Source organism: Oryctolagus cuniculus, chromosome 7 (genome assembly GCF_051225735.1).
Source record: "Oryctolagus cuniculus isolate XC-2025 breed Fujian yellow rabbit chromosome 7, ASM5122573v1, whole genome shotgun sequence".
NCBI classification, from domain to species: Eukaryota; Metazoa; Chordata; class Mammalia; order Lagomorpha; family Leporidae; genus Oryctolagus; species Oryctolagus cuniculus.
The window spans coordinates 33,547,105-33,666,083 of NC_142873.1; the positions used below are offsets into that span (position 1 = coordinate 33,547,105).

A 118,979-nucleotide genomic window follows, 5' to 3' on the forward strand; every position below is an offset into this window, starting at 1 on the left:
TGGCTCACTAGGCTAATCCTCTGCCTTGCGGCGCCGGCACACCGGGTTCTAGTCCTGGTTGGGGCGCCGGATTCTCTCCCGGTTGCCCCTCTCCCAGGCCAGCTCTCTGCTGTGGCCAGGGAGTGCAGTGGAGGATGGCCCAAGTGCTTGGGCCCTGCACCCGCATGGGAGACCAGCATAAGTACATGGCTCCTGCCATCGGATCAGCGCGGTGCGTTGGCCGCAGTGCGCCAGCCACGGCGGCCATTGGAGGGTGAACCAACGGCAAAGGAAGACCTTTCTCTCTGTCTCTCTCTCTCTCTCACTGTCCACTCTGCCTGTCAAAAAAAAAAAGATTTTATTTATTTATTTGAGAGGTAGAGTTACACAGAGAGAGGTAGAGACAAAGAGAGAGAGGTCTTCCTTTTGTTGGTTCACTCCCAGATGGCTGCAATGGCCAGAGCTGCGTCGATCCGAAGCCAGCAGCCAGGTGCTTCTTCCAGGTCTCCCATGTGGGTGCAGGGGCCCAAGGACTTGGGCCATCTTCTACTGCTTTCCCAGGCCATTAGCAGAGAGCTGGATTGGAAGAGGGGCAGCCAGGACTAGCACTGGAGCCCATATGGGATGCCAGTGCTGCAGGCAGAGGATTAACCTACTGTGCCCCTAATTGGTTGGTTCTAATCATCCCATACCAAGACATAAATTTCATCTAGTCACTGACATAGAGTACTGCGATGGCCATGCTCATGGGTGTTCCATTGTGAGCTTGTGTGAGCACTGCTGTGGAGATGCATCCAGGACCAAGTGGAAGTGCTGGGTTGTAGGCGTCCCCTGCGTCTGACTTAAGTAGTGCCCATTGTTCTCCAGGCTGGCCACACCTGTTAGATACCCATCAGCAGTGCATGGCAGTTCCTGTAGCCCAGTGGCCCTGCTAATATGTGATGTTATCCGGTTTTTGCCTACCTGCCAATCTAACAGATGTAAAGTGCCATCTACTGTTTCAGTGTGCTTTTCTCTGATAACTGATGGAATCAGTACTTTATACGCTTGTTAGCTTTCTTGGGTTTCTTTTTCTATAAACTGGCTGTTGATATTCTTAGCTAATTTTTCTGCTGGAGTTCTGTATTTTCCTTTTTGAATCATAAGATTTCCTTGCATATCCTGGATATTATCCATAGTTGCTTTTATTTGCTTTTCTAAAAAAAGAGTTATTCATTTATTTCAGAGAGTGAGTGAGCACATGAGTGAGCATGCACTTCCACCCACTGATTCATTTTCCAAATACCTGAAATGCCTGGGGGGTCTGAGGCTCAAGGTGGGAACTCAATGATCTGTTGCTTCTTAGGATTTGCTTTAGTAGGAAGCTGGAACTGGGAGCCATAGCTAGGACTTGAACCCAGGTGCTCTGAGATGGGATGCAGTGTCTGGAGCAGTTGCTTAATTACTGCACCAAATGTCTCCTTTGGAAGGTTGGTTAGAGGTAGCCCTGGGGGCTGGCACTGTGGCGTAATGGGTAAAGCCACCGCCTTCAGTGCCGGCATCCCATACAGGCGCCGGTTTGAGTCCTGGCTGGTTCACTTCTGATCCAGCTCTCTGCTATAGCTTGGGAAAGCAGTAGAAGATGGCCCAAGTGCTTGAGCCCCTGCACCTGCGTGGGAGACCTGGAAGAAGCTCCTGGCTCCTGGCTTCAGATGGGCACAGCTCCAGCAGTTGCGGCCAACTGGGGAGTGAACCAGCGAATGCAAGACTCTCTCTCTCTCTCTCTCTCTCTCTCTCTCTGCCTCTCCTTCTCTCTCTGTAACTCTGACTTTCAAGTAAATCAATAAATCTTAAAAAACAGAGATAGCCCTGGAGGTTATCTAGTACAGCATCTCATTTTACAGTTGGGAAAATTGTGACCCAAGATCTCAAGTAGTGTCTTCAGATCACACATTGAGAAAAAGCTGAGTAGATTCAGTGCTTTTCCACCATATCATATGACGTGGGAGACCTTTTACTGAGTCAGGAATGATAGTAAGTGCTGTGCAGGAGCTGTTGGACTTGCCTATTCCTCACCATCTGCATTTCTCTGTAGGCAGAAGGGCCTCTTGACCTGATCTGTTGGCCAAGAGAAGCGCTGGACCCAGGAGACTGTAGCAATCCATGAAGCCCTCGTTCTAATGACCATTTCCTACTCCCCATTCACTCCATCACTACCTGGCCAGTTTCGCTCAAATTTTAGTATGGGTAAGATTCACTGAGAGAATTTATTAAAATGCAGATTATTGTCTTGCCTGCTCCCCAGGGTCTGAGGACTGAGAGTCCCTTAGGTCACTGATGCAGGTGGCCCAGGGGCCGATTTGGAGAAACAGTGCATCAGACAGTTTCATTAGCTGTCTGATTGATCTGCTGTCTCCACCCTCCAGCCACTTCAATTTTCATCCTGCCAAACAGAATTTCAGCTGTGCCGCCAACACATCTCTCTTTGTCATACTCCGTACTTTCACCCCCACCATCCATCTAAATGTCTCTCCCTGTGTGAAATTCCATGGTTTTTTTCAAGACTTAGGTCAAGCATGGTCTCCCCAGCAAGTCCTTCCTGGTTTTTCAGTGTAGGTGAAGAACTACAGCAGGTATGTGAGCATCCCACTCATTACCATTTTGTCCTGAGTAATTATGTTGGGTGATCTCAGGAGAAGATGGTTGAAGCAACTTCTTGGAGAAGGGTAGCAACATCCTAGACCGGGTGGCTTTTTCTTTTTTTTAAAAAGTACTCATTTTAGGGGCTGGTGCTGTGTTGTAGCAGACTAAGCCTCCACCTGCAGTGCGAGCATCCCATATGGGTGCTGGTTCTAGTCCCAGCTGCTCCTCTTCCAATCCAGCTCTCTGCTATGGCCTGGGAAAGCAGTAGAAGATGGCCCAAGTCCTTGGGCCCCTGCACCCATGTGAGAGACCTGAAAGAAGCTCCTGGCTTCTGGCTTCAGATTGGCCCAGCTCTGACCATTGTGGCACTTGGGGAGTGAACCAGTGGATGAAAGACCTCTCTCTCTGTCTCGCCCTCTGTAACTTTACCCCTCAAATAAATAAGCAAAATCTTTTAAAAAGTACTCATTTTAATCAAATGTACACGTATGTTTTGTTTAGAGTAATTGTTGTACAACACTTGTTACTGAGAGCAGTCTTCCAACTGTTTGCCCCCATCATTTCAACATCATTTTCAGAGGCAAACACTTGAGACTCATTTGACTGATTCTCTTGGTATCTACAAAATATGCTATTTGATTTTCAGTTTTTGGTGCTATGTTTTTCTGTTGAGTTTAACCTGCTGTTCTGCCTATGCCTTCCATGCCTGATGTTTTATTGCATCTGATATGCTTTGGTGATTTTCCCTGCCCTGGTAATGATGCAACCAGCCACCTGACTGTCCAGATCAGAAATACGAGCACCTCCAACCTCCCCTGTAACTCTTTTTCCTTTCTCCTAATCTTCCCTCCATTCATTCTTCTTTTTTAAATTTTTATTTAGTTGACAGGTAGAGTTATAGACAGTGAGAGAGAGACAGAGAGAAAGGTCTTCCTTCCTTTGGTTCACTCCCCAAATGGCCATCCTGCTTGTAATATTACAGCGTTGCTAATCTGCTTTCTCATCATGTTTCCCTCTGATCTCTTCTGCACCTTACAACCAGAGCCAGTTTGTATACACAAATTAATTAAATCATGTCATTTTCATGCTAAAACCCTTGAGTGTGTTTTGGGACCCACAAGAGAAAGTTAGAGACAATGCCAAGGCATTTTGTCCTCCTGGAGTTCGCACACACATTTCCTTGCAGTAAGATGGGGGGCATGAGATGTGTGAGTGGAACTGACATGTGTCTTTTCCAAGCCCAAGCAGTTAATAGCTATGTGCCTATTACATTGCCTTTCTCTTCTGGAGTGGCCTCCGAGGCCCATGTTCCAGGTGCTCTAGCTATGGGATGGAGGAGGGCTGCCTTTCCCACTTTTTTTTTTTTTTTCTGACAGGCAGAGTGGACAGTGAGAGAGAGACAGAGAGAAAGGTCTTCCTTTTGCCGTTGGTTCACCCTCCAATGGCCGCCGCGGCTGGCGCGCTGCGGCCGGTGCACCGCGCTGATCCGATGGCAGGAGCCAGGAGCCAGGTGCTTTTCCTGGTCTCCCATGGGGTGCAGGACCCAAGGACTTGGGCCATCCTCCACTGCACTCCCTGGCCACAGCAGAGGGCTGGCCTGGAAGAGGGGCAACCGGGACAGAATCCGGCGCCCCGACCGGGACTAGAACCCGGTGTGCCGGCGCCGCTAGGCGGAGGATTAGCCTAGTGAGCCGCAGCGCCGGCCCCCACTTTTAACTTTACGTGAGTTGCCAATGAAACTTGCGGGTCCATGTGTTATTGCAGTGTAGCCTACCACAACCCCGACTAACACAAGGAATGGAAATAAAGCCCTTCAGAGTTTGGCCTTGCTTCTTGAATATTATTTCCCTTCTCTGTCTTCCCTTGGAGTCTACATTGCATCCAAGGTGGCACGCCAGGCTCCTTACTCCCAAGCCTTTGTACATGCAATTCCTGTTGATTACAATGTCTTTTTGTCACCCACCTCTTCGTGGGCCACTTTGCCTGGCTAATTCCAACTCAACCTTCAAGCTTCTACTTCGATGTGGCCTCTCTGGGAAGCCCTCTAGTACTGCATAATACCTCCTGGGTGAGGTGCCCCTCCTCCGAGTCTCCTCCTGTGCCTACCTTCCACACACCATTCTGTGCTGAAATTGCCTGTTTACCTGTGTCTCCATTAAACTGAACAGGAAGATCCCTGAGCTTTGTGCTATGCCTGCTTCCCTGTCATCTTCCCAGTGCTGATCACAGTAAGTGTTTGGTCCATTTCTGTGGAATGAGTTATTGTGGGAAGATTCACTGTCTTGGTGGAGAGGCTATTGTGAAAAGCTGTCATCCATGTTTATTTTGTCCAGATTTCCTTGATAGTTAAACTTCCCGAGAGGTAGGATTCCTTGATACTTTCTAGGAATTAGTCTGTAGTCTCAATAATTTCTGACCTTGCTAGTGGTATAATTCTTAGCAAGTTACATCACCTCTTTAGCTTTGATTTCATGGTCTACTGGGAATAATAATAATCCTACATCATAGAGTTATTATGACAATTCAGTGAGCCAATGCATGTAGATAGCAATCAGTGTGTGCACACACACACAGAGGGAAGCTTTGAGAAGTTCACGGAAAATTCACATTGTCTTTTAATTTCATTTTTCGTGAACTTTTGTGATAACCTTGTATATGTGCTTGAAGCAATGCCTGGCATATGGAAGTGCGTGGCAGGTGTTAGATAAATTATTATGTGTTATTATTTTTAAAAGAAATACTAAATACAAATATAGTACCCTGGGTTGGGTCCTGGAAAGGGGAAAGTTCATTGAAAAAGACCTGGTGAAATCCAAATGGAGTCAAGACTTATTGCAATGTAAGGGTCTTAGCGTTGATAAATATACCATTGTAGTGTGAGAATTCCTTAGGGGAAATTGGATGAAGTGTATAGGGGAACACTCTGCGCCATTTTTGTAGCTTTTCTGGAAGTCTAAAATTATTCCCTGATAAAGTTTATTATTCTTTTTATAATTGCTATTCATTTCATTCTCACAATGTATCTATATGATATAAGCACTCTAATGATTGTCATTTACATGTGAAGAAACTGTGGTACACAGATGTGAAATAGGTTGGCCAGAGTCCCCCCTCATTGCAGGATAACAGGTAGAAATTGGAGGGTTGGGACTTAAACAATGCAATGATAAACATTTATTGATCCCAATCTTGTATCAGAAATCCCAAGTGCTGTGTGACTAGAAATGGGAGTAGGTTGTCTCTGACCTCAAGACCATTACAAGCAGGAAGCCCAAGCCTACACAGGGGCTGAGTGCATTGAACCTGGTTCCTGATTCAAGAATTCACTTTTAACCATTGCACCAAACAAATGGGGAAGGGGGAGGGAGTGGTGACTGGAGTCATATGCAAGTCACAGTGTAATTCAAGGTAAAGATGACTCTGGCTGGGAGACCAGGGACAGCTAGCTTCCTGCTGGGGGTTTGAGCTGAGCCCTGAACATGAACATCATTTGATCTGGCTAGAGAGAAAAGGACAACCTGTGATGGGTCTTTAAGCCTAGATTGAGCCTTCTCTTTCTTCTACTCTCTTTCCCTTCCTCTGACCAGCTCTGAGAGATGGACCATGCCCGTGCAACCATTGTCACTCTAACACTTCAGGAAAGATAGCAGCTCCTGGTGCATGGAGCATGGTGTTTGGTGTCAGGCAGAACCTGGGTTCAGCCATTTGCTTTGCTTTACATCCACTGTGGGATTTGAACGGGTTATGTTGCCTCTCTGAGCCTCATAAGCAGGAGGGTAGTGGGACTACCTGCCTTGGTTGTTATGAGCACTAAGTACATGAGAAAACATTTGGAAAGCTGATACAATGATGAGCACTTGGTAATGACTCAGTAAGTGCTGGCCGCCTCCATGTGCTTCATTGCTTTGTCTTGTCCAAGGCTTATTTGTTGAACTTTGGTTATGTTGCTATAAGTTTCCTGGAGATGCAGCCTCATGGACAGGAGAGAAAGTAGGCTTTGGGAGTCTGTGCTACTAACCATGGGGGGCCAAAATCAATCATTAAATGTGTCCAGGCCTCAACTTCTCACTATTAAACAGTATCAACATTGTAGGGTAATTGTCATCATTATGAGATGGATAGTAGAGATGGCCCATTGACATATGTCAGTCTTGACTTTCCCCAAATGGATAATTTTTTTTTTTGAGGAAGATTTGAAATACTGTGGTTCTCATATCTTACCCTGCACCACTTAGCTTGGGTCTGTAGTAGGCGATGGTTAAACGCTGAGTTGAGTTGCTTTGGGTGTGGGCTTCCTCAGCACTTAGATCTTTCCAACAACGTTTCTAGGCTTTGTGCTGCCCCAACCTGCTGAGCTTGAAGAAGCTGGTGGAGGGACCAAGCTGTGAAATGGCCAACATTTATTTATTTTACTAGTAGGCTTCAGTCTCTAAGACAGTTACATAGTGTTGAGCTGGGGGCAAGAGAGAAAGCTGGGCAGAGGGGAGGCTGTGGGAACATCAGACGGTGGTCTCTGGTAGCTAAATCAGCTGAGGGAACCCACTATGCACTGAATTAGCCCTGGCTTGAAAAATCCTCCTGGTGACTTCCACCCTGTGGCTGGCCTCGTCCTCGATCTCCTCCTCGCTTGACTTGCGGCGGGCATTCTGGTATAGCACAGCACACACACCTGTGAGCCACGCGGCCACGGTGCCCGCTGAGAAGATGCAAAAGCCGATGAGCAGCATGAAGATGTAGTCTTTGCGATCCAGGTGTGTGATGCACATGTAGCGGAGTGGGTTCCCTACCTGGGTGATGGGCCATCCTAACAGCTCCGTGGGCTCCATGCACGTGGCATTTTGACCATCTGTAAATAAAAACACAGCAGGCATGGGGCTGAAACAGTGGCTCTTTCAGGGTCCTGAGGCCAAAGGGAGCCTGCAGGCGCTGCCTGGGACCCTCCCTGCTCTACGTGTGGTGGGTGGGCCAGCAGCAGTGGTTGCATCAGCTGGACCTTGTTAGAGATGCTGAATCTCAGGCCCTACCCTGGACCCCCTGAACTGGAATCTGCATGTTAGCAAGCTTCCTGGGAGATGTGGTGGCACACTGCCCTGTGAGGACTTTGCCTGTACTGCATCCCTTGCCCTCCAGATTGACTGTGCTGCATTTGGTAGGTGAGAATGGGCTTGTTTCTTAAGGGTCCCCAAGGATGGAGAGACCACAACAAGGGCCAGGAGGTAGGAAACTTGAGCCAGATTTCCCTGGAGTGTAGACACTTCCCAGATCTCCACGAGTGTTCACCATCTACCTCCCCTCTTTCTCCCTTTTGCCCCCACCTCTCCCCTTCACTTTGTCCTTTTCTCTTCAACTGTGCCTGAGTCCAGCTAGGGCCCACTAGTGCTACTTAAGAGCATCATAAAACATCTGACTTGACTCTAGGGAGGGATGAGAGTCCCTGGAGATGCCGACTGAGTGTTCTCCCACCGGGAGAAGTCAGGTGGAACTCAGGGGACAAGATCATAGCAGGGGAAGCAGCTCCACTTCTCAGCAGTGGGGTTGACATTCATGGGTTGCTCACACAGTGTATGTGAGTCTTCAGCCATTTTTAGTAGCTGGCTCAGTTCCCTGGCTAATTCTCTGAGCACCTCCCTACCACCAGTCCCAGGGACTTCGGTCCACAGCAGAAGAAAAAGTGTGCTCTGAAGCTAGATAGACCTGGGTTCCAGTCTAGACTCTGTCACTTGCTAATTTTGCAAACTTTGGCAGGATACCTAGTCATCTCTCTGAGTCCCATTTCCATATCTTACAAAATGCAAGGAATGATATCTATGCTCAGGATGGAGTAGGGGATCAATGGACACAGGTTGAGAAGGTATGCTACTAGGTCTGGTGCACAGAATCTCTGGAGCTTTATCCTTAGCCCTGTGTTTTACTAACTCCTCTGATATGTCATCCTGGTGCCTCTGGGGGGTACCCAGGTAAATATACTTGGCATGCTTTAGATAAGTGAGCTCAGACTCAGGGCTGAGATGTGGGCTTGCTATAACCACGATTAAGATTCTGGCTGGCGCCACGGCTCAATAGGCTAATCCTCCGCCTAGCGGCGCCGGCACACTGGGTTCTAGTCCCGGTCAGGGCACCGGATTCTCTCCCGGTTGCTCCTCTTCCAGGCCAGCTCTCTGCTGTGGCCAGGGAGTGCAGTGGAGGATGGCCCAAGTGCTTGGGCCCTGCACCCCATGGGAGACCAGCATAAGTACCTGGCTCCTGCCTTCGGATCAGCGCGGTGCGCCGGCCGCAGCGCGCCTGCCGTGGTGGCCATTGGAGGGTGAACCAACGGCAAAAGGAAGACCCTTCTCTCTGTCTCTCTCTCTCACTGTCCACTCTGTCTGTTAAAAAAAAGATTCTAATAGCAGCTATATTTACTAAACTCTTACTATACGCTGAGTGACAAATGTTATCCCATTTAAATTTTTTTTTAATTTATTTATTTTAAGAGGCACACACACACACACACGGGGGTGGGAGAGAGAGAGAGAGAGAGAGAGCGCGATATCTCATAGCCACTGCTTAACTCCCCAAATGTCTGCAATAGCCATGACTGGAATAGGGCTGAAGCCAGGAACTGGGAACAGAAACTCAGTCTACCATGTAGGTGTTAGGGACCCAAATACTTGAGCCATCACTTGTTGCCTCTCAGTGTTTGCATTAGCAGGAAGCTGGGATTGGGAACCAGAGCCAGGACTTGAACCTATGCACTTGGATGTGGGATGCAGGTATAACAACATTTAAATGCTAGGACAAACACCTGGCCTTCATTTAATTCTTTTATTTTTTGAAGCATCATTTAATTGCATTTTATGAACTTTTTTGGAGTTACTTATATATTTTTTAAAAATTTATTTATTTGAAAGTCAGAGTCACAGAGGGACAGAAGGAGAAGTCTTCTGTTTACTGGCTTACTCTCCAAATGACTGCAACAGCCAGGGCTGAGCCAGGTTGAAGCCAGGAGCCATAAGCTTCATCTGGGTCTCCCATGTAGGTGACAGGGGACCAAATACTTGGGCTGGCTTTCTGCTGCTTTTCCCAGGCCATTAGCAGGGAGCTGAATCAGAAGTGGAGCAGCTGGGGACTTGAACCACTACCCATATGGGATGCTGGCAGTGGCTTTACCCACATTCTACAACATTGACACCCTTAAATGTTTTTTTTTTTTTTTAAATATTGACTTATTTGAAAGGGAGAGTGACAGAGAAAGTGGGGGAGAGATTGAGAGATAGAAAGAGAGAGGGAGAGAGAGAGAGGAAGAGAGAGAAAGAAAGTGAAAGAATCCTCCATGCTTTGGTTCATTTTACAAATGCCAGGGAGGGCTGAGCCAGACCGAAGCCAGGAGCCAGGAGCTTCATCTGGATCTCCCATATGGGTGGCAGTAACCCAACTTGGGGCATCACCTGCTACTTCACAGGTGCATTAGCAGGGAGCTGGATGGGAGGTGGAGATGGGACTCCATCCAGACACTCTGATGTGGAGTGTATGCCCCGTCATCCTCCCCACCCCCACCAAGCTGAAAATTAACCTGCTGAACAACACTCACTCCATCATTTACTTTTTAAAACAATTGTGGTGGCCATAATATTATCCTTGTTTTTACAAATAAGTAAACTGATTCTCAGGAGGTTTTGTGGTTGAAGGTTCTGCAGGATTTAGGCAGGAAATAAGAGACAGAGAAAACCAGGACTGAGTTGTCTAAATTTGTTTTGCAGAAGTGGGAGATGCAACAGAAGCTACTGTGGACAGAAGCTCCCTGTAAACTTCAGGGCTGTACCTGTCTATGTGAAAGCATCAATATCCATGGTGACTAAGGAAGTCACGGAAATCAGGTTCAGTTATGGAAGTCCTAATGGGAACCAGAGCAGAAGAATTAGAGAGAAGAGCACAGGAGTGAGCTGAAAAGGAGGCAGTTGAGTGTAGGTGGCTGGAAAGAGCAGAGTCCATTTCACCTGGACACCATGAGCTGCACCTGCATCTCATCCATGCACCTGCAGGGAAGCTACTCAGCTACACTGAACAAAATGACCTGAAGTTTGCAGTGCTGTTGAGGACTTGTTCTTGCAGGAGGTAGACATGGAAGGAACAGCCAGTGCAGAGACCATGTCACACTCACTTTGTGCAGCAACTACAGAGGAGAGGACAGGAAGAGGCCCTTCTCTGGACTCAGTCCCCCTGCCCTGTGCGAGAGCTCTCAAGTAGAGGAAGCGGTTGAGCATGGGATAGGACAGGAGCACAGTTATGCCCGCAGACCTCCTGCCAATCTGCCTGGCTTGAGGACCTCTGGGTCAGGGAAGGCTCCTGGGAACTGTCCAGGAATACTATTAGGAGAGAGCTTGGGTCACCTGGCTAAACTGCTAGATATGCAGGAACACACAAAGAAAGACATACCTGTGAGAGGCAAGAGGCAAACGTGGGATTCAAGGGCCAGGGCTGGGTCTAGGGTGTTTTTTTTTTTTTTTTAATCTCATTCTACCTTTAAAAAGATTGGGCTTTTAAATTGGGGCTGGGGAGGCAGAGATGAGACTAAACACTGAAAACACGTTTTCCCATTTTGGAGCATTAGCTTTGAAAGGAGCAATTAGGCAGTGATTTTAATGCATTGTGAGGCTGCTGTTAAGTGAGGGATGTGGGTGGCTCTGTTGGGAGGGAGACCTGGGTTTATTCTGCTGCTGCCACCATCTGTCTCCTTTTCCCTACTGTCACTGCCAAAATTGGGGGTCTCCTCTCTCTGTCTCCCTGTCTCCATCATTTCCATGTTTCTCACTGCAGGCTCATGTCTCACACTCCTGCCACATTACCTCCTTCAGGTGTAGATCTTCCCGATACACTTTAGCTTAAACTTCCGTGTGGGCTTCAGAATAATATCCAGACCACCTGGCCTGGCCTGCAGAGACCCTGAGGCTCTGCCCCCTTCTCCCTTTCCCATTTTACTTCTCAGCACCCCCAGCAGCCCACCTTTGCTTCAGACAAACCAAACAACATATTTTCTGGGCTTGAGCCCTACCCTTGCCCTCATCTCTAGCTAACTTTGTTATGTGGCTTTTTTCTTTTTCTTTTTTCTTTGCACCAAATACCCATTTCTCCAGTTTTTGCAGGATCAAGTTCTTCCCATCCTTCAAGATCTAGCCCACTCCAAAGAGACCTTCCCAACCACCTCATCTGCTAGCTTAGAGGATGTGTTGATTGTTACCACACCTGAACTCATCCACAGCATTTCTTGTATCATTCTTAATGTGTCTGGAAAGGCAGCAAATAATGGCCCAAGTACTTTAGCTCCTGTCACCCATGTGGGAGATGGGAAGGGAGTTCTTGGCTCCTGGCTTCAGTGTGGCCCAGACCTGGCTGTTGCAGCCTTCAGGAGAGTAAACCAGCAGACAGAAGACCCTTCTCTCTCTGTTGCTTTGCCTTTCAAATAAATGAATAAATCATAAGAAAATGGAAAATAGAATCAAAAGATGTTCATTTTGGGGACAATAATTTTGAAATCCATGCATAGTTTTTTTTTTTACATAGTATGCATTTTTCATGAACTTTTTGAGGACACATCATCTGCAGATTTCAGAATGGTTTTTTGTATCAAAATAAACTTATCTTTTACTTCTGTGTTCCCTGAACCTTTTTTTCAAGTGCCCTCCCAGAAGGAACTGCTTTTTTTCTTGGTCTGCACAATGGGTCACAGTTCTTCCCAGGTGTCTGCTGCGGTTCCTAGGGCCTTGATGCCCTGGAGGAGCCCGGTCTTGTGTGCAGGCTGCCCTGAGTCTCCAGAGAGCCCTTGCTCAGGAACCATCTGGGCTGACTGGGGGTGGGGAGGTTCCAGGCAATGCAGAGTGAGAGGATGGACTCAGAAGACCCCTCCCAAACTCAGGCCGATGTTTGAATTAATATTAATGGTTGCAGGATTAGGGATGGAGACTTAATTCAATTATGGTGTCTGACAGGTGGGTCTGGAGGAAGGTGCTTAGGTCACTGGGGGTGTGAACTTGGAGGGTATGGTTCTCACAAGGAGTTGATTATCTGTGCTCAAGTTTGGCCTAGCTGTTCTGTCTCTCCTTCCTGACTGGCCATGTGATAGTCCTCCACATCTGCCATGACCAGCTTCCACCTGATACCAGACTATGGAGCTGCCTAATCCTGAACTGTACCCTCCAAATGTAAGCTGAAATAAACCTCCTTTGTTTCCTCCAGGAAAGAGTAAATGAAGTAATGAAAGAATACTAATACAGATGACTAACACATGCTAGAACTCAGGGAATGTTTGTGGAATGAATTAAATCTTAATTTTTTTACCACCCTATGGGGTTGCTGTCATACTGACATGATGCTCTGTTGGAAAAAAGGAACCTGGCAGGTTCCGTGTGAGAGCACTCCACAGCAGGTGATACTGATTGCTGCCTGCCCTGTTGGAGTCTGAGAAGGGTTCAGTGACCTGGGGTGGAGGGGTGGTTCCTGAGGAGGCAGGAATAGGTGGTCTCTGAATCAAATGGAGAGGAAAGCCTTGAACTAGAAGGAGCACCTCCTTTGTCCTCCATGACTTTATAGAAGGAAACAACGGGAAGAGTGTGGGAATGGAGGTGCTGCAGGTATGACATCAATGGTGATTATGATTACCCCCCAGTTAGGGCTCGAGAGCCCCTTGAGAGGAGAGGCCCTTTCTGTTCACTTGGCATCCTTGTGTCTGGCACACAGGATTTGCTAAGTAATTGTCTGTTGAACGCATACCTGGGAGAATGGGTAGATTATTGGTCTCCAAAAGCACATCTTGATCTCTTGTGTCTTTGATCTGTTGTTTAGGACAAGTTCCCTGGTGGGATTTGAAGAGATCACTATTATAATCTGCTGTCCTGTGGGTGGCCCAGGGGAGATGATTCCCTAGAAGAGAACCCGGACTGGGAGGTGTAGCAGCCTGGCAGCTGTGATGCCAGCTGGCCGGCCGGGTGCCCTTCTCAGAGCCTCATTCATGGTCCTGCAAGCATTTCTAGTCCTAGTACTGACTTCTGCCTTAGCCTACCTCATCATTCAGCTCTCTTCTCGTGATCCCAGAAGCCAGAGTTCTGTCTGACCAAACCCAGCCTTCTACCTGTTTTTGTAAATAAAGTTTTATTGGAATGCTGTCATTCTTGCCCTTTTACTATTTTCTAAACTGTTTTTGTATCAATGACAAAGTTGAGTGGTTGCAGTGGAGGCCCACAAAGCCTATAATATTTATTATTGGCCTTTTATAGAAGTTATGTGCTGACTAATGGTCCAAACCGTCCACATCATCTTGAAACTCTAAGTATTTTTGGTGATTTGAGCTGTGCAAAGTACAGTCTTGTCTAATACTCACCATTTTCTCCCTTTGGATTGAGTCCATAGTTCAGTAAGGGTTAAATGTGATTCATAGACTCAGGGAACACTGTGAAGGGGCTCCGGAGTTTAGCAATTTCCATCTGATTATTTCTGTGCATTGCAGCCATTTAGGTTATAGGATTGGGCTTCGCTGTAACTGGGTGCATGTGGGTATGATTTACAAGCAGAGAGTCACCTTGTCCCCATAACACCTTCTCAGGTACTTGCCAGGAGATGAATTCTTCTGTCTCACCAATAAACTAAGACTAAGTGTAACGTTTTCTGGGAAAGTTGTGGATGACTTAGTCCTTTCCCAGGGGTAAGCCTCTGCTGCCATCTTTCTTAGTTAGGCTGTGATGGGGTCAGGAGATGTTACCAGAGTATTCTTGGAAGTAAAGGTAAACTCTAGCTTCTTCTCTATTTGTCTCACAACTAGACCTGCTTAATAACCATCCACCTGCTCAGAGAAATCCAGATAGTACACAGTTGTTCTCAAGGTTAACTAGAAACTTAGAAAATCTCAGTAGCTGAAGGGTGCCACCATTTATCTGATGACCAGGTAGAAACACTCGAGTCTTGTCTGCTTCTTCTCTTATATGCCATGTTCAAATCATAAGAAAATTCTGTTAGTCCTACCTTCAAAATATGTCCTGACTTTTTGTCTTGAATCATCATATGAACCACTAGCCATATCCCAACCACTATCTGCCCTTTCCTGAGCTGTGCTGGGCTCCTAACTCATGTCCTTCCTTTCCTCTACACGCTCTTCTCCATTTAGTTGTGGGGAGAAGCTGTACATCATAGATGATGCTATTTCCCTGCTCCAAACACTTCCTTCCCATCACTTTTAGAATAACACTAAAAGCCTCTTCACGACCTGTTTTTCTGTTATGATCTGGTCTCTGATATTTTCTTTCTCAATTCTTTCCCTTTTTCCTGTCCTCCATGCAAGCCATATTCATAGTCTAATCAGTCAACATCCTTCCACCCCATGGCTTTTATACGTGCTCTTCCCTCTGTCTATAAAGACCCTCTCTCTACCATGCCACGCTTCTATGACTTGCCCCTTACTTTATTCAGTTTGATGCTCAAATTTTGGGCACATGCCTCCCATTTATTTTCCTCTATAGCACTTATCATTATGTTATTTATTATCTTCCTCTGCCATTAGAATGTACATTCCATGATAGCATGTCTGTTTCTAGTCACAGTGATATGCCCGGCGTCTGCTCCAGTCCATGGCACCTAGTAGGTGCTCAGTTATACCAGTCAATGAATGCCTGAAGGTGCCAGGTTGGGCTTCTCAACTCTCTGTGAATGTGAAACAGGGATAATAATGCCAAATGTTGTGACCAAACATCTTTTTTAAAATAAAATAATTTATTTTAAAGTTTTAAATTATTTTTAAACAGATTCAGTGTGATTTGTAGATACAGTTCTAAGAACATAATGTTATTTCTTTTCTCCTTCCCTTCTACCTTCCCCCATGGCCAAAGCATCTTGACTATTGGAAGAAAACACATTGACAATGACAGGGGTTATCTAACATGACTTTAATCCTAGTCCTAAGTATTTTTTCACTGGATGTGTCAGATCTATTAGCTATTCCTTCATTGGTGCTATGGGTTGAGAAGGGTTTGTCCTTTCTGAAATTCATGTTGAAATTTAATTCCCATTATGAGATAGTAAAAGGAAGGGCCAAGTGGAACTCTCAAGAGGTGATCAGGGCTCTGCCCTCATGAATGGATTAACCCATTTATTCTATCAATACATTTATGGATCAGTGGGTCAATGGATTATCCTGAAAGTGGATCTACTATAAAAATCACATGTGATGCCCTGTGCTATCTTGGGACTCTGCCAGCAAGGAGGCCATTAATAGTTGTGGTCCCTGGACTTTGGACCAAAACTGAAAACCAAAACAGAACTTTTTTTTTTATGACTCATCAAGTCTGCAATATTGTGTTACTAGCAACAGAAAGCGGACTGAGACATCTGAGTGAGAGGAAGGCTAAGGTATCACCATGTGATCAAGTTATCCTTGCATACGGACCACACATCAGGTTAGATGGTTTTTACATTATGTTGTCATGTTGAGTTTTAATGCCCCTGCTCCAAGAGCTTGGCTGCTATTGAGCTGGATCAGAAAGGCATCATGTGCTTAGCCTGTTTCTGTAAACCACACTGCTCTACACCTTCTCTGCATCCCATGTAGCATTCAGAATTGTTACCAGGCAACCAGGCTCCAACCGGGCTCTTCACTTTCTTGAAGAATTGTAACAACAATGTAGCTAGCCTTAGTCAAACATGCACCAGTGTAATTCTAAAGTTTTCATGTGGGTTATTTCATTTAGCTATCACTACTCCAGAAAACGAGTTCTGTTTTATCTTCATCTTACAGATGAGGAACCTGGGTTTCATGGAGACTGGGAAACTCCATAGTCAAGCAGTTGGAAGTGATAGAGGCAGGATTAAAAACCAGTTTGGATCTTAGTTCTACCTGATCAACTAGAATGTGAGCATCTGAAGAACAAAAGAATCTTTTATAGTAACCCAACTGGGTTGGTCTTACAGAAAGCATGTGAAACTCATGTGCCTTATAAGCATATTCTTTGTCTTTTCTCTTATTAAAAGTAAAATAGAGGCTCTCAGGGTGGGCCCCTCAATTGCATTTGCCATACATTGTCACACTTGTTCCCAATTGTGCTTAACCCCATTTCCATCTCTGCAGTCCTGGAGGACAGAAAAGGTGCCTGCCCCCATTCCCTGCCTACCCTTTCCATTTGGAAGCCTTTGGGGCTATCCTTCCCCCTTTACGTCTTTTTTTTTTTTTTCACTGCACCAACCCTTTCTCATCATCAGATGAACATTAACACAGATCCCCTTTCTCTGGCAAAATACGCTCATGCTTTTTGTTCCTTGTCCAATTGTCATTCTATTTCCTCGGTCCACAGTCATGTTTCTTAGAACAGCTGACATTGTTTCTCTTTTTTTGTTCAGCCCATAACCTGTTGCTGTCTGGTGTCTATTCCCGCCACACCACCAGAACTGCCCACAATATTAGGGGCTTCTGGGTAGCCAAATCTGATGGACAGTTTTCAATTCCCCGTCTGACTTGCTCCCACGTGTTGGGATTTTTTGGCTTCCATGTACCTTTTCTGATTTCCTACCTTTGGCTGTTCCTTCCCAGTGCTGTGCATAGGTTACCCCTCCTTACCTGGTCCCATAATAATATATTGGCTTTCTCTAAAGCTTCTGTCCTTGGCCCCTGTTGTCCCCTCATTCTAAACTCTCTTCCCTGGCCTCATCTTCTGATGGGTTTTAATGATCACCAGTGAACCAAAAGAGATACGATCCCCAAACACATATTTTATGTCTTGTTCTCTATTCTGAATTTCAGACCAGAACATTCAAATTCCTGTTAACTAACAAGGAACTCCCCTCTGATCAAACTGAAGATGGGGCTCCATTTTTGTCCCCTCTTTAAGAATGTCTGTCTCACTGAAGTCCCCATGGTTGTCTAAGCCAAGGTCTTGGGAACTATCTTTGATTTTCCCCTTTCCTTTATTTTTCATCTCTCTCACTCATTTAGTGAAAATTTATTGAGTGTATTCTGTGTCAGGCCTTGTGCTAGTTTCTAAAGATTCAGACTTACTCTCATAGAGCATCCAGCCTATGTGGGAAGACAGAATTTAAGTGAATATAGTTTATTAGTTACTTAGAATTGTGTGAGAAGTTATGATGGGAGTACAAGGAACCATGAGAAGATATAGTTCAGGCCCAAGTCCTGAGGTTTCCACCTTCTAAGTGATTCCTTCTGACTTGTTTACACCTCTCCATTCTCACTGCTGCTGTGGGCTTGCCTGGTTGCCTAGAGGAGGATCTTTCCTGTCACAACCTCCAGGTTTGTCTGTCTACCAGAGCATCTAAGGAAACATGGCTTATTCCTCAGAAAATTTTCAAAAACCCTTAAGGAGGCCAATGCTGTGGCACAGCAGGTTAAAGCCCTGACCTGAAACGCTGGCATCCCACATGGGCAACAGTTCAAGTCCCGGCTGCTCCACTTCCCATCCAGCTCTTTGCTATGGCCTGGGAAGCAGTAGAAGATGGCCCAAGTGCTTGGGCCCCTGCTCCCATATGGCAGACCCAGAGGAAGCTCCTGGCTTTGGATTGGCCCAGCCCCAGCTGTTGTGGCCAACTGGGGAGTGAACCAAGCAGATGGAAGACCTCTCTCTCTCTGTAACTGACTTTCAGATACATAAATAAATATTTAAAAAAAATCAAACCCTTAAGGCTGGACCACTGTCCCTCTTCACTGGGTTATTTCAAGGTTGGGGCGTACTTCACCTCTAGAAAGGAGGAAGTCAAGGTTGCTCCTTTGGTCAGCTTTGCTCTTCTGCTTCTCAGAGGCCTGTGTGACACTGGGACAGCTGATGGGTCATGAGTAAGGACCTGGTGCTACAGAGCTTGAAGGAACCTGAGATCACCGACTCTCAGGGATCTCAGCTATGCTGAATTAGGGAGTGTGCTAGGGTCACCTAGGGCTTCTTCCTAAACTGTTCCTGCTACTCCCATTGTGCTCTGGATTTCTAGATGGCTGAGGGATCACTGACTTAGATGTACCCCTTTCTGCCTCCTGTTGCCCCTAGAAGGCTGCTCTTACAACTTTCTGCAGGAGGGAGCTACAGGCCAGGGAGTTTGTTACAAGGTAGGAGAGCCAGCCTGGCAGAGCAGCCTTGGAATTATCTGATGCCCAGCTATTTTTTTTTTTTTTGGCCTTTGGTCTGTATTTCAATTTCCCTGATGGAGGAGATGGGTAAGTGTTAATAGTGGAATAGTGCAAGGGCCTGAATTCATTCTGGCAATCTAAGCTTTGGCACAGTTGTGGATGACTTTGTACTTGGTGGGTTGAAATGGGGCCATTATCCTATTATAGCAGTCTTGAATACAGGATGAAATAGCCTCAGAATGAAACTAAGATGTTCTCTCTCAAAATGCCCTCAAAATGACTTGGACCTGCGGCAGCACATGACCCAGCCCATCTGCTCCCTGCACATGTCCCTGGGTGGCTTTGTCTACCCACCTCTGGAGCACCTGGTCCAGGCTCAGTGAGGACTGCCTAAGGACTATAATTTAACAGCTGATGCAGAGGGACCCTTTGTCCTCAAACTGCGACTCCTACTCTTCGCAGCCTGTTACTTGCTGAGCTCTCACTGTTTCTTGTTGTTCTTTGTCAAATTGCCATTGCTCTTAGAGGGAGACATTTCAAAACATTATTAGCCATTACCATCTAATTGCAAATCAATTTAGTCACCAATTGGAGCAGTTGCTAAGTCTAGACATTGACATAGTGTTTCTGAAAAGTGACCCAAGAATCACCTGCAGGTCATGGCATCTCAGATCTCAGAACATGGGGTCTCAGATTCTTGTGCTTATCAGAGTTTGAAAACCACTGTCTGAGCAGGTCATGTATGGAAAGAAGGTCTGAGGCACTGAGTCCGTTGGGGGATAGAGGCCTTGTTCTAGTGGAGTTGAATGTGCTTAAGACAGGAGGATGTTTTAGAGTTGAATGAACTATGGTGTGCTTGACAGCATGGAAATACCATGGCATTGGAGAACAACATTGAACTTGGGCATAAGGCCATCTCTGTGCTAGGCTTGGCTCAGTACTCCCTTAACTGTGAGGCAAATGGATTCTCAAGTTCCAGCTTAAGTATCTTAAGTTAAAAGGCTTCCCAAACCAGTGAAGTATCCACTAAAATTAAAATTTTGGGACCCTCAGTTGGTTTAGCCAAGTTTCAAGAGCTCAATAGTGGAGCCGGTGCTGTGGCATATCAGGTAAAGATGCTTCCTGAGGCATTAACATTCTGTATGGGTGCTGGTTCATGTCCCAGCTGCTCTACTTCCCATCCAGGTTCCTACTAAGGCTCCTGGGAAAGCAGCAGAGGATGGCCCAAGTGCTTGGGCCCCTGCACCCATGTGGGAGACCCAGAGGAAGCTCCTGGCTCCTGGCCTCATTTCACCATTTGGGGAGTGAATCAGCAGATGGAAGACTTTCTCTCTTTCTCTCTGAAACTCTTGCCTTTCAAATGAATAAATACATCTAAAAAAAAAAAAAAAAGAGCTCAATAGCATGCTCAATAGCAGCAACCTGTAGCCAGCTGCTGCTGTCCTGGGCAGCACATATAACCACCATTTCCAGGCTGCAGAAACTTCTGTTGAACAGCACTGGACCAGACTTTGAGAGTGAGGGAAAGAGGGTTTCAGAAGGCCAGGTTTCTGTGTCCAGGAGTTTAGTGTTGAGTACATTTTTGAGAGCATTCTGAGAAACATTCAACCCTGACCCACAAGGGCACATAGAATATCTTGGGAAGAACTTGACTGCCACTCTTCCCTTCACATAGCATTAATGACTGGAAAATTACAGTTCCCACCAGGAATCAGTCCTCCTACCTGCTAGAGGAAATGGAATGTGTGGGCCTGTTTTATCCTATATAGTGCACCCGGGCACCTGTACTTCACTACACACCTCCATTTCTGCTGTAATTTTTGTTTGGGAAGTGAATATGTGAACTCTGAGGACTGAATACGTTTCAAAACATCTGAAAAGTGTGCCTTTGGGGGGTTTCCTTTGCTCCAGATCTTTGATAGTAGCACTAATTCCCTCACCAATTTGAGGATGCTTCCATCTTCTTGTTCAATAGAGCCTTATGATGAAATAAGGGGAATGAAGCACTCAACTTCTTCTACCATATAAGGGACATCCTCAGCCAAACACGACATAATGGAAGGCCATGCTATCACCTTGCTGTCTTTTAAGATTTCTCCATTTCCTTCCTGTAGCTTTACTTCCTTTTTTTTTTAAAAAAAGATTTATTTATTTATTTGAAAGTCAGAGTTACACAGAGAGAGAAGGAGAGGCAGAGAGAGAGAGAGAGAGAGAGAGAGGTCTTCTGTCCACTGGTTCACTCCCCAATTGACCAGAGCTGTACCAATCCAAAGCCAGGAGCCAGGAAGTTCTTCCAGGTCTCCCACATGGATGCAGGAGCCCAAGGACTTGGGCCATCTTCTACTGCTTTCCCAGGCCACAGCAAGAGCTGGATTGGAAGAGGAGCAGCTGGGAATAGAACTGGTGCCCATATGGGATGCCAGCGTTTCAGGCTTTAACCTGCTGTGCCACAGTGCCAGCCCAGATTTAACTTCCTTTCATGGTTCTTCACTGTTGCAGAATTAATCCTGGATAAATGAATTTACCCAAAATTCATTCCTCCCTCTGGTATGACAGCTTATAAAGGCTAAGGAGCACTTATGTTATTCTTCCCAGGAGCTTATGTATTTTTTTTTTTTTGCAGGGCCCTTTTCAAGATCATAACACCTTCTGGGGCCCAAAGGGGTGAATCTCTAAAGGTTAATTTCAGCTCAGTGGTAAGCAGTGGATGGGAAGATATTGGGGCAAAGTTATTGCTTGGCACTCTTAGCTCAAAAAAGTCACACCATGGTGGTGACTCTTTTCCCTCAAGGCCATATCTGCCCCAAGCTATACTGACTCTCTCCCTCATCCCTAGAAAGCTGTTTGCACATCCACACCTGCCTCTGGAAGTGGGACAGGTCTCCAGGTAGAGCATCAGTTTCAGATTCAGGCAGCTCAGGAACAACCACCTTGCTAATGCTGGTCCAACCCTGAATCTCATGGCTTAGGCTGAGGCCAAGAATTGACTTGGGCTTCTAGTTTGCTTGGTTCTCCAGCATCTTTTTATGAACCCTGTGTTCATAAACTAATACTCAACTTCCTCCAGGAGTCCCCTTGTCTCACTTTCTCAGGGATTACCATCCTAGGACTTGCTGTCCATCTTCCCACACCCAATCTATATCTCTTCAGTTATGTCTCTTAGGATACACTTTCCCCTAATACCACAAGTGTGGAGAATTTCTGAAGTCCCTCGTTTTTCTGGGTTGTGTACATGTTTGCTACTATTTTCTTGATCTCTTATTTTTTTTATATATACCAACCATTTGCTTATTGAATGGTATGGTATGTCAAACTTAATGCTAACAGCAGTTCATAAGTATTTTTATTTCATCCTTATGACAGCTCTAAGGAAGTTGGTTCTATCATTATCTCTCTTTTACAGATGAGGAAATTCAAGTTCAGAGAGGCTAAGTAAACTCAACAGATATTCTATAAATTGTAAGTGGCATGGCCAGGATTATAACTCAAGTCTACTTCACTCCAGAAATTGAGCTCTTCACACTGGGTCCTGCTGCCGGCACAGTGTCTGTCTTTTGTCACCTGTAGCTGAGGCTGTCTCACAACAGGCACACAAAGGCCTCTTTTATCCTGTCTTGTTGAGTCTGCTATGCCTGAATGGACAAGGGATACATGTGGTATAGATAACCCAGAGTCACGTGAGTCTCCATACTCAGGCCCAGAATTCTTACTTAGCTTCATGAGCACGTGCTTGGCACATAATAGGCACTCAATTACTATTTAAATGGACGAACAGGTGAATTGAGTGGTATCGTGGACTTCCCTTACTTAACCAAGCCTTGCTTGTCAAAAGAGATATATATGGATTCCATTGTCACACTGCTCTTCAGGTTCCACGAATACTTGAAGGCCCCTCATAAAGCACCACACATAAAATCTCCCAATGCAAAGCTTTGCTATCTCTGTAAATCTAAAATGAACCTATTTGTAAGTTGGGTCATGCTTTATGAAAAGCTAGATCACTCTCAGCTTATTTCATAGAAATTCTCCCTATTTCCTGAAATGTGGGCACTTGGGGAGAAATGTGTGGGCTCGTACTAGAACAAGTCAAAGATTCTCATGTTGATAGCACATGCAGTATAAAACAGTGAACTTAAGGTTGAGATTTCATCAAGAGTGCTTGTCAATAGCAAAGATATTTCCACTTAGCAGGGACCATGAATCATCATGCGAGATTCAAATAAAATAAATATCTTTGCTTATATTGAGATTTGGTTAAAGGACAAGAGAAGCATTAGGTGAATATTACAGTGTGTGTTCAACTTTATGTGTAAGTAGGTGTGTTTGTGTACATTTATGTGTGTACATATGGTGTGTGAATGCAATATGTGGGCAGGTATGTATGTGCAGATGGTATGTCTATGCAAGTATTTCTTCGTATTTGTTCATATGTATGTGTATGTATGTGTGTTTGTGTGCATGTTTGTGATTGTATGTGTGTATGAGAAGGGTGAACCAGGCTGAGTAGGGCCAAATGAGAGCAAACACTGAGATCAGATTCATCCTTTTGTTTGTGTGGATTTGGGTGAAACCTGGATTTTCAAGGGAAGCGCAGGTATACCAAAATGAATTTGTGATGGTTAGTGCTTATTAACCAATGAAAATGAACTTGGGTGAAGTCCGAGTGGTAGCCAGATAGGGGATAAAGCTGAGGCTCAGATATTGTGGCCATATGCTTATAACATGACTTATATTTATAACTAAACTGATTTCTAGGATAATAGTTACCATGTGATGTGATGATTTAAGAGAAAGTATAGTTTCACAGAAAGACCTGGATTTGAAATCAAATAATTTTCTTGCCTTTTACCACCTATGTGATTTTTAGGAAAGTCAAACTCTTTTTTTCATCCAAAGATAGGGTTAAAAATACTAATCCTGGCCTCTTCCACCAGTTGAGGGCACACCATTTAAGAACTGGTATAATACTGAAAAGAAAATGAGATACCCTCAGTGAAAAAATACTCCCCAGACCTGGCATTGTGGCACAACAGGTTAAGCTGCCACCTGCAATGCTGGATCTCATATAGGCACTGGTTTGAGCTGTTCCACTTCCAATCCAGCTCCCTGCTAATGGCCTGGGAGAGCAGCGGAGGATGGCCCAAGTGCTTGGGACCCTGTACCCACATGGGAGCCCCAAAAGAAGCTTCTGGCTCATGGCTTCAGCCTGGCCCAGCCCTGGCTGTTGTTGCCATTTGGGGAGTGAACCAGCAGATGAAGATCTCTCCCTGTCTCTCTCTCTCTGTCTTTTGTATGAATAAATACATAAATATTAAAAAAAAAGAAAGAATACTCCCCAGGTGCAAAGCTCTGTACAAATTAGATTGTTCTTATGTCTGACTTAGGGCTAGAAAACAATAGTAACGTGGAACAATGAGACCATATTTCTGCATGAAGTATTCCCCGGGCTACCAAACAGCAGAGGGATGAGCAGAGTAACAGTTGTGGGTGCCTGTGTGGGATGCCCCTGGCCAGTACATGAGAACTCTGTCTACCTCAAAAGACAGACTTAATTTCTGAGGAGCTTGTGGTCTTGTCCAAATAGATGCTTCCTTTAGATGTCCTTGGAAACATGTGGTGAAATAGACTTGGTTTATGATCCTATCCACTTATGCATTGTACTAAAGAGTGAAGAAATGCAAAGTAGGCAACCCGAAAATTCAAAAAGACACACCTGTACAAGCAGAAATGTGATTATGAGAGAATAGGTCGGGGGCAAAGTGGTTGGCTTAAGGGCTGGGGTACAGGCCAGGCAAGTTCACTCTGCTCAGTGAAGGAGGAGGTCGCCCTGGTACCTGACGAACTTTGGGAAGATGTGTATGTGAAATTAGGGGGGCGAGAGAACATGAGGTCCTTCCACAGGCCAGTTACATGAACACTGATGGCGGGAGTCCCGTTCAGGAACCACATTTATTACGTGGGAGTGAATAATTTGAACCCTCTGTAGGGAACTTTCTAGAAACTCTCACAGCACCAGTTATGGAGAAAAGTAGAAGACATCTCTGGCTCCCAGAAATGGGAGCCAGACAGGCAGGGAAACCCATCCAAGATGACTGCTCTTGTCTCCTTTTGTGATTAGGACTGTTAAGAGGATGTCTGAGGGCCAGTGTTGTGGCACAGTGGGTTAAGCCACTGTCTGTGTCACTAGCATCCCATGTGGGCACCAGTTCTAGTCCCAGCTGCCCCACTTCCGATCTAGCTCCCTGCTAATGAACCTGGGAAGGCAAGGCTGCAGAAGATGGCCCAAGTACTTGGGCCCCTGCCACCCAATTGGGAGGCACGAGTGCTCCAGGTCTGGCACATCCCCAGTCATTGCGGCCATTCGGGGAGTGAACCAGCAGATGGATGCTCTCTCTCTCTCTCTCTCTCTCTCTCTCTCTCTCACTTTACCTTCCAAATAAAATAAACGAATCTTAAATAAAAGAAGATGTCTGACAAAGCTAGTTCCTTTTGATTTATTATAATCACTCAAAAGGGATGGTTTGCGGGCGGGAGGGTGGTTATGGGGGGAAAACCGCTATAATCCAAAAGTTGTACTTTTGAAACATATTTATTAAATAAAAGTTTGAAAAAGAATTGTGTGGCAGCAGGGCAAGGTACTAAGAGTACAAAATTTAAGGAGGCTCTTATCCTCAGTGTGCTCATTCTCAGGGCATAAATTCTGTGCACCTCCTTAAATTTTGCATCCCTGAGTCTTGCTTGCATCACCTAGCCCAGCTCTGCTGAAAGATCTAAGAGGGGCACCCTGGGAGACCCAGCGGGCACATTTTCACTCCCAGTCACCACCCTGTTCCCTCTCTCTCAGTTTCCCTTGAGGTCTGTCACTTTGGCAGGAATATTCTTAGGATATTGTCACGTGGGTGGGACTTCAGGGGGGAAGCTTCGCAGGATGACCCTGCAGCTGGTTCTGTGAAAGCATGCACCCAGGGAAGGGTGGGAAGACAGGCTTTAGAAGGGTGTGCTTTTCTCTGCAAAGTCCATGTGTGCTGGATTCTAGCAGTGGCACTCATAGTTACCATTTCTCTGCAGCTCTGATTTTCCCGGGTGAAAGAGCTTTGGTGGACAGGGAGAACTGGAGGGGAAAGGATAGGACAGAGACGTCCCCAAGAAGAGGAGGGAATGAGGCACAGAGACGATGGCACTGGGGCCACGGCCAGGGGTTGGGGGATCTGCATGGAGTGACAGCAGCTAGACTGGGAATCTCCCAGTAAGACCTGAGAATCTGCTGCCACCCAGGGAGCAAGCTGTGTGCCCGTTCACTGATTTGTGCCCTTCTTTCCTTCCTGGTGAGGTCAGCACGGACAGAACAAAAGGCTTTTTCTTCTCCCACGCCTCTCCCCTCTCTCATTGTCCAGATGGCTCCCAGGCCCCTCCTCCCATCTCATTTGAACTTCCCCTTCTATACTTACAATCCCATTGGATCCTGCACTGTTTGTATGCGACTGAAGTTACTTTTAGATCCTGGAAGAATGTAGTCACTGAATTAAGCAGACTACAACAGTTTACCAAAGGAACATCGAGTCCTTGTCTTGTTCCTTGTCCTTGTCCTTGTTCCTTTGCAGCTATAGGATCCTATCATATCTGTACACATCACTTTATTTGAAAGACAGCTCTGTGTGTTAGGTAATGTTACTGTCCCCATTTGTGGATCAGGAAACTGAGGCTCAGAGAAGTGGTGACCTCCTCAAGAGCAGCCGAGTTGAGGACCCGAACTCAGCTCTTTGGATTCCTATCTCGGAACATTTCTTACAGAGCCTATGGCATCTCCAGTCAGCCACAACGTGGACCCCCAGGGCAGTAGGGAAGCGTGTGCATTCTGTCTAACCCGGGCTTTTCTCCCATTCTGCCTGTCTTTTGACTTATACCTCTTTGGGAGCCAGTTCCTCTATCCATCACTTCCTCTTCCCCATGCCCAGGCAAGCCCTCACCTGGGTAGTCCAGATGGGACACAATCAAGAAGATGGCGAAGTCCAAGAAGGAGCAGTTGCACTTCCAGGGGTTCCCACTCAGATACAGGGTCTGTAGGACCGTGAGGTGGTGGAAGGCAGCTCTGTCCAAGGTCTTCAAGCCAGTGTTCCTGAGGTCCAGATACCGCAGAGAGCTGGTGTTGGCAAAGGTGTACTTGTCCAGCGATAACAGGTGAGGGTTATTGGCAATGTTCAGCTGTACCAGGTTGCTGAGCACCGAGAAGCTGAACGGGGAGATGGAGGTTAGGTTGTTGGAGCTGAGGTCAAGGTAGATGAGTCTGAAGACCCCGATGAAGGTGTAGTCCATCAGCTCTCGGATCCGGTTGTTCCGACAGTCCAAGTACACAAGGTCACTGAGAAGTCCCAGATGCATGGCTGGCAGACTAGTGATGCTGTTCTCATTGAGGAATAGGCGCCGGGTGTTCAGGGGTATGTCGGGAGGGTATTCCGTTAATTGCTTCCCTGTGCAGATCACCTCTTGAGCTTGACACTGGCAATTATTTGGACACTTTGACCCTGACACCAGCCCCATTCCAAAGGAGAAGAGTAACCACCAGGGGCTGGGACCTGAAGCAAGGGACATAGTAAGAAGCCAGGACTAGCCTCCTTGCACCTTCCTGCGGGCGCTGTCCCTCTGAGCTGAAGTCTGCCGAGGGTGGGGCAGGGCAGGGGAGGGGCGCTGGAAAGAACAGTAACACTCTAGCTTTGTGCAAAGCAATTTTCCATTACAGGAGAACTGAACAGAAGTTGAAACGCGAGGCCCAATGCCCCGGCGGCCGGCTCGGTGGCTCTGCTGTGCCGCTCGGGAGCTCCCAGGCTGCTGCTGGACGCCTGCCCACTTGGCCGCTCTGAAAGGTCTCACCCTTGCCCTGCGCTTGCCGTGAAGGGGAGCCAGGGGAGAGCCACATGACAATGAGGTTGCCAGTCGGCTCCATTGTGATGTCAGCGGCCTCAGGAGCAGCTTGGCTGAGGCAGAGACTGCTCACCTCTGCTTCTGGGTGCTGTGGGGGTGTTAGGTGTGTTTCGGTAAGTGGGCTGTCCCCTGGCAGGGGGCCTCGTGCGTAGGGGCCTGCATGTGTGCACAGGGGGTGACACGTGTGGGGTTTACTATGCATGGTAATGCTTGCCTCATGGAAGTGTAGGAGAGGATCAGGCTGGTCTGGCCACAGGGGGATCGTGGGAAGTCCCCAGCCCTATGCCCTGCCCTTGGCTGATAGGCAGTGACTTGCTTAAGGCCAGTCCTCAGAGTGGGTTTTTTCTTGAGTAATTGAATTTAGATGAGGGCCTTTTATTGTTGTTTTTTTTTTTTTTCTCTTTTGGTGTTATCAGGAGAGATGGGAAAGGGAGTGCATCCTTTCAAACTGAATAAACTCAAGTGGATTTGTGTCTAGTTAGCTCACTCTTGATTCTGTTTATTTGCTCAGTATTACTTGGATAGCAAAGGGTGGGATCCTTGAGATTTAATTCCTAGGTTGGATATATCCCTGTCTTCATTTGGAAGACACACAAAGGGTCTTTAAATTTTGTGGAAAATGGGATTAAGTAAGTTTATTCTGTTATTTCAAAGACAATTTTGAAATCTTTTTTCATCGTGCACATTTTCCACAAACTTTTTGAGCAGCTTTGGTGTGTACTGATTGCAAGATCCATTGGCACAAAAATAAACTTAACTTTTTAGTTAAATTCCATGAACTTTTTTGAAGTACCCTCCTATGTGTACTTTTTGAAAGAGTATGAACACTCCCCATAAAACAAAACCCAAATATGTATGTTAAAAAAAATCTGAGTGTGATAACAGAAACTATTTCTTACCATTTGTATTCTCCTAGGACTTTTAAAATAGTGAGTGCCTCTCCAGTGCTTCTACTGTGAGTGTGGGTTCATTAACCAGTTGACAGGTGATGTGACTCTTGTGGAGGGAGAGGTGGAGAATCTAGAAGTTTAAGAGGTGGAAGAGAAAGGCACATTGGGCAGAAGTGAAAAAAGAGCATTTCAGGTATTAAATTTTTATCTTTCTGGGAAAATAGGATTTCATTCTTGAAAACTTTCATAACATAACAGTCATAACATAATGGAACCCGTATTTAGCTTAGCATGGTGCTGGGCACTGGGTATATAAAAACTATTTACTGAATGAATGAGGCATGAATGTCTCTGACAGTTTGCTTCCTTTTCTTCTCTGCCAAGAGAGAAATTAATAAAGTCAAGTGCATTCGTGGCTAGTTAGCTAATGCTTATGCTGACTTACTCAGCACTCCTTGGGTGACTGATGGTGAATTACCTGATGACTTAGGGGTGTTTACTAAATTGAAAGTGACCTTATTCAAGCAGAAATTTCAAACACTTAAGGTAATGACCCAAGTGATAGTTGTGCTAATTAAAGCAGGATCGAATTGATAAGGAAACCACCCGTCCCTCATCATTAAAAAAGAAATTCTATTAAAAAATAAGCTCCTCCTTAGGGCTTACAGAACTGCCCAGGAGAGAAATTTGGAACAGAAAGGCCACAGAACAGAATTAATCTCAAAGGTGAACCACGTCCTCTGGGAGCTGTGGCAAGGGTGTGTTGCCTGAGCAGGGGGCGTCACTGGGCTGCTTTGTTGGGAGTGGGCTGTGTGTTGTGGGTTTCCTTTGCAGGAGGATCACTGGCCGAAACGTCAAAGCTCACGGACTGATTTTGCTGACTTCCTGCCTTTTCTTTCACACCACGCTCCTTCTTCCAGACTCATCTTTGTTCCTCAGAGATTTGGAATCTCCAGGTTGCCTCATTTAATTTCCAGCCTCCCCATGTAGACTTATTTTCTCAGGACAGTAGCCTCAGGCTTGGTCTCACTTGCTTGGTCATAAGATTATAAGTGCTCTCCCTTAGACAAGTCTTAGATAAATAAATCATACTCAAGGTTATTGACTGACATCACTCAGCCGAGTCTCACTCTCTGGAGCCTTGCCACTGAAGAAAACCTCACGCATGGTTAATCTCAAGGAATATTCCTTATGCTTTATGTTGCTGTGTATTTTTTGGCCCCAAAGTCTGAACATTGATGGACTAGTTTCTGCTTTACCAGGTTAGACCAGGTCCCTAAGATAGGTTTTCCATTGTGAGACTGAATAAGTAGATGCTGGAGAATAAGAAAACCAGACAAAGAAGAACAGAGAATGCAGCATTTCCTAAACTCTCTGATCTTAGAACCTTGGCAGGAATTGTGTTTCAATCAAAGGACATCTTATGATACCACTATTTCACAAGCCCTGCCTTGAGAAATTACAGAGTAGACTCTTAGCCTTTGGGTGAGTAGCTTAACTTCTCTGCACTTAATTTTTCCCATCTACCTGTTGAGGGAGGTGGACTACCTCATTTCCATGTCACCTTAGGACTTCCAAAATCCTTCATAATGGGAAGGTGCTGGGCAGCACCCAGTAAAGCAGTGGGGCGGGGGGAGTGTTTGGGGGCCAAAAGGACAAGTTTCCTGCACTTTCTCGTCACACCGTATGGCCTCACTTGTCGGACAGCTACAGAAATGGAATTCACTGTCCCCAGAGAGCTGCTCATGTGGCTTCAGCTGCAGCAGGGTTGCATGTAGCATGTGCAGCTGTTTTATCAGCTACCTCTGCCCCTCTGGTGGCCGGGGTGCCCAGCCTCCAGGAGGACAGGTGCGTATCAGGCAAGCACAATAGAGGCCCCTCCTATCAGTGCAATCTCACTGGCTGAGTCTGGTCTTGGGCAGGCTTCTATTTTTAGCAGTATCTGATCAAGGCCCAGCCTTCCTAGCCTAAAGATTCCTCTCAGGTGCCTGTATGCCTCCAAACATCTCTCTGCTGACAGGTGGGCACTGACCCTAGTATCATAAAAGGAAAGTGAAGGACAACATAGGACCAAGTGGACATGGCCGAGATGCTAGAGTTTCCTCCTTTCTGTAAAACAAGACAGATGCTCTCTAAGGGCATCACGATTCATCTGTGAAGGGAGAGTACAAAAGCTTGCAGCTTCGAGACCCAAAGAGCAGGGCCAGAGAGTGAAACAATTAGGCAGGACTTGCACAGTGTAAGTGGTCCTTAAAGGTTAATTGGTAAACATTCCACTCCAATGCCTGGGTACAAGTGCTAAGGGAAATTTAATTTTGGTACACTTTTATGTGCCCAGGAGAGAAATAGCAAAACGGAATGCATGTGCCTTGTCATTAAGTTAGAAACCACAAAGTGGGAAGGGTGTGGAGGAGGGAGGGATGGAGAGAAGATGGCTAATGGGTACAGGAGTGCAGCTGAATAGGAGGCACACTAGGATCACTGTGGATGACCACAGTGGACTATTTCAGAGTAGCTAATGGGATTTGGAATGCTCTCAATGCAATGACAAGTGTCTGAGGTGATAGGCCTTGATCTGATCACTATTCATTGTATACCTGTATTCAAATACTGCACTACATACTATGTAAATATGTTCAATTACCACATATCAAAACTTTAAACCTGAAGTTGTAACATGCTCAAGGCAGACTTGGTGTGTGGTTAGCAACCTAGGTTACACATACACTGCTTACTTTATTTTATCCCCAGGCAGGGGATATAGTGGATTCAGATCTAAAGAATGTTAACATTTCAGAATCTTCGGTGCAGGAGCTGCTGTTGGTAGCCAGTTCATTTCAGACTTTTGACATTGCTTTGATTCTCTTCAACAAATTCATTGTAGCACATGTGGGACTTGGGGTGAGTCTCATAGAAAGCAGATGAAAATGAAAGAGAATGTCAGCCTAGGTTCCAAAATAGGCCAGGAAGGTTGAGGCCTAACGGCCAAATATGTGTGTATGTAGCTGTCTATGTATGCACAGGGATCTGTTTTAGGTACCAGCTGGTGTCAACTATTTTTATCTTTTCCCTTCAGGCAGCTGGAGTTCCCCCTTGGGAGACTGGACCTTACACAGGAAAGGCCAGAGGAGAGCACTCCAATTTGTTCCATTCCCCAGGGAACGGAAGCCTTTGTTTTCAGGCTTCATTCACATTGTGCATTTCTGCAGCATTCATTATGCAGAGGAATCCAAGGGGAAGCTTGGAAATCACATTCTATTTTTTACGGGAGGTATTGGATCATGTTTCTAGCTTATACCCAATTTGTATACGACTGTCCATGGCTGGTGTGTATGTGTGGTAGTCATTATGCCTGAAACTGAGACTGTGACTCTGCCAACAATGACACCTGTCAGAACCCATTGATTTAGGAGCACATGGGCCCCCTTTCTAGGTATCTTGTAGATCTCAGTGTGGAAGAGACAACTCTGTTGTGTGAACTTTGGAATGAGAAGAATTTACACTGGGTGACTGAAGGGGGTGCATCTCAGCATCTATGAATATTATGTTCTTTGGTAAGACAGAGATGATGATTGCTGTTCTGGGTCTATAACAAAGATTGCGTGTAATTTAAGGTCTGTGACATCTACCACCTATTTGCCCTTGGTCAGGCAACCCAGTCACATAGTGTGACTCTCGTCCCATGAATGAGAAACAGGATCTCTAAGAGGTGCCCTTTGCCCAAGTCTCAGAACTAGTGAGTGATGAGTTGGTCTAGGAAGTTTTGCTCTTGAGGATAAACCTTTACCTACTGAATGGTATCATTGCATCATATGCATGTGCTTTACAAACCTTATCACTTTTATTGGCTCCATGGACTAAATTGTCCCCTTCTTAGCACAAAATGGCGTCTTGACTTCAGACTGCATCAAACCCCTGTGTGTGTACTTTTTGAACATGATCGGTTATACTTTGGAGGTTCTTGTCTTTCAGAAGGCTATGACATTTCTCAGGCTTTAAATTCTTATGTTAACCTTTGAGATTTCTTCAGTCTAATTTTGAGGTGAGAAAATTAAAGGAAAAACAACTTGCCCAAGCTCATTCAGAAAATGAGTGGCAGAGTGAGCAAGAGTTGATCCATCCATGCCTGGCGTGATTCGAATTCCCTATACAGCCACACTTGTAGGGTGACTTCTTTCCCAGGTGATAAGGAACATGCTGTGACCACTGAGCAAACTGCTGCCCTGACAGTACATGGTCACCATGGTGGAAATCTCTCTGAAACTGGGGTGCCCTCTCATCCCCACTCTACTCTTCAAAGCAATATTCAAAACTGGAATTCTAGGGCAGTGAAGACTTTGGGTGGTCCTTTTGGCAGCATCTGTACCTCATATCGGCTTGTGAGGTCATAGCTTGGGGGAGGACTGAAGGAAATTGAGTCCTATCTCTCTTCTAGTATTCTCATAGATTATCAAGAAAATATTTGATATTTAAGGTGAGAACCTTGAATACAAGTGTTAAAGACTGATGTTAGAATTATCTCTATTTGATGTTACATAGAGAGGGGGCAGCTTGGCGTTTGGTTTGGAAGTTGAAAAGGGTAGCATTAATCCTGAGGCTGGGCCTGCGCTGTGGCTTACTTGATTAATACTTCACCTGTGGCACTGGCATCCCATATGGGCACCGGTTCTAGTCCCAGTTGCTCCTCTTCCAGTCCAGCTCTCTGCTGTGGCCCGGGAGGGCAGTGGAGGATGGCCCAAGTGCTTGGGCCCCTGCACCTGCATGGGAGACCAGGAAGAAGCACCTGGCTCCTGGCTTTGGATGGGTGCAGCGCCGGCCATAGCGGCCATTTGGGGAGTGAACCAAGGGAAGGAAGACCTTTCTCTGTCTCTCTCACTGTCTAACTCTATCTGTCAAATAAAAAAAAATCCTGAGATTGGTGAGAAAGTCTCTAAGCCTCAATGTATTCCTACTATTTTTGAAAGGCTGCTCCTTTTCTTGATGGGATGGCTGTTAGATAAATTCAGTGACAAAGTTATCTTATTGCAATATTCCTGAAAAGACTAAAGGATGAATGGAGTGAGACTCAGAGTGTTTACAGGGAGAATGCTCACTGTACTGTAGATCTTGTAAAAAGCAGGTAGTACTCCTCATCTGTGGTTCCTGAATCTACTCCCATGGCTAAGCCCCTCCTGGACAGGCTGAGAAAGTTACCTTCAAGGCCTGGCCATGGTTCCCATAGTGCCAAGTTGGAGGGAAGCAGACAGCTGAGCAACTGGTCCACTGGGCATAAATACCCGGTCAACTTTGGGACAAATGCATTTGCTTCCATTACCAGGCCTGTTGTCCATCTGAATTCTTCTCCATAAGAACCGTCAAGATGATAGATGTAGGGAAGGCATTCCCCGCCCCTGTTTGAGTGTCCTTAGATAAGCCCAAGTATCAGAGGCAGGGTTGCTCATCTGTCATGGGGCTCAAATAGCTTCTTCTTCCTGGGTCTTTTTATCTTCCTTTCCAGGAAGCCTGTTTCAAATGTCTCTACTCCCCAAATAGTGAAAGGTGAAAGGTTAGAAAATGCCCATGTGAAGTCCTCATTACTTGTCTTCGACTCTGTTTTCCAGCTTCAAGACCCCATGCTTCTTGGGGCCGTTCTGGGTTCTTCTCTGAGACAGGTTCTTTCTTTGCTGTTGCCCTAGTAACAGAATTATTAAACCAAGTTCCAGCCTCGGGAGTATTTGTGCCTGGTGAGGTAACGTCTGTCACATCCAGCTTTTCTTTTCATTCCCACTCCTGCTCCCTCATTTCATGCCCTTGGCACCCTGCACTTAGACTGGGGTGCTCAATCTCCTTCCTGGTCTCTGAGCCTCCTGCCCACCCTCCCTGATGGAGCTGCTCCCCACTCAGTGACATCCCTTCTCAGGTTCAGCTCTCTTTGGCCAAATTTCCCATGAGCCTGGCATTCAGAGCTCCCCATAATTGCCCTGAAGCATCATCCTACAACCCATTGTGTCACCTGTGCATTGATCCTAGAGGATGGTGGCCATGGGGGACTGAGCCAAAGGAGAATCCAGAGGGTTCAGGAGCTTGATTGGGGAGTGATGGAGTGCAATGTTAAGCACATAGGTTTTGGACTCAGACAATCTGTAAGATCTTGGTGCTCTCACTTAATAGCTAGAGGACCTTACAGAAGTTTCTCAATCTATCTCTCATTTTGCTCAGTGGAAAATGGAGATGATGATAGTGACAACCTGGTAAGGGTTTTCCTGCCTGGTTAAAGAAGGCCATTGTCTGAAGTGTTTGGTGTACCATCTTAAGAACACAGAAATGGAGCCAGCACTGTGGTGTTAAGCACTGTGGTGTTAAGCATCCACCTGTGGTGCTGGCATCCCATATGGGTGCTAGTTCAAGTCCCAGGTGCTCCACTTCTTCTTCTTTTTCAAAGATTTATTTTATTTATTTGAAAGACGGAATTACACAGAGAGGTAGAGACACACACACAGGCACACACACACACACACACACAGAGGTCTTCCATCTGCTAGTTTACTCCCCAGATGGCTGCAACAGCCAGAGCTAAGTCTTTCCGAAGCCAGGAACCAGGAGCTTTTTCCTGGTCTCCCACATGGGTGCCATCCTCCAGTGCTTTCCCAGGTGCATTAGCAGAGAGCTGGATTGGAAGTGGAGCAGCCGGGACTCAAACAGGCATTCATATGGAATGCCAGTGCTGTAGGCTGGGGCACCACAGCACTGGCTCCTGGGCTGCTCCACTTCTGATCCAGCTCCCTGCTGATGGCCTGGGAATGCAGAAAATGATGGCCCAAGAACTTGGGCTTCTGTACCCCCATGAGAGACCTGGAAGAAACTCCTGGCTCCTGGCTTTGGATTGGCCTAGCTCCAGCTGTTGCAGCCATTTGGGAAGTGAACCAGCAATTGGAAGATCTCTCTCTCTGTCTCTCCCTCTCTCGGTATGTAACTCTGCTTCTCAAGTAAATAAATAAATCTTAAAAGAACGCACACACACACACACACACACAAGAACACAGAAACGTTAGCTGTGATGATGATGATGGCACAGGAAAGTAGAAGGCAGATGGTGTGTGAATGGAACTGAGAATGGCTCCTGATTGTGGTCAGTGGGTGAAATCAGGTAGATGGAAAATACAGATGCAGAAGAAATAGGTTTGCAAGAACAGATAATGATTTTGTTTTGGGGGCTTATTGAGTTTGGCATGTCATAGCTCACTCTTCTTGAGTCTCACCAAGTGCCAACCATGACACTAAGCACTTAACATTCACTATCTCTTACGTGGTTCTCACAACACTACCTTGCACTAAGAGTTGTTAATGGAATGCAAGGTTTAGTAACTTGCTCACACTTATTGAACCACAGAGCTGGCATCTGGACCCATCTTTTTGTCTCCAGAGGAGGCATACTTTGCTGCTAAACACACTGCCTCCTAAATGTCTTTCCCATGGTTATTGTCCCTTTGTCAGGCTTTTAGTGCTAAGAAAGTTTTTGGGACAGCACCATGGTCTGCTGGTGGGGTTCTGTTCCCTCATCTGGTCCCCATGTGTAAGTTTGGCCCCAACTGAGCAGCTTCTTTTAATGTTTATTTACTTGAAAGGCAGAGAGAGAATGAAAGAGAAGCACCCATCTTTTGGTTCACTCTCCAAATGCTTGCAACAGCCAGGGCTGGGCCAGGTGGAAGCCAGGTGCCTGGAACTCAGGGTCCCTGATATGGGTGGCAGGGCACAAGTGCTTGAGCCACCACCAACAGCCTCCCAGGGTGCCCATTAGCAGGAAGCTGGAATGGAGACCAGAGCCAGGATGCCAGCCAGGTACTCTGCTATGGGATGTGGGCTTCTCAACTGGCAGTTTAATCTGCCCGAGTCAGATGTCTGCCACGGGAATTCTTTTTTTTTTTTTTGACAGGCAGAGTTAGACAATGAGAAAGAGAGAGAGACAAAGAGAAAGGTCTTCCTTTTTCCTTTGGTTGACCCCCCAAATGGCCGCTACGGCCGGCACACTGCGCTGATCTGATGGCAGGAGCCAGGTGCTTCTCCTAGTCTCCCATGAGGGCGCAGGGCACAAGGACTTGGGCCATCCTCCACTGCCCTCCTGGGCCACAGCAGAGAGCTGGACTGGAAAAGGAGCAACCGGGACAGAATCTGGCATCCCAACCGGGACTAGAACCCAGGGTGCTGGCACCACAGGTGGAGGATTAGCCTAGTGAGCCACGATGTTGGCACGGGAATTCTTTTACATAAACGCTGTCCCAAGCTTGTGCTGAGCCTCAGCGGTCTCCTGCCTCACTCCAAATCCCACCAGCTGTGACCTTGGAGCAGATTTGCTCCTTTTGTTTCACTTCAGCAGGTCTGTTTCCTTCTTCAGTTGCCCTGCTATCCTGGATATTTACCCAAAATTACTGTGCGTTGGGGTTGACATGTTTGTAAACTTTTGGGGTACCATACACCAGTGTGGCAGTACTGGTTATGATGTCATACACCAGTGTGGCAGTACTGGTTATGATGTCATACACCAGTGTGGTGGCACTGGCTATGATGTCATACACCAGCGTGGTGGTACTGGCTATGTTGCCATATAGCACTCTGGTAGCACTGGCTATGATGCTGATGTTGGGTGGCAGGCACATGCCTATGTGTATGGTGTGGTGGATGAAGAGGTGGCAGGAGGGATGAGGGTGTGGACTGGATCATATTGCTCCACAGATTTTCTTTGTAATGAAGAAAAATGCTACAAGACCCTGAGGGACATGAATTTATCCATAGTTAACAGAAACTTGGTACAGTGAGTTGTTGTAACAGGACTTTTCTGTTCTTTTAATGGTAATGCAACTTCCTAAACATTTTTTTCCACCATCATTTCAGGTGCTTACATTTTCAGTAACCTGCATATGGATTTCAATGCTATTTAATTAAGCCCTGAACCTATAAAAATGCACATTTAATACTCAGAGTAAACTCTTGACTTGTTCCCTCTGAAGATAAACAGGGGAGATATCTTCTTAAGCTCAGAGTTCTGAGATAATTAAGATTAGTTGCCATAGAGAAACTGAAAGAGAGAGAGAGAAACACATTAAAATGTAGCATACTTTCTGTGTTTAGGAAATTCATTTAATTAAATATTCAGGGCCATCAAATCTGCCCAGACCCAGATACCTATTCATCTGTTGGCCACTCAAGATCCCAAGAAATCTCTCTTTGTCAGAAAAGCTTTCTGGTTGCCCTAGTCTGCCCAGCAGCTTTTGATGGCTCATCATTGTCTTGTGTAAAGATGATGCCCAATCTCCTCTTCTTCCTCCTTCTTCCTTTTCAAAGATTTATTTATCCATTTGAAAGTCAGAGTTACAGAAAGAGGGATAGGAAAGAGAGGTTGATCATCCTTCTGTTGGTTTGCTCTTCAGGTGGCCACAGCTGCCAGGGTTGTGCCAGGCTGAAGCCAGGAGCTAGGAGCTTCTTCCAGGTCTCCCACGTGGGTGGCAGGGGCCCAAACACTCAGGCCATTCTCTGCTGCCTTTCACAGGCCCTTATCAAGGAGCTAGATTGGAAGTGGAGCAGCTGGGACATGAACTAGCACCCACATTGGATGCCGGCATTGCAGGCAGTGGCTTTACCCGCGATGCCACCATGACAGATGTCAAATCTTCTTAACAGGAAATATTCTAGGCCTTTTAGGATCTAGGCTGAGCCTTCCTTCCCAAACTCACTGGTTACCAACCAGCCACCATGGCACTTGTTGCTCTTTCTTATACTCTGTTGGCTTTCTAAGTTGTTGTTCACCCTTTAAGACCCAGTTCAAACTGCATATCTAATTCAAATTCTAGACCTTTTTGGATCCCTCAAAACAGAACTACCCTAAAATTTCCTAGACTTTGTGCTTTTAAGATAATATTCATCATAGTGTTCCATAATTATACATTTCTCCTACTAGACTATGAGCTCTTGGGGTCCAGGACATTGATTTTTATTTATTTGTATATTCATGTCTAGCTCATGTGTTTTCCAAATCACACTTGTTGCAGGAAATTAAACCAATAGCATCATATGGCCAGTTAATAGTATATGTTATGAATCATAAAGGTTTGTAAGAGAGTGAATTCTCTGACCCAGATCTCATCGGTAACAGTGCCTATAAAAGTTCCACAAATTCCCACTGAAGGCTGATCTTCTGCCAGAACCCAGCAGCAGCAGTAAGAAGCCAAACCTAGGGTTTATCAGGACTCCTTGGTTAACTGCTAGAAAGCCCAAAGTTAGAGTCTCTAGAATCACTTTCCTAATGGTGCCTATAGTACCCTATAAATGCTCTAATTACTTTATAATGGGAAGTCATGTAACTTGGTTGTTAAAACAGAGTGGACCTGACTTCCCAGCTGACTATATGACTTGGAAACTTGCCGAACTTCTCTATAGTTTTGTTATCTGTAAAATAGGAATAATCACAGTGGATTACCAAGGTTGTTTTAAACATTAAACAAGATATTTGGGCCATGTGATTAGTAGGGCATATAAGAAAGCACTCAACAAAATAAGATGAAAAAGCTATTTTTTTGTAATTTTGTTTGGTTATGAATCTTTAATAAAATATATAATAGTAATAAAAATAATGATAGTGTATGGCTCTCCAAAGAAATAGCCAATGCAGCAATAATTACTAGTTTATTGGTGAGTTAAAATATGGTTTGCTATTAGTTACTGGGCCCTGCCAGAGGTGGAAGATAATTACAGAAGAGTTCCCAAAGAGCTGCCTAGCTAAGGCCCTCCCCCAGAGAGAAGCTGGCCAGCTGTCTGTGATTCTAAGTGTGGCTGATTAGTTGGTAAGGTTCCTGGACCCTCCATGTGGATGAGGCAGGGACACAGCTGTGTACAGACATTCTACAGACATTCAGCTATGCCACACAAAGCACATAAGACTCAGGCAATCTCTCTGCACACAACACCAGAACATAGGAGACCATCGCCTCCTGCAATGAACATAGAACTACCAATGAAATTTTTTTGGGATGCTGTAGGGAGGATACACCTAAAGCTGCCTCTTAATTCTCTCCCCATCAGATCTGTCCTTCCCAAATCTTGTCACTCATTTCAACTAGGAAGGAAGTGTATGAGTATGTAATCTTTAATGACTAATGACTAAATTTATTTAAAATGTAATCTCATGTCTTTGGTGTCTTTTTTTTTTTTGGTATTTTATTTGAAAGACAAAGGCAGAGGGAGAGAGGAAGTCAGAGAGAGGTGGAGTAAGAGAGAAAAAATATCTCCTATTTGCTGGGACCCAGGTACTTGACACATCTTCCACTGCTTCCCATGGTGTGCATCAGCAGGGAGCTGGAATCAGGAGCAGGGCCAGGAACTCAGACACTCCAATAAGGGATGCGGGTGACCCAGTGGGATTTTTTTTTTTTATTTTTGGACAGGCAGAGTGGACAGTGGGAGAGAGAGAGACAAAGAGAAAGGTCTTCCTTTGCCGTTGGTTCACCTTCCAATGGCCGCCGCGGCCGGCGCACCGCGCTGATCCGATGGCAGGAGCCAGGTGCTTCTCCTGGTCTCCCATGGGGTGCAGGGCCCAAGGACCTGGGCCATCCTCCACTGCACTCCCTGGCCACAGCAGAGAGCTGGCCTGGAAGAGGGGCAACCGGGACAGAATCCGGCGCCCTGACCAGGACTAGAACCCGGTGTGCCGGTGCTGCAAGGCGGAGGATTAGCCTAGTGAGCCGCGGCGCCGGCACGACCCAGTGGGATTTTAACTGTCCTTTTGATGTCTTCATTTTTTAAAAAAATATGTATTTATTTGAAAGAACGAGAGAGAGTGAGAGCAAGAGAGAGAAAGGGAGAGAGAGAGAGAGAGAGAGAGCGCGCTTCCATCCCCTGCTCCACTCCCCAAATGGTGCAAGAGCCAGGCCTGGGCCTGGCTGAAACCAGGAGCCAGGGACTGCATCCATGTGTCTGTCATGGGTAGCGAGGCCTCAGAGCTTAGGCTACTTTCTGATGCCTTCGCAGGTGCATTAACAGGAAGCAGAATGGATCCAGCACTCCAATATGGGATGCTGGAATCACAACTTGCAGTCTAAACTGCTACACCACAATGCTGGACCCTGTTGGTGTTTTCTTAAACATTCTTATCTATGATCATTCCTTATCAAAGAGAAGAGTTGGTTTGTTGGATTATATTATTTCTGCTTTTACAATTACTACCCTTTCCCTCCATGGTATTTTTTTTTTAAAGGAAAGAGGTTCCCAGAGTCAGGTTCAAGTACACCGAATTCTGAAGACCAAGAAGGAAACATGTGTGTGTGTGGTGAGATCTGCAAAGGAGGTCCAGGGGTGTCCTTAGAATGCAAGAGTGTTCATGGGCTGACCCCAAGCACTTGTCAAATCCGTGAGACGGCAGTGTGCCTCAGAGACCAGAAGCTGACCTATTGTAAACTCCTTTCTCTTCTTCCTTCAGCCCCCCTAACCCTCTTCCCGCCCTCCCAAACATCTATGTTTGGAGCTAATTGGGCTGGGTTTAGGACGGGTGGGAGATTGCTGGGAGATCTTACTGGAAAAAGCTTGGAACTGGGAATCTGGGGTTCTGAGTTTCAGTCCTGGTGCCTTCATGAATTCACTGTCTAACCTTGGACAAGTCCTTCGCTCTTTAGGCTTCTGTGTCCTCATCTGTGAGACAAAACAACTGTGTCTTTGGTTCTTAAATGCTATGGAGCTAAGCCAGGAACAAGCAGTGGGGCAGGAAATAGCCCTTTTTACCTCCTGCAGGAAGCCACATTCTAGCTGTCCTTTATAGTGTTGTCCAAGCAAATGACCCACGATGATGAGACTGGTGCAACCTGGAATTGGCTGCCTGTAGGTCTGGAACAGCTGCAAGTCACTGGGACAGAGGGAGATGCTGACCTGGGGACAGCAAAGCTCCTGGCTTCCTTGGGAGGGGAGTGGAGAAGTGCTCTTCTACAGAAGAACCTATCAGAATTGTCAAGTGTGTGACCTTAGGAGGAGGACTGGAGAAATCAAACCCTCGTCTTTGGTCTTGCGGGTGGGGAAACTCCCCCCTGGAAGGGGAACCCTTCAAGATGTGGAGTTCCCATTCAGAGAAGTCCAAGTCAACTGGAAAAGTTCAAGGACCCTGGTAGGTACTAGGGGAGGTTGAAGAAAAATGTAGGAGTCAACTATAATTAGAACAACACAAGTGACCAGATAAATGGAGGTTTTTTTTAAAAAAAAAAATTGTAAATGTACTCCATACCCATAGCAGTAATTAAAATAGTACAAAAAATTATCATTGAAAAATAGTTTCCCTCTTGCTTGCCCATTGGTCTCCATTCCCAAGGCAACAGCCTTCTATGATTTCTGTTCTGTAATAGCACATTTATTTATTAATCATTTTGACAAATATTTGAGTGCCTATTAACAGCCAGGCAATGACTGCTTTCAGCATTGAGAATGCAGCAGTGGAAAAGCAAGGCAAGATCTTGGCCCTCTCTACATTCTAGTGACAACACCAGCAAACAAACAAGTAAATGATGATTATGAAATGTAATGCCTGGTAGTGAAAAATGCTGTGAGGCAAACTAGAAACAGTATGGGGATTGAAGTGACGGGGATTCTTTCAGATAAGATCGGGGAAGACAGCTTGGGGGATGGCATAAAAGACAGGAGTAACACAGGCCAAAAGCAAGTAGTGGAGTTTGGCAGGTGGGAGTGATGACATGGACTAAGGACCCCAGGTAGGAAAGTGCTGGGCACGTTAGAGGCACAGGAGAGAGGCCAGTGTGCTGAGATGGGGTTGTGGTGGGACAGGAGGTCATAGACTCAAGCAGGAACAGAGCCCCAGGAGGCCTTGCCAGTGTGAAGAGCAGTTTGACTTTTATTCTCAGTGACACATGAAGCCATTGTGAAGGAGCAGAGTGGAATGGAGGGAAACAGGTGACGGTGGTTTGGTTCAGAGGGGGAGTAGAGCCTTCAGAATAGGGGTGGAGTGAGAGAGAAAGGAATCAGAATGACTTCAGGACTTTCGGCCAGAGCGAGTGGTAGATGTGTTGTAGCCACAAAAATGAGGGGTCAGGGGTAGGACGAGCTAGAGTGATGGCATTGCCATTTTCTGGTCTGGGTCTGTTGCACTCAGAATGTCTATCTTGTTTGCCAGTATTCAGAAATCAACAGGATGTTTAGAGGGCATGGCTTAGGTTGGGGCTTGAGATAGGAATCTGGTGTCATCAGGTGATATGCTAAACTTTGGACCTAGATGATCCCCGGGATTGAGTGCAGAGAGAGAATGCAGAGAGAAGGCAGCCGAAAGACTGACTTTTTTTTTTTTTGACATTTAGAGGCTGGGAAGAGAAGGAAAGACCAACAAATGAGACTGAGATGAGGTAGCCAATGGTGTAGGAGGAAAACATAAGAATGAGGTGTTTTGGAAGCCCAGTGCAGCAAGTGTTGGATCAGTTCCCTATTCCTTTTTTCTGTGTGCCTGATATTTCATGGGATTGTACATTGGGCCCTGTACCCATTGGCTTTGGCTGGTAAACAATGTCATGGTGAATGCAATGCTCCTTATCAGTAGTTCTGAGTGAGGCACTCACAGGGGACTGTTCGAAGAATGTTGTTTTCTATTGCAGTGGGATAAATTGATGAGCCAATCAGATGCAGCATGGCCCCAGTACTGGCTTGCTGAAAGCATTACTTATGCATATATCAGGGTGCTTAGGAATGATCATGGGAAAAGGAAATTAGAAGATTTTATTTTGGTGCAAAAAATTCTTAAATTCATGAATAATTTTTTTCATAATACATATTTTTATAAACTTTTAAAAGAAGATTTCAATTTTTTGCACCAAGTAACTTATCTCTTAGTTCTACTTTCCATAAACTTTTTAAAGTGCCCTTGTACAAATGAATGTTGAGGGAGTCAGAGGTTAAGGACAGGAAAGACCTTTTGCAAGCACTAGTCCCAGATGCTGCTGCTCTGGGCAGGAATGCAAATCATTCAAGTCAGCTGATGTCTTGGACAGAGTCAGTGTAGGAACAGAAGTCTCTCAACACTCAGCCCACTCTTGGCAGAATTCCCACTGGATGCAAAGGCACTTCTGATTATCATCTTCCCCAAATTTGCTGAGCTGCAGGATATGAGCAGCTATTCTGATGGAAGGCAGTGAGCTGCACATGAATGAGGGAAGATTTGAGGCCAAACAGACGTGGAGCGGATTCTGTCTCTGGTCCTTGCTAGTTGTATGGCAATGGATGTGACCTAAGCCTTGCTTTTTGTGGATTGGGGGTAGATAATATCGTGGATCACAGATGATGTGTAAAACCCCTGCCCTAGCCCTGTGTGTAGCAAACAGTAAATGTGGGCCCTCTTCTGGGCCCACTCTGCCTCCTTCTCTTCCTTTCCGATGCAGTTCAACTGTGAGAGAGAAACGGAAACTTCCCCATAAAACTTGAAGGAGGGGCAGACCTCCAAAAGTGAACCAAAGATAGTCGCATGTGTGTGTCATTTAAAGCTTTGTCTAGTTTGGGAAATAACTTCCTAACACAAATGTCTCTAAGCAAATCGTGAGTGTGTTAGTCCTATCACTCTGAAGGGAACATGGTGTTGGGAGAAGAGTGACTGAGGAGAGCAGATATCCTGGATAGTCTTCATTTTCAAACGAAAGCCCTACTTTTCTAAGTATATCATTTTTTCCTGATTATTATGCTTTTTGCAGAAACATGGAAAATGTAGAAAAGTATAAAGAAGAAAATAAAAGCATGCATAATTCCATAACCACTATTGACATTTTGGTGGATTTTCAGTTCCTTTTCTGGGTAAATACAGATGGCGGCCACTCAGATCGCCCTTGGAGAGCCACCTTGACTCCAGCTGTTCGCTCCTCTGGGATTGGCTTTAGCATATGAGCTGAAGTTCCACTGCTGTTAACAGCAGCCCCAGCTGGCAACGGAGCGTGGCTAGGTCATGGGAGCCTGGCCACTTCCCCCAAGAAATGCTTTCTTCTTAAGGGCACTCTGTTGGTCTTGCAAAGATTTTCCACATCTGCTTTGTAGTTAGAGGGCTCCTCCTGTACTCCTGCTGGCTCTCCTTTTCTTTCGCACGGATTACTTTGCAGTAAATCTTTTTTCTCTCCTACCTCCTTCTTCCTGTTCATGGTTTGGACAGACCAGCCTGTTCACACGTATGGTTTCATAATCAAGATCATACTATAAATGCAATATTTGTATGTGCTTGCTTTTCATTAAGTTCCTATATACACTATATTTTATTTTTTTAAGAAAATTTTAATAAATATAAATTTCAAAAGTACCACTTAGATTATAGAGAATTTCCCCCCTATAACCTCTCTCCTACCCACAAACCAACCCATCTCCTAGTCCCTCTCCCATCCCATACTTCATTAAGATTCATTTTTAATTATCTTTGTACAGAAGATCAACTTAGTATATACTAAGTAAAAATTTCAACAGTTTGCACCCACACAGAAACACAAAGTATAAAGTACTGTTTGAGTACTAGTTATACCATTAATTCACATAGTACAACACATTAAGGACAGAGATCCTACAAGGAGAGTAAGTGCACAGTGACTCCTGTTGTTGATTTAACAATTGACACTCTTATTTACTTATGACGTCAGTAATCACCTGAGGCTCTGGTCATGAACTACCAAGGCTATGGAAGCCTCTGGAGTTCACAAATTCCTACCTTATTTAGACAAGGCCATAATCAAAGTGAAAGTTCTCTCCTCCCTTCAGAGAAAGGTACCTCCTTTAGTGGCCTGTTCTTTCCACTGGAATCTCACTCACAGATATCTTTAATTTAGGTCATATTTTAAAAGCATTGTTTATTATTTTCACTGGATGTACTAGGATGTGGAATTATGTAATTATTACTGTTTAAATGCAGTGATGAATATTCATGTACATAAATGTTTGAGAATAGATCTGATTGTTCCTTTGTGATAGATTACCAGAACTAGCCGACATGGGATCAAAGCATCTGAGCATTTCTAAAGCTCTCGATTGCTGTGAAAGGGACACATCACTTCCCACTTTCTTCAGTGATGGCAGTGAATGTCCACTTCACTGCATCACCACCTGCTGTGGATTACGATCACAATTAAGCTGTCAAGTAAACAGTACCTCATTGATTTAGTTTCTGTGTCTTTATGTGTTTTTTTTTTTTTTTTATAAAAGTTAAACCTTAAAAATATGCTGGTTAGATAGTTGCATTTACTTTTACACAAGTTGTCTATATCTTTTTTCAATGTCTGTCCTCTTATTTTAGGGAGATTTATGTAATACACTTGTATTAAATCTATAGGTGAGAAGGAACTAATTTTTCAGAAAGAATTTCTTCAGACTATTGTTGGAAAAATTAATTAATTAATTTGAGACGGAGGAAGGGAAAGAGAGAGAGAGAGAGTGAGAGAAGGAGAACACTACCTTCCACTAGTTAACTCCCCGAAGGCCTGCAACAGCCAGGGGACCAAAGCTGCAAGCTGGGACTGCAATGCCAGTCTCCCGCATGGCTGACGGGAACCCAGTCACCTGAGCCATCACTGCTGCCTCCCAGGTCTGCAGTAGCAGGAGGCTGGAGTCTGGGGTGAGAGCTGGACATCTAACCCAGCACTGCACTGTTGTGGGGTGTGGGAGTTCTTTTTTTTAATTTTTAATTAATTTATTTTTTTTGACAGAGAGTGGACAGTGAGAGAGAGAGAGAGACAGAGAGAAAGGTCTTCCTTTTCCGTTGGTTTTCCTCAGTGGCTGAGGCGCGCACCGCGCTGATCCGCTTCTCCTGGTCTCCTGGTCTCCCAAGGACCTGGGCCATCCTCCACTGCCTTCCCGGGCCACAGCAGAGAGCTGGACTGGAAGAGGAGCAACCAGGACAGAATCCGGTGCCTTGACCGGGACTAGAACCCGGGGTGCCGGTGCCGCAGGTGGAGGATTAGCCAAGTGAGCCGCGGCGCCGGCCAGGGTGTGGGAGTTCTAACCAGCATTGTAACACCTAGGCCTAAAGCTCACTATTACTGTGGGCTTTTTGTGTGGTTTGCGACATTCAAAAATGCTTAATTTTTATGTGGACTGATCTATTACACTTTCTTCTTTTGGGATTTATTCCAGTGCCTAAAAAGAAAAAAAAAATCTTTCTCAATACACAGATGAGGCCAATCTTTAGCTATGTTATTTTCTTTATTATTAGTTTTATTTATTGTGTTTAACCCCTTGATCCATCTGAGATTTATTTTGTTTTGTGGTGTCAGGTGACACACATACATGGAATTATTTCCAAATAGTTTTCTTGGCACCATTTGTTTCTTGACCAAAGGCAAGTTATTTAACTCTTTCTAACTTCCATCTCCTTACTAAGAGAGGATAATGTAAATGCTGCTTCATAGGGTTATCTTGAAAGAAAAAAAAAAAAACAGATGAGATCATGGATATGAAAGTATTTTGGCCGGCGCCGCGGCTCACTAGGCTAATCCTCCGCCTTAAGGCGCTGGCACACCGGGTTCTAGTCCCGGTTGGGGCGCCGGATTCTGTCCCGGTTGCCCCTCTTCCAGGCCAGCTCTCTGCTGTGGCCAGGGAGTGCAGTGGAGGATGGCCCAAGTACTTGGGTCCTGCACCCCATGGGAGACCAGGAGAAGTACCTGGCTCCTGCCATCAGATCAGTTTGGTGCGCCGGCCGCAGCGGCCATTGGAGGGTGAACCAACGGCAAAGGAAGACCTTTCTCTCTGTCTCTCTCTCTCACTGTCCACTCTGCCTGTCAAAAAATAAAAAAATAAAAAAATAAAAAAACAAAGTATTTTACAAATGTTACAGAAAAATCAGTTCTTTTTGTTTGTTTTAAAATTTATTTATTTTTTTGAAAGGCAAAGTTACAGAGAGAGAGAAATCTCCCATCTGCTGGTTCACTCTCCAAATATCCAAGACAGTTGGAGTTGAGCCATTCTGAAGCCAGGAGCCAGGAACTCCATCCAGGTCTCCCACATGGGTGGCAGAGATCCAAGCACTTGAGCCATCCTCTGCTGCTTTTTCAGGCGTGTTAGCAGGGAGCTGGATTGAAAGTGGGACAGCCAGAACATGAACTGGCACCCATATTGAATGCCAGCATTGCAGGCAGTGGCTTAACATGCTATGCCACACTGCCAGCACCGGGAAGTCAGTTCTTAAAATTGTTAGCATGTCTTCAGTGAGGAAATACAGTCAGCCCTCCCTGCTGATTCAACATCAAGAAAAAAAAAATTTGTATTGAACAGGTACAATCTTTTTTCTCTCATATAATTCCCTAAATAATACAGTATGGTACTCACATTGTGTTAAGTATTATAAGTGACCTAGAAATGATATAAAGTATACTGGAGGGTGTGTTTAGGTTTTATGCAAATCTTATGCCATTTTATGTAAGGTGCTTGAGCGACTTGAGATTCTGGTATCCTTAGGGGTCCTGGGGCCCATCCCCCATGGATTCCAAGGGGCCACTGTGCGGTGAATGAGTGCTTGTCTGGTGTTGTGAAATTGGAGAAATCTGAAGAAAACAACCCTAGCCAAGGCTAATTCTCTGGATCCTAACATGCCCAAGGCTGCTTGGTTGACAAAGGGTTAACCAGATGAGTTAAAATGTAGGCTATTTATAGTAAGTGCAGTTCAAGGGCACGTGTGCTTAGGGGTGAGAAGCAAAGGAGAATGCAGAGCTGAGCTCAGGGTCCCGGGGAGGTACCTGGGGAAGGGGCCCCAGAGTCTTTCATGCTGAGACATGATCTGATGAGGGGAAGGATTTAGTTATCCTTCTCTGAAGTCAGACGGGACCACAGGGAGGGCGGGATTTCAGGAATCATTTAAAGGACAGGAGACACATGGCTTAGCGTCGTGAGAGGGGAGTTTTTCCAGGCATCCTGTGCTGATCTGGAGCTGGTGCAGAGGCTAGACCAAGTCATGCTCAGAAGGGTGAGCTGGACTGCAAGGTCTTGGCACCGCCATGATCTTCATGCTCCATGTGGACAAGGAGATGTCTTGTTTCTCATCAGAGGGAGATGCAAAAGCAGTTTCCTGGCAGAAAGAGCCATCTCTTAACCACAGAGGAGAGAATATGGAAGAGCTCAAAATTTAACCATTTCACACCCCAAATCAAAATCTGTAATGATTTCTTCTTTTCTCTGTTCTTAATTCCACCAGTATAATTAAAACCTGTTAACCGAGGAAGGACCACAGAAGGTCTAAAATCTGATGGGGCTTCTAAAATATTCCTGCTTCTAAGAAAGGGTAGAGGAGCAGAACTCTGTGAAAGAAGAGAAAGAAGAGGAAAATACATTCTTCTAAGTAGGAATTCTATCACCTTTACTTTTGAGTGCCTAGAGATTAGCATGCAGTAGGTGCACTCTTTGTACTGTTCAGTGGAAGTGGACAAATGACACAGACAGAGAAACAGCGTTTGGCAAGGCAAGAGTTAACACAGTGTTCTTGAAGAGTAATTGGTGGTGACTGAGTTATGATAATTCTGTACATTCCCTGCTTAAGTGCGCATTTCCTGTTAAGGACATGGGCTTTTATGGAGCCTCTTCTTAGTAGGTGACTTGGGTGTCTTTTTTTTTTTTAATTGGGGAAAAAAAATGAAGATAATTCAGCCTGGCTTTGGAACTTAATTTCCCATTATTACTTGTTGCGGGGCCTTTATCCTAGCTAGTCAGGCAAGTCCACTCATTATTCTCCAAATCTAAAGAGATGGTGCAGATTCCACTCTGCCCTGCTTCAGCTGTCCTTACAAGCAACAAGCCGGCTCCTCTCCCCTCTGCTGAGATCTTGCTCCTAATGCTAGCTGCTTTGGTTAAGCTGCCCTGAAAACCCATCCAGCTTTCCTTCTTTTCTAGTAATCTCTCCAAGTCTGAATTCTTCCTCCAGCTATTACATCGTCTGTGTGACTTATATGACACTCTTCTGTGATGATGTAAAGTTAGGGTTTTGTATACATATATACAATATGCATTCTATAATACATATTGAGTATCTAACAGCCAGTATATTTCTCATTACTGCATTCCTCACTATGGTGCTTAGTATAAATCTGGCCCCCTACTAGATACCCAAAGACTATCTGAGAGATCTGAAGATTCCAGAAGGTTCTATGAAGCTCATCTTTTGGTAAATTATAGCATCTTGTTCTCTTTGTGATGTTAACAAGGTAAGAACAAAGGCAATGCTAGATTTAGGCTTAGTACAATAACAGCACTCTCAAAGGAGCAAAACTATTGCTGTGGAGGTGGATAAATAAGTGGTCAGTGTCTTCCCTCTGATATTCTGCTGGCAACACTGGCCTCATGGATGTAGAGTCAACTCACTTTGCCAGGTATAATCCTGATCTCTTTGGACAGGCTAAGCACGGGAGAGAGTAGGAACACTGATGACCATAAGACGGTGTGCTCCATATTATGCTAGAGGAATGTGTAAGAGGCTATGAGAGCCCAGAGAAAGGACATACAAATGAGGCCAGGTTAGGTAGGTAGGTAGGGAGGTGCTAGTGCTTAGACTTGGAAGAGAGGCAGGAAAAGATTTTGTTGACCATCAGAGCTAGAATCAAGAAAGAGTGGAGGAAATTTCGAAGGGGAACTTTCTAAAATAAAGTTATTTTACAAGAAGAAGCCTTGGGAAATCAAGGAGATTTAATTACAACTGCCTCACGAGCAGGATTTGAAAAGGAGTGGGAGGCTCATAGAAACTTTAATTGCTGAGAAAAGTTAAGAGGAGAAATATGACAGAGGTAATGGGTCTGTCTGTATGTCATGTCTGATTTGTCATTTTTCTAGACAGGCACCCTGCCTCCTGCTTTCTTCTAGGTTGTTGGGGGGGTGGGGGTCCTTCAGCTGCTAAGGTGAAGACACCATTCAGGATGCAGAACTGGGACCTGGAAGTACTCCTTATTCCTTTTATGGAAGAAAAGGTCGGTCTAAGATTCCCTCTCTGTTGAGAATAATAAGCATTTGTTCAGCCATAACAATGTGTGAGATGCCTGAAAGAGCCCTGAATCAAGCTAAATAATTCCTTCCTTCCTTTAGAGAATAAAAAAAAAAAAACAAAACAGCTTGTCTGGTTTCTCTTCCAAATTATTCTTGTGGCTTTCCATTCCTTTGGAAAATCCAGGCGAATGCTTTTATAGACTGGGCCCACATTCACAGAGGGTGTCCTTGTGTGCATTAAACTGGGTCTTTAAGATGAATGCCGCGAGCAGGAAAACTTGATAGATGATGCAGCATTACGAGCTTTTAGCACGTCAGAGGGGCTGCGTGTTGAAGGCATCTGGAGAAATTGCAGCTCGCAGCATGATCAGCACATGACTGACAGATGCCGCCACAGAGAAGTGTGGGACTGCTCCTAACTTCCCGGGTTGTCTGCAGAGGGGTTAAGAATGACAGCTTTCCTAGCCGTTTGGGGTTTGGGTACAGAGGTGCTAGAGGGACTGTGTCTGTTTGTACAGATAAAGGAGAAGCAATGTGACTGAGGGAAGAAGAGGTTTTATACGCAGGTAGAATGAGAGACTAGACCATCCCCAGGGCCCTATCCAACTCACATTTTGATCTCTGGAACAGGATTTAATGAGATTTTTTACAAACTCTAATTCTCATTGGTGAACCCCAACTCCACCTGACCTCTGAACTTTAATGGTTTACATTTGTATGGTACTTTACTGCCTAATCTTACAGACTATGGATTGTTATGTGTTGTCAAAATAATGCTTTGATTGTGGGTGTTGTAGTGCAGTGGGTTAAGCTGCTGTTTGCAACACCTTAAATATCCTCTCAGAGCTCCTGGTTCAAGTTGCAGCTGCCCTGACTTACTTACTTTATTTATTTATTTATTTGACAGGCAGAGTTGGACAGTGAGAGAGAGAGACAGAGAGAAAGGTCTTCTTTCCATTGGTTCACCCCCCAAATGGCTGCTACACTGATCCAAAGCCAGGAGCCAGGTACTTCCTCCTGGTCTCCCATGCGGGTGTAGGGCCCAAACACTTGGGCCATCCTCCACTGCCTTCCCAGGCCACAGCAGAGAGCTGGACTAGAAGAGGAGCAACCGGGACAGAATCCGGTGCCCTGACCGGGACTAGAACCTGGGGTACCGGCACCACAGGCAGAGGATTAGCCTAGTGAGCCGTGGTGCCAGCCTGCCCTGCTTTCTGATCCATCTTCCCACTAATGTGCCTGGGAGGCAGCAGGTGACGGCTCGAGTAGTTGCGTCCCTTCTAACCAGGTAGAGGCCTGGATGGAATTCTGGCCTCTTGGCTTTTGCCTGGTCCAGTCCTGGCTATTGTGGGCATTTGAGGAGTGAACAAGTAGATGGAAGATATCACACATTCTCTCTTTCTGTTTCTCCCTTTCTCCCTCTGTCATCCTTTCAAATTAATTAATTAAGTAATTAAAAACAATGCATGGTCAGTGCAGACAATGATGTGTTCATTGATCACACATCTAGAAGTTTGCTGGGTGCTCTGCTGATCTTGGTTAGGCTTGTGCTCCTATCTGTGGGTTGGTTTGCCTGAGATGACTTGAATGACTCAGCTCTGATCTGTGTGTGTCTTACCTTCCATCAGGCTAACCCAGGCATGTTCTCAAGGTGATGAAAGAGATGACAGAAGAGTCCCAAGAGAAGCAGCAGAAACATGCAAAGCCTCAGATATTAACCTAAACAAGTAACATGAGTGAATTCAGTATTGGGCACGGGAAATGTACTCCACTACTTTTGCTAAAGGAGTTTGGTCACTTAGCAAAGAGTGTAGATGCAGAGAAGGGAAAATAATTGGTACAACTATAGCAATCTACCACACACTTCTATTGCTTTAAAAGCTACATAACAAAAAGACAGATACTGCCTCATTTAATCTTTATAGTATCATCTTTACTCTTTAAGACTGGTTGGGCACTGTGGCAGAGTGGGCTAAACCTCCGCCTGCGGTGCTGGCATCCCATATGGGTGCTGGTTCATATCCAGGCTTCTCCTCTTCTGATTCAGCTCTGTGCTATGTCCTTTGAAAGCAGTAGAAAACGGCCCAAGTCCTTGGGGCCCTGCACCTGCATGGGAGACCCAGAAGAAACTCCAGGCTCCTGGCTTCAGGCTGGTCCATCTGTAGCCATTGTGGCCATTTGAAGAGTGAACCAGCGGATGGAAGACTTTTCCCTCTGTCTCTCCTCTCTCCGTTTGTAACTCTACCTCTCAAATAAATAGATAAATCTTTTAAAAAAAAGAGACTGATACTATTATCTTCCCTTTAATTGCTTTAAAAGCTAGATAATAAAAAGACAAGAAGCATCTCTAAGTTTGCATGATTTGTCAGTAGCATTTTCTGTTACAAATGAATGGAATGTTCTTAACTTTTAAAAAGTATTTATTTATTTATTTGAAATTCAGAGTTAGAGACAGAGAGGGAGAGAAAGAGGGAGAGAAAGAGGGAGAGAAAGAGGGAGAGGGAGAGGGAGAGGGAGAGGGAGAGGGAGAGGGAGAGGGAGATGTTTCAATCATTGATTCACTCCCGAGATGGGCCAGGCTGAAGCCAGGAGCTAGGAACCAGGAGCTTCTTCCAGGTCTCCCATATGGATAGCAGGGGCCCAAACACTTGGGCAATTTTGTGTTACTTTTCCCATACCGTTAGCAGGGAGCTGAATCAGAAGTGGAACAGCTGAGACATGAGCCAATGCCCATAAGGGATGATTGCTTTGCAGGGAGTGGCTTTGCAGGAAGTGACTTTACCTGCTACACCACAATACCATTCCCTAGAATGTTCTTAATTAAGGGCATGAATCTCAGGAATTTTGTCGTGGACTCTCTAGAGGTGTATTAATGAAGTCTATAGCCTTAAATGTTGTGTGAGTTGGAAAATACACAAACTTTTACTTATCTGTTCCTTTTTAAAATATTTTATTTATTTATTTATTTATTTGAAAGGCAGAATTACAGAAAGACAGAGGCAGAGAGAGAGAGAGAGAAAGAGAGAGAGGTTTTCCATCCACTGGTTCACTCCCCAAATAGCCCCAACAGTCGAAGCTGGGCCAATCCGAAGCCAGGAGCTTCTTCCAGGTCTCCCATGGGGATGCAGGGGTCCAAGGCCATCTTCTACTGCTTTCCCAGGCCATAGCAGAGATCTGGATCAGAAGTGGACTAGCTGGGGTTAGAACTGGTACCCATATGGGATTCTGGCACTGCAGGCGGCAGCTTAAATTGCTATGCCACAATGCTGGCCCCTACTTATCTGTTCTTAATCTGTTTAAATTCCCAGATACCTATAAATTATAATATTTTCCCATAATAATATATCTAAAGAATTCACTCATAATCAGAAAGTTATTTTACTTTTTAGTTTTAATTAATTAATTAAATTTATCTGAAAAACAGAGAGAGGAGGAGAGAGAAAAATTTGATATCCAACTGGTCCACTTCCCAAATGCCCATAGTAGCCAGGACTGAGCCAAGGCACAGACAGGAGCTTGGAGCTCAGTCTAGGTCTCCCATCTGAGTGGCAGTGACCCAAGTACTTGAGCCATCACGTGATGCCTTCCCAGGGTGCACATTAGCAGGAAATTTTATAAGTAGAGCCAGGGCCGGCGGCGCTGTGGTGTAGTGGGTAAAGCTGCTGCCTGCAGTGCAGGCATCCCATATGGGCACCAGTTCAAGTCCTAGCTGCTCCATTTCCCATCTAGCTCTCTGTTACGGCCTGGGAAAGCAGTAGAAGATGGCCCAAGTACTTAGGCCCCTGCACCCACATGGGAGACCTGGAAAAAGCTCCTGGCTCCTGGTTTTGGATCAGCCCAGCTCTGGCCATGCCTTCCATTTGGGGAGTGAACCAGCAGATGGAAGACCTCTCTCTCTGCCTCTCCTTTTCTCTCTGTGTAACTCTGGTTTTCAAATATATATATAAAATATATATATATAAAAGTCGAGCCAGGACATGAACCCCATCATAAGCAGTATCTTAACTGCTGTCTTAAATATCTGCCCCAATTATTTTGCTTTTTGATTAGATAGTTACTTAGTGCAATTGTCAGAGTAGGCTAGCTGTGTCCCTAAGTACCCTAAATTTTTAGTGATATAGAATAATAAAAGTTTATTTCTTGTTCATATTGGCCAGAACTCATACACGTGACTACACTTATACGCAAAGGAGGCTGGAAAATATAGTTTAGCTGTGTGAAGAATATTGGCAAAAATTTAGCAATATCCAAAAGAATGGATCATAGCATAGGTATATTTTTTTTTGACAGGCAGAGTGGACAGTGAGAGAGAGAGACAGAGAGAAAGGTCTTCCTTGCCGTTGGTTCACCCTCCAATGGCCGCTGCGGCCGGCGTGCTGATCCGATGGCAGGAGCCAGGTGCTTCTCCTGGTCTCCCATGGGGTGCAGGGCCCAAGCACTTGGGCCATCCTCCACTGCACTCCCTGGCCACAGCAGAGAGCTAGCCTGGAAGAGGGGCAACCGGGACAGAATCCGGCGCCCCGACTGGGACTAGAACCCGGTGTGCCGGTGCCGCTAGGAGGAGGATTAGCCTGTTGAGCCATGGCGCCGGCTATAGGTATGTTTTGTAAGGAGATTATTTCATATGGATTATACAGGGTAAAGGAAAATGGAAGAGAAGAGTTCATCTAATCTGCATCCAAGTAAATGTATAGAACCCAAGTTCCAAGACATGCACAATGTACTCTACTGAGTAGGCAGAATGACCGTTATGAACTAAGAATTAAAGAATATAAATCTGATTATATTACTCCTATGATTACAAGCATCAATGTTTACCCTAAGAACAAATGATTAGTGTGGGTTACACAATTTTCCAAGATATGCTCCCCGTCTGTCTGTCTGTCCCTATCTACTGCACCTTTCCATTTAATTTTTATTATCTATATGGGTATTTTTAATTTGCTGGAGATGTGAAAATATGTTTTCATCTTTAGAATATAATGCTGTTTCTTCCATCTCCTGGTTCCTCTCCTTTGAAACACTCATTAATCTTTCTTTCTGTAACTAAGACTCATTCTTTTTTCTCAGCCTAAAAGTTATACTCTGACAGTCAAAGTCCAAAATTAAGACAATAAACAAAAAAAATCACTAATCCTCCACCTACGGTGCTGGCACCCTGGATTCTGTCCCGGTTGCTCCTCTTCCAGGCCAGCTCTCTGCTGTGACCCGGGAGTGCAGTGGAGGATGGCCCAAGTGCTTGGGCCCTGCACCCATGTGGGAGACCAGGAGAAGCACTTGGCTCCTTGCTTCGGATTGGCACAGTGCGCCGGCTGCAGAGCGCCAGCCACAGCGGCCATTGTGGGGTGAACCAATGGAAAAAAGAAGACCTTTCTCTCTGTCTCTCTCTCTCACTGTCCACTCTGCCTGTCAAAAAAGAAAAAAAGAAAAAAACTCTAAGAAACTCAGAGCATATCAAGCAGGATAAATACTAAAACTCAGTCAAACATATGCTTAGGCATATTATTCAAATCACAGGAAATCAAAGACAAGAAATTTTCTAGAAGTTAGCTGGGGTGGGGAGTGGGAAAAAGAAGCACCACATTTAGATGGACAAAGATAACAGGAACAGCTGATTTTTTTTGCCAGAAACTATGCAAGCCAAAGGTGATGGAGTGATATTCTTAAAGAGCGAAATGAAAAATTGTCAGTCCAGAATCCTATACTCAGAAAAAAAAAAATCTTTCAAAAATTAGAGAGAAACACAGACTTGTCGGAGTAGAGACAAAAACTGAAAGAATTTATTTCCAGCAGGCTGCACTGCAAGAAATGGTAAAGGAGTTCTTCAGGCAGACAAAAATGATAACAGAAAGCATCTTAAATCTGTACAAAGAATGAATAACACTGATATTGAAGAGATTAATATAAATTTAAGTGCATCATTTCTTCAAGAGATGTTTTGTTATGTTTTTTCCTCTCCTTTTGAAATTCTATTACACACATTATAGACTGATATTGCCCCACAGCTCTTAAATGCTCTGCTCTGGGTTCTTTTGTTTGTTTACTCTTTTTTTTTCTTTGGGTTTCAGTTTGGGTAATTTCTATTGGTATAGTTCCAAATTCAGTTATTTTATCAAGTTGACCAATGAGCCCACTGAGATCACTCAAACTCTACTGTTGTTTTTTTTTTTTTTAATTTAAAAAAATTTTTTTGACAGGCAGAGTGGACAGTGAGAGAGACAGAGAGAAAGGTCTTCCTTTTGCTGGTGGTTCACCCTCCAATGGCCACCGCGGCTGGTGCACTGCAGCTGGCACACCGCGCTGATCCGAAGGCAGGAGCCAGGTGCTTCTCCTGGTCTCCCATGGGGTGCAGGGCCCAAGCACTTGGGCCATCCTCCACCTCACTCCTGGGCCACATCAGAGAGCTGGACTGGAAGAGGGGCAACCGGGACAGAATCTGGCACCCCGACTGGGACTAGAACCTGGTGTGCTGGCGCCACAGGCGGAGGATTAGCCTATTGAGCTTTGGCACCAGCCTACTGCTGTGTTTTTTATTTCCATTTGATTCTTTCTATGGTTTCCATTTTATGTGGCAATTACCCTTCTACTTATCCATATTACCTACCTTTTCAACTAGAGCATTCAAACATAACAAAAATTATGTTAAATTCTCTTTTTGATAGTTCTGACATCTGTGTCATAGCAGAGTCTGGTTGGTAGTATTTTTGTTGTTTTTTCTTGTTTCCTTGTTTATCTTTTAAGTTTTTGAGGAAAGCCATCCATCTATGTAGGGTGACAGAGCCTAAATTAAATAGTTGTTATGCCTCAAAATGGGCATGCTTTTTCTCATTCTGGACATTTAATGTGGGGGGATGAGTCCACCTACTTAGGGGTTGGACCAGTTGGAGATTTTGTTGTTCCTATGGTTATCCTCGGCACATCACAGTTCTCAAATTCCTCTTGTAGATCTGTGTACAAGGGCTGGTTTGCTAGAGTTTTCTTGAGCGTCTGCTCTACCCTCTGCTTTGGGCCTTTCATTTGTCTTGTTGTGCCTCAGTCAGAGCTTCTCTCCATGCCTTGGTGCCTCTCTCAGCAGAAGATGCTGTCACTTGTTACCCAATGTTTGTTAGCCTGGTGGGAGAGGATGGGGGAAGCATTCTTTAAGTCTAAGTCATAGGCAGGTGTTTTGTCTCAGTGTTAGGAGTGGGGCTTTCTCAGCAGTCGTCTTTTACCTCAGCCTGGGGCCCAGCACCTGTTCCTGCTCCTTGCATGGTTACAGAATTTGCCTCCCCTCCAACTTCACTTCTCCCAGCTGCAATGGCTTTTTCACCCGTGCCTTAAGATCGACAGGTTTGTCGATCATTTTAAGGCTTTTTCTCTGTAGGAGAGATTTGAAAGGATGAAGATCTGGATATGGCTTAATGTGTTTGCTACAGTGGCCGCTGTTTCTTTCTCCGGGGTCTACAGTGCATGGAATGCTTTTGGCAGACTCCTGTCCTTCTTCCAATCTTTTGTGTGTACCCAGTGAGGCTGGTGGAAAAGTGTCTGTGAGAGGGTGTAACTTCTTAGCCCGTGTTCCCTGGGCTTTGATGCTGTCTTGCTGGTCTAAACTTAACCTTTATAGCAATTTGTTAAAAACATTTGAGTTGGGCCGGTGCTGTGGCTCACTTGGGTAATCCTCTGCCTGTGGCACCGGCATCCCATATGGGCACCAAGTTCTAGTCTCAGCTGCTCTTCTTCCAGTCCGGCTCTCTGCTGTGGCCTGGGAAGGCAGTGGAGGATGGCACAAGTGCTTGAGCCCCTGCACCCACGTGGGAGACCTGGAAGAAGCACCTGGCTCCTGGCTTTGGATGGGTGCAGCGCCGGCCATAGCGGTCATTTGGGCAGTGAACCAATGGAAGGAAGACCTTTCTCTCTCTCTCTCTCTCACTGTCCATAACTCTACCTGTCAAATAAGAAAAAATTCAAGTTGAGTTATTCTTACCCAGGCACAGAGCTATCTGCCCCTGTAATTAAGAGCTCACGTGTGTCTTTTTTGGGGGGTGCCTGTGTTTCCTTTGATTTTAGGTTCCCTGGTTGCTCTTCAGCATTAGCTCTCTGATAGTTTCAAATAAATTTCATTTGCAGATTGTCCAAATTTTGGGGATTATTTTTCTTTTCTTTTTGGTATAAGGATAGGAGCAATGTTCTTTCTATTTTTATACATTGTAAGTGGGAAACCAACACATTATTCTTAAAACATTGTAGTCATGGCCAGTTTATGAGTTTAGAACAGTATTTCTTGTGTTATCTCTACCATCTGCAATCAGAATGGTAGGTTTATTAAAAAATCATAATTCTGAAGCCACTCCAGATTCATCAACCTGAAAGTCTAGGAGGTGTTCGTATGTTCAAGTTCAAGAGGTGATTCTTATGGATTTTAAGGTTTGAGAATTGCTGGTGGGGTCAGGGCTCAGAAAGCTATCCCGAGGTAGGGCCCTTTGCACAGGGAGGACTTGGAGCTGAAGGTGATTGGAAGTCTTCAGAGGGAGGACTTCCTGATCTTCTCCCATCCTCCTATCTTTCACCCTTCCTTCTGCCTGAAAGTGAATCCTAGAAGCTGGAATTCTACTTCCCTGTGGTGGATCATAGAAACCAAAACCCCTCTCCCCAAGCAAGTCGTAAAACCTTAACAGATCATTCTCTGTTTCCCTTGAAGATTCTCCTGGGACAGGCGTTCTGCCCTGTACCTGGGGAAGAGAATGTGACACAGAGATGCCAAGAAAACTATGAACAAATAGGTCTCCCTGTGTTCCCTCTCCAGTCTATTATCATTATACCGAACTATTTTGCCCAGTCACTTGCTCCTTGGTTGTCCATTCCTCATCAGACTTAAGCATAAAAATAGAGGTTTCCCTGATCTTTGGGTCTTCATTTCTGAAGGCTCCTATGACACACAAAACTTTGATATTAAAATACACTTATTACACTTTTCTCTTGTTAACCTATCTTTTGCTAAAGAAGTGTTGACCCTTGTGGTTGGTGATCAGAAATACATTAACATTCTTTTTGCCTCTGCAACAGAAAATATTTATTAGCACTTAAGATGCAACAATGTAGGGGAAACAAAAAATTATTACTATTTTTTTACTCCTTTAGGGTCTTTGGCTGTCCCATGAATTAAATTGACATCAGAGGCTGGTGATGTGGTGCAGTGGGTTAAAGCCCTGGCCTACAGTGCCGGCATCCCATACAGGTGCTCTACTTCCAAACCAGCTCTCTGCTATGGCCTGGGAAAGCAGTAGAAGATAGACCCTGCACCCGTGTGGGAGACCTGGAAGAAGCTCCTGGCTCCTGGCTTCAGATCAGCTCAACTCTGGCTGTTGCAGTTATTTGGGGAGTGAACCAGCAGATGGAAGACCTCTTCTTTTTCTCTCTCTGGCTCTACTTCTTTCTGTAACTCAATCTTTCAAATAAATAATGTAAATCTTATTTTATTTTATTTTATTTTATTTTATTTTTGACAGGCAGAGTGGACAGTGAGAGAGAGAGAGAGAGACAGAGAGACAGAGAGAAAGGTCTTCCTTTACCGTTGGTTCATCCTCCAATGGCTGCTGCGGCTGGTGCGCTGCGGCCGGCGCACCGCGCCAATCCGAAGCCAGGAGGCAGGTGCTTCCTCCTGGTCTCCCATGTGGGTGCAGGGCCCAAGCACTTGGGCCATCCTCCACTGCACTCCCGGGCCACAGCAGAGAGCTGGACTGGAAGAGGGGCAACCAGGACAGAATCCGGCGCCCTCACCGGGACTAGAACCCTGGTGTGTCGGCACCGCAGGTGGAGGATTAGCCTATTGAGCCATGGTGCTGGCCTAATGTAAATCTTAAAAAAATAAGTTGATGTCAAAAGGATTAAAAGAAAAAACATTTTCATAATGTATGAATGCATGGGAGTATCACAAAAATATGAGACTCAAAGAAATGGCTGGATGATTATGGTTTATATAGCAGCCTGAGCTACACAAAGTAATAAGGACTGGGGAGCAGGGTGGAGATAAGTTATGGGAAGATGAGGGGAGGAAATGTGTGATGAACAAAGCTAACCTTATTATGCAGAGAAGTTTCTTAGGTGATAAAATTTGTCTCTGGAGCAGCTCTGTTCCTGATACAAACGCTTTTACAAAAAGAAGTTCCCTTTATAGATGTAAATTTCCTTTACGAAAGGGCAATTTTTTCAGAGCTACTCCATGTCTGCAGTTTCTCAAAATAACCAGCTTAAAATACTATGCCATAGCAGCGTATTTTGGGGTGGTATATTTTGGTCTCCTGCGGTCAATATTTTGGGGTGACCCCTGACAACCAGACACTGCTGACAAAGACTATATTATTTAAATCTCATCACAAACCTATCACATAGGTGCCATTATCTCCCATTTTACCATTGATGCGACCGGATTTCAGAGATTCATTAAGTTGTTCAAGGTTACACGATGGCTCTGTGGCAGGGCCAGAATTTGAACTCAAGTGGTCTAATACCTTTTTAAAATGAGGAGATAATTTGCATACCACAAACTCCATCTTTTAAAGTGTATAATTCTCAGGGTTTTAGTATCACAAGGCTGTACACCCATCATCACTACCTAATTCCACATTTTATTTACATCACTTCAAAAAGAAACCATGGTACTTGTAAGTAGTCACTCTCTATTCCTCCCTCTCTCCAGTCTCTGGACTCCACTAATTTACTTTCTGTCTCTATGAAGTTCATTTCTATGAAGTTCTATTTAGGGCATTTCATGTAAATGCAAATATATAGTATGTGGCCTTTTGTGTCTGGCCAGAGACCTTAACCATGTTAAAAAATCAGAAATGAGAATTGCCTCTGTCTAGACAAAAGGACTTATGCCTTTAGGTTGCTTGTACAACCCAAGAAATCCATTCAGTTTCATGAAGACTTAGCACTTCCTATAAGCAAAGCTAGAGCTGGCACTCTGCTAGGACTGGTGCATATCAGAATTACCCACTGAATGCAATACAGGTAGATATCTGGGTTTCCCTCCTTGGAGAATCTGATACTAGGTCTTTTTTGACAGGCAGAGTGTACAGTGAGAGAGAGAGACAGAGAGAAAGCTCTTCCTACGCCGTTGGTTCACTCTCCAATGGCCACCGCGGCCGGTGCGCTACGGCCAGTGCACTGCGCTGATCTGAAGCCAGGAGCCGGGTGCTTATCCTGGTCTCCCATGGGGTGCAGGGCCCAAGCACTTGGGCCATCCTCCACTGCACTCCCTGGCCACAGCAGAGAGCTGGCCTAGAAGAGGGGCAACCAGGACAGAATCCGGCGCCCCGACCGGAACTAGAATCCGGTTTGCCGGCGCCACAAGGCAGAGGATTAGCCTATTGAGCCGCGGTGCCGGCTGATACTAGGTCTTAACCAGGGCTGAAATCCTATGTTTCTAGCAAGCATCTTTAGTTGGTGGTGACGTAACTGGTTAGGGACATCCAGAGAGACCTGTGCCCAGTTGACTAAGTCTAAGCGAAGTGGATTAACTGTCCCAATTAAGACCCAACTATGTGATGGAAGGAGACCCCCACCCTGTGCTCCACTGCATGTTTGTAAGAAGGCACCAGATCAAATGGGGTGGGCGGTATTTGTTATGCTGTTTAGTGAGATAGGAAAATGTATTGTATGTTTGACACATTTCCATCCTAAATGGTTAACATCTTCAGAAAAAAGCACTGAAGATAAAGAGGTAAGCCTTAATTTTCCAGAAAATTCACTGATGTGGAAAACTTCATTTCCTGACAACGCTGGTAAATCTGTGTTTTGCAGGGTGCTCCATATGTTGTCAGTGCTCATGAATTGTTTAGTTTTATTATCCTCATTAACGGGGATAATGGTTGCTTTTTAACAATCATGATCACCATCTGGAGCCTGAAACCGTAGTCTGAGGCTCAGGTAGACGGAGAGACCATCCTCACAGAGTCCCAGCCCAGTTATTTCCCCACTGCCCTAGCCCTGTGCCTGGCTGGCCCTAGGGTCACAAGAACCACAGGGATAGACAAAATGTTAGTGCTAGTTCAAAAGAAATAAAAAATTAAATGACAGAAACAAAGCAAAATGTTATGAAACTCAGAGTATAGGGATACAGATTCTAACTTTGCTGTTTAACCACATTTTTTTAAAATTTGACAGGTAGAGTTATAGACAGTGAGAGAGAGAGACAGACAGAGAAAAAGGTCTTCCTTCCATTGGTTCACTCCCCAAATGGCCACTACGGCTGGCGCTGTGCCGATCTGAAGCCAGGAGCCAGGTACCTCTCCTGGTCTCCCATGGGGTGCAGGACCCAAGCACTGGGGCCATCCTCCACTGCACTCCCGGACCACAGCAGAGAGCTGTTCTGGAAGAGGAGCAACCGGGACTAGAACCAGGCGCCCATATGGGATGCCGACACTGCAGGCGGAGTCTTTTTTTTTTTTTTTAAAGATTTCTTTATTTATTCAAAAGTCAGAGTTACACACAGAGAGGAGAGGCAGAGAGAGAGAGGTCTTCCATTCGAGGGTTCACTCCCCAATTGGCTGCAATGGCCAGAGCTGCGCCAATCTGAAGCCAGGAGCCAGGAGCTTCTTCCGGATCTCCCACATGGGTGCAGGGGCCTAAGGGCTTGGGCCATCTTCCACTGCTTTCCCAGGTCATAGCAGAGAGCTGGTTCGGAAGAGGAGCAGCCAGGTCTCGAACTGACACCCATATGGGATGCTGGCGCTTCAGGCCAGGGTGTTAACCCGATGCACCACAGCACCATCCCCCATATTCTTTTTGATTATTTTTTAAATATTTATTTATTTATTTGAAAGGCAGAGTTTCAGAGAGACAAAGGAGGAAAGACACACAGAGAGATCTTCCATCTCCTGGTTCACTACTCAAATGGCCACAACACCAGAATTGGGCTGATCCAAAGCCAGGAGCCAGGTGCAGGGGCCCAAGCACTCAGGCCATCTTCCACTGCTTTCCCAGGCATATTAACAGAGAGCTAGATTGGAAGTGGAGCAGGTGGGACTTGAACTGGCACCCAAATGTGATGCTGGCACTTCAGGCAATGGCTTTACCCATTACACCAGGGCGTCAGCCCCAATCACATTCTTTTTTTTTTTAAAATAAAGATTTATTTATTTGAAAGATAGAATGTCAGAGACACAGAGAGAGGCAAAAAAAGGGAGAAAATCTTTCATCTGTTGGTTCTTTCCCCAAATGGCCATAAGAACCAGAGCTGGGCCAGACCAAAGCCAGGAGCCCAGAACTCCATCCTGGTCTTGCATGGAGGCAACAGGGACCCATGTACTTGAGCCATCATCCACTGCTTTTCCAGGCACATTAGGAGGGAGCTAGATCGAAACCAGAGTTGCTGAGACTCCAACTGGTACTCCGATTTAGATGCTGGTATCACAAGGGGCAGCTTAACTTGCACCACAACACAGGTGTAATCTCATTATCTTAACAAATATTCTCAAAGTGACTTTCCACAGTATGCTCCCCTGCCTGCCCTGGGGACCCCTAACTTTGCCATTGGCAGTGTGACAAATGGGTAGTGACTAAGTGTCTGCTCTCCTAGCCCTCAGAGCGAGGTAGGTTCAAGCTTGGGAGCATCCTCTCTTTGTGCTTCACGGGGAAGGGGTTGTCCTGCTGGGAGCCGGTGCTGAGTCTGCCACGCTACCTGGTGACCACAGCAGCCACACACACTGCCCTTAAGGATACTTTGAGGCTTCTCCAGAGACCTTTCCCAGACCCATGTTTCAAGTTTTCCAGCGTTGTACTCAGCTCCAACATCAGGGGCAGCAAGATTACTGCCTGGAAGCCTTTTCCTGGTACCTTCACACCCCACAGACTAAGGTGAAGAGCTGGAAAAACTCTGCAAGTGATGGCAACAAAGCCCATCAAGGATATAAAAGTGCAGCTTTTGATCACCTCGGAGTAGGACGAGGTGAAATGCTCACATTCGCAAATACACTGAACCCCCTTAGGGTTACACTGGAAAGTTTGTTGAGGGGACAGCCAGCAGGTAGGTTAGAAAGGTTGTTTTCTAAAGAGCAAGATCTTCTAGGAGGATTCTGAGGGCAACTAGCCTTTTTTTCATAGCAGGGACATGGATGACAGGCTAGTTCTGTGAGGCCGAGCACCTGGAGCTGGATATTGGAACCAGAAGGCTGAGGTTTGTGGCCTTAATTGCATCACCAGAAACTCAGGCAAATCCAAAGTGGGAAGACAATAGCAGGCAGCTCAGACTTCCCCAGCTTCCTTGCTCTCTGGACACCCAGACTTTCTTCTTGCCACCCCTGGCTCACCTCCTACTCAGCTTCTTCCTCACACGCAACTTCCAAAGTGTCAGTGCTGTTCCATCAATTGGTACCGGACCAAAAAGAGGCCGAGACCAAATGTTGACATTGCACAGGGGCTTGAGACACGACGAGAGGTTGGCCAATTCACCTCTCTGTGGCTTTGTAACTTTTCTATGATGACATGCAAACATCACGAATGTTTACACCAAAGCACGTAGGGAGGAGGTGCACGCAAGCTGCCCTTACCTCCCCGTCATCGCCTACGAACATGTGGCATTGTTGGAGGTTGTCCTAAGTACTCAAAACAGGGATACATCCCTGGAGAGGGGGTGAAGAGTGGTGGGTCTTCCTCTGCCCCACCTTTGTGTTTGCAACAAGGGGGTGTTATTTAACATTACAAAATAAAAATATTCTGCTTGACACTTTCAGAATCTTTTGACCCATTGCTGTATTTCACAGCTCCCATCTTTGAGCAGTCCTGTATTATGAGCTGACTTTCAGTAGTGTTTAAAAAGATTGGGGAAAAAAATAGCTCAAGCTCTATTGGCATTTTAAAAGTAGCTATTTTCTCTTTTCAAGTTTTTTTCCCCAATATTCTTTTTTTAATTTTTTAAAATTGATTTGAAAGGTAGAAATATAGATAGTGAGAGAGAGAGACAGAGAGAAAGGTCTTCCTTCCATTGGTTCACCCCCCAAATGGCTGCTACGGCCGGCGCTGCGCCGATCTGAAGCCAGGAGCAAGGCACATCCTCCTGATCTCCTATGCGGGTGCAGGGGCCCAAGCCCTTGGGCCATCCTCCACTGCTTTCCCAGGCCACAGCAGAGAGCTGGACTGGAAGAGGAGCAATTGGGACTAGAACCTGGCACCCATATGGGATGCCAGCGCCGCAGGTGGAGGATTAACCAAGTGAGCCATGGCGCCAACTTCTCCCCCCACCCAATATTTTTTAAGTGCCTCACCTACTGTCTTAGTGCATGAATGCTGCTATAGCAAAGTTCTTGAGACTGAGCAATTCATAGAGATTCACTGCTCTCAGTTCTGGAGGCTGGGGCTCCAGGGTCAAGGTGCTGGCAGTTTCTGTGTCTGGTGAGGGCTTCTCTCTGTTTCCAAGATGGTGCCTTGTTACTGCACCTTCCAGAGGGGATGAGACTTTCTCCTCACCTGGTGAGGGAGCAAAAGGAACTAGCTAGTTCATGCCACTCCTTTTATACATTTGCTAATCCCCCCCAAGGGCTCCATCCTCATGATGTGTAATTGACCCCTAACAGCTGGGCCTTGTAATTCTATCACATTGGGATTTAAGTTCCAACATACAAGCTACTTGAAAAAGTTTGTGGAAATGGAATTAAAAGATACGTTTATTTTGGTGCCAAAAAGTTTTTAAATTCATGCATCATTTTTCTATGATACTCTTTTTCCATGAACTTTTTAAAAATTTGAGAGAGAGAGAGTTATAGACAGAGAGAAGGAGAGGCAGAGGGAAAGATCTTCTATCTGCAGGTTCACTCCCCAAATGGGTGCAACGTCTGGAGCTGGTCAGCCAGCAGCCAGGAGCTTCTTCTAGGTCTCCATGCAGGTACAGGGGCCCAAGCACTGGGATCATCTTCTGCTGCTTTCCCAGACCATAGCAGAGAGACAGATTGGAAGAGGAGCAGTCAGGATATGAACCAGGATGCTGGTGTTGCAGGCAGAGGCTTAGCCTAGCCCATCATAGCACAGTCCCCTTCCATGAACTTTTTTGAAGACCTCTGTGTGCATGGATTTCCTTTTTTTTTTTTTTCACCAAGATATACTTATCTTTTAATTCTACTTTTCATGAGCATTTTGAAGTACCCTCATGTGACTTTTGGAGGGATACGTATATTCAAACCATAACACAGGCCTAGCATATTTCATAGGCATAAATGAGTATTTTAGCTTTGTGTATCTTAATGCCATGGCTTTTGACAGGAATAAAAGCCACAGTGGTAAAGTTACTGTAAGGTTTTTTTTTTTTAAAGCTTTATTTATTTATTTGAAAGAGTTACAGAGAGAGAGAGAGAGAGAGAGAGCGAGCGAGCTCTTCCATCTTCTGGTTTATGCCCCAAATGGCCACAATGACTAGGGTTGGGCCAGGCTGAAGTCAGGAGCCAAGAGCTTCTTACATGTATCCCACACAGGTACAGGGGCCCAAGTACTTGGATCATCTTTTGCTGCTTTGCCAGGCCATAACTGAGAGCTGGATTGGAAATGGAGCAACTAGGACTTGAACCAATGCCCATATGGGATGCAGGTGCTGAAGGACGTGGCTTTAACCCACTGTACCACAGCTCTGGCCCAAGTGTTTTTTTTTCTTTTTACATAGGTTTTAAACTGAGTTTTTCAGAATTTTCCAATCTCAATGACTATAAGAGGGAAGAGGTAGAAATATGCAGTTTTTAAAAAAAGATTTTATTTATTTATTTGAGTGGTAGAATTACAGATAGAGAGAGGAAGAGACAGAGAAAGATCTTTCATCCACTGGTTCACTCCTCAAGTGGCCACAATGACTGGAGCTGGACCAATCCAAAGCTAGGAACCAGGAGCTTCTTCCGGGTCTCCCATGCGGGTATAGGGGCCCAAGGAGTTGGACCATCTTCTACTGCTTTCCCAGGCCATAAGCAGAGAACTGGATTGGAAGTGGAGCAGCTGGGACACGAACTGGCTCCTATATGGGATGCTGGGAGGCTTAGCTTACTAACACCACAGCTCCACCCCCAAAATATACAGTTTGATTTGTACTTTTTGTTTTTTGCAGGATGCACATGTCCATACTAGGCCTCTCTGATGTTGCACTTGGGCCCAAACAGGTGAGATCGTGACCCTGGACTTCCTATGGACTCCATGTAACTCCCCTGTAACATAATGAGCCATCTTGGACACTGAGCACTGAGTGCTGGCCCTGGTTATAGCTTTTAACAGCAGCAACATTATCAGGGCATATCTTATACTCCTTTTGTATTCTCTTCGTAACACATTACTGACTACTGGATAAACATTTAATAAACAATGATTGAATTAAAACTACTGATGACTTCAGAGGCCTAGGCAAAATTAAATCATGAACCAAACTCTTACCTGGATAACTAAATTTATTTAGATGTGTTTCAGAATTTCAAACATTTGGTTCTCCTGGTAGATTTTTTTCCCGAGGTGTTGGTTTGAGCAATGGGCTGGGAGCTGGGACTCAAATTTTAGTCCTGTCTCTGCTTCTAGAACAAGGCAAATCACTTAATTCACTTTGCATCTCATTTCCATTGCCTTAAGGACTAGGAAATTTGTACAAACAGAGGGACTCACAAGTAGAGTGTGTCCATGAATGATCTTTCTTTCCTGAGGGATTATGTATGTGGGACATCCCCTTAGGATAGAATGGGTTGGTGGCAAGCTTGGGCATCCCAGTGCACTTGACCTTCCACCCCTTCAGCGGAAGCTACTTCCCATTCAGTCTGTGTAAATCAGTGGGTGGGAGAACCGTGGATGGATCTGAGAACAGATTGTGACAGGGGTTTTTCATCTTTAATCAGAGAAGTCTTGGCGGTTCAGAAAATGGAAATAACTTTGTTTTCATTTTCACATAAAGCTCTGGTTTCCAAGAGAAAACATCAACATTTTTGGCTGATTGCTAATTCACAAAGACTAGGAGCACCATGGTTACGCGCCTCGCTCCTGTCCTGACGCCCAGACCGGAGGATGCTTGTTTATGTAAGCAGAGCGAAGCCTCTTCTGGGTCAGGTTACCTGCTTGCTGACAATCAGATCAAATCAGCAGCATTTAACAAGCTTCTCACAGGGACAGCACAGGGTACTCCGGCACATATCAGAGTGGTCTGGCTGCCACTGCAGGCTGTCCATGCAACTTCATCGACAGAGCCCCTGTCACAGGGGGCAGCGATGTGCCCAGTTAAAAACTACATTGCTTAGCTTTTCTTCCAAGGCTGCTCCTATGTGTACCCTTGCAACTATATTCTTAGCACTGGAACCTAAATGCAACCTTGGGGGCTGGCATTGTGTCATGGTGGGTAAAGCTGCCACCTGCCATGCTGGCATCCCATATGGGTGCCGGTTTGAGGCCACTCCATTTCTGATCCAGCTCCCTGCTAATGTGCCTGGGAAATCAGCAGGAGATGGCCCAAATGCTTGGGCCTATGCATCCACATGAGAGACCCAGAAAAAGCTCCTGGCTTATGTCTGGCCCAGCCTTGCCTATTGTGGCCATTTGGGGAGTGAACCAGATGGAGGATTTCTCTCTCTCTCTCTGTCTCTCCCTCTCTCTGCAACTGCCTTTCAAATATAAAAAAAAATGCAACCTTGGTAAGCTTCTTCAGGAAGGCTCTGTTAAAGAGAAACTGTTCAACCTAGAAATGTGCCTATGTCCCTCTTGTTTGACCTCTGTTTCCTGCTTCCTGGAATGTGAACATGGCATCTGGAGCTTTGGTGGTCATCCTGGACCATCAATGTACAATCCGTGCACTGAGGCTGGTGGAACAGAAAGGAGAAGGATGTACACTTAGTTCTTATAGACCTCACATCAATCACAGACTGCCTTCCCACAGACCTGGCTTATGGAACAGAATAAGCATCTCTGTGTTTAAGTCTTTCCATTATATGCTGCTGTACCTCGTCCCTGCTGACCCTGAGAACAGAGGCTGTTCTCAGGAAATTTCATGCCTCTGGATACTGTGTATTCTAGCACCTTCTAAGTTCAGGCATGTGGTGCTCAGCACTCTTCAGTGAGAGCAACAGCGGCTGGAGCTTGAGTCGAGGATGGAAAGGACTCAGAAGGTGTTTCTTTTTTTTATTTATTTTTTATTTTTTTGACAGGCAGAGTGGACAGTGAGAGAGAGAGACAGAGAGAAAGGTTTCCTTTGTCATTGGTTCATCCTCCAATGGCCGCCGTGGCCAGCGCACCATGCTGATCTGAAGCCAGGAGCCAGGTGCTTCTCCTGGTCTCCCATGGGGTGCAGGGCCCAAGCACCTGGGCCATCCTCCACTGCACTCCCGGGCCACAGCAGAGAGCTGGCCTGGAAGAGGGGCAACCAGGACAGAATCCGGCACCCCGACCGGGACTAGAACCCAGTGTGCCGGCTCAAGGCGGAGGATTAGCCTAGTGAGCCGCAGTGCCGGCCCAGAAGGTGTTTCTTTGAATAGGACTTGAGGCTTGCCTAGCCGCTGTGAACGGGTTGCAGAGTCTCACATCTGGAAGGGATGATAATGATGAGCTGGTTAATTCCTTCCAGCCCTCCCTTGGTTTAGAGATGAGGAAGCTAGAGCCCAGAGTTGCTAAAGGAAGTTAACAGAGAGCCGTTGTGTAGGATCCCTGGGGAGGTGTTGCCAACTCCAGCAGTAGAGCATCCCAGCTTGAGAACTTGTGTGTTGTGAAAGGACTGTCTACTGGGCCTGGTTTTCTGTTAACTCTCACTGTCAACTCAGATGAAAGATCTCAACATGTTGTAGCAAAGACCGGTTCATGCTCCCTCAGTCCTCATGCTGTCCCCATGGTTGGGATGCTGCTGCAGTGAGAGCCAGGAAAGTGTTCCCTCACATGGAGAAAGTCACATGAACATTTCACAGAATTCATATTAATACAGACTTCTGGGACTCCAGTCTTTTAAATTAGCCTCCGAAGTGGGAGGACATGTGTGGTTGGTTCAATCAAATGAGGAAGAGTGGCTACAGACCAAGACGATTGGGCAGCAAAGATGTTGGTCCCTCCCTCCCAGGACAGGCTATAGTGGAGGACTAGGGAGCTTCAGGGCTTGGTGATGGTTCTAAGGGAGCCGGGATCAGGAAAGTAAAAGGGAACAGATCACAGGCACGGCTTTGACAAGGCTTCCCTGAGGGATCTGCCACTCAAGAGTATGTGTTCATATTAGTGTGGAGGGTCCACATTTTACTATTATTTTTAAAGTGTCCCTTTACCTAACACTAAATCCCACTGTGAAATACAAACTGCTGTATAGGGAGCCCACCCAACTGGAACCCACACGGCTTGCGTGCGCTCTGAACACCGGGCTGTAGGAAGACCTTAATTACAGAGAATATCTAACCAGCGTCGCGTTATTTACATGTGGTTAGTGACAGCCTTAAAATTTGTTGGGTTCTCGGGTATGTCCCCAGACCACCCCCAGAGCAGGACCCTCTGAATGCAAAAGGTTTCTTGCTCCTGCTTCTGTTCCAGGACCTTCTCCAGTTTGGGAAAATTCTCAGACTTTTGATAGCAGATGTCTTGGGAGTTTTGTGATTTTTCCTTGGGACCTATGATACTGGACAACTTTTTCTTTAACCCTCTCTTGGTGACCATTTCCGTATTTGCTGCTCTTGAAACACATTCACCCCTGACCAAAGCTACAAAGCAGGGTTCCTGATATGTGTCATCTCACAGTGTTACATATTTGCAAGTCCTGGGGCATCTTTTGAATGCTTGGAGTTGGAGAGTTGTATAAACTCTTTGTCAACTTTATTGATTACTCCTGCAGAGGGAAGACCAAGTTCAATATCCGGCCCATGTCAAATGGAGAATTCAGAACAATCACCTGGGCTGGGGTGAAGACTTGGACTGCTGAATCAGCCACTCTGCTTTAAGTGTGATGTAGAGGTAGGATTGCATGGGTGGAAAATCTCTCTGATATGGCTTTTTTATTTAACTGGATTTCATCTGCACAATGCAGATTAGGTAGGATTACAGTCAGACTTGGGCCCATGGGACTGAGTGCTCCCTTTGCACACATACAGGAACTTCTAATTAGCTGGGACAGCCTCTATTGAAGCTGAGCATGGATTCCCACTTATGATTCCAACTAAGGCTGCACGTGGTGAACTTTCTATTGTATTGTGCTTTTCCCATACAGTAAAATTCACTTTGTGGGGATTTTCAAACATTCAGAGTCTTGTAACTACCACCACAAGCAGGATCTAGAACAATTCCAACCCCTCAGTGTTTTCCTTCATGCCACATGGTAGATTTATTAAAAAAACTTTGTTGTGGTATAATTTGCATATCATACAATTCACTCATTTAAAATGTGTGAGTCAATGGTTTATAGTATATTCACAGATATGTGTAACCAGCACCATAGTCAATCATTGGACATTTTTATCAGCAGGTAGGGAAACTCCTTATCTTTTAGCTGTCACCTAACCAGACTTCCATTCTCTTCCAGCTTAAGCTACAAGTAGTCTTCCTGTATGTATAGATTTACCCATTATGAGTATTTCATAGGAATGTAGCCATTGTGTTATGTGCTCTTGTCATGTTATATATCACAACTATATACCTTTTTTATGACCAAATAATATTCCACTGTATGGGGATACCACATTTGTTTATCCATTCATTTGTTAATAGATATTCGGGTTGCTTCCATGTTTTGATTATCATGAATAGTGCTGCTACGAACACTTGTGTACAAGATTTTTTTTGAACACCTGTTTTCAGTTCTCTTGGGTATATATTTAGAAATGGAATTGTTGAATCATATGGTGCTTTTTTGTTTAAAGTTTTGCAGAACTTCCCAGTGAATTCCACAGTGGCTGCACTATTCTATGTTACTGCCAGTGATGTACAGGGATTCAATTTCTCCATGTCTTTAGCAATGCTTATTGTTAACTTCATTTTGCTTACTGCCATTCTGTTGGGCACGAAGTTACACGGTGGTATTTTAGGGGTTGTAATATCCTCACAGGTTGAGCAAAAAGGTGAAGTTTTTTTTGTCCTGTTGCTTTTTTGTCTGCTGCTAATTCAAAACATAGATCTTCAGAAAGGGATGAGCAGAGGGCCGGATTGGAAACGGAGCAGCCAGGTCTTGAACTGGTGCCCATATGGGATGCCGGCACTGCAGGTGGTGGCTTCACCCACTATGCCACAGCGCCGACCCCACCATTTGTTTTCTACATGTGCCACGTCTGTGCTGAGTGGGCCCTGAGATTTGAAATTAGAGCATGCAGAGTGTGGAGGTGAGCACAGAAGAGGGTCCCTTCACCCAGTCTGGGTACTGGAAAAGCCTCCTAGGGGTGGACAGATGGAAAGTACAAAATTCTCATCAGATAGTGAGGGACTCTAGAAGTATATGGAAAAAAGCTAGGCTAGGATACCTGGGAAATGCCCCATGAATGACTTATTTTCCTATGGCCTTTCAGAAAAAAAATCTTGATTAGAAGTTCATTTCTTTCATTTTCCAATCAGCAATGGGTGGTTTTAATTCTCTCTTGAGGAAAACAAGTCTAAGACCTTTGAAAATATTGCTAGTTTTTGATTATTAAATTAGTGTTAGTACTAATTAAAGGGGACCATACAGCCCAGATGGCAACAGTCTAAACAGAAATCATAGTTGACCTAGGAATGTGTTTTTTTCGGTTGTCTTCCAGATGTTGCTGTGTCAGACGTCCTCAGATCAGAAAGCCCAGGGAATGGAGGCTGCAGTCCCTCAGGACAACATGCTGGCTTAAGTGGAGCCATTTCCTATGGAAATGAGCCTGTGCACACCTTCCCTGTGGTGAGAGATAGCTATCTGGGTCTTAGGTTTTCTCCCTAACTTCTTTAGCCAGGAGCACAATTCTGAAACTGTTTGATCTGTTTCACAGGTGGTAAAAATACTCTGAGGTCACTATGCTAGCCATTCTCTCCCAGGACCATGAATTCTTTGTGCCACAGAATATAAAATAAAATGAAGAGTGAAAATGTTCCTTCCCTCCCCTAGCTGTGTGTGTACCCATTTCTGTTTCTGATTATTCAGGCGATTATTTCCAAACTTCAATGCTTACCCAAGAGGGTACTTCAAAAAGTTCATGGAAAAGTAGAATTAAAAGATAAGCTGGCTAATTCTCCGCCTTGCGGCGCCGGCACACCAGGTTCTAGTCCCGGTCAGGGTGCCGGATTCTGTCCCGGTTGCCCCTCTTCCAGTCCAGCTCTCTGCTGTGGCCCGGGAGTGCAGTGCTTGGGCCCTGCACCTGCATGGGAGACCAGGAAAAGCACCTGGCTCCTGCCTTCGGATCAGCGCGGTGCGCCGGCCATTGGAGGGTGAACCAACGGCAAAGGAAGACCTTTCTCCCTGTCTCTCTCTCTCACTGTCCACTCTGCCTGTCAAAACAAAAAACAAACAAACAAAAAAGATTGGCACCGAGAGGGCATGTTAGCCCAGGGCTGGGGAGCATCCACTCCAATGACCTGGAGCTGCCTTTGGCCTTGGTGAATATTGAGCTGAGGGGCCCTGGTGACCTCCCCAACCCCCTGAAACATACGGTGGGCCTTCCACAGCTATTCCATTCCATCTCTGAGTTGTTTCCAGTGTGTTTGGTTCTCTCTATGCTTGGTGATGCCTAGTGTCCTATGCCATAATCCCATGGTTTGTCCTAAGATTATGTGTCACATCAGACCACTGGCTCCTTTTTTTAAAAAAAGATTTATTTATTTATTTGAAAGTCAGAGAGAGGGGTCTTCCATCCACTGGTTAACTCCCCAATTGACCAGAGCTGGGCTGATCTGAAGCCAGGAGCCAGGAGCTTCTTCCGGGTCTCCCACGTGGGTACAGGAGCCCAAGGACTTGGGCCATCTTCTACTGCTTTCCCAGGCCCTAGCAGAGAGCTGGATTGGAAGTGGAGCAGCTGGGTGTCGAACTGGCGCCCATATGGGTTGCTTCAGGCCAGGGTGTTAACCCGCTGCACCACAGCGCCAGCCCCAGACCACTGGCTCTTACCTCATTAGTCTTTTGAATTCAGAAGAGAACCACTGGAATATTAGTGAGTGATAGAAGAGTTGTCATAGGGACACAGTCAGCTCAGTTCAAGTTTACATACAAAGGTAAATCATGCATATTAATAAGGTATCTGAAAACCTTAGCACATTAACTACTACCAGCAACACATCCCTTAACCCTGAAGGCAAGAGACTCAGTGAGAAAGCCTGTTTGGTGAAGCCATGTTTGACACCTGCACTGGGCTAGTAGTTTTTGTCCCATGGCGGACTGGGAGGCACAAGCCTCCAGCTGGAAGGTCTACTGGGTGAGGACCCATGTAAGCTGCTCCTGCCCTTTAAACAGCAGCAAATGAACTGTGAGGAGTACTAAGCCTCGCTGTGTGTATGGGCTTGCCACTTCCAGAATTTTCTTCAGACTATCTCTTCTGTTTTCCCATTTCAACTCATTCTTTGTTCTCATCTCTTTTTGCTCTCTAGTGCTGTTTTCTTTGCAGTATGGTTTCTGATAACCACTTGGTCCCCATGGTCCACACAGTGTAAATGTGTTTGGTGAGTTCACCCTCTGGATCTGAGCAAGTGTGGCTGGGTGTTGATGAAGCACCCCTGTTCTTCCACTGTGCTGGTGGGTGGGTATCTGTTACCCCTGTTTCTGTCCACAGCCTTAGTGGCCACAGGTGGAAATGCATGGCACTCCTAGAAGAAAACAAGTCAATGACCATTAGTACCATAATTTTAACTTTATTTTATTTTATTTTATTTTTATTTTTTGACAGGCAGAGTGGACAGTGAGAGAGAGAGAGAGACAGAGAGAAAGGTCTTCCTTTTGCCGTTGGTTCACCCTCCAATGGCCGCAGTGGCCGGCCGCGCTGCGGCCGGTGCACCGCGCTGATCCGATGGCAGGAGCCAGGAGCCAGGTGCTTCTCCTGGTCTCCCACGGAGTGCAGGGCCCAAGGACTTGGGCCATCCTTCACTGCACTCCTGGGCCACAGCAGAGAGCTGGCCTGGAAGAGGGGATACCGGGATAGAATCCGGCGCCCCGACCGGGACTAGAACCCGGTGTGCCGGTGCCACAAGGTGGAGGATTAACCTATTGAGCCGCGGCGCCGGCCTTAACTTTATTTTTTAAAGATTTATTTATTTTATGAGGGGCAGAGTCACAGAGAGAGAGAGAGGTCTTTCTTCTGCTGGTTTACTCCCCAGAGCTGGGCTGATCCAAAGCCAGGAGGCAGGAGCTTCTTCCAGGTCTCCCATTTGGGAGCAGGGGCCCAACCATTTGGGCCATCTTCCAGTGCTTTCCCATGTCGTGGAAGAGAGCTGGATCAGAAGTGGAGCAGCTAGGACTTGAACCTGCACCCATATGATATGCCAGCGCTGCAGGCAGAGGATTAACCTACTGTACCACAGCGCTGGCCCCATGATTACAACTTTAATTCATTATTGTAAGAACTGGCATTGGTTCCTCCTTTTTTAATGAACAAGAACGTTTACATGGTAAGTTATCTCCTCTCCCAGTTAGCAAATGAGATAATCAAGGTTAGGATAAGATGAGCCACACAGGCCCTGAGTTACAGGTCAGACTTTGGATCTCAGCTTCTGATACTTGGTCGCAGTGGTTTTCATCGTGCTACAAATAATCCTGAAAAATGTCAGAATAGAGGGTATTACACACCAATATTAATGAATAGATTACTTGATGAGAAGCAGGCTTAATGAGAAATCTCTTAACAATGATCTTTTGAGAAAAACCGCACTTTTTTTTTGTAAAGAGAATGTGTGATGACTTTCACCCTAATACTTTAATAATAGCATTCAAGCATTTGAAGATTAAATTCAAGTTAGCAGCTTCAGCTGACAGGAGAGGCAGTGGTAGAAGTGTCAGAATTACAGGGTGTTGGGAAGAAGTGCCATCGTAGTTCTGCATCTCGATGCACTTCACGGCAAAGTAGAGCGAAGAGCTAAACTGCTAAAAGTGTTCTCACTCTTCAAATATTTATTGCAAAGCTGCTGCAGGCCAGGCTTCTGCCTTGACATGTAGCTCTCTTAAGGGTCTGTATTTTGTAGAATATTAGAGCCCACAGTGGGCTTTGAGGGCTGCTCTGCTAAATGCTCTGTGCAGCACTTGGGTGTTTCACTCCAGGATGTTGTGCAGCCACTGTAGGCTACAGCAGGCAGAACGCCTTTTGTTGATGGAAACGGCTTTAGGATTTCAGTGTGTCCAAGAGCTCCCAAGAAACTGTAAATCTCAGAGCCTACTGTGTTTCCTTCTGTGAGTTTGCTGTATGGTTTCATCTCTGGGTACTAACTTTACCCTGGCTTTCTTTGCTGGCATCGCTCTGCTTGTGTGTGTGTGTGTGTGTGTGTGTGTGTGTTTAAAGATTTATTTATTTATTTGAAAGGCAGAGTTACCAAAAGAGTGAGGGAGACAGAGAGATCTTCCATTTGATCTTCATTCCCCAAATGGTTATAATGGCCAGATCTGAAGTCAGGAGCCAGGTTATTCTTCTGGGTCTCCCACATGGGTGCAGGGACCCAAGCATCTTCCACTGCTTTCCCAGGTGCATTAACAGGGAGCTGGGTCAGAAGAGGAGCAGCTGGGACTCGAACTGGCACCCATATGGAATGCTGGAACAGCAGACAGAGGCTTAACCCACTGTGCCACAGTGCTGCTCCTCAGCTTGTTCTGATTTTCCTTCCCTCTGTATGTATATTCTGTTGACATCCATATTTCTGAAGTGAATGGACAAATTGGCCTGGGGAGACACACCACTTTACAAACATCTACAAAGAAAGTTTTAGCAAACGCATGACATTTATGCCTGTTTAGTAACACTCCTTTGCTTAGAAAAAAACATATTTTATTTTTTTAAAAGATTTTATTTATTTGAGAGACAGAGAGAAAGGTCTTCTATTTATTGGTTTGCTCCCCAAATGGCCACAATGACTGGAGCTGGGCTTCAGCCAGGAGCCAGGATCTTCTTCCAGGTTTCCAACATAGGTACAGGGGCCCAAGCACTTGGGCTATCTTCTACTGCTTTCCCAGGCCACAGCAGAGAGATGGATAAGAAGAGGAGCAACTTGGCCGGCGCCGCGGCTCACTTGGCTAATCTTCCGCCAGCGGTGCCGGCACCCCGGGGTTCTAGTCCTGGTTGGGGCGCTGGATTCTGTCCCAGTTGCTCCTCTTCCAGTCCAGCTCTCTGCTGCTGTGGCCCGGGAAGGCAGTGGAGGATGGCCCAAGTGCTTGGGCCCTGCACCCGCATGGGAGACCAGTAGGAAGATCCTGGCTCCTGGCTTCAGATCGGCGTTGCACACCGGCCACAGTGGCCATTTGGGGGGTGAACCAATGAAAGGAAGACCTTTCTCTCTGTCTCTGTCTCTCTCTCTCTGTCTCTCTCTCACTGTCTAACTCTGCCTGTCCAAAAAAAAAAAAAAGAGGAGCAACTAGGATATGAACCGGTGCCCATATGGGATACCAGTACTGCAGGTGGAGGCTTTGCCTACTATGCCACAGTGCCGGCCCTAGAAAAGCTATTTTGTTAACAAAGGGGTGAGGATAGACAGCGGCTCAGTTAGTGGCCCCGAGAGGCTCCTTAGGAAAGGCTGGGGTTCTGTCTTGCAAGCCCACAGCTCTGAGCACAGTGCTGAGAAGTTGCGGAGGCCTCCTGAAAGACGGGCTGGTTGATTGATCCCATGAGATCCTCAGTTCAAGCAATGCTTTCACAGAGCTTTGTTTCTGAATTGGAAGAGTGCATGGGGAGGAGGAAAGGGTTCTATCAAGAGTGTTCTCAGGGGGCAGAATAATCTAGGCCAGGGACTCTCCGTGTGTGGTCCACAGCCTCAGCAACACCTGGGAATGTGCTAGCAGTGTAAATCCCTGGGCCCCAGCCAGAGCTACCGAAGGGGAAAGTCCAGGAGTGTGGTTCAGCAGACTGCATGTTAACCAGTCTTCCAGATGTCTCTTCAGGCTCAGGTGCAGGGTGGCTGGGATCCGGAGGAGCACAGATGAGCTCTGCAGCCACAGTTCCTCCGCTAGGATCCTGGCACTGCCACTTCCTGCTTGTGCGCCTCAGCAGGTTGTTTGGTCTCTCTCTGCTTGAATTTCCCCATCTGCAAAATGCAGGTATTTGCAGCCCCATCCTCAGAGAGTTGCTCTAAGGATGAAATCAGGCAGCACCCTGGGATAATACCTAGGGTATAGTAAGGGCTCAGCACATGTCAGTCATCATTTCTGAAGATGTGTCATGGCAGAAGAATGAGGATGTTTCCCTGTCTACCCCCCTCTTTCTATAAGGACCCCTCCAAGCACCTCTTTACTGCAGCCTTCTCTGAGGAGCAGCGGGGTTGCTGGTTCAGGGCCAGAACCGGGGATATGTTCAAAGCCCCATCTGCACATAGCTTACAGGTTATCCTAGAGGGAGCTTTGCATTATAAAAGCTTAGCTCTTGGGGCAGCACTGTGGCAAAGCAGGTTAAAGCCCTGGCCTGCAGTGCCAGCGTCCCATATGGGTGCTGGTTCGAGTCCCGGATGCTCCACTTCTGATTCAGCTCCCCACTAATGTGCCTGGGAAAGTAGCGGAGGATGGCCCAAGTGCTTGGGAGACCCAGAAGAAGCTCCTGGCTCCTGGCTTCGGATCGGCTCAGCTCTGGCAATTGTGGCCATTTGGGGAGTGAACCAGTGGATGAAGACCTCTCTCTGTCTCTGTCTCTACCTTTCTCTGTAACTCTGTCTTTCAAATAAATACAATAATTAAAAAAAAAAAAAAACTTAGCTCTCATTCTTAGCATCAGGAAGACCAGTCCTTGATCTATGAGCAGACTTGATTTCTCATTTGACATATCTAAGAGAATGTGAGATTATTGTGAATTTCAGATAAGAATCTTTTAAAAAATCATTATCATTAAATTTGAATATTTAAAAAGAAATTCTAGCTGCACCGACTTTTCTAAAATTGTATGTTTTGGGGGGAGAGACCAGACAGGACTAAATGGCCATTTGATGTCACAATTTCCCTTCAAAATCTGGGGATCACTGTTTCCAGATTTAAGTGGGACCTGTTCCCCAGAGTTGCTACAGACACACTCATCAGCACTCCCTGAGGGCCCGCTTCCAGCTGACAGAGGTGACGCTGCCATTCCCCTTTGCCCAAGGTTTGAAACTTTCCCAGGAACATAGGCAGCTTGCCTGAATTAACTCTTGTCAGGAAGATGAGAAACAGCAGATCAATTGGAGTTTTTCTTTTGGCAGCCCCCATAGCCATGCTGGGTCATTTGTGTGGTGGATGCATTTGGTCATGCATGAGCAGTTGCTGACAGGACTTGCACAAGTCATTTTTTGGTGGGGTGGGGGTGTGGGTGGAATTGGGAAGGGCTGGGATTCAGCTCAGGAGCTCAGAGTGTCTGTCCTCTGCCTTACAGCAACCTCAGGGTGCAGGCAGCCTCTCTCCCTGTTCTTAGTAGAGTCTCTATTGAATAGAGGGAGATGACACAAGCAGGGTGGGCCAGGCCAAGGTCTATGGGTCCAGTACAGACTTGTGGGTCCCGACCAGCCCTTCAAGATCCTTGCGCCGGCGCCGCGGCTCACTAGGCTAATCCTCCGCCTTGCGGCGCCTGCACACTGGGTTCTAGTCCCGGTTGGGGCGCCGGATTCTGTCCCGGTTGCCCCTCTTCCAGGCCAGCTCTCTGCTGTGGCCAGGGAGTGCAGTGGAGGATGGCCCAAGTGCTTGGGCCCTGCACCCCATGGGAGACCAGGAGAAGTACCTGGCTCCTGCCATCGGATCAGCTTGGTGCACTGACCGCAGCGCTCCGGCTGCGGCGGCCATTGGAGGGTGAACCAACGGCAAAGGAAGACCTTTCTCCTGTCTCTCTCTCTCTCTCACTGTCCACTCTGCCTGTCAAAAAAAAAAAAATCCTTGCATGTCTCTCTCCTTCTCCAGTTCCAGACCTCTGAGGCCAGAGAGAATGGATTCTGAGCTGCAGCCCTCATCCAGCCGCCAGAATGAAAACGTGGCCATGGAGATGCAGCCCAGGATTCCAGCAATGTGCTCCGCTCCGTGCTTTTCTTATGTCACTACACTTCCCTCCCACTGCCTCTCCTCATTGAACCTTCCAGTGAATTAGCCTGTTGCTTTGACAACTGCTGGGAAGAGCGTGTGGGGGGTGGTGAAGTGGCGCACTGGAAAATGCCACAGCCCTCTGTGGCAGAATTGGTGATGAGACCCAGAAAGGAGATGGGCAGAGTGAGATGTTGGCTCAAGGCTTGGAAAGAGCAAGGCAGGACCCTTGCCCTGGGATGGAGGGGCTTCCCCTACGCCTTCCTCTGTCCCATGGAATCTTCTAGAACTCTGAAAATAATGGATTTATCTCCAGGGACAGAACTGATATCTTGCCAAGAGCACAGCAAGCTGATGGAAACAGGTTGAAGCCTCCAGTTGTGGCATAATTTATGGTGGGGGCTTATCGGCCTGAAAGAGGACGTTGGGGGAGGCCTGAGTGGGGTCTCTCCCCGCAGGAATGCTCTGCTTGATCCTTTCGCTGGATGAAAAATGAAGTGTGGTAGACGAGTGAGGAGACCTCGTAATGCCTGAATGATCACACAGACTTGGATGTGGAGCCTGGTTTCAGAGCACAAGAAATGGCCCAGGCAATACCACTTCAAGGGTGTAGAGATAATTAATGGGCAACTCACATAGAGAGGTCACACATCTGCCTTCAGAGAGCATGTTTTCCTCCTAAGCAGAATTGCCCAGAGTTGCAAGAAGGTCAGATTTGCATTCACATGTCTTTCCTTCGCACAGCTCATAACTTTCTACATTTTCTCCCGAGGGTGTATTAAAACCAGAGCTGTTTCAGGGGAGTGCCGTGGTTCCCATTCAGAACCCCACCATGACTTTGTCTCTGCTGTATCACCTTGGATGGGAAAAATATCTTCCTTGGCTTCCAGGCCAGTTGTGAGCTATTTGGGCTTGGAAATGAAACGAGATCCTTGGAAGGCTCTACCTCTCCTCACTTATCTTCTGCTGATGTTTAATAAGACCCAGTTGTTATGCTGCTTGAGGTCAGAGGTCAGGCAGCCATAGGCCAGCAGCCATAAACCTGCACAGAAATTTTGTTGGGGCTGAATTGTGCTTTATTTCTTTCTTGCTTCAGAAGGACAGCTTTTTTTTTTTTTTTTTTAATTTTCTTGTTTTGTTTTTAAATCAGTTGCTTAATGCTTTATGTTTTGTTGGCTCCTTAGAGCTGGTCCTATGATCTGAAGAAGCACCTGGCAATGAATATGTCAACAGCAGTGGCCCACTGCCTCTGGGCACCACTGACCTGGCACCCTCAGTCCCAAACTAACCCTAATCGTGTGCTTTCAGTTCTCTTCCTGTTTGTCCTCTCCAAAGCCTAGGCCCTGCTGACCACCACCTGCTCCTCTCTTGGTTTCCAGGCAACCACTTGTTTCCTGGTTTTCTTCCCACCTCTCAAGTCTGCACAGTCTCCTTGGCAGGCTCGTCTTTCCTGCTCTCTCCTGAAATGTTGGTGTTCCCTAAGGCTCTGTCATTTGTCCTCTTCTCTTCTGTGGATAATCCTATTTACACCTGTGACCTTAATCACCAAGTCTGGGCTATTGCCTCCCAACTACCATTACCAAGCTCCCTCCAGGCATCAGTTCCTGGGGGCTTTCTGGCCATATCTCTTAGTATGCTCCTTAGTCATTGAACCTTAGTCTATCCCAATATGGACTCATTGTCTCTCCTCTTGTCTTAGTCCTGTCAGCCTGCCGAGACAAGTGACCATTGGCTGGGTAGTTTACAAACACGGGAGATTGATTTCTCAAGTTTCTAGGACTTCTATTTGAAGTCCTGCTCTGGGGAGGGCCTTTTGCTTCCTGGTTCACAGACATATTCTCTCTGTGTCCTCTGCTGGTGGAAGGGCTGAGAAAGGTCTCCCAAGTGTCTGTTACAAGGCACTGCTCCCAATTGTGAAGATTCCTCCCTCAGGAGCCTATCACCTCCTACTATCGTCACACTGGGGTTAGGATTTCAGCAGGTGAATTTGGAGGGAACGCAAACATTCGGTCTATGCCCTCCCTTGGAGTAGTCCCTCTGCACTTTTGATTTTGAATGAAGGATTTCCATCCACCAGTCATGCAGGTGGAAATGTCTCAGTCACCTTGGACCAGTGTCTTCATCTCTCTGTGTTCCATCAATCGCCATGCTCTGATGTTTTCACTTCAGACATTTTTCTCGAATCTTGCCTCTCTTTTCCATTTCCACTGTTACAGCTTTGGTCCAGACCCTCATCCTCCTTCACAGATAAAATGATAATATTATAATTTCAGAACAAGCACAGGCTCCACAAATAATGGATGAATGACGTAACCAGTCCCAGACAGACGGGTACCACGGCTGGCCCAGAGTAGGGCTCAGGAAATGAGCACTGTACCTTATGTATAGGAAGTAAGTGGAAGCGTGGACTTTGAACTTAGGCAGCCTGAGTTCAAGTGCAGGTTCCACCATGTCCGCTTACTATGTAGGCAATCTCTGTGCCTCCATTTTTATCATCTGTTAAATGGGAATGATGATGATAAGGTGGTTATGATGACGATTACATGACTTTGTTTATGTAAAGCTCTTCAAACAATGTCTGTCATAGAGGAAGTGCCCAATATATTACTTACTACTATCATTATTGACTTAAGTGTCTTCTCTCCTATCTTTGGTAAGTCAACATGTTGAACTTTATTAGAGGAAACATGCATTATTTGAGTTCACATGTATGGTGTCCTAAAATTACATAGAGGAAAAGTCATTTAATTTTCCCAAAGAATCATATGTATCTGCTATGAAATTTTGTAAAGACTGAATCGCAGTCTTTTTTCCATTTTTATTATAGCTCTTTAGGGTTGCTTACCCCCCTGGTTTGCCCATGACTGAGGAGTTTTTCTGGAATGGTGGACTTCCAGTGCTAAAATCAGAGTCGTCCCAAACAAGCCAGGGCACTTGGCATCTAGTTCCTCATCCTGGATAGAGCTCCTCTTCTGCAGTTCATCTTTCAAGCATAGTTCCCCATGCACATTTCAGAGGTGCAAACAAGATGCAGGACTTGAGGCCATAGATAGATTTGAACATAAGGTTGGGGACCCAACCTGGACGTCCTCATCTGCAGGTCTTTTCCATCAAAAGGACCACTCTCCAGGGATTTCTGGGCCAGATAAAATCTCTCTTGCTTACAGGTAAAAAGAACAGCTCTTGATTTCTGGTGGTGGTGTTAGACACCGAGCTCTCTTCAGCGTGGACCCTGCACCATACAGCAAGCTGAGGTCTTTCTTCTCTTGCCTGAAGATTTCTCCTCTTCAGAAGGACTGCAGGGGGCCACAAGGCCCTGCTGGTGGCCAGCCAGCTCTGAGTACCAGCATCGCACGGAAGGCCCAGTTTGCAGTGAGATCAATGGGGCTATTACTCCCATCAACAGTGAGCGCCTTTCTCTGCTCGCCCTGAGGCCCCTCATCCTGGGTTGTTCAACTCCACGCTCTAGCTTCCTCTCTGCCCCAGATTTATCTTCATAAAACAAACTCACATCATTTCTCCACTCAAACCAGTGATTCCTGGGGTCCACGGGATCCACACCAAATCCTTGGCTTGATCATCAATGTCTTCCCAGTCTGACCCTGCCCTCTCCCCAGTCCCTTTTCCTGACCCTGGGTATGGTGGGCATCAGCAAATCAGCACCCATCACCACTCTCTTGCCCACCATGTCTCTTCACTAATGCAAACCTCCGCACACACTCTTTTCTCTACCTTGTAAAACCCTTCCCTTTGGCAGGGAAACCCTTGCTTACTGATTAAAGCCCACATAGAAGATGACATCCTCTGTGACGTCTTCCTCGTTTTGCCTCTGGATACCTAAAGCACTGTGTTCTGGTCTTCATGAGGAAGTTACCACTTTCCGAGTGGGCACTTAGCCTAGCAGTTCAGGATGCCTGTAGCCCATATTGGAGCACGTGGGTGTGAGTCCCAGTTTGGCTCCCAGTTCTAGCCTCCTGAAGATGTGTACCTGGGAGACAGCAGTCTTGAGTCAAACAGTCGGTCCCTGGTACTCAGATGGGAGATCTGGATTTATATTCCTGGTTTTTGAGCATTTGGAGAGTGAACGAGTGGATGGGGACTCTCTGACTGCTCTCCCATTCTGTCTACCTCTTAAATAAATAAGTAAAGATTATATGAGAATGGGGAGTCTGAGCATCTTGAGGGATTGCACCTCTGGTGTATGAGGGTACTTCAAAGAGTTCATGGAGAAATGGAATTTTAAGTTTAGTTTTGAAGCAAAAAAATCCCAAAAGTATTTGTTGAGGTACTCTTGGTTCTTCTTTTTTCATGTTATTTGTTATTTGAGAGACAGAGAGAAGAAGAAACAGACACAGACAGACAGATAGACAGACATACACACACATATACACGCATACACCCCACTTGCTAGTTCACTCCCCAAATGCCCACAATGGCCTGGCCGAGGCAAAGCCAGGAGTTAGGAGCTCAATCCAGCTCTCTCATGTGGGTTGTAGGAACCCAACTACTTGAGCCATCATTATTGCCTCCCGAGGTTGGCATTAGCAGGGAGCTGGAGTTAGGCACTGGAGTTAGCACTCTGATATAGGTCATGGGCCTTTTAACTGCTGGGTCAAATGCCCACCCTTAATATGAGTATTATCATTATTTTTTTAAACTTGGGTGACAAGGAGGGAGGAGCGAGAGAGAGAGAGGGAGAGAGAGAGAGATTGATTGATTCTATCCACTGGTTCACTCCCCAAATGCCTGAAGAAGCCAGGGCAGGACCAGCAATCAGGAGCACAATCCAAATCTCACAAGTGGAGCCACTTACTTGAGCCATTACCTGTGCCTCACAGGGTCTGCAGGAGCCAGGCTGGAGCCAGGAATCAAACTCGGGTGCTCCAGTGGGGGATATGGGCATCTTACCTGCTAGGTTCAATGCCCATTCTGCATATTCCTCGTTCAGGTCACTGTGTCTAGGACAAGTGTGGTGCAGTCTGTTAAATGACCGAATAACCACGCATCAAGGCCACAGCCATGGCAACAATTAAACTTGATTGAGAACACCTACATGGTGCTGTGTGCTCTGCCAAATGCCTTACCATCTTCAGCTCAGTCCTTTAGGGAAAGTGATCCCACTGTCCCTGCTTTATCATGAAGGTAAGTGAAAATGTGGGCAGGAATTGGAATTCTTTTTGGATCTGCCTAGGGGGAGAGAGAGAGAGAGAGCGTGAGCCTGTGAGGCTCAGATATAACACCGACAGAGTGTGACAGAGCTTTCAAATGCTTGAGTATGAACTTTCTCAACCCATTCTTTTAAAATATTTTTTAAAGATTTATTTGAAAGGAAGGGTTACAGAGAGGCAGAGGCAGAGAGAGAGAGAGAGACACACACACACACACACACAGAGGTCTTCCATCCGCTGGTTCACCCCCCAAATGGCAGGCATGGCCAGAGCTGGGCTGATCCAAAGCCAGGAGCCAGGAGCTTCCTCCAGATCCTCAACACGGGTGTAGGGGGCCAAGCATTTGGACCATCCCTTGCTGTCCTCCCAGGCACACTAGCAGGGAACTGGATCAGAAGTGGAGCAGCCAGGACTCGAACCAGTGCCCACAAGGGATGCCAGCACTGCAGGCATCATCGGCTTTACCCGCCACACCACAGCGCCAGCCCTCAACCCATTCTAACATGTCAGAGACTCTCATATACTCAAAGTTGATGTGCTAATCACAAATTCAGTCTAGCTGCCAAAGCAGCCTCCAAAAAACACAACTGCATGACACTTCCTGAATCCAGTGTCACTTCCAGCTCATATCTGAAAGCTACAAAACTGTTTTTCTTTAAAAATATCCTTAGGACAGTTAACAGAACCACATTGGCTTTGCCCTTGTTGGTATGAATCAGGCTTAACAATCAATCAAGGTTGTGTCTCTTCTTTGTTTCCTCGGCAATATCCATGTTAGCTTTAGCTGATGCCAGTGCTCTGTGTCTCATGCCCTGCGTTGGTGTTCAATTTGAAGTGCTAAAAGCACTTGCTGAAAAGTCAAGCCAATACACAAAATCCAGCTCTGAAAAATGTTCTATTCCTGGGACAGATTCAGTGACAGTTTTATCATTCTAGATAACCACCAGGGATAATAAAAACAGGGCAGACTGTGGTGCAGCAGGTTAAACTGCCACCTTCAACGCCAACATCCCATATGAGCACCAATTCAAATCCTAGTTGCTCTATTTCCAATCCAGCTCCCTGTTAATGTACCTGGGGAAGTGGCAGAGGATGGCTCAAGTGCTTGGGGGCCCTGCCACCTGCTTGGGAGACCTGGATTAGGCTCCTGGCTCCTGGCTTCAGCCTGGCCTAGCCCTGGCCATTATGGCCATTTGGGGAGTGAACCAGTGAATAGATCTCTTTATCTTTCAGTCTCTCCCTTTCACTCTATAACTCTGCCTTTCAAAAACAAAGCAAAGCAAAGCCATACTTTAAAAAAGGTAAATTTTTAAAAAAGGATAACAAAGATAGAATTTCTGGAGACTGTCCTACATTTTGGCATTCACATTTCTTTAATCCCCAAAATGGTTCTTTGAAGTTTATTGACTTCCTCCCATTTTACAGAATAAAAAACCGAGGCTATACCTGTATCTGTGTAACTTGCCCAAGATCTCCCTGTAAGGGAATAAAGGACTTGGAAATTGAACCAAGCATAGTCTAACACCAAATCACATGCTCTTCACCGGCGAGCTAGCTTTACAGGGCAGATAGCACAGTGGCTGCAGGTACTCAACATTGGAATCCAATTTGTTATAAGTCTGTGTTCCCCAAATGCAACCTGGTGCCCATTCCTGGCCTTGGTATTTCTAGGGGACTTCTACATCCTGCCTTCTCACAGTGGGCTTATCCTGGAGGTAACTGGGCACCTGTTCACTGTTCTATAGAGTTGGAGATTCCTTTGACTATTTCTCCTGGGCGTGGCGAGGGGTGAGTGACAGCTGGCGTGACAGCTAGATAGCAGGGACTCTGGCTGAACTGCTTAGTGGGACAAGTTTAATCCTGTCCCTGACCTTTCCCCAGGCTGTTTCTAGCTTCTCTTATTTCTACTTCTGGTGTGTAAGATCTAGGCCAATATAATGATGAATAAAGATAAGACCTAAGAAACGTTCTTACTCAATATGTTTTTTTAATATTGAGAATGAGGGATGTAAGGGCAAGCAGAAATTCCAGGCACTTCTAACGCTTGCACACCAAGTCAACTGTGCTGGGGACTGCAGTTCTACAAAGCTGGAGCAACACAAAAGTAATTCTCTAGGCTATAGGAGCCAGTCAATCCTGGAGCCAAAGACCCAAATTTGTGCCAGATGTGTTCTCACATCATCACCTCCACCTTCAAGGGGAAAGCAATGGTTTCTAGGTGTTAATGTAGAGGCTGCATCTCTGGAGCCAAAAGGAAGTGCAGGTTGAAGCAATCACTGAGGAAGTCAGTCCTTACCCTTGGAAGTTCACTCATCAGAATACCTCCACCCGAATGCCTTTATACTGGCTTTAATTCCATAGTGTTTGCAAGTGTCCACCAATTTGTTTAGTCCATAACTTTTATCCAGTTGCTTGCTCTTTGAAATCGGCCTTAAGTTACTTCTTCTTTGGACTTCCTTTCCTCTCCCTTTGGTTTGTTCACCACAACTGGAATCACAGACTGGACGGTGTTGAAAGAAAATTCTGGAACTGCCCATCCATGTGCTTCCAGGATGGCTCCTTGGCTGTGAGAACACAGTGACTGTTCAAGGCCAGGAAGGACTCAGTTCTCCAGGCATAAATGTGGCTGGAGGAGCTCCAGCCCTGGAGCGAGATTGAGCTGGTTTATACTGGTAGTCCAGCCAACCCATGGAAAAGTGGACTTGGCAACAAATCTAAACCAAAGTAGGAGTCAAGGCCAAATGTGAAAAGGTACATAAGCCCACAGCCCAAATGCCTACAAGACACTGGAAAGGCTTGAAGTGGGACCACGAAAAGTTTTAGTGACACTGAAATGACCAGTTTTCTGACCTGGTGGTTCTTTAGGGGATTGCATGCTAGCAAGGGCTATTGGACAACTTCTCAGGATGGCAAAAAATGTCAAAGGCATAGACTGTCCGGGATACATTTCCAAAGTGGTTTTAGATTTGTTTTGTTTGATTAAGATAGTCATTTTGCCGGCGCCGCGGCTCACTAGGCTAATCCTCTGCCTTGCAGCGCTGGCACACTGGGTTCTAGTCCTGGTTGGGGCGCCGGATTCTGTCCCGGTTGCCCCTCTTCCAGGCCAGCTCTCTGCTGTGGCCAGGGAGTGCAGTGGAAGATGGCCCAAGTGCTTGGGCCCTGCACCCCATGGGAGACCAGGATAAGTACCTGGCTCCTGCCATTGGATCAGTGCAGCGCACCGGCCGCGGCGGCCATTGGAGGGTGAACCAACGGCAAAGGAAGACCTTTCTCTCTGTCTCTCTCTCTCACTGTCCACTCTGCCTGTCAAAAATAAATAAATAAAATAAAATAAAAAATAAAAATAAAAAGATAGTCATTTTTTTTTTTAAAAAAAGAAAGAAATTGTGGCCCTTTTACGAGGTGAGGTAGTTAGTGTTGGTTGGGTGTTCTTCTGAATTCTATCAGTCATGGCTACTAACTTCTTCCAATAGCTTACTCACTTGCAAAAGCTAGGACTCCTAAGCCCAAGGGGAGATGAGAGCTGAAAAGGAGCAGTGGGCCCCAGCTTGCGCCCATGTGGAAATCACTTGAGGGAATTTAGGAAATGCTGATGCCTGGACCCCATTGCAGACTGATTGAGTCAGTGTCTGGTATGTTTAATGCTTCTCTGTGCATTCTGCTCAGCCAGGGCTGGGAAGCTTCCAATGGGAAGCCAGAGAGAGGAAACATCTTGCCCTGGTTGTGGGGCTAGTTAGTGACCAAACCGGGGTTGTTATGACATACGGAGTTGCTTCTCTTTATTGTGGTTTTGCTATAAATGAAAAGCATACTTCAAAATGTAAACTTGTAAAGTGCCTTTAGGAAACGGGGTTTCATTTCAAGGAAAGCAGTGATTTCATCTCCAGTGCACTGGTGCTTTCTACATGATCTTCAGGCAAGCGTCACTGTTGATTGCATCTGAGGCTGGTGGAGATCAACACGAGTTCTTCTGCCACTTCCCTGCCTCTGGCCTGGCACGCTGGCCTTCTGTGTCTCCTCTGGAAACCTTGCACCTTGCTTCCATTCCTCTTGTCAATGGAAATCATGAACATTTAGCTGGCGATGCATTTCTACTGGAAAAACATTTTCCCCAGAACTCACTTCATATGGGGACCACATGTCCAGGAGAGCCACCATTTTCAGCGCAGGGCACATCCAAACACACAAGCCAGTGTCACTCTACATAGCATCTGACCAACTAAATGACCAAATGACTGATTTAGACAACAACCAGCCATGGCAACTGACCTCCCCCGCCTCCCCAGTCTACCATATTTGCCTCACTGCAACTGAAAGTCAAAGCTAGCAATACCATTTAATCACACTCACAGATACGAAAGACTTCAAGGTGTTCAAAAGTTGGAATTTGACTTCAAGTTAAACTTTTTTTTCTTTTCCTTTTGTGTTAAAAAGCCAGTATGGGGCCAGTGTAGTGGGTTAAGCTGCCTGCAATGCTGGCATCCCATATGGGCACTTGTTCATGTCCTGGCTGCTCCACTACTGACCCAGCTCTCTGCTAACTTACCTAGGAAAGCAGCAGAAGATGGCCCAAGTGCTTGGGTTCCTGCTACCATGGTGGGAGACCTGGATCTAGTTCCAAGTTCCTGGCTTCAGCCTGGCACAGGCCTGGCTATTGTCATTTGGGGATTAGAAGCTCTCTCTGTCTGTCTCTTTCTCTTTTTTTGTAACTCTGTCAAATATTTTAAAAAGAAAAAGAAAAAGCAGAACATCTGATATAAATTTCAAGGAATTCAGAAAAATTGCCTTATCTAGATCTTGGTCCTTAGCACTGGCCATATTAAACTCATCTGAGGGGGACTGAAAACACAAAGCTACCACCCAGGCCCAGACCCCACCCCAGAGCTTCTGATAGAACTGTCCTGAGGTGGGGCCAGAGCACAAACATTTTTCAATACAGCTCAGCTGAGTCTCACACGTAGCTTGTGGCTGAGAACACTGCACTCGGCTACAAAACAGAGCTCTCAGCTCGAAACTTCTCACCTGCCCTTAGAGCTTTAGCACTTTCAATTCATTTATTCAACACATTTATGTTTAAGTGGGAACATGGTTTTGAAATACTTCCCTTGATCCTTTTTCTCCCAATATTCCATGTGGGGTTTTCCTTCACCTTTGCAACCTCATTATGGGGAGGCGAAGATTTATCACTCCTGGGAAGGAGAAGGCGTGGCCTGTCAAGAACAGTGATTTGCAATCCTAGGTGCCCTTTAGAGTCTCCCAGGGAGCTATAAAAAAGGCTGGTGTCTGGGATCCGCTCCAGACTAATTAAATCAGAATTGGGGGGATGTGCCCAAAGATGATTATAAAAGTACCACAGGTGTAATACTTTTCCTTTTTTGCCCTACAGTCAAGGTTGAGAACAATAGATCTAGTAAAATTAAAGAAAAAAAGACTCGTCAACTTCAAGTGAGCATCTTATTTCTGAAAATCTTGCATATTCCAACCCAAACTTTCAGAACTCAAGGACGATTATCTACTTATCTGTAATTGGAAGAGCCAGAGGTTAGCTTTAGTCTTGACAGTGCGATTTTGTGATTTAGTCTAATATTTATTGAGCATCTACTTTCTGTGAGGAAGTTATAATCACAGAAACACTTCTTGGAAACTTGTTTGCTTGTTGTTTACGTTGGGGGCAGAAAGAAGGGGTCCAGGGAGGTTGTGGGAGTGTGGGTTCCAGTGGGAAGGAGACTGTGCTCTCAAATTGGGGAACTGAGTAGCAGTCCATAAAGGGACCATGTTTTTGTCTTCCGAGGTAGCAAGGTTTAGGAAAGACAAGCAAAGGTGCAGGGGCCAGGAGCTGGCTGACAGGTGGGAGCCTTCAGCATTTCCAGGCCTGAAGGGGAGGGAGTGAGTCCCAGTGAAGGGATCTGTTCTGGGAGGGTTGCTTGAATGCAGCTCTGAACTTCTCAAGACAAATGCAGCCAGCCCCACCTGGACTCTGTTTCATATAATTCTCATTAAGTTCCTGCCTCATGAGTCCAAGAGTCCTCAGTAACACAGAAATTAGAAGAGAGCCAAGTGACAGAGACTGAATTTGGGGATTAGCTTGTACATGTAGGAAGCAGTTGAGACCCTAATTCTGGTTTGGAAAGCTAGTTAGTAATCCAGTAATTTAACCAAGTGAATGATGTACTGGTGTAACTACTATCAGTCTCTTGGCACTCAGCCTGTAAGACTCACCACCATTGGAGCATCTGACAGCAGCATAGGAAATGTAAGGACATCATTCATATATACACTTATCCATGGTATTAAATCAAGCAGCACCTCCTGAGCGCCTACCCATGGTCAGGCACTGTTCTAGGACAGGAGAGACTGACTTCTAACAACAGCTAGAGCAGTGATGGAGAAGTGTCAAGCCCCTGCACTAGACTCCACTGGCTCCAGACCCAAGAAGCACATCTTTCAGAGGATCACCTGGAAATGTATTGTGCTGATAAGGTCCCTGCCTTAAATCCATTTCTTGGGGCTGGTGCTATGGCATAGCAGGTAAAGCCACTGTCTGTAGCGCTGGCATCCCATATGGGCCCGAGTTCCAGGCCTGGCTGCTCCTCTTCTGATCCAGCTCTTGTTTATGGCCTGGGAAAGCAGTAGAAGACGATCCAAGTCCTTGGGCCCCTGCACCCAGGTGGGAGACCTGGAAAAAGCTCCAGGCTCGTGACTTCAGATCCGCTCAGTTCCAGCCATTGTGGGCCATTTGGGGAGAGGACCAGCAGATGGAAAATATTTCTCTCTTTCTGTCTGTCTGTCTCTCTCTCTGTAACTCTGCCTTTCAAATAAATAAATAAATCTTTAAAAAATTCATTTCTTAAAGGAACTTCATAAAATCACATTTTGAAGAATGCTTTTAATTTATGGTAAAACCATGATAAAAGGAAATGATTTAAGTATGCCATAATGGAACTAGATAAGAATTTGACAGTAGCTTGCCACATAACATCCTGACATTAGTTTCAAAATTTCTGTTGTCATTTTCTTTGATGTAGAGCTGTAACTTTTGCACCCTGGAGGAAGGGATGCTACTGTCATAATGTAGGAGAGTGAAGGGGCATTTTCTCACAGAGAGGAATGGCCTCCAAAATAAGATTTTTGTTCATTCAAAAATATGCTTGTTCCTCTGCATCCGCAGGGGTTGATTCCAGGAGTCCTTGCAGATACCACAATCTGCAGGTGCTCATGTCCCATATAGAAAATGCTGTAGTATTTATCTTTAACTTAAGCAACCCTCTCATAAACTTCAAATCATCCCTGGATTACTGATTATTATTATTATTTTAAGATTTATTTACTTACTTGAGAGTCAAAGTTACAGAGACAGGGAGAGACAGAGAGAAAGGTCTTCCATCCACTGGTTCACTTCCTAAATGGCCACAATGGTAGAAGCTGGGCTGAGCTGAAGCCAAGAGCCAGGAGCTTCTTCTGAGTCTCCCATGTGGATGCAGGGGCCCAAGCACTAGAGTCATCTTCCACTGCTTTCTCAAGCCATTAGCAGGGAGCTTGATAGGAAATGGAGCAGCTGGGACTTGAACTGTGCCATATGGGATGCCAGCACCACAAGTGGAGGCTTAACCTACTACACCACAGCATTGGCCCCGATTACTTAATATTTACATTGTATTACCAATTACTTATTATTTACATTGTATTACCACTACAATGTAAATCCTATGCACACAGTTGTCATACTTGTTTGTTTAGGGAATAATGATAACAAGTCTTCTGTTCTTGTTCAGTACAGATGCAATTGTCCTTCCTGAATATTTTCGATTCCTGGTTGGCTGAACCTGTGGAGGAGGAGGACCAGCTGTACATTTCTTGAGTGACTGTCTCTTGAATTTATAGGGCTAGGTGTCAGGAAGTCCAAAAATAACCACGGAATCTCTGTCCTCAAGGTGATCATACTTTCACAGAGATGTGAGCACACACGTCAACAGTAACAATGGTATTTAACATATTTACCAGGAGGTTTGAGTCTTCCTGTGGAATCTTCCACAAACGACCCTGTTGTTCTCAAAGAAAAGGATTTGACTTCCTTCCAAATTCTAGCCTGAATAGTTGTGACTTGTATGCCTTTGTGTGTGCATGCCTTCACACTCGTTCTTCACGTACAAAGAATTCTCTCCTGGGATGTGCTGAGGAGGAAGAAGGAAGAACCCATAGCTATTTTCCTAATGGTTTCCTGGTGTACACATACGCAGAAATTTAACACAGCACAGGCTGTGAGGGAAGGAAAATTCATCAAATGTATCTGCTGTCTTCTGGCTCAAAAAGTAAAGCAATATCAACGGATGTGGGAGTTCAGAACAAGCCTTGGGTCCAGTGAAATGAATTAAACCACACGACTCCTTGGAACAGAGATCTCATACGAGTTTCCCAATAGCTTTCAGGGGAGCCTTGAAACAAACAGATTTAGCACCTGGGGTTTCTTGTTGGGTTGGCCTTGCTTTTCTCACATCCAGTACTCTTGCTAAAATCTTTGAACACAGAAAGTTAAACCGGAGCCCAGGAGGAGGCAAGTATCCAAGAACATATGGACGCGTAAGAGGTCAGCCTGTTCCTCTTTGTCTCTGTCATCATGAACATCCTTTCCGTCTTGATGTGTGGCAGGTGACCTTCAGCTGAGCCGCAAGGGCCTGTCACTCTTGTGTTTGACGGCTGTGGAGAATGATCTGAACAGAGCAACAGTTGCAAGCTCCAGGGGCAGGCTAGTTGGCTAATTCCGGTTTTTGAGACAAGAAGGGTGTGTGTGATAATCCTGGGGAAGGCAGTTTCCAGTAACAGGTATTTCATTGTTGCTCAGCCTCATTGGGAACCAGACTGAGGTAGGTCCCAGCAGAGAGAGATGTCTGGGTGAGGCACAGAGGTGGTTGGCATTTATTTAGAGATATGCAGAGTTGCCTTTTTAAGTGATATTTTGAAAGGCATTGGGAAGGAGCAGGGATGGTTCCCTTTGTCCCCCCTGTTTTTGATGTACAGAAGCTTACCTCATTCTTGTGGGTGATGGTCCTGAATGCTGAAGGCTTTTTGGACATCTGTAGAGTGACACAGAGGCATTAATGCGGCCTCATAGGCAAGGAGAGATGTGCGATGATGCCCGCTTTCAGGTAACCCTAGCTTCTCTAGCCCCAGCGTTGTCAAGCCTCAGACCTCATCCTGCATCTGGTGTGTGTCTTAAACTTTAAGGAACCTGAATTTAGGAGATGATCTAAAAAGGACAGAAAACAAGTGGCCCTTTTGCTCCAAGGTCAGAGTTCTGCTGCATCTGAGCCACTGCTTTGATAGCCAGGACACAGCTCAGCCAGATCTATAATGTCTGAGAGTGAGCCTTGCTCTGAATTTGACTTTTTTGCTTGGGAGGACCAGTGGTTACCATCAGGTCTCTAATTTCTTGGGGAGGGATTTCATGTATAAACATATATCTAATGTAAAAACCTAATATTCAGGCTTTCCAGATTCTGCTCTGGCCTATGACAATGGCCTTTTTTTTTTTTTTTGAATAAAAGAACAAGGAAAGGCAAAGCAATGGTTGTAAGAAGAAATTTCATAGGAATTATCATAGCAGTGATACAGATGGGCTGGGTCACAGCACTTTGTGTGTCCGAGACCTTCTGGAAGGCCCTTGATATCAGAACTGAATTCCAATAGAGCTGGGTGGACTGGGGAGGCTATTTGCTCCCTGTTTCGGGCCAGAGGACCCTGTAATGATCAAAGACATATGCTTTATATCTTGTGCTCTCCAGAATTTCTGGGCGTGCTTTCCTCTGATATGCCTGTTTTGATATTTTATCACTCTGGCAGCCCCAACAAGTGCTTCCTCATGGAGAGCTGGAATCCCAGCAATTTAATTTAAAGATCTATTTTCTATCTTGCGTCGGTTTTGGTTCTTTTTTTAATGGATCCTTTCCAGAGGTGCACATGCTTTCACAGCGTGGTGAGTCAGCGTGGATACGCTAGTCTGATGATGGTCTCACTGCTGCAGAGTACCTTGGAGCCTTTGCACTGAGAGTCAGGACATTCAACCCCTTCTGCCAGGAACCTGCTCTTGGACATTGGACAAGTCACTTCCGCTGCCTGCACTTCATGTCCCTCATCTCTAATGTGAGAGAATCAGACTACCCAATCGCTAAGACTTCCCCCAGTGCTGATGATTGTATTCAATCATTTCCTAAACATACCATATTTCCGGGGCCGGCACTGTGGCGTAGTGGGTGAAGCCACCGCCTGCAGTTCTGCCATCCCGGATGGGCGCCTGTTCGTGTCCCGGCTGCTCTGCTCCCCATCCAGCTCTCTCTGCTATGGCCTGGGAAAACAGTGGAAGATGGCCCAAGTGCTTGGGCCCCTGCACCCATGTGGGAGACCTGGAGGAAGCTCCTGGCCCCTGGCTTTGGATTGGCCCAGCTCCAGCTGTTGCGGCCAACCGGGGAGTATACCAGTGGATGGAAGACTTTTCTCTCTCTCTGCCTCTGCCTCTGTGAAACTCTGTGCCTTTCAAACAAATAAATAAATATTTAAAAAAAAATACCCTTCTCCGACAATGAGTCTGTGCTTATGGGTGGTATCTGGCCAATAAAGATGTCAATGGAATCCAATCATAGAGATTGCCATGGAAGGTTTCCTTCAGGAGGCGCTAATGTCTTAATCGCCTGTACAACCTCTGTCTCTCCCAGCAGTGATGCATCTCTTCTGTGGAAGTGGGAACCAGAGTCCAGTGGGGAGTGGACTTTATTTGCAGTGGGCAGCAGGCGCGGAGTGGAGAAGTCAGGATTCCCGGATTCTATAGACAACCAGCACCAAGCTCTTTCCAGTCACCCCTCTGCTGCCATAGGCAATCTATTGAAATGCCTCCGTGCTTCCAGAAAGGAAACAAATGCATGTGAGAGGGAGGTTATATTATAAATATTTTATCAATATATCCCTTTAAAAAAGAGGCACTGACCAGGAGCCTGAGGCAGAGTTTCCTCAGCAAACTGAGCTGAACAAGACAGAGCAGTCTACTGGAAAAGCAAACGTGCTTTCCTAAGCGAGTCCCTAGTGAGGTCTGTGGGATTGTAGATGTCTTTTTACTGGCCACCAGGCAGGGTTGGGTGGTCAGGATGTGGCTTGGAAGATGCAGTCAAGAAAGAATTAAGACTCGCTATGCATTTTCCCTCTCTGTGTTGCAGGACGTAGACACAAGCCCCAGCGAGTGTGTTCCCGGGAGCACTGAACTGCCGTCAGCATGGGAGAGTGGCAAATGGTCCTTTATACCCTGGTCTTTAGAGTCTCCAGGGATCCCCCTGAATGTGACAGAAGAACGTTGGCCCAGTTAATCAGAGGGTCCCAAATGCCCTACCTGGGTGAACCTGGAGAAAGCAATTAACTTTGTTTTAAAGCTTTAAAAGGTCTTAAATTGACTCATGAAAATTGTATGTGATTACAGGGGCAAATATGATATTTTGATACATGTATACAATGTGTAGGATCAAGTCAAGGCAATTAGCATGTCAAGCATTTGTCACTTTTTTGTGTTGGGATCATCAAAGTCCGGTCTTCTAGCCATTTTGAAATATGCACTAAATTAGCTGGCGCCGCAGCTCACTAGGCTAATCCTCTGCCTTGCGGCGCCAGCACACCGGGTTCTAGTCCTGGTTGGGGCGCCGGATTCTGTCCCAGTTGCCCCTCTTCCAGGCCAGCTCTCTGCTGTGGCCCGGGAGTGCAGTGGAAGATGGCCCAAGTGCTTGGGCCCTGCACCCCGTGGGAGACCAGGAGAAGTACCTGGCTCCTGCCATTGGACTAGCACGGTGTGCCGGTCGCAGCGCGCCAGCCGCGGTGGCCATTGGAGGGTGAACCAACAGCAAAGGAAGACCTTTCTCTCTGTTTCTCTCTCTCACTGTCCACTCTGCCTGTCAAAAAAAAAAAATGCACTAAATTACTGTTAACCATGGTCACCTTACTGTGCTATACAACACTAGAACTTAATCCTTCTATCCTGTATTTCTGTACCTGCAGTTAACTTCTTTTGACTTTTAAGCTTGTATTAACAATTAATATATAATATTAATATAATATTATATATTGCATCATCACATTAATATTACTGCAATTACTATGACTAGTACTATAATGCACTATTAATGTAATATATGTTGTATTATACAATATGTGTATATAATATTTATTATACAAATGTTAATTTTAGATTAATATTATATTATATAACACAATTATTGTGTAATAATCACATAAATGTTAATGAATAATATAAAGGAGAATTTAACCTGGCATAATGAACAGCATGTGGGAAAACCCCAGTGTGAGCTGCTGTGTGGTGCGGTCCAAGGTTGATGATGGAATAAACAGTGGTGTCATGAGCAGCTGTGCTGCAGCCAACTGCCTACTGGGTCACCTCCTTCAGAGCACACGGAGGCCCTGTCCCCAGTGTATTAGTTAGCCAGGGCTTCTACAACAAAGTGCACACTCCATGCTGGGGGGCTTCAACAATAGAACTGCACTTTCCAATAGTGCTGGAGGCCAGAGTCCAAGACGAGGGTTCCTGCAGGGTTGGCTTCCTCTGAGGCCTCTCTCCGTGGCTTGCAGAAGGCTGCCTCCTCGTCTCCTCACAAGGACCTCCCTCTGTACCCCCTATGTTCCTGTTACCTCTATGTGTCCTAGTATCTTGTTAGAAGGACCTTGCTTAGGCTGGATTAGCACCCACCCTAACCACCCAACTGTAATGCCATCATCTTTTCTTTTTTTTAATTAATTAATTAATTTGAAAGACAGAGTTATAGAGAGGCAGAGGCAGAGAGAGAGAGAGAGAGAGAGAGAGAGAGAGAGATTCTTCTATCTGCCAGTTCACTCCCCAAATGGCCGCAATGGCTGGAGCTGCAATGATCTGAAGCCAGGAGCCAGGAGTTTCTTCTGGGTCTCCCATGCAGGTGCAGGGGTCCAAGGACTTGAGCCATCTTCTACTGCTTTCCCAGACCATAGCAGAGAGCTGGATTGGAAGTGGAGCAGCCGGGACTCAAACCAGAGCCCATATGGGATATGGGTGTTGCAGGCAGTGGCTGCAACTACACTCCGTAGTGCCGACCTCATGCCATGATCTTTTTAAAGGCCTTATCTCCACAGCTACATTCTGAGGTGCTAGAGTTAGGACCTCATTACAGGAATGTGGTGGGAGAACATATTAAGTCCCTAACACCCAGGAACTCACTGAGCTTTCACAGGGAGTAAAATCACTCAGCCACGTGGATCTTTGCAGTGGGCTCCCAGGTGACCCACATGCGATTCCATGTTCAAGGCCGTTCCTTGCCCTCCTTCCCTTTTGCTGGAAGTAAGAGTTAAGCTAACCCCTCCATTTTGACAAACCAATACCTCTTCTTTCTTAGCAAAGACTCTTTACCCGTGACCACTCAGGGGGTTCTAATGGAGGAAGCTTAAGTCCTCCGCTTTCCCAGGTGAGGCCCTGAGCATTTGGGAGCTACTTAGAACCACCCTCTAGAGTGGCTTCTAGACACTAAAGCTCCTGCTGGCCTGTGTGAGGCCTGAGACGGGATGTCAGTAGCACCTGGGGGCTACTGCAGTCTCCTTCTTCCCCCATTGCAGCACTGGCCCTGCAGGCTAAGTCCAGAACTTGGCACTCTCTGCCAGTTGTTTGCAACACCAGACATGACCATAACCCAAACTCTCCTCTCCTCCTCTTTTTTTATTGCTCATCTTCCCATTCCCACATCTCTGGTGACAGTGGGTCAGTCAATGTTTAACCTATCGAAAATTAATATTTACCAAACTAGCAGTGATATCAAAGGTGCTCAGAGTTTGATTTTTTTTGTCTGTTTGTTAGGACATGATCACTCTCCTGGTGGACTTAGAACATTGCTTCTCAGGAATATGACTGTGCTGTACCTCTTTGGCTACTGCCTCATGCATGGAAACACTCCAACATGTTTTGAAGAGAACAATGTAACTTTGTAAAAAAATAGTTATTTACTTATTTATTTGAAAGTCAGAGCTACAGAAAGGGGTGGGGAAAGAGAGAAAGAGATATATCTTCCATCTGCTGATTTACCCCCCAATGGCCAGGTCTGAGCCAGGCTGAAGGCAGAAGCCAGGAGCTTTATCCAGGTCTCCCACATGGGTACAGGGGTCCAAGAACTTGGGCCATCTACTACTGCTTTCCCAGGCCATTAGCAGGGAGCTGGATCAGAAGTGATGCTGGTGTCACATGCAGCTGCTTTACCTACTACTCCACAGTGCCTCAACAATGAAACTCTTTTTTTTTTTTTTTTTTTGATAGGCAGAGTGGACAGTGAGACAGAGAGAAAGGTCTTCCTTTTTCGGTTGGTTCACCCTCCAATGGCCGCTGCGGCCGGCGCACCATGCTGATCCGAAGCCAGGAGCCAGGTGCTTCTCCTGGTCTCCCTTGCAGGTGCAGGGCCCAAGCACTTGGGCCATCCTCCACTGCACTCCTGGGCCACAGCAGAGAGCTGGACAGGAAGAGGGGCAACCGGGACAGAATCCGGCGCTCTGACCGGGACTAGAACCCGATGTGCCAGCGCCACAGGCGGAGGATTAGCCTATTGAGCCGCGGCGCCGGCCAACAATGAAACTCTTAAGAGCAATATTACTCTCTGAGAGGTTAGGATGATAGATATCTTCAAAAAAGGCAGGATGTTTTCCCAATGACTGGGTCAGTGTGCGCCACCGTAGGGGTGATGCAATCTGAACAACTGTGCTTAGCCGTGGGTATAGTTTATTTTAAAATAAAGCAAAACAAAGCAAACAGCAGCCCACATTTGACTTGTTTTGATGCTAAGATATAAACCAGAAATATATTAATTGACTAAATACCTAAGTAAAATGTACCCCTTTATCAACTAAATATAATTTTATCATCTTTCTCTGTTTTTAAAAATACTTTTTTTCTCTTGTGGCTTTACATTTGGAAGTCCCATCTTGGGTTCTTGCACTGGTATTCAAATTTCTGAAATTCACTGATGCTAATGCCTGCCTGCCTGCCTGCCTTCCTTCCTTCCTTTCTTCCTTCCTTTTCTTCAGATTTATATTTGAAAGGCAGAATTACAGAGAAGCAGAGAAAGAGAGGTCTTCCATCTGCTGGTTCATTCCCCAAATGGCCGCAATGGCTGGAACTGTGCTGATCCAAAGCCAGGAGTCAGGAGCTTCTTCCGGATCTCCCATGTGGGTGCAGGGGCCAAGAACTTCGATCATCTTCTACTGCTTTCCCAGGACATAGCAGAGACCTGGATTGGAAGCGTGGCAGCTGGGATTTAAACCGGCACCTATATGGGATGCTGGCACTGCAGGAGGTGGCTTTACTCGCTACAGCACAGCGCTGGTCCCCTTCAAGCTTTCTTAAAGAAGTGGGGGCAGTGGATCTGACCCCTGTTCTAGTCTTTCTTGCTCTCATTCCCCCCCCCCCTCTCTGCCATCAGAGAAAGAAGGCAGTGCTAAGGAGACTGCATGTACATTGGTTTCCCTTCTCTGGGACCTCCGTTATGCATCTTTCTGTTCAGTAGAAACAGGAAATAAAGATTGGGTATAGATGTGAAACTTGTACTCATTTATTCAATAAACATTTAATAATCACCTGCTATGTGTGAGCCGTGATGTCAGGTTAGGGCACTGCAGAGATGAGAAACCACAATCCCTGCCCTCAAGAAGCCCTCAGTATACCAGGGAGCAGAAGTACAACCGAGTCTTTCCTGTATGCTGAGGCACTGGAAACACATTTACAGGGCTAAGGGGGACTGAGGAGGAGCCTGTGTCTCCGCACAATGAGAAGGAAGGTAGAGGCATTGGAACTCAGAGTGAAAGATGAGGAGAGCTTGGGCAACTGGGGAGGGGGACAGTTCAGAGCTAGGCTGCCCACAATGGCAGCCATGGCCTCACGTGGCTATTTAGAGTTAAATGAACTAAGATGAAAACTTTACCTTCTCAGTTGATCTGGCTACACTTCAAGAGCATAATAGCCATGTGTGGCTATCACATTGGACAGCACAGACATAGACTGTTGCCACCACTTTAGAAAGTTCTAGTGGACAGAAGTGCACTGGAGGGAGAACAGCACCAGGACACGGAAGTCCACATGACCTTTGAAGAACAATGCAAATCTAATCATCAGAAGGTATTAATTGCAGAACTTTGTTTTAAAAAATAGAAATTTCTCCTCCTCCCTGGTAGGTGTCTACAGATGCTAGCAAATTTACTGGACATTCTGGGAAATTTCAACACAGTGGCCTGACAGTAGCACTTCTCTTAGTAGCTGAAGCTCTATAAACTGCCTGAATTACAATAAGAATTCGCTTTCCCCCAGAACAACTTTTTGGAACAATATTTTAAAAGGAAGGAAAAATCTCCTTTGAAAGATTTTAAATTGTAAGCATCCATCCTAATCCTTAAGGCGAAGACTCGGACGTTGAGTCATCAGCCAGATTATCTCTCTGTACTTATAGCAATGGAAACTGGGTTTTTCTGCTGCAGAACTCAGGCCCCTTCCTCAGATGGGTTCAGGCAATAGAAAAGCCATGCCTATAGCTCCCAAGGGTACAACACGATACAGCTGTCACCATGGTGACTTGCCAGCATGAGGTAGACCCTCAGTGACTGCTCCAGCCACCCCTGTTCTGAATGTGAAGGCCTCTCCATGAGGGACACCAGAGCTTCTGTAGATCAAGGGTTCTCAAAGTGAACCCCAGGCTCACAGCATCACATGGGAACGTCTTAGAAATGAACCTCTTGGTCCCAGCCTAGAACTGCTGAATCAGGAGCTCTGCATTTTAACTGGCCCTCTGAGGGTTCCTGATGCACATAAGTTTGACGATCTCTGTTCTACCCTAAAGTATTTTAACAGTCGAAATGCAGTTAAAAAGAAAACTAGTAGATCAATGAGAGAAAGAGGGCAAACAACAATGCAGAATAGTAATAAATAGAGAGGAAAGCCACAATAGCTCCTGTGGTGCTGAATTAGAGTCAGAGATATTTGTATAAAATCATACTTGTTTGAATACAGGGGTATTCAAAAAGTTCGTGGAAATGAATATTATGCAAGAATTATGCATGGATTCCTAGGGGTTTTTTTTGTGCTGAAAGAAACTTTTAATTCCATTTTCCCACCAACTTTCCGAAGCATCATTGTATATGTATATGTAGGCAAGTAGAAATATAGCCTATGGAGATGTGGGTCTGTCTTGTTTAATATCAGAAATATATTTCCCACTTCTGTCCACTGAGAGAACCTTAATGCGGCAACACATCAGAAGCAATGAGAACATCCGGCAACCAAATTCCAGTTTCTAATTATTGCCCAATAAAAGGAACTTAGGGCTCCTGGGAAAATGGAAGATTCTAGGGAAAACAGAAAAATAAATAAGATAAACTCAAAGTATCTTGTAGATTTAGAGAGCAAAGAAGGGCTAAGGAAACAAAAAAAAAAAAATGAGGGTTTGTCAAAAGGACCCTGGAACCAACACAGAAGCTAGAACATAGCTAGAACAATGGCCAGAGCTAGAACATAGTTGATAATGATTGTATTATATTAGAACCCAAAGAAGAAAATAAATTTCCATGGGTTTATGTTGATTTAAATAAATCAATGAATAAAATTAACAAGTAAGGAAAAGGGACAAAATTTCTTACAAAAGAAATCAAAATAATGCATGTAGACTATTCTCCCTCTAGGAGATGGAGCTTGATTCCCCTTCCTCTGGGTGTTGGCTGGACTTTGTGATTCACTGCTGATGAGCACAGCGTGGAGCGGGACAGGGTCTCCTCGTGGAGTAACCCTGCAGGCACCACCTTAACCACATGATGAAGTTCAGCACTGCGAGTAACATCACGGATCCCTGATGTGACGAGGAGGCCAGCACACCACTGTGGTCTTCCAAACCCAGAGTCCCAGTCTAAGCACACAAACCCATCATCAAATAGACCTGCTCTGGGGAGGGGGGTGGATATTCTGCAAATTATCTGACCAGCACTCCTCATAAGTGTCAGGGTCAGGAAAAACTAAGACAGAAAAACTACCCCAGAGCAGGGGAGGCTAAGGAGACATGATGATCAGATGCAGTGTGGCTCCTGGATTGGATCCTGGAATACAGAAAGAGTGGTAGTGTGGTTGGTGCTGTGGCACAGTGGACTGGGCTGCCACTTCCAAGCCAGCTCCCTGTGCGTGGGCAGGCAACAGAAAATGGCCCAAGTACTTGGCTCACTGCCACCCATGTGGGAGACCCAGATGGAGTTCCTGGCTCCTGCCTTTGGCCTGGGCCAGCCCCAGCCATTGTGTTCACTTGGGGAGCAAACCAGTAGTTGGAAGATTCTCTCTCTCCCTCTCCTCTCTCTCTCTCTTTCTCTGCCCTTTAAATACATAAACAAACAAACAAATTTTTAAAATCCCAGGAAAAATAATGTTAGTAGGAAAACCTCTAAAACCCAAGTAATGTCTGCAGTTTGGTAATTATCTTTGGTAATTTCTCAGTTTTGGTCCCTGAACCATGGTTATGTGAGATGCCAGTATTAGGGAAGACTGAGTGTAGGTATACAGAGCTCTTTGTACATTTACCGTGTTCTTGTAAGTCTAAAGTTATCTGTAAATAAAAATTTATTAACAAAATATTGGTGAAGATAAGACGGTTGGGAAAGGCCCAATATTATCTGCTACCTCGACATATGAAAAACCTGGGAGGCCCTTGCATGGCCTAACTGCAAGTTGCCGTGCCCCCTCTGCTCCTGCATGTAGCACCCCCTGCTCAACAATGCTCCCTACCCAGGGGGCAGGCACAGCTCAGTTTCCCACCAGCCTGTGCATCTACAATTATTCAATATGCCAGTCATATCCTCCCGAGAAAATCAAGGGGCACCCCTCCCTCTTAACCCTATGGAGCCTGTGTCCCACAACCCTGGTTGTTCTCCCTGTCCCATAGGAAACCCCATGTGGCAAGTACCATCCTCCTGTCCCAGGCTGTGAGCACCTACTAATCTATCTATCTCATGTGTGCAGGGTTGAGTGTTGAGCATTGGGCTACCCCATAGTCTAGCATGGGATCAAATAGGAGGTGATTAAAACAGGTGCCTGTTCCTTGCCTCTGGATCCCCATGTGCTCAGAGACCTGTCTCCCCATGGCTGCTCTCTTATCCGAGTGAGGAGTCCTGAGCAGCGAAAGGACAATGTCTCTGTGAGAGTCAGAGAGGAGGAAGTGGGACATGGGATGAGAAGACAAAGAGAGGCAAAGAAGGATGAAGAGGAAGAAACACATACTCGTGCAGCCTAAGGGAGGCTCAGGGTGGGCCAAAGGACTTCAGGCAGTCCAGACCACCTGATCAGGCAACAGGCACTGAGATGAGTGTCACAAGCTTGGGGTCAGGTCCCCCTCATCCCATGGAGCTGTGTGGCCTTGGTCAAGTCCTCTGACCTCTCAGAGTCTGTGCTCATCTATTCTCAACCATGGTGAGGCTAATAGGACCTATGTGGCTCACACTTAGCCTACAGGGTGAGCATCAAATGTAAAATTATGCATGAGAGTAGAGAAAGTGTAGGATAGCATGCCTTTTATAAACATATGGCACACATCACTTTAAGGGGTAAGGGGATCGCTAGAAAGTATCGGAGTAAGGAGTGGCTTCTGTTCTCAAGTCAGTTGTAATGCAGTGGGAAGGACCAGCACATACACAGGCCCCTTGGCACAGGCATAAACCAAAAGCTGAAAGAGATTTTTAAAAGGATTTTGTTTATTTATTTGAGAGGTAGAGTTACAGACAGTGAGAGGGAGAGGAAGAGAGAGAGAGAGAAAGGTCTTCCTTCCGCTGACTTACTCCCCAAATGGCCACAACAGCCAGAGCTGCATCGATCTGAAGCCAGGAACCAGGAGTTTTCTCCAGGTCTCCCAAGTAGGTGCAGGGGCCCAAGCACTTGGGCCATTTTCTACTGGTTTCCCAGGCGATAGCTGAGAGCTGGGTTGGAAGAGGAGCAGCCGGGACTAGAACCGGTGCCCATATGGGATGCCAGTGCCACAGGCGGAGGATTAATCCACTGCGCCACAGTGCCACCCCAAGATTTTTTTTAAACAGATTGATTTTATTTATTTGAAATAGTTATGGAGAGAAGTAGAGACAGAGAGAGAGAGAGAGAGGTCTTTCATTTGCTGGTTCACTCCCCAGATGACCACAACAGCCAAAGCTGGGTCAATCCAAAGCCATTGGGTACACGGGCCCAAGCACTTGGGCCATCCTCAGCTGCTTTCCCAGGCACATTAGCAGGGAGCTGAATTGGAAATGGAGCAGCCAGGACTTGAACTGGCACCCATATGGGATGCTGGTGCTACAGACAGGAGCTTTAATCCTCTGTGCCAGCCCCCAACAGGGAAGATGTGACCTAGGGGTAGATCCAGAGTCCACAGAGGAGATGTGATACAAAGCAGACCTTGAAGCATGAGTGTATAGAAAATGGGATATGACAGCCATGGTTTGGGTTAAAAAATGCTGATTCAAATGTGCTTTTGCTTACTAGCTCTGTGATCTGGGGCAAGTTTGACTCCTTAGGGAACTTAATCACCTCATTTCAGAAGCAGATAACAGTATCCATGATCGTGAGAATCAAATGGGAAACAGCAGTGAAAGTGTCTCACAGAGTGCCTGGCACATAGTAGGTGCTCAGTTAGTGTTGGCTGAGTCTGAAGTATTTATTGTCACAAGGCCTGAACCAGGCTTCCCTGTACTGGGGTGGGATCCAGGGAGTGGATCAGGTACTTGACCCAATCCTGGAGAGTTCTGGACATCACTAGGCATGCTCTGAAATGTTTCCCTTTGACTGCTTTTTATGCTGTGAGCCACAGAGCCTTCAGGTCCACCTTATGGAGAGGGCCTGGCATGGACAGCTTAGCACCCAGTGATTACAAAATGAGACAGCTGGGTAGCCTCCTTCAGGGGCCTTTATCTCTGGGGTCTGAGCAGTACGAGTGGCTCTCAGTTTGTGGCCTAGAAGTTTTTGCACAAGGACGCACAGCTGGCTCGAGTGGCTTGCTACTCAACAAGTGGGGCTCTGAAGTCAATGCATCAACCTGAGCTCCTGGCCAACACCCACCTGCTCCACTGTCAGCAGATGGCACCTCTATTCTTCCAGTGGCTTGGATCCAAACATAGGAGTTGACTTGGCTCCTGTCTTCTCCTCATCTTCTCTCACCTGCCATCCCACCTGTCAGGAAATCCTGTTGGCCCCACCTTTGGAATATGGCCAAGACTGTCTCCTTCTCACCACCCCCAGTGCTGCCCCTGACGACCAGACTCCATCACCTGTCGCCTGTATCATTTTTACCCATATCCCCCACTGCACAGCCTCTCATAGTAGGGCAGATCCTCCTGAAGCTTAGATCATTTCAGTCCTCTGCCTAGAAATCCTTTGAGTAGTCCCATTTCACTCAGCAACAGCTACTGTGCCTCTGATGCCCCGGGAGGCTCCATGTGACCACCGGACCTGATTCTTCTTCCTTCTGACTTCACCTCCAGCTACTCCCATCCTCAGGGTCCTGCCCCTGTGACACTGACCCCTTCCTCTCTCCTGAGGGCCTTGGTGCTGGCTGCCCCTCTGTGGGGAAGATTTGTCCTCTAGGCATCCTCATGCCTCCAAAACTTTGCTCAAGCGTTGCCTTCTCGGTGGAGCGCATGACAGTCCTTTGCAAGCAGAACCTTGCGTACCCTGCCCGTGCCCCTGGTGGGCTCCATTTTCACAGAAGGCTTCTCACCCAGTGTACCTTGGACTTACACTCTGTGCTTGCTTTTCTGTTTCTAGAACATAAGCCTCATGAGAGCCGGGAACTTTGTCAGGTGTGGTCACTGATCTAAGTGCCTGGAATGCCAGGAGCGGCTGGGCCGCTGTTTTGTTCTGGGTCCCTGTATGCTGCTGGACAGAACAGATGTATTGCACGTGGGAGCCCAGCAGGAGTCTAGATCAGCATCTCAGCTTCTCTAGAGGATCTCTGAGGTAGGCATGCATAGATTTCCCTACATCCTTCATTATTATTATCATTATTATTTGACAGATAGAGTTAGACAGTGAGAAAGAGAGATAGAAAGATCTTCCTTCCGTTGGTTTACCCCCCAAATGGCCGCTACGGCCAGAACTATGCTGATCTGAAGCCAGGAGCCAGGTGCTTCCTCCTGGTCTCCTTATGTGGGTGCAGGGCCCAAGCACTTGGGCCATCCTCCACTGCCTTCCTGGGCCACAATTGAGAGCTGGACTGGAAGAGGAGCACCTGGGACTAGAACCTGGCACCCATATGGGATGCTAGCACCGCAGGCGGAGGATTAACCAAGTGAGTCATGATGCTGGCCCCCTACATCCTTGAGCTTAGGTTGGAGGCTCAGCCCAGCCTGGCCCTCAAGTGAGCTGACCCTCAACGTGTCTTCTGCTTTTCTGAGGGTCACAGTAGAGAGAACTGGGGCAGCAGGGAAGGACTCTTGGGCTGGTTGTGGCTTAGGGATCTGCACTTGTACTGAATAGCGCATCTAGCACACTTGCAGGCTGTGCCCAGGGTGGCTCTGTCTTTTCAAAGCCACTATCGCCACTCCACCCTCATCTGCAGAGTTGCCTGAGCTCTATGTGGGCATCTCCAGTAATGCAGTAGTTGAGTGGGGTGGGGGAGGATTCCAAGGCTGAGCTGGCCAGTGGATGGAGCACACAGGGGAGGGAGAGTGCAGCCAGCAAGGACTTGGGTCCCAACACCTCTAAGCCATGAAGTTTTCTGTTCAAAGGGAACAGCTAAGCCTGTGCCATCTCTCTTTCAGCATTCTGAGGATCAAGTGAAGTGATGTATATGAAAATGTTCCCCACGGAAGAGTGAGCTTAGACAGGAAAGACATTGCTTTTATTCCAAATGGTAAGCCAAGGTGGATTTCTTTTCTTTTTTTTTTTCCAAAGATTTTATTTATTTATTTGAGCGGTAGAGTTATGGACAGTGAGAGGGAGAGACAAAGAGAAAGGTCTCCCATCCGCTGGTTCACTCCCCAAATGGTTGCAATGGCTGGAGCTACGCCTATCAGAAGCCAGGAGCCAGGAGCTTCTTCTGGGTCTCCCACCTAGGTGCAGGGCCCAAACACTTGGGCCATCTTCTACTGCTTTTTCAGGCCATTAGCAGAGAGCTGGATTGGAAAAGGAGCAGCTGGGATTTGAACCAGTGCCTATATGGGATACCAGCACCACAGGCAGAAGATTAACTTACTATGCCACAGCGCTGGCCCCCAAGGTGGATTTCTAAGAAGGCATTGGTGTTGGCTGTTGGAAAGAATGGGGCCATCAAAGAAGGAGGTACCTTTCTCTGAAGGGAGGAGAGAACTTCCACTTTGACTATGACCCTGTCGGAATAAGATCGAAGTCGGTGAACTCAAAAGGCTTCCATAGCCTTGGCAACTCATGACAAGCCTAGGGAGGTTACTGACGCCATAAACAAGAGTGTCAAATTGTTAAGTCAACAACAGGAGTCACTGTGTACTTATACTTCTCATGTGGGATCTGTCCTTAATGTGTTGTCCAATGTGAATTAATGCTATAACTAGTACTCAAACAGTATTTTACACTTTGTGTTTCTGTGTGGGTGCAAACTGATGAAATCTTTACTTAATATATACTAAATCGATCTTCTGTATATAAAGATAATTGAAAATGAATCTTGATGTGAATGGAATGGGAGAGGGAGCGGGAGATGGGAGGGGTGCGAGTGGGAGGGAAGTTATGGGGTGGGGGAGCCATTGTAATCCATAAACTGTACTTTGGAAATTTATATTTACTAAATAAAAGTTAGAAAAAAAAAGAAATCTCATTTTGCCTTTTTTTTTTTTAAGCCAGGTCTGCTCTGTCAATAAAGAGGGCAAGGGTGTGGAGCAGCCTCCTAAATCACCCATCTTGGAATCAGACGTTCCCTTCTGCAGGGGCTGGTTTCAGATGTGGATGTCTGAGCAGGACCCCTCGGCATGGCTTGGGACAGTGTCCTGGTCATGAGGGTGACGTCCGTCGCCGGCCTCCAGAGCTTTGTTGGCACCACTGGGAGGGGTCTGTTGGATCAATAACTCGGTTTGTTCAGCACCTGAATGGAGAGCAGTCAAAAAAGAGGAGAGGCTGGTGCCGCTGCTCAATAGGCTAATCCTCCACCTATAATCCTCCACCTAGCGGCGCCGGCACACCGGGTTCTAGTCCCGGTTGGGGCACCGGATTCTTTCCTGGTTGCCCCTCTTCCAGGCCAGCTCTCTGCTGTGGCCTGGGAGTGCAGTGGAGGATGGCCCAAGTGCTTGGGCCCTGCACCCCATGGGAGACCAGGAGAAGCACCTGACTCCTGCCATCAGATCAGCGCAGTGTGCCGGCTGCAGCGCGCCAGCCATGGCGGCCACTGGAGGGTGAACCAACGGCAAAAAGGAAGACCTTTCTCTCTGTCTCTCTCTCTCACTGTCCACTCTGCCTGTCAAAAAAAATATTAAAAACCATGATTAAAAAAAAAAAAGAGGAGAGACACCAGCATCCGTAATATGTGTGTTCTATGCCATGAGCCATTGCTCCCTTCCACCTTACCACGAACCTGCATTTTGCTATTTATGTATGTATTTACTTATTATATTTATTATTTATCTATTCAAAAGGCAGAGTTGAGAGAGAGAGAGAGAGAGAGAGAGAGAGAGAGAGAGAGAGAGAATCTTTCATCTGCTTGTTCACTCCCTAAGTGCCACAGTGGTTCAGGCTGAATCAGGCTAAAGCCAGGACCCTGGAACTCCATTTGAGTCTCCTACATGGTTACAGGAGCCACAGTACTTCTGCTGCTTTCCCAGGCACATTAGCAGGAGCTGGATTGGAAGTGGAGTAGCCGGGACTCGAACCAGTGCCCACTGCACAACAACACCATCCTCAAACTTGAATTTTTCTAAGTGGAATTTTTCCTAGTTTAGGAATTAGAAAGGTAAGAGTCAGAGAAGTTAAGAACCTTGTTAGTCCCTGGCAGAAGTGGCATTGGAACTCAAGTCTGCTTTGTTTTAAAATCCACCCCCTTTCCAGGGTACCAGGCCCCTTCTTCCACACAATGATGGACCGAGGTCTAGTTTGGGCTCCTTGCCCTGTGCATGTGATCTTAGGCAAGTCATTTCACTTTTTCCATCCATTTTATCAGCACTAAAATGCAATGATACCTTTGTTACTCACTGGAGTCCAACAGGTGCCCCGCTTCCATCCCTCAACCCTGACAGACTGGTTTCGGGTGGCCCCTAACTCAGCAGCAGACACCTGGAATCACCCAGGCTGTGGGGCTGAGCCTGGCAGTCCCCATCTGACACAGAGAGGGGAGCGTTGTGGGGCCATGGGCGGATCTGGCCTTGGCAGCCTGCCTTGCCCGCCTTCCTACTGTCCATCTCTTGCCTTCTTGGTGTTTATTTATTTTTTTAAAAAATAATTAATTGGTTTATTTGAAAGGCAGAGAGATAGGAAGGAGAGAAGCAGGGAGGGAGAGAGAGAGAGAAATATCTTCCATCTGGCGGTTCATTCCCTAAATGGCTGCAATGGCCAGGGCTGATCTGGGCCAATGCCAGGAGCTTGGAGCTCTACCCTGGTCTCCCACATGGGTGGTAGGACCCATGTACTAGGACCATCTTGTGCTCAGGCACATTGGTAAGGAGCTGGATCAGAAGTAGAGCAGCCGGGACCCTAGCTGGCACTCTGATAAGGGATGCAGGCACTACAGATGGCGGTTTAGTTCACTACCCCACCTGGAGTCACGGTCTGGTCCACAGCCACATGGTCACTGAGGAAGCTGTTGGGGTTATGACCTTTCCCCCCCAGTGCCCTGCACAAGAGAGCTGTGTGTGTGTGTGTGCATGTGTGTGTGTGTGTGTGTGTGTGTGTAGGGTATATACTTTTTAAAAAGACATCTTAAGGGCCAGTGCCGCAGCTCACTAGGCTAATCCTCCACCTTGCGGCGCCGGCACATCGGGTTCTAGTCCCAGTCGGGGCGCCAGATTCTGTTCCAGTTGCCCCTCTTCCAGGCCAGCTCTCTGTTGTGGCCCGGGAGTGCAGTGGAGGATGGCCCAGGTGCTTGGGCCCTGCACCCCATGGGAGACCAGGAGAAGTACCTGGCTCCTGCCATTGGATCAGCTTGGTGCGCCGGCCGCAGCGCGCCGGCCGCGGCAGCCATTGGAGGGTGAACCAATGGCAAAGGAAGACCTTTCTCTCTGTCTCTCTCTCTCTCACTGTCCACTCCGCCTGTCAAAAAATAAAAATACATCTTGAGAGAAGGAGGGTAGGGAAGGGAAGACGGAAGAGAGAGGAACAGATGAAGGCAGGCGGAGGAGAAGTGAGGAGGTGAGAGAGAAGTGTTGGATCGGGGACTCCTCTGTTTTCAGTCTGGGAAAGGCTGGAGCCTGTAGGAAAGAGCCCGTGGAGAGGGGAGTGTGAAGATGGAGGGTGAGGAAGAGCTAGCTGGCAGCTGGGGCACAGTCGAGGCTGACCAACCCTCCTGATTTGCCAGGACTGAGGGTCTCCAGGGATATGAGGCTGTCAGGGCAGAAGCAGGCACACTAGGCCTCTCTGTGGCCAGGCACTGGCACAGGTGTAGCTCTGAGAACAAGGGTGAGGTAACTAAGGGAACACCTTTCCACATACACCTAGGTATTGAATTGAGTCCCACGGGCCTCAGCCCCATCCCCAAAGCCCCTCGCTGCCACAGCTGTAACTGGCTCAGGCCAGCAGTGTGGCTCTTCTTGGATCATTTGAACTTGCTGGGCTTCGTTGTCCTGAGATGTAAAACAAGGACATAGGCCTGGGTAGTGTCTGAGACACGTTCCAGGCCCTGTTGAGCTCCTGCAGGTCGGTGATGTAGGTGGCCCATGATGGTTCGGTGGCCCTGTTTGAGGTCTGTTGTTGGGGGGAAATCTCTGGGTGGGCTGCTTCTGGCTGTCAGTGCAGGCCCCTGCAGTTTGGGGGCTTGGCGTTGGAACAGTGGATGTGCAGGGGAGTGAGCAGGATTGTCCTCCCTGGAGAAACGGTGCTGCTGACATGGGGGTCTGGGCTAGCCAGGTACTGGCCTAGTGGTGATAAGACAGCCACCTGTGTAGTTTTATCATCAGCACCATGTGGCATGGGGCTAAAAGTGACAACAGTGGGAAATGAGGGATAAGGGGGCTGTTGAACTGATCAGATTCCTCAGCTGTGAGCACATGGGGTGCTTTAGTTTTGGGGGAGGAGACCCCAAGAGAGAAGGTGCTGGCCATTCTTCAATTTGGGCAGGTTACAGGGGTGGTACTGTGGTGTGGTGGGAAAAGCCTATGGACAGCATCCCATACGGGCACCTGTTGGAGCCTGACTGCTTTATTTCCTATCCAGCTCCCTGCTAATGTGCCTGAGAAAGCAGCAGAAGATGACCCAAGTGCTCGGGCCCCTGCAACCACGTGGAAGAGCAGGAAGAAGCTCCTGGCTCCTGGTTTCAGCCTGTCCCTTCTCTGGCCATTACAGCCATCTGGGGAGTGAACCAGAGGATGAAAGATTCCCTCTCTCTCCTCTCCTCTCTCTCTCTTTCCCTCATTCTCGCTCTCTCCCTGTGTCTCTCTATAACTCTGCCTTTCAAATAAACAAATAAATCTTTGAAAAAAATGTGGGCAGCTAGGCACCTGAGCAATGAATGTGTGCATAATAACCAGACACATCTTTGTTTATTTTCCAAGCTGGTGGAGCAGCTCATGCCAGTTACACGCATTTTTTTAAAGGAGCCAAACAAAATGGAACAATATGTACGGGGGTGTGGTGGTGTTCATGTGTGTTGTGTATTTCAAGGGATGTGGCTAAATCCCCAATCAATAAGGTAATTGAATTATTTCCCTCAAGTGTTTAAGGCTATTACTCTAAGTGAACACAGGGCTGTGTTTGCTCGGCTGTAGTCAGCTTTGGGCTCATCAGGCATATTGATCTCTCCCAGCACTGTCTGGCATCCTCCTTGAAACAGCAGCCACTGTCTTCCCCAACCCCTCCTCCTTCCCTCCTTTAGTGTTCAGGCTTCCGAAAAGCAAAAACGCACTTCTTTCTGCTGGTTGTAAGCTCTCTGATCCACATCGTCATCACTTGTTCAAAAAGTGAAATTCAATTTTCCCAGACTCTTTACACTTCCACACACACACACACACACACACACACACACACACACGGCCTCGGTGCTCTACAATGTGCTTTTGAATATAGAAAATGAGCAAGAACAACAGGTCCACTATAGTCCCACGATATCCTAGGGCAGGGCAGCCATTCCCAACCCAGCGAGGGACATTGTCCACATTGAGGCCGCTGTCCAGCTCCAGGCAGCTCACAATCCCAACCTTTGTGATGACCAAAGAATTGTGGCCTGTCCCCTTCCCCTGCGACTCCACCCTGCTGGCCCCTAAAGGTCACTGACAGTGATGTCACGGAAAAGCATGTGTTCTGGGAGCCAGGCCTCGGAAGAAGCTGTTGGCGGGCCCTGAAAGCTGGTGGGGTGACCCGCCTCTCTACCCCACCCCCAGCCCCTAGCCCCGGAATATGCCTTCAGCTTGGAGATAGGCACTGGAGGAAGACCCAAGCAGGAGGGTCCCTGGGGAGGGTGTGGGTAGGCTGTCATCTCCTCTGGGCACCCATCACCCCCAGCAGTCAGTGGAGAGCTGAGCAAGCTGGGTCTCACCCCCCCACCCCCCAGCTCTCCAGACTCTCACTGACTTTAGCCCTCTTCCTGCACGGCTGCATTTTGCCCCACTCTTCTCTGCATTCATTTGCTTTTACCGCCTCCTCCCGTTGGCAATGGCAGTCCTGACATGCACAGGTGCATGCATATGCGTGTGCACACATACCCCAGTCTCTCTCAATAGCCTCATGTTCTCTGGAAGTGTCAGCCCCATCCCAACATCATGGTGGTGAAGTCCCAGCAGAGCCCCACTGGAGCTGTTTGAGTGGTGCCATTAGCTAGAGCCCACCCAAGCCCCTTGCCTGCCCAAGATGGAGCCTCCCTAAGTCTGGGGACTCGAACTTTGTGGGGGTTACTGAAAGGACCCCAAAGAAACAAACATCACGTGAAAGTCGCACTGAGTCCTGCTTATGCCAAGGACCATCATGGTTCACTCCGCACATGTGATCTTCTGTCTCAGCTGCATTTTTGCATTGAGTCCCAGTTGGTGAAGCCAAATGCATCTGAGTGGATTTGAAACTAGGCCTTTTGACTCCAAACCGAAGACTCTCTTTACTCATCTGCAGTTTAGCAACTGCAATGGGTTCCTGGGATTTCTCAGCCTGCAGAAAAGGAGGGGTTTGCCTACACAAGTTGGGGAGGGGCAGACAGTGTTGGGGCCCTGGTGTTGGGGGAGATGGCAACAGCACCATGCTTTTCTTGAGTACCTTCCCCTCTGATGCGAGTATCCTCTTTTTTTTTTAGGTTTATTCATTTATTTGAGAGGCAGGGTAACAGACAGAGAGAGGGAGAGACAGAGAGAGAGGCCTTCCATCCTCTGGTTCACTCTCCAAATGGCCACAATGGTCAGAGCTGAGCCGATCCAAAGCCAGGAGTTTCTTCCGGGTCTCCTACATGGGTGGAGTAGCCCAAGTACTTGGACCATCTTCTACTGCTTTCCCAGGCCATAGCAGAGAGCTGGATTAGAAGTGGAGCAAGCCGGTGCTGCGGCTCACTAGGCTAATCCTCCGCCTTGCAGCGCGGGCACACTGGGTTCTAGTCCCCGTCGGGGCGCCGGATTCTGTCTCGGTTGCCCCTCTTCCAGGCCAGCTCTCTGCTGTGGCCCGGGAGTGCAGTGGAGGATGGCCCAAGTGCTTGGGCCCTGCACCCCATGGGAGACCAGGAGAAGTACCTGGCTCCTGCCATCGGATCAGCGCGGCGGCCATTGGAGGGTGAACCAACAGCAAAGGAAGACCTTTCTCTCTGTCTCTCTCTCTCACTGTCCACTCTGCCTGTCAAAAAAAAAAAGTGGAGCAACCGGGATTCCAATCGATGCCCATATGGGGATGGTGGCACTGCAGGCACACCATATGGCCACAGCACCATTCCCTACTCTTTCTCTTGGGATGGAAATCTGGGAACCTAACTCTGCCCCAAGCCTCTGCTGTGGCTGCAGCCACCCATAGCCCTCTGCCATGGGAAAAAGTCCTGGCTCTCAAGCTGGCCTCCATTCTCTATTCCAGTCTCTGCTCTGGAGGCTTCTCTTGCTCTGTACTCACTCTACCCTGCACTCCGCTGTGCCTCAAGCTTCTAGGCACTTGATAACGCAGACCTCTACACTGGCTAGGCCCTGTACCTGCCCTTTGCCCCCAAACTCTTTCTGGTGACCCCATGACCTTTCACGCTCACACTAATGACACTTTCCCTTAGCCTCCTTCCCCACTCGTGTTTCCATGATGCACCTAAAATCTTGCATCCCAAGTGTGATCAGAGCTGTGTTTCAGACAGATCACTGTTGATGGGAGGGCTTGGCTGGACGAGAGGCTAAAGGCTGGAAGAACATCAGGAGCCAGCTGCAACCCTTCCAAAGAGAGGAATAGGAGCAAGGGATGGAAAGAAGGGACCTGTCTGGGAACAGGCAGACGTTCTGTGGGTTGAGCTCACTGGACGTGGAGTTGCTTGCAATCAGCAGAGGCCACCCCGTTGCCTAGTGAGGTTTCAGGCAAGCTGTGCCTCACTGCAGGAGACTTTCCTAGAAGAACTCTGGAAGACCCTTTCAACCCTTTAACTGATTCCGTTACACTTTGGGGTTGCTCAGAAGGCAGAGGCTCTAAAAATAGAAAGTGTTATTATTACCGATTAAATTCCTTTCCACCTACAGAATTTTCGAAAGCAGTGAGAAAAGGAAGCCTGAGTCGGTACAGGTTCAAGTGTTCAGGGAGCAGAGATGCATTAGGAGGTGATGGAAGAAGAGCAGGGTGCAGCAAATGGGGCCTCCGGCAGGTGAGACCTGGGTTAGGATTAAAAAAAAAAAAAGAACACTGACAGAAGACATTAATAAAGGAATTTTTAGCAGACTCTGCCCTTTCTGGGTCTTAAAAAAATAGAGACCCGTACTTTGGAAATTTATATTCACTAAATAAAAGTTTAAAAAAAAACAGTACATTTAAAAAAAAAATAGAGACCCTATGAAGGTTCCCTGGGTCAGTGGCAACAGGGCCATGGTATGGAGCAGGGCTCTGTGCCAGCTTCTGCCTGGGGGCCGTGCATGAGTGCCCCCTGTAACTCTGACAGGTGTGCAGCTTCTAATGCCTTCATTCTTCTGCCTTCTGGTGCATGTCCTGCCCATAAAAACCCACCTCCCAGGCTGACTACAGCCTTGAGTTTCTGCGGAGGACACCCGTGGTGAGGAATGATCTATAAGATTATGTGAAGTTCACAACTTTACATGTGTACATATTCAGTGCTTAAAAAACAAAAGAGGCTCCCTTAAGTAGAATCAGCACCAAGCCCCACGTATCTGGATTTACCCTTGTGGCTGTAATAGATTTAGAACAGCTGGGGCCAATGTTGCGGCGCAGTGGGTTAAGCAGCTGCCTGTCATTCTGGCATCCCTAGAAAAGCACTGGTTGCAGCTCCAGCTTCTCCACTTCTCATCCAGTTCCCTGCTAATGCACCTGGGCAAGCAGCAGATGATGGCCCAAATACTGGGGCTTCTGCCACCCACAGGGCAGACCCAGATACAGTTCCTGGCTCCTGGCTTTAACCTGACCCAGCCCTGACCATTATGACCATCTGGGGAGTGGAGTGAACCAGCAGATGGCAGAGCTCTCTCTCTCTCATGCTGCCTTTCAAATAGATACATATGTCTTCAATTTAGAATAACTTTAATGCCTGTTTCATAGGTTACAGAAAAGCGCCGGGTACTTCCTATGTCTTTCCTGTGTCTTCTCGTCTCCCACCTGGTTTGATTGTCTTTGGTGCACGTCATCACTGTAGGAGTAGTCTCACCTGCATGGAATACATCACGGCACACATTTGTCCCCTGGCTGTGCTAAGAACTGCCATGGGCTACTTGCCTCTGAAGTTAAATTATTCCCATCACCAATTTCATAAGTCAAAAAAAACAGTTGAATGCAGCATTTTTCACACGATTCAATATAATAATTCCTCTGAGTTTCATCTCCTGCAAAATGTAGACAATAACGTCTGTCTCACCGGCTGGTATGAAGATGGAATAGGGTAATGTGTGGGGAGTGCTCAGCACACCTCCTACACGTGGTCAGTACTCAGCAGATGCTAACTGTCATTCGTGGTATTAGTATGAATCATTGTTGTTCTGCAAATTAGCATCTCGTTTCCCAGGCTGAAATCAAGTTGTCCTTTTAACGGTTAGCGAGGGGAAGTGCTCTAGGGGATCATCACCAGACAGAATTTCCAAAACTTACTGTTGTCCTTAAGGCTCTCCCTTAAGCTGCAATCTTCATCTCCTTATAATAATAGTAATAGCTAGCATTCATCTTATGCCTTGTTCTAACTGCTTAACACAAACGAGCTCATTTAAACCAACTGAGAACCCTAGAGGATGGGTCTAATTCTTTTCCTCGCTTGCCTGAGGTCACGCACCTGGTAAGAGACAGTCCAGCAAGGCAGTTTGTTCTAGGGCCTTTGATTTTGACCAATGAATCACAACACCTTTACCAGCCCACCGTGCTTCCAAGATTCTAGTTTAGGCCACTTCAAATGGCTGGCTCCTCTGGGGCTCGTGACCTCCTAAGACCTTTAGAGCTTCTTCTCCTGTCATGCCAGCCGTTGCTCAACCTCAGATGTGCACGGTGCTTGCATTTTGGATGTTAGAAGGGCACACCTGGAGAGAGGGATGCTCACCTCGGGAGGACTCTGAAGGGGACCCTTGAATGGCTCCTTGCTTGGATGGTTCCTCTGTTCAGATGTGCCTCTGTGGTTCAGAGAATTCTGTCTGTGGTTGAATCCCTTAGCCCAGAACTTCTGTTTTCTTTGGTTTGCTTCTTATTCACTATTTAGTTCAAGTGATATATATGCAGAGTGAGAATTCTTTGTGCCACAGAATATAAAATAAAATGAAGAGTGAAAGTGTTCCTTCCCGTCCCTCCCCTAGCTGTGTGTGTACCCATTTCTGTTTCTGATTATTCAGGCGATTATTTCCAAACTTTAATGCTTACCCAAGAGGGTACTTCAAAAAGTTCATGGAAAAGTAGAATTAAAAGATAAGCTGGCCGGTGCTGCGGCTCACTAGGCTAATCCTCCGCCTTGCGGCGCTGGCACACCGGGTTCTAGTCCCGGTCGGGGCGCCGGATTCTGTCCCGGTTGCCCCTCTTCCAAGCCAGCTCTATGCTGTGGCCAGGG

At 46.4% G+C, this 118,979-nt stretch overlaps 1 protein-coding gene and 1 long non-coding RNA gene across 9 annotated transcripts; one reads left to right on the forward strand and one right to left on the reverse strand.

Annotated features, from left to right (window-relative positions):
* Positions 1 to 6,986: 6,986 nt before the first annotated feature.
* LRRC52 (leucine rich repeat containing 52) lies at positions 6,987 to 27,510 on the reverse strand. Its single transcript, XM_002715857.6, has 2 exons — positions 26,653 to 27,510; positions 6,987 to 7,447 (listed from the first exon to the last, which is right to left on the reverse strand). Exons 1-2 carry the CDS (start codon positions 27,272 to 27,274, stop codon positions 7,122 to 7,124), a joined length of 948 nt encoding a protein of 315 aa, XP_002715903.1. The 5' UTR covers positions 27,275 to 27,510; the 3' UTR covers positions 6,987 to 7,121.
* Positions 27,478 to 113,284, forward strand: LOC149125399 (uncharacterized). Of its 8 annotated transcripts, XR_016210445.1 has the most exons (8): positions 27,572 to 27,717; positions 52,056 to 52,154; positions 67,487 to 67,538; positions 71,207 to 71,325; positions 73,095 to 73,222; positions 107,456 to 107,647; positions 108,451 to 108,542; positions 113,018 to 113,284. It is a non-coding gene; the product is annotated as an uncharacterized LOC149125399 (long non-coding RNA). The 8 variants fall into 8 exon arrangements; XR_016210441.1 differs by lacking the exon at positions 52,056 to 52,154 and having other exon boundaries at positions 27,478 to 27,717; XR_016210448.1 differs by lacking the exons at positions 107,456 to 107,647; positions 108,451 to 108,542; positions 113,018 to 113,284 and adding an exon at positions 93,413 to 96,193.
* Positions 113,285 to 118,979: the final 5,695 nt, after the last annotated feature.

Bases quoted from the DNA above. Each gene is read 5' to 3' on its own strand.
- LRRC52 (XM_002715857.6), bottom strand. From the start codon at position 27,274: ATGTCCCTTGCTTCAGGTCCCAGCCCCTGGTGGTTACTCTTCTCCTTT. The intron at 7,448-26,652 runs GTGAGGGCTTGC...TTTTATTTACAG, and splicing joins GTCCCATCTGGACTACCCAG to ATGGTCAAAATGCCACGTGC.